General features: G+C 60.5%; 11 protein-coding genes across 21 annotated transcripts; 5 read left to right on the forward strand and 6 right to left on the reverse strand.

The window, feature by feature from the left end:
- Positions 1-1449: 1449 nt before the first annotated feature.
- CAMSAP3 (calmodulin regulated spectrin associated protein family member 3) lies at positions 1450-18976 on the forward strand. Its single transcript, XM_040990260.1, is given in 20 exon segments — positions 1450-1597; positions 9181-9434; positions 10326-10410; positions 10413-10447; positions 10558-10653; positions 10803-10835; positions 11616-11663; positions 11997-12135; positions 12637-12776; positions 12905-12998; positions 13141-13195; positions 13319-13392; positions 13615-13684; positions 13831-15292; positions 16874-17013; positions 17128-17465; positions 17641-17740; positions 18190-18296; positions 18408-18526; positions 18665-18976. Coding segments are annotated over 20 exon segments (3849 nt in total).
- Positions 18977-19972: 996 nt separating this feature from the next.
- Positions 19973-29188, reverse strand: XAB2 (XPA binding protein 2). The gene is made up of 19 exons (XM_040990365.1): positions 29112-29188; positions 28191-28339; positions 27905-28028; positions 26827-27024; positions 26276-26410; positions 25967-26131; positions 24445-24589; positions 24063-24214; positions 23722-23841; positions 23467-23598; positions 22890-23021; positions 22463-22576; positions 21691-21853; positions 21322-21512; positions 21106-21228; positions 20697-20868; positions 20448-20577; positions 20214-20323; positions 19973-20107 (listed from the first exon to the last, which is right to left on the reverse strand). The coding sequence occupies exons 1-19, from the start codon at positions 29151-29153 to the stop codon at positions 20046-20048; spliced, it is 2559 nt and encodes an 852-aa protein (XP_040846299.1). The 5' UTR covers positions 29154-29188; the 3' UTR covers positions 19973-20045.
- Positions 29189-29312: 124 nt separating this feature from the next.
- LOC121163032 (protein PET100 homolog, mitochondrial) lies at positions 29313-30750 on the forward strand. 2 transcript variants are annotated; one of them, XM_040990261.1, is made up of 4 exons: positions 29313-29419; positions 29925-30011; positions 30228-30260; positions 30565-30750. In XM_040990261.1, the coding sequence occupies exons 1-4, from the start codon at positions 29393-29395 to the stop codon at positions 30649-30651; spliced, it is 234 nt and encodes a 77-aa protein (XP_040846195.1). In that variant the 5' UTR covers positions 29313-29392; the 3' UTR covers positions 30652-30750. The 2 variants fall into 2 exon arrangements, with proteins under 2 accessions (XP_040846195.1, XP_040846196.1); XM_040990262.1 differs by having other exon boundaries at positions 29336-29419; positions 30574-30750.
- An 88-nt stretch (positions 30751-30838) lies between these two features.
- Positions 30839-31755, reverse strand: PCP2 (Purkinje cell protein 2). Its single transcript, XM_040990263.1, has 3 exons — positions 31686-31755; positions 31433-31560; positions 30839-30958 (listed from the first exon to the last, which is right to left on the reverse strand). The coding sequence occupies exons 1-3, from the start codon at positions 31738-31740 to the stop codon at positions 30839-30841; spliced, it is 303 nt and encodes a 100-aa protein (XP_040846197.1). The 5' UTR covers positions 31741-31755.
- A 3951-nt stretch (positions 31756-35706) lies between these two features.
- Positions 35707-43528, forward strand: STXBP2 (syntaxin binding protein 2). 6 transcript variants are annotated; one of them, XM_040990366.1, is made up of 19 exons: positions 35707-35780; positions 36900-36949; positions 37105-37186; positions 37524-37600; positions 37736-37856; positions 37948-38051; positions 38453-38601; positions 38782-38866; positions 38973-39103; positions 39208-39315; positions 39467-39524; positions 39626-39691; positions 39813-39893; positions 40491-40629; positions 41417-41526; positions 42255-42350; positions 42862-42947; positions 43084-43241; positions 43368-43528. In XM_040990366.1, the coding sequence occupies exons 1-19, from the start codon at positions 35744-35746 to the stop codon at positions 43451-43453; spliced, it is 1824 nt and encodes a 607-aa protein (XP_040846300.1). In that variant the 5' UTR covers positions 35707-35743; the 3' UTR covers positions 43454-43528. The 6 variants fall into 6 exon arrangements, with proteins under 6 accessions (XP_040846300.1, XP_040846303.1, XP_040846301.1 ...); XM_040990369.1 differs by having other exon boundaries at positions 37778-37856; positions 41417-41530; positions 42262-42350; XM_040990367.1 differs by having other exon boundaries at positions 37778-37856.
- A 6886-nt stretch (positions 43529-50414) lies between these two features.
- Positions 50415-51659, forward strand: RETN (resistin). The gene is made up of 3 exons (XM_040990372.1): positions 50415-50577; positions 51159-51236; positions 51496-51659. The coding sequence occupies exons 1-3, from the start codon at positions 50451-50453 to the stop codon at positions 51642-51644; spliced, it is 354 nt and encodes a 117-aa protein (XP_040846306.1). The 5' UTR covers positions 50415-50450; the 3' UTR covers positions 51645-51659.
- An 11131-nt stretch (positions 51660-62790) lies between these two features.
- TRAPPC5 (trafficking protein particle complex subunit 5) lies at positions 62791-64333 on the forward strand. The gene is made up of 3 exons (XM_040990379.1): positions 62791-62830; positions 63443-63580; positions 63748-64333. Exon 3 carries the CDS (start codon positions 63752-63754, stop codon positions 64316-64318), a length of 567 nt encoding a protein of 188 aa, XP_040846313.1. The 5' UTR covers positions 62791-62830; positions 63443-63580; positions 63748-63751; the 3' UTR covers positions 64319-64333.
- Positions 64334-65678: 1345 nt separating this feature from the next.
- FCER2 (Fc fragment of IgE receptor II) lies at positions 65679-72607 on the reverse strand. Of its 5 annotated transcripts, XM_040990373.1 has the most exons (13): positions 72519-72607; positions 71283-71374; positions 70344-70457; positions 70026-70079; positions 69468-69530; positions 69159-69218; positions 68953-69015; positions 68779-68841; positions 68570-68632; positions 68358-68447; positions 66444-66595; positions 66188-66294; positions 65679-65926 (listed from the first exon to the last, which is right to left on the reverse strand). In XM_040990373.1, exons 2-13 carry the CDS (start codon positions 71302-71304, stop codon positions 65722-65724), a joined length of 1056 nt encoding a protein of 351 aa, XP_040846307.1. In that variant the 5' UTR covers positions 71305-71374; positions 72519-72607; the 3' UTR covers positions 65679-65721. The 5 variants fall into 5 exon arrangements, with proteins under 5 accessions (XP_040846307.1, XP_040846308.1, XP_040846310.1 ...); XM_040990374.1 differs by lacking the exon at positions 68779-68841; XM_040990376.1 differs by lacking the exons at positions 68570-68632; positions 68779-68841.
- An 8777-nt stretch (positions 72608-81384) lies between these two features.
- Positions 81385-84256, reverse strand: CLEC4G (C-type lectin domain family 4 member G). The gene is made up of 9 exons (XM_040990150.1): positions 84196-84256; positions 83966-84058; positions 83644-83697; positions 83443-83505; positions 83149-83253; positions 82460-82549; positions 82197-82345; positions 81905-82023; positions 81385-81621 (listed from the first exon to the last, which is right to left on the reverse strand). The coding sequence occupies exons 1-9, from the start codon at positions 84254-84256 to the stop codon at positions 81483-81485; spliced, it is 873 nt and encodes a 290-aa protein (XP_040846084.1). The 3' UTR covers positions 81385-81482.
- Positions 84257-91551: 7295 nt separating this feature from the next.
- Positions 91552-94683, reverse strand: LOC121163034 (CD209 antigen-like protein E). The gene is made up of 6 exons (XM_040990264.1): positions 94601-94683; positions 93796-93870; positions 93506-93586; positions 93151-93302; positions 92354-92463; positions 91552-91753 (listed from the first exon to the last, which is right to left on the reverse strand). Exons 1-6 carry the CDS (start codon positions 94644-94646, stop codon positions 91603-91605), a joined length of 615 nt encoding a protein of 204 aa, XP_040846198.1. The 5' UTR covers positions 94647-94683; the 3' UTR covers positions 91552-91602.
- A 5189-nt stretch (positions 94684-99872) lies between these two features.
- Positions 99873-103065, reverse strand: LOC121162930 (CD209 antigen-like protein C). The gene is made up of 7 exons (XM_040990151.1): positions 103026-103065; positions 102842-102928; positions 102264-102350; positions 101952-102038; positions 101603-101754; positions 100928-101037; positions 99873-100034 (listed from the first exon to the last, which is right to left on the reverse strand). The coding sequence occupies exons 1-7, from the start codon at positions 103063-103065 to the stop codon at positions 99884-99886; spliced, it is 714 nt and encodes a 237-aa protein (XP_040846085.1). The 3' UTR covers positions 99873-99883.
- Positions 103066-104144: the final 1079 nt, after the last annotated feature.

The raw sequence follows: 104144 nt of genomic DNA on the forward strand, positions 1-104144 counted from the left end.
AAGAAGGCTTCAATCACAGCCTCCTACACCCCAGGGACATGCCCTTGCACACACACCACATGGGCGCTGCTGTCCACCCACACGGTTACAGCACACACAACACACATTGCATGGGCCTGGCACAGTAGCCTAGTGGCTAGAATCCTTGCCTTGCAAGGATCCCATAGGGTCACCGGTTCTAATCCCGGCGGCTCCACTTCCCATCCAGCTCCCTGCCTGTGGCCTGGGAAAGCAGTGGAGGACGGCCCAAAGCCTTGGGACCCTGCACCTGCGTGGGAGACCCGGAAGAGGCTCCTGGCTCCTGGCTTCGGATCAGCTCAGCTCCAGCTCTTGCAGCCATCTGGGGAGTGAACTAGCACATGAAACATTTCTCTCTTTCCTCTCCATAAATCCGTTTTTAATAAAAATGAATAAATAATAAAAAAAAAAGATGCCACTGGCAACGCTTGCTTCCCGTGTCACAGGGCACGGGTTCAAGTCCTGACTCTCGCTACCACTCCAGCCATTCCAGCCTCCCGCTTATGCGCGCCATCGGGGCAGCGTCCAGGGCTCACGGACTGAGGCCCCTGCCCCCCACTTGGCAGAGCTGGAGTTCTGAGCGCCTGATTTTTTGCTTGGTGCAACCCTGAATGTTGGGAGTATCTGGGGCATGGGGCGGTGAGTGACCTGGCACGTGGAGTTCTCTCTGTGTGTTGCTGTGTTTCCACTACAGGAAAATAAATTCATCATCGAAACACCAGAACACACACGCACGCTTTGTCACATTCGAGTCCAGAGGAGACCAAAACTTTGTGGAGCGTGAAATTTCAAAAAAAAAAAAAAAAATCAATGGATACAGAGGTCCCCTTGATGGATGTTGGAATCTGGCGTCCAAAGGGGGGGACACCGCCCGAATCAGGGAGGCAGTCCACAGAGGTGCCAAAGCTGCAGACTCCCTGCGGCCACACCAACAGGTGCATCCACGCGCACATTTCCCCTCCACCTGCAGGTGCAGGGAGAGAGGGGCGCCCCAGGCGCGCACGCACGCACACACCACACACACACACACACATGCACACGCACGCGCGCGCTCCTGCGCATACCCCCACCCACTCGCCAGCCCCGCAAGCCCCTGGCCAGCCCTGTCCAAGGCAGTCCACGCGGTTGTTTTATTTATTTATTTTTTTTTGCACTGAGGTGGCTCGTCAGGCCAGGCCAGGCCAGGCCAAGCCAGGCCAGACCAGGCCAGGCCAGGCCAGGGCATCCAAGCCCCGGGGTCGGCATCCGCGCGCGCAGGAGGCGGGGCGCACCTGGGCTCCGCCTGCCCCAGGGGCGGAACCGACGCAGCGTCGCCCGCGTTAGCCGCACCTGGCTCAGCAACCCCGGCTAGCCAGCTCGGGGGAGCACCGGCTCCAGCCCAGCCCGGGTCACGGGGGAGCACCGGTACCCGCAGCCCCCTCCGGCGCCGCCATGGTGGAGGCTGCGCCCCCCGGGCCCGGGCCGCTCAGAAGGACCTTCCTGGTACCCGAGATCAAGTCGTTGGATCAGTACGATTTCTCGCGAGCCAAGGCGGCGGCGAGCCTGGCGTGGGTGCTGCGGGCCGCGTTCGGGGGTGCAGGTACCGGGGTTGTGTGTGTGTGTGTGTGTGTGTGGAGGGGGTGCCTGGGGTGGGAGGTGGCGCCGGGCGCGGGCGCGGCAGGTGCGGGGTGTGGGGAGGCGGGGCGCGCGGGGCCGTGGGAACAATAGGGCCGGCCTCCGGGGGTCGCCGGGCCTCGGGCCCCGCCGCAGCCGGGCCTCCGGGCTTCCTGCTGGGCCCAGGACGTGGACTTTGGTCGGGAACGGCGCTGGAGGGGGTGGGGCAGGCGGCCCGGCTGGGCCCCGGCAGCTGCGGGAATTGGGGTCTCTAGGTGAGGCGGGGCGGAGTCTACGGCCCGGAGAGGGGGACACCCCGTGCCCCCCGCATCCCCGGAGCTGGGCCTTAGCTCTCAGCTCACCTTCCATCCCCCCCTCCCAATTTTTTTTCTTTCTTTTTTTTTTTTTTTTTGCACACCCTGCGCCCCCCCAGCACCCCAGCCCGGCGCTGCAGCCGGAGGCCCCGACACGCACAGCAGCCCGCGTCGGCCCTGCGGCGCTGCGGGCGGGCGGCGCCCGGCTGCCCGGGAGCCCCCTCATCCTTCCCTCGGCCACCGCCAGTGCGGCCGGCAGCTGGGGTTTGATTACTCCCATCGGCCGAGGAGGAGGAGGCGGCGAGACGAGGCGTGCGCCTGGGCTGGGGGGGCTCCGGGGTGCGCCCCCATCCCCAGGGCTGCCGCGGCGTCGTGGGGTGCTGGGGGGTCCCCAGGATCGGAGGCCACGCGGGTTCTGGCTTCCTGCGCCCCGGAGCCCAGAGTCGGGAAGCTAGGGGTGGGCCTGGTCTTGTGGGGGACAGACAGGTTCATTAAAGTCTGGGCCTTCCGGGGAGCCCCGGGGACGCCCCGCTCTCCGCCTGGCCCTGCCCTCTTGGCACGGGCTGGGCATGGCCCATCCCCCTTCCGGGTGGCCTGCCTGGTCAACCTGTTCCGAACGTCCGGCTGCTGGTTCCGCCCTAGCCTAGCCTGTGCTCTCTCTTATCTCTCTCTCTCTCTCTCTCTCTCTCTCTCTCTCTCTCTCTCTCTCTCTCTCTGGTATGCCCCCCCCCCCCCGAGCCATGCACGCCCTACCGTGTGTGCTGAGGGCAATAGGGGGTGGGCTGGGGGGCCAGGGGCTGCCTCCCCCTGCCCCTCGCCGTTGCAGCTGGTGGTGGAGCGGTTGCGGCCTTGTGTTTGCTGCTCTCATTCTCTGAGCTTCCAGAATTGAGGTGCCAATTGACCAAGTGTCTGGGAGACTTGGTGGGTCACCCCGCTGGGTACCAAGGCCATGCAGCGGCCCTGGACCCCACCTACCCCCTCCGCCGCCAGCGCCGTCTTTTGCAAGGTTGTAAGGGGGGGGTAACAGGAGGCTTCACCGCACAGCTGGCAGGCTCAGGGCACCTGCTGGGTGAACCCTAGGGTGATTGAGATGGGGTGGGCATCCAGTTTCCATCCCATTCTACAGAAAGGAATGTGAAGCCTCCTCCAACGGCTGCTGGTCCCCATGGCCCCCATGGTGCCCATGCCAAGGGTCGAGTTCAGTGTGGTGTGCCTCTTGGTGCCCCCCCACCACCTTCCCTTGCAACCTGCCTGCCTTAAAGCAGGGCTGGGGAGGGACGAGCAGAGCCCCGCCACCCCATCACCACCACAGGTGCCAGGAGAGGGTAGGAGAATTTCCAGTGTGTGCATGTGTGCGCCGGGGGATGGGCACGAAACCGGATCATGCCAGCTTAGAGTGCTGGAGCTGCTGGAGTAGGAGGTGGCAGTCTGGCCTGGGCCAGGAGAGATGCCAGCTGGGTGGCTGGGCTGCGGCCGTGGGAGTGGGCAAGGGGGAAGGAGACCCCGGCGTGTGCAGGTCGGAGGGGTGGAGGGAAGGAGTGGCGTGTGCGTGTGTGCATGCGTGCGTGTGTGTGTGTGCGTGTGTGTCAGGGCTCTTACGAGCCTCCAAAGGGGACAAGATCTGACCTGCCCCCTCTGCCGCCCAGCAGGGGAGGCCCCCCCAGCCGGGCGCACGTGGGAAGGGGCCGTGGGCTCGCTGGGAGATAAGGTGGGGTTATCATCAAAGATAAAGGCTTGTTTGGGGGAAGTTGGACTTCTTGGCATGTGAGAGTTTGCTAGCCACGGGGGGTCTGGGAGTCCTGTTGTCCTGTTTTTATTTTATTTTATTTTTTTCTTCCCTCTGCAATGGGTTCAGGTGATGGCAGGGTGTGGTGAGTAAGCAGATGGTTAAGTGGGTAGGGCTGTGCCGCCTGCCAGAGTAGCCGCTCAGCCACGCACACGTGCCCCCCCGGAGATGTGCCTGGAAAAAAATGTGGCATGAGTAGCTGAGTTTGTTTTGGGGGCAAAGACAATTTGAAACGCATGCAGAGGCTGGATAAAGATGTGCGTGGAAAAAAAAAAAAAAACAGCAGAAATACTGCGGTATACCCCAAGCCAACTTCTCCTTTAAGATGGGCTTAATTGAGGATTCGTTTTATTGTGTTTTTATTGGAAAGTCAGACGTATAGAGAGAAAGGTCTTGCACCCACTGGTTCACTCCCCCAGACGGATGCGATGGCCAGGGACCAGGCTAGGCCAAAAGCCAGGAGCCTGCAGCATCTCCCAGGTCTCCCATCAGTGCAGGCGTCCGGTTGGGCCGTGCTCTGCTGCTTTCCCCCCGATGTGTTTCCCCAGCAAGGAGAGGGTGGAAAGCACGGCAGCTGGGACTTGACACAGGTGCTCTGATGTGGGGTTGCAGGTAGGGGCTTCATCCGCTGTGCCACAACACCAGCCGCTAAAACCTTGTCTCTCCACTCCGTATTTCCCATGACCTTTGGATGTTTCCTTGCTTCGGAAAGCTTGATTCCAAACAGAGTATTTCAAAGATCTTTCATTCGACACACCTTGGAATGATGGCCTGGATGCATATTGGTTTGGATAAGCTGTGTTGCTCAATTCATGTATGCTTGTTACTATCCAAAAAGAGATTTAAAATATATATATATATATATATTTGCTTATTTGACTTGAAAGTCAAAATTTACAGAGAAAAGAGAGAGACGGAGAGAAATGCTTCCATCTGCAGGTTTACTCCTCCAATGGCTGCAATGGCCAGAGTTGGGACAGTCTGAAGCCAGGAGCCAGGAGCCTCTTCCAGGTCTCCCATGCAGGTACAGGGGCCCAATGCTGTGGGTCACCCTCCGCTACTTTCCCAGGCCACAAGGAACTAGATCAGAAGTTTGCTGGTTCTGATCCCGGCAGCCCCGCTTCCCATCCAGCTCCCTTCCTGTTGCCTGGGAAAGCAGTGAAGGACGGCCCAAAGCCTTGGGACCCTGCACCCGTGTGGGAAACCCGGGAGAGGCTCCTGGCTCCTGGCTTCGGATTGGCTCAGTTCCTGCCTTTAAGGCCACGTGGGGAGTGAATTATCAGACGGAAGATCTTCCTCTCTGTCTCTCCTCCTCTCTATATGTCTGATTTTCCAATAAAAATATTTTTAAAATATTTTGGTAGGCAGAGTGATAGCTCTTTTTTTTGTTTTGTTTTTTTTTAAGATGTATTGATTTTAAAAGAGTGGAGTTGAGAAGTCTTCCACCTGCTGTTGGCCACAACAGCCTGGAGCCAGGAGCCAGGAGCTCCATCCGGCTCTCCCGCAGCAGTGGTAGGGCCCTCAGTACTTGGTCCATCCCCCTGCCACCTTCCCAGGTGGTATCAGTAAGGAGCAGACTTGCCGGGATTCGAACTGGCGCCCCGATACGGGTCGCAGCATCCTGGGCCTCCGCCAGTCTCCCTTGCCACATGGAAAATGGTCCCATGTACACCGCGCTGTAGATGCCCCTGGCTCCCCAAGCAACCTCCCAGCCCCCCGGGGCAGCGACAGGACACATTTTGGGCCCTGATTCCCAGGCAGGTTGCTGGCTGCATGACCCACAGCGCCACAGGAAACATCTGGAACGGACTCGTTGGAATTGGCAGATGCGAGCAGGGAGGGAGGACCAGTCGGGGAGCTGGGGCTGGGAAGATGGAGGACAGGTGGAAATAGCCCAGCGCCAGCTGTCGGGGCTTGGGGTGAGGAGGTTCAGGTGCGGTTCAGGGAGTGGGGACAGGTTAACACACAGGTGCCTGGGGGAGTAAGGTTCCGGGCCGGGGAAGGTGCTGGGTGGATGGAGATGGGGCCACCGCCGGGTTCGGGGAGGAGGAGGCTGAGCGAGGGGTGGGAGTGGGGTGCAAAGGGTGGGATAAAAGACGAGCTGCAATCTGCTTTACTTGTTTAAGAAAAAAAGATTTGCGTGCATTCTAAAGGCAAAATTCAGCAGAGAAAGCGAGACAGAGTGAGCATGCGTTGGCTGGTTCGCTTCGCCGATGGACCAGGGCAAGCAGGAGGGCAGGGATTTAACCCCCGGCCCCCTCCCGTGCGCGCCAGGGACCCCAACACTTGGACGGCACCTAAAAAAAAAAATCTCGGGGTTGGAGGGGCAAACACAGGAGCCGGGACAGTGGTATATAGCGGGTGAAGATTCCGCCTGCAGTGCTGCCGTTTCCCTATGGGCACCATTTCAAGTCCACCCCCCCTCTCCGTCCCATTTCTTTTGCGGCCCCCCCGGGGAAGCGGCAGGGGATGGCTCCATTGCTTGGGTCTGTGCCATCCACCTAAGCGACCCCACACGGGGTTCCTGGCTCGCTGTGGGTACTTATGGCGGGAGGGGCTGCAGGCGGCAGCTTACCGTGCTGTGCCACAACCCTCGTCCCCACGGAGGAGGGCTGCCCGCCTGGGCGAGGCACCGAGCAGGATGATCCAGTGTGAGTTTTTAGTGTCTGCTTTGGTAGGTTCCCTTCAGAAAGCTCCTGGGAAACTGGAATTACAAAATGAGTTTTATTTGGGGTACCTCCCCCGAATTTGGAAATGCACATAGCTTTTTTTTTTTTCATAAAATACATTTTTTGTTGTTGTTGTTAAAAAAAATTTTTTTTTTTTAAACCTGGAAGGCAGAGTCAGAGAGAGCTACTACTTTCTGATGGATGCTCTGAGATGGTTGCAGGGGCCAGGAGACTCCCCTGGGTCTCCCATGTAGCTGCTGCTTCTCCCAGGCCACAGGCAGGGAGCTGGGTGGGAAGTGGAGCTGCCGGGACACGAACCGGCGCCCCTAGGGCATGCTGGCATCTCAAGTGCCACAGCATCGGTCCCGGCTTTTGTTTCTTTAAGACTGACTTTTCTTGCAGAGTCAGATTTACAGAGAGAAAAGACCAAAAAAAAAAAAAAATCTTCCATCCCATGGTTCACTCCCCATGTGGTCACAATGGTCGGAGCTGAGCCAATCCGAAGCCAGGAGCCTCTTCCGGGTCTCCCACGCGGGTGCAGGGTCCCCAAGGCTTTGGACCGTCCTCCGCTGCTTTCCCAGGCCCCAAGCAGGGAGCTGGATGGGAAAGTGGAGCCACCGGGATGCAAACCAGTGCCCATATGGGATGCTGGCATGTACAAGGTGAAGATTGTATCCACCAGGCAACCGCACCGGGTCCCCAGATTTTAATTTTAAATCATGATTTATTTGAAGAGGACACACACACACACGTTGGTTCACTCCCCAAGTAGCTGCAATGCTGAGGTGGGTCCAGGTGGAAGCGACAAGCCTGGAACTCCATCCGGGTCTCCCTGCTGCCTGCCGGGGTGCGCACGCACAGGGTGAGACCCCAGTGCTGGTGCCCCCGGATGGGATGCGGGTTAAACCCCAAACGCCTGCAGCTTCTCGTCGTCCCAGGGTTCCCTCGGCCCCTCAGCCCCGGGGCAACCACCCACTGCGGCCCCGGGCTGCCCCATCCCCCCACGTGCACAACCTGGAAGTCTTGCTGCGTGGAGGGTCTGTGTGTGCCCCGGGCGGGTTCCCTGGCTCGTGTGTGTGTCTGTGTGTGTTACCCTGTGTTACCCCATGTGTGTGTCTTTCCCCGTGTGTGTGTGACCCCGTGTGTGTGTCTTTCCCCGTGTATGTGTTACCCTGTGTGTCTTACCCCGTGTGTGACCCCGTGTGTGTGTCTTACCCCGTGTGTGTGTGACCCCGTGTGTGTGTGACCCCGTGTGTGTCTTACCCCGTGTGTATGTGACCGTGTGTGTGTTACCCTGTGTGTCTGTGTGTGTGTTACCCCGTGTGTGTGACCCCGTGTGTCTTACCCTGTGTGTGTGACCGTGTGTGTGTGTTACCCCGTGTGTGTGTTACCCCATGTATGCGTGTCTTACCCCGTGCGTGTGTGTGTTACCCCGTGTGTGTGTTACCCCGTGTGTGTGTGTCTTACCCCGTGCATGTGTGTCTTACCCCGTGTGTGTGTCTTACCCCGTGTGTGTGTTAACCCCGTGTGTGTGTGTCTTACCCCGTGTGTGTGTCTGTGTGTCTTACCCCATGTGTGTGTGACCCCGTGTGTGTTACCCCGTGTGTGTTACCCCGTGTGTGTGTCTTACCCCATGTGTGTGTGTGTCTTACCCCGTGTGTGTGTTACCCCATGTGTGTGTGTGTTACCCCGTGCGTGTGTGTCTTACCCTGTGTGTGTCTTACCCCGTGTGTGTGTGTGTGTGTTACCCCGTGTGTGTGTCTTACCCCGTGTGTGTATTACCCCGTGTGTGTCTTACCGTGTGTGTGTGTCTTACCCCGTGCGTGTCTTACCTCGTGTGTGTCTGTGTGTGTTACCCCGTGTGTGTCTTACCCCGTGTGTTAACCCATGTGTGTGTGTCTTACCCTGTGTGTCTTACCCCGTGTGTGTGTCTTACCCCGTGTGTGTGTGACCCTGTGTGTGTGACCTCGTGTGTGTGTGACCCCGTGTGTGTTACCCTGTGTGTGTGTCTTACCCCGTGTGTCCCACCCCGTGTGTGTCTTACCCCGTGTGTGTCTTACCCTGTGTGTGTCTTACCCCGTGTGTGTGTCTTACCCCGTGTGTGTCTTACCCTGTGTGTGTGACCCCATGTGTGTGTTACCCCGTGTGTGTGTGACCCCGTGTGTGTGTGTGACCCCGTGTGTGTGTCTTACCCCGTGTGTGTGTGTCTTACCCTGTGTGTGTCTTACCCCGTGTGTGTGTTGGGTGCCCCCTGACTGCTGCTTGGAGCAGGTGGCAGCCTGTACAGGGAGAGGGGGCTGTGGCTGCCCCCCCCCAGCGTTCTCATCTCCCCCTTACCTACTCCTGTGTGCTCCCGTGCCCCCACCGTGCCGTGCGCTCCCGCGCCTGCCAGCGGGTGATGGCGCAGCGTGCCCACAGAGGCTCGTCCTGCCAGACCTGACGCCCCTAACCCCCTTCCCGGGGCGGGGGGCAGCGGCTCCGACCCTGTCGCTCGTTCCCCTCACCCCTGTGGGGTGCAGGACGCAGCCCTGACCCTGTCCCCCTTTCCCTCACCCCTGTGGGGTGCACGCGGCAGCCCTGACCCCTGTCCCCCTTTCCCTCACCCCTGTGGGGTGCACGCGGCAGCCCTGACCCTGTCCCCGTTCCCTCACCCCTGCAGAGCACGTGCCAGCCCTGACCCTGTCCCCGTTCCCTCACCCCTGTGGGGTGCACACGGCAGCCCTGACCCTGTCCCCGTTCCCTCACCCCTGTGGGGTGCACGCTGCAGCCCTGACCCTGTCCCCGTTCCCTCACCCTGCAGAGCACGTGCCCCCGGAGCTGTGGGAACCCTTCTACACCGACCAGTACGCACAGGAGCACGTCAAGCCCCCGGTGACGCGGCTGCTGCTCTCGGCCGAGCTCTACTGCCGGGCCTGGCGCCAGGCGCTGCCGCAGCTCGAGACGCCCCCCAGCCCCTCGGCGCTGCTGGCCCTGCTGGCACGGAGGGGCACGGTGCCCGCGCTGCCCGAGCGCCCGGTGCGGGAGGCCGACCTGCGGCACCAGCCCATCCTCATGGTAGCTGCACCTCTGCCCTGGGGTCCCTGCCCCGCCCAGCTCAAGCCCCGCCCAAGCCCCTCCCACCGGGACTGGCCCCGCCCCAAGCCCCTCCCACCAGGCTCAGCCCCGCCCAAACCCCCTCCCACCGGGACTGGCCCCGCCCCAAGCTCCTCCCATCAGGACTGGCCTACCCCAGCCCTCCAGGGACTGCCTCCTCAAACCCCTCCCACCGGGACTGGCCCCACCCCAAGCTCCTCCCACTCGGCTCAGCCCCACCCAAACCCCTCCCACTGAGACTGGCCCTGCCCCAAGCTCCTCCCACCATGCTCTGCCCCGCCCACAGGCCCCTCCCACCAGGCTCAGCCCCGCCCAAAGCCCTCCCACTGGGACTGGCCCCGCCCCGAGCTCCTCCCATTGGGACTGGCCCCCACCCCAAGCTCCTCCCACTCGGCTCAGTCGCACCCAAACCCCTCCCACCAGGCTCAGCCCCACCCCACCCAGATCCTGCCCCCCACAAGCTCCTCCCACCAGCTCAAGCCCTCCCACAAAGTCCCTCCCACCAGGACTGGCCCCTCCCACACAACTGGCTCCTCCCAAGGCTAGGTTCCTCCCTCAAGCTCCTCCCACCATGCCTGGCCCCTCCCCTCCAGCTCCTCCCACCAGCACTGGCTCCTCCCACCAGTCATGGCTCCACCCACCGTGCCTGGCCCCTCCCCTCCAGCTCCACTCATAGGGCAGCCTGTTGCAGATCCCTGGCCTGGTGCTTGCTCTCAGCCTCGTCCCCTGCAGCCCCTGCAGCCCCTGCACTCCCCACTTTGGGGTTGGGGGACCCGGGGGGCCGGGGTCTCAGGCAGTGGGCGTGTCCCTCAGGGAGCCGGGGGTCTCATGCAGTGGGCGTGTCCCCCACAGGGAGCCCACCTGGCTGTCATTGACGCCCTCATGGTGGCCTTCGCCTTTGAGTGGACCAAGCCGCTGCCCGGGCCCTTGGCCATGACCAGCTTGAGCACAAGCTGCTTTTCTGGGTGGACTCGGTAGGTGGGTGCCTGGGACAGGGTGGGGGGGACCGGTATGGACAGTCCAGCTGTCCTGAGCGAGTGCTGACCCCTCCACTCTCCCTGCCCACCACCTCCGCTCCCCCCAGACTGTGCGCCGGCTGCAGGAGAAGACCGAGCAGGAAGCAGCTCAGCGTGCAACCCCAGCGACCCCCACGGACGGGGCAGCCCCGGCGCAACCATCGGTGAGGCCTGGGCAGGGCAGCTGGACGTGGGAGGGCTGGGTGGCCAGGCTGGCTGGACCTCACCTCCATTCCTGACGTGGAGGGGCGGGCTGGTGGTGACTCTGCTCCCCCTCTTTCTCTCTCTCTCTCTCTTTTCTTTCTGGCCTCAGTGCCCCACACGCTGGTATTGGAAGCTGGTTCCTGTAAGTGGGGCTCCCTGTCTGCCCCGCCTGCCTGTCCTACCGTGGCTGACTGCCCTCGCCTGTCTGTGACCCACCTGCCTGTCTGCACCCCCCCTTGCCTGCCTCCCCTTTTCCACCCCCAGGGCTGTGAGCAAAGGAGGTGGGACCCTTCCCCAGACACTGCCCCAATCCTGGAGATCTTCACCCCCCCAACCCAGTGAGTCCCAGAAGGGACAATCCGAGAGGCTGTCCCCTTGAGCCAAAGTCGGGGAGACCTCTGTTGCCCACCCTCAATCCAGGAGACACCAAACTCCTGCCCCAGTAGGATACTTCCTTAAGAAAAAAATTGAGTCTCATCTCACCAGACTGTGGGATTTCCACACGAGTCTAGAAATTTCTGTGTTGGTTTGCAGAGAAACAAAAGTGGGTAGGGTTTAGGGCTGGAAGAGACCCCCACCTTTGCTCACTTCTCCCCCCACCCTGGGGCCTGGCTAGGGGTTGGGGAGGACAACCCCTTCTTGTGCCTACCCACTTCCTGCCATCCAGCTGGGGGCCTGGGTCTTTTGGGGGTGGCGAATGTCTTTTGCATGGGAGGCTGTTTCTGTGGGGCCCCTGTTGGCCAGGAGGAGGAGCTGGGGTTCCCACCCGCCAAGGCTGGCCAGAGCATGATTAAGGAGCTAGCTAGCTACACGGCCAAGGCTCAGGACTCCCCCCACCCCCCACGTCCCCCCGAGCTGGGCATGGGCACCCAGCGGGCCAGCGCTCCTCCTGTCCCGCTGACGGCTGCTCCTCTTCCCCCAGCACGCAATTGCCTTCTGTTTGAAGGAGTCGGGGAACAGACCCCCCATGGTAAAGTACCCCCCCCACGCCCAGCCAGCCCCGGGGGCCCCCAGGAAGCCCCTTGTCCCCCCCACCCCCCAGTCCTCGCTGCTGGCCTGGCTGCTCACAGACACTGCCTCTCGCTGCTGTCCCCTCTCCTGCTCCAGGCTGGCCTCTTCCCCAACTCTGGCTCTGGGATTCCGTCCCATCCCTCCATCTTCGGCTGCCCTGCCTCCTTCTCCTCCTCATGACGGAAACCCCAGGCCTCTCCCCATCCTCCTCCTTGCCCCAGCCTGCACGATATCCGACCTGCTCAGCCCGTCTGACCCGCTTACTAACTGGACCCATCTCCTGCCCCTGCAGATCCGCTACCGCAAGGACCGCGCCATGGCCCGCCGTGCCCCCTGCTTCCCCACCGTCACCAGCCTTCAGGACCTGGCCAGCGGTGCCGCGCTGGCCGCCACCATCCACTGTTACTGTCCCCAGCTGCTGCGGCTTGAGGGTGAGTGACTGAGGGAGAGAACCCTGGAGTGTAGCCTCCGGGTTAGGCACAGTTTCCCGCATGATAAACTTGTGCGTGACCTTGCGTAAGCATCTAACTCCCTGCCCCCACCACGGTCAACCACGTGCTTTCTGGAACTTACTCTCCCAGCGGCTAGAATATCACAGTGTGTCAGATTTATTTCTGCCGGCTCGACATGCTAGCTGGGAGAGAAAAGACCAAGATGGATGAGTTAAGCAAGTTTTTTTGTGTGTGTGTGTTGGGGGGGAGCACTTAAGCATCCCCGAGGGAGATTTGTGTTGTGTGTGTGGGGGGGGGTCAGGACAAGCTTTTGGGGGGCAGGCTGAAGGAGCTATTTTATCACGGGCCATACCGCCTCTCCTGGCCCCGTTAGAGCATGCTCCATAGGTAGCTGCCAGGAGCCAGGAGCCAGGGGTCCCTGTTGTCCCCTGTGCCTAGCGCCAGGGACCCAGGCCTCCTTTGCCCCGCTCCCCCTCCCAGAGGTGTGCCTCAAGGACCCCATGTCAGTGGCCGACAGCCTGTACAACCTACAACTGGTGCAAGATTTCTGTGCCTCCCGCCTCCCTCGCGGCTGCCCTCTGGCCCTGGAGGACTTGCTGTACGTCCCTCCGCCTCTCAAGGTAAAAAAAAAAAAAAAGGCTCATTTGGGGTGTCCCAGGGGGTGAGATGGGTTGGTGGGTTGGTGGGTGAGTGGGGGGCGGGAGGCCGTCCAGCCACCTGACTCCACTCCGCCCTCACCTCCGCCCAGGTCAACCTGGTGGTGCTGTTGGCCGAGATGTTTATGTGTTTTGAGGTGCTCAAGCCTGACTTTGTGCAGGCTAAGGACTTGCCTGATGGCCACGGTGAGCCCCCCCACCTCCCCGAGGAGGGAGGATAGTCGGGGAGGGGAGGGGAGGGGAGGGGAGGGGAGGGGAGGATGGCAGTCCGGGTGGAACTGCCTGACCCCTGAACCTCCCCTCTCCCCCACACCTCTTGGTGCCGTAGCCGCCTCACCCCGGGGTACTGAGGCCTCCCCACCTCAGAACAGCAGCGGTGGCAGGTACGGGTATCCCCTGCAAGGTGGGCGCTTGGGCTGGGAGAGGTGGAGGGGGGAGGGGGTGGTCCCTCTGCCCCCCCCCCCCACACCCTCCCCTGCCAGAGGCTGAAGTAGGTTTCCGGGCAGTTCTCCCGTCTTCAACTTCCGCCACCCGCTCCTGTCGCCTGGAGGTCCCCAGTCTACACTCCGAGGGTCCACAGGTGAGGCTGGGGAGTGGGGGTTGGGAGAGGGGCTGCACCTGTCTGTCCCTCGTGACATCCCCCCCACCCCCTTGGGCATCTGTCTGTCCCTTGGGCAACCCAGCACCAGGGCTAGCTGCACGGGCCACATCATCAAGTGTTAATGACGCAGGGGGTGACCTGGGGGAGGTTACCATTGATCCCAGCAGGTGACCACTCTGGCGCCTTTGCTTGATTCCCCAGGCTCCCTGAAGTCATCCCCATCTATGTCGCACATGGAGGCCCTGGGCAAGGCCTGGAACCGACAGCTCAGGTGAGTACACGCCACCTCCCACCCTCCTCACCTAGGGAAGGGAGGGGTGCCGTGCTGCTGCTGGCTGGGGCTGTTGGTGGTGGTGGTGGTGGTGGGAGGTGGCCAAAGCCATCCCCGGGGGCTGACCTGACCCTCCGGCTGCCCAGCCGTCCCCTCTCCCAGGCCGTGTCATTCAGCACCCCCTTTGGCCTGGACAGCGATGTCGACGTGGTTATGGGAGACCCCGTTCTCCTGCGTTCCGTCAGCTCTGACAGCCTGGGGCCCCCGCGTGCTGTACCGGCCAGGACCCCCGCCCAGTCCAGCACCCCGGAGCCTGGCGACCTGCCCACCATCGAGGAGGCCCTGCAGATCATCCACAGTGCCGAGCCGCGGCTGCTTCCAGATGGGGCCGCCGACGGCAGCTTCTACCTTCACTCCCCGGAGGGGCCCACCAAGGCCCCACTGTCTTCCTCCTACCCGTCCGATGGATTCACCAAGCCCCCCATCTATGTGCCCCACCCCGAGACACCCTCCAAGCCTTCACCCTGCCCGGCTGCTGTGGAGGTGTCCAAACCGTCCGTCCCATCTGAGGGGTCCCCAAAGGCGGCAGCTTCGTCCCCGGCCGCCACCAACTCCGAGGTGAAGATGACCAGCTTCGCGGAACGTAAGAAGCAGCTGGTGAAGGCAGAAACCGAGGCCGGATCGGGGTCCCCTCCGCCCCCTACGGCGGCCCCGGAGACCCTGAGCTCTGAGATGAGCGAGCTGGGAGCCAGGCTCGAGGAGAAGCGGAGAGCCATCGAGGCTCAGAAGCGGCGCATCGAGGCCATCTTTGCCAAGCACCGCCAGCGGCTTGGCAAGAGCGCATTCTTGCAGGTGCAGCCTCGTGAGGCTGCCGGGGAGGCAGAGGCAGAGGCGGAACCAGAGCCGGGCACAGCCCCCGGCGGGGAGCGGCCGGCGGGCGAGGGCCAGGGGGAGCCATCCTCGCGACCCAAATCGGTGACCTTTTCGCCCGAGCTGGGCCCGGTGCCCCCTGAGGGGCTGGGGGACTACAACCGTGCGGTCAGCAAGCTGAGCGCCGCTCTGAGCTCCCTGCAACGGGACATGCAGCGGCTCACGGACCAGCAGCAGCGGCTTCTGGCGCCACCCGAGCCCCCAGGACCTGCCCCACCCCCTGCTGCCTGGGTCATCCCTGGCCCCACCACCGGGCCTAAAGCTGCATCCCCTAGTCCTGCCCGTCGGGCCCCGACCGCTGCCCGGCGCAGCCCTGGCCCCGGCCCCAGCCCAGCACCCCGGAGTCCAAAGCACACACGGCCGGCGGAGCTGCGGCTGACACCCCTGACCAGGGTGCTCACGCCACCCCACGACGTTGACAGCCTGCCCCACCTGCGCAAGTTCTCGCCCAGTCAGGTGCCCGTGCAGACACGCTCCTCCATCCTCCTGGCCGAGGGGTCGCCCCCTGAGGAGCCCGCCACGGTCCGGCCGGGCCTCATTGAAATCCCCCTGGGCAGCCTGGGCGAGCCTGCAGCTGAGGAAGGGGGCGACGGGAGTCCCCCGGACGCGGAAGACTCCTTAGAAGAGGAGGCGTCGTCGGAGGGAGAGCCCCGGGTGGGGCTGGGCTTCTTCTACAAGGTGAGGGGAGAGGACCTCAGGTAAAAGGGGTTGCAGGCATCCGGGGAGCTGGCAAGTCTGGGTGGGTGGCTGGATGCAGGAGGTAGCTAGGTGGGTAGAACAGGGGGGTGAGTGAATAGATGGATGGATGGATGGGTAGATGGATGGATGGATGGATGGGTAGGTGGGTGGGTGGATAGATGGATGGGTAGGTGGGTGGATGGGTGAGGGGGTGGATGGATGGATGGGTGGGTGGATGGATGGGTAGGTGGATGGATGGATGGGTGAGGGGGTGGGTGAATGGGTGGATAGATGGATGGGTGGGTGGATGGATGGAAGGATGGGTGAGGAGGTGGGTGAATGGATGGGTGGGTGGGTGGGTGGATGGATGGATGGGTAGGTGGGTGGATGGGTGAGGGGGTGGATGGGTGAGGGGGTGGATGGATGGTTGGATGGGTGGGTGGATGGATGGGTAGGTGGATGGATGGATGGGTGAGGGGGTGGGTGAATGGGTGGATAGATGGATGGGTGGGTGGATGGATGGAAGGATGGGTGAGGAGGTGGGTGAATGGATGGGTGGGTGGGTGGATGGGTGGATGGGTAGGTGGGTGGGTGGATGGTGGATGGGTGAGGGGGTGGATGGGTGAGGGGGTGGATGGATGGTTGGATGGGTGGGTGGATGGATGGGTAGGTGGATGGATGGATGGGTGAGGGGGTGGGTGAATGGGTGGATAGATGGATGGGTGGGTGGATGGATGGAAGGATGGGTGAGGAGGTGGGTGAATGGATGGGTGGGTGGGTGGATGGATGGATGGGTAGGTGGGTGGGTGGATGGATGGATGGGTAGGTGGGTGGATGGGTGAGGGGGTGGATGGATGGTTGGATGGGTGGGTGGATGGATGGGTAGGTGGATGGAAGGATGGGTGAGGGGGTGGGTGAATGGGTGGATAGATGGATGGGTGGGTGGATGGATGGAAGGATGGGTGAGGAGGTGGGTGAATGGATGGGTGGATGGATGGATGGGTAGGTGGGTGGGTGGATGGATGGATGGGTGAGGAGGTGGGTGGGTGGATGGATGGGTGAGGGGGTGGGTGGGTAAATGGGTGGCTGGATGGATGGGTGGATAGATGGGTGGATGGATGGATGGGTGAGGGGGTGGATGAGTGGATAGGTGGGTGGGTGGGTGAGTGGATGGGTGAGGGGGTGGGTGGGTGGATGGATAGGTGAGGGAGGGGTAGACAGGTGGTCCCATGGACTGGTGGCGGGGCGTGGTACACACGTCATCCTCTCTCTTCACCACCACGCCGCCCCAGCGTGTCCCTCCCAGCTTCCCCTCCTGAGCTGTGTGTGACCCCCCTCTCCCCACCGGGACCCCCTGCAGTCACCTCCTGGCCACTAACCAGCCGTCTGCTCTCTGACCCTCATGCCACACTGCCCTCCCTCCCCAGCCCACTTACAGCCACCCTGCCCGCTCGGGGCTGTGCAGGGAACAGGTGCCTCATGATGACCGGATGGATGGATGGATGGGGCCTGGGGTGGTGGTGGGTGGGGGGACAGGGAGGCCAGCTGGACTCTGGTGTGTGCCCCCCCCCCCCCGACCAGGATGAAGACAAGCCTGAGGATGAGATGGCCCAGAAGCGAGCTAGCCTGCTGGAGCGCCAACAGCGGCGGGCGGAGGAGGCCAAACGGCGCAAACAGTGGCAAGAGGCTGAGAAGGAACAGCGGAGGGAGGAGGCCGCCAGGTGAGTGAGGCTGGAGCAGCCTGTGGCCCTGGGGAGGGGGGGGGTCCCGTGACCCCCGTGACCCCATCACCCCTAGCCTTCCTCTGATCGCTCTCCCCTTCCCTCCCCCTGCAGGCTGGCCCAGGAGGAAGCAGCCAACCCAGCCCCTGCAGCTCCCACAGCTGCTGCTGCTGTTGCTGCTCCTGCAGCGGCCCCGGGCCCCGCAGTGGCTGCTGCAGGGACCCGGGCCCCGGCCGAGGAGGAGGTGGGCCCCCGGCGTGGGGACTTCACGCGTCTCGAGTACGAGCGCCGGGCCCAGCTGAAGCTGATGGATGATCTTGACAAGGTGCTGCGTCCCCGGGCCGCCGCGGGGAGCGGGGGACCAGGCCGGGGAGGGCGCAGGGCGCCCCGGCCACGCTCTGGTTGCTGTGACGACTCGGCTCTGGCCAGAAGCCCAGCCCGCGGCCTGCTGGGTGAGGACTGATGGGGCACAGGGGGAGGGGGGGCCAGAAGGATGTGTGTGTGTGTGTGTGTGTGTGTGTGTCTGTGTGTCTGTGTGTGTACGCGTGTATGCTCTGCTGGGACCCCTCTGGCCACTGGCAGCCACGTGGGGTGTCCAGGGGTGCTGACCTGGTTCTGTGTGAGCAGGCTCGCGGCTCAGCAAGGTCTACTCGCAGTCCACGCTGTCCCTGTCCACCGTGGCCAACGAGGCCTCCAATAACCTTGGTGTGAAGAGGCCCACGTCCCGGTGAGCTGTGCCTGGGCACATGTGGGGGTTGGGGTTAGCCCAGGGGGTGAGGACACGGCTCTCCTTGGGTCACCCCTGCCTGACAGTGTCTCGGCTCGGTGCCCAGCTCCCGCGTGGAAAGGCAGCCCGTGATGGCTCGAGTAGCTGGGAGCCAAGTTGGGCAGAGACCTTGGGTCAATTTCCCAGAGCCCCAGGCTCCGTTACGGGAAAAGAAACAGCAAAAAGGGGGGGTGGGAAAGCCATCCCAAAAAAGTGGCAAAAAAGTGAAATCCACCTGGTGGTTTTAAACCACAGCATCTGTGCATTTCCCAGAAGCATCGCACGGGACCTCAGGGCATTGGCACGCCTGGGGCATTAGGGTTGGGGGGACCTAGGTCCCTCGCCCTGCCGGAAGCTTTCCCAGCCCACCAACCTCTCCCCTCCCCATATTCCCTCACCTCCCCAAGCAGGGCCCCGTCGCCGTCTGGCCTCATGTCCCCCAGCCGTCTGCCGGGCAGCCGGGACTGGGAAAATGGCAGCAACGCATCCTCGCCGGCGTCCGTGCCGGAGTACACAGGTAGGGGGTCTGGCTGGGGGTGCTGCGCCGCCCTCCCCCGGGGTGGGGTCCCCTACCACCAACCACCTGGCATCAACCCCCTCGACCTCACCGACTGCCCTGCCTTGCCAGGTCCCCGGCTTTACAAGGAGCCCAGCGCCAAGTCCAACAAGTTTATCATCCACAACGCCCTGTCGCACTGCTGCCTGGCGGGCAAAGTGAACGAGCCGCAGAAGAACCGCATTTTGGAAGTGAGTGCGCGCATGCGTGGGGCTGCAGGTGGCATGGAGGGGATTGGTGGGCCGCCTCCCCCCGCCGCCACCACCACCACCACCACCACCACCACCGACTGTCCCCCCCCGACCTCCTCTCTGCCTGCTCCTGTCCAGGAAATCGAGAAGAGCAAAGCCAACCACTTCCTCATCCTCTTCCGCGACTCGAGCTGCCAGTTCCGGGCGCTCTACACGCTGTCCGGGGAGACGGAGGAGCTGTCGCGTCTGGCGGGCTACGGCCCGCGTACCGTCACCCCCGCCATGGTGGAGGGCATCTACAAATACAACTCGGATCGCAAACGCTTCACCCAGATCCCCGCCAAGACCATGTCCATGAGCGTGGACGCCTTTACCATCCAGGGACACCTCTGGCAGACCAAGAAGCCCACCACCCCGAAGAAGGGCAGTGGCGGTGGCACGCCCAAGTAATTGCGGCCTCCTGGCACACTGGCACACTCCGGGTCGTGTCTTCTGTCCCCCAACCTTGTCTGACAGGGGCAGGGGGGTGGTGAGGGCTGGAGCCCCACCCCTGCCCCACTTGGAGTCTGGTCCTGCTGTCGGGGCTGAGCTGGGAGTTCAGGGCTCAGCTCGGCCCTTGTGTCTGTCCTTCCTGCAACTGCAGACAAACACACACTCCCCATTTCTTGAATAAAATAATTTAACGAGAAGCTGTGCCTTCCCGTCTCTGCTGCGTGCCCTGCCTGGCCTTTCCGGCCTACCCCACCCCGGCTTAATCTTTCCTCCTGCTGGAAGCCCTGCCTGCCTGCCTGCCTGCCTGCCTTTTGGGCCCAGGGCCAACTTGTAGCCGAGGTCATCTCCCCGACCCATCAGCCCCGCTTCTGAGTTCAGTTACTGCCCTTCCTGGGAATCCAGGAGCCTGCCTGGCAGGGTCAACCAGGCATGTGGGGTGCAGGGTCCACAGAGCAACCAGAGCCAGGTGGGGCCAGACTCCCCCGCCCCCCCTGCAGGCTCACTGCCAGCAGCTCAGCTCGGCTCCCTGGCCAGCAGGCAGGCAGACCTGCTGGAAGCGCAGATCTGATTAAGGGGTTTAAGGCATCAAGGGACTTAATCATCCAGAGCCTACTAATGGCCTCCTGGAGCTTAGGGGACAAGGCCACGCCCTGGCCCCAGCCCGGGGGGAACAGAGCTGAGAGTGGGTCACGGGGCAGTCTGGCCGGGGCCTGCGGGTACAGTGAGGTGGGGGGAGGCTGGCCCTTGGAGCCTGGAGCAGCAGGTCAGCTGGCCTGACCGGAGGCCTCAGGCTGAACTGGCTCTGCAGGGTGCCTGTCAGGGTGTGGCTCCCTGGCCCTGCTGGGTGGCCCCACCTACCGGTGGAGCCAATCCGGGCCTGGGGCCAGGGTGCTCTGAGCTGGCAGACCTTGGGCGGCACCTGCGTGGCAGGAAGGAGGGAGGCGGAGCCAGTGCTGTACAAAAGAAACTGTATTGGGGACACCACGGGGTGGGGTGGGGTGGGGTGGGGTGGGGTGGAGTGGTGGGGTCAGTCCTCCTTCAGGCTCCCAAACACGGCCGCTGGGACGCTTTGCTGTTCCAGCCGCACCTCTGGGGGAGAAGGGGGAGAAGTACAGGGGGGGTGATTCTGTTGCCGGGGGGGGCCCCCCCCCCACATCCAGCCTCGCCTGCCCTGCGGGGCCCACCTGGCCCTCACCATTGGGTTCCAGGTCCATCTCCTCTTCATCTTCATCCTCGCCTAGCTGGATCTCCTCGGGGTTGGCCTGCTGGGCCAGCTCGGCCAGCTCATCACGGGAGGCGTTGCTCCTGTGGGCACGGGTGGTGGTGGTGGTGGTGGTGGTGGTGGTGGTGGTAGGGCCTCAGCGGGGCTCCCTCCCAGCCTGTCTCCGCTCCCCCTTCCAGGCCGTACACGGTACCCACCCCCCCTCACCTCACAAACAGGATTTTGCTCTGGGCTCGCGGGGGCTGGTCCCGCTCGGCCTCGGCCGCCAGCTGCTCGGCCCGCTGTTCCAACAATTTCATGTCATCCATACCGCTCTGCCCCGGGGCCAGGTCGGACACTGCGGGGAGCCGGCAGGGCGGTCAGTGCACCCAGCCCCTGTGCAGGGCCCTCTGCTGGCTGCTCTGGCCCCACCGGCCCGCCCAAGGGCTTCCGCCCGGCGAGGGGCGGGCCGCTCACCGGTGCCTGTGGCGCTGCCCGACACCTTGAGCATCTGCGAGGCCATGAAGTTGACCTGCGTGTTGTACGTGGCCTGCACGCTGCGCCGGATCCGGAGCATTTCCCGGATGGTGTCCTCGTTGCCGTGGCGCACCTCGAACTCCTTCCACGTCTGCCAGAAGGCGCTGGTGGTCTGCAGGGGATAGCAGAGCGAGGCCAGGCTGGGTGTGATGGGGGTGGTGGTGGTCGCTGGCGACTCGGGGACACCCCGGGACCCCATCCCCCTGTCCCTGTCTCCTAACCGTGGGTCACACATCGGTGGCTACAGACGGCCTGGGCATCGGTGGACACCCGGACCTCGCCCCCCTGGCCACCCCTCCTAGGCTCCCCTGCTCCCCTGTCCCCCCCACACCCAGGCCCCGCCCCCTACCCGCGGGTCACAGATCTGGGAGCAGAAGCTGTAGATGGCACGGGCTCGGTCAATCTCCCCAAGCTTGCACTCCATGTCCGCGAACCGCAGGCACATCTCCCGGGCGTGCTCGTCCGACAGCACCTGGGCCGGGCAGGGCGTGTGAGCGTGCGCATGGGAGGAGAGGGGGGGGTGTGCCCCCCGCGCCCCCACGGGGTGGGCCCTGGGCGCGGGCACCTCGATGGCTTTCTGGTAGATGCTACGCGTGTGCGTGACGCCGTAGATCTCGGCCGCCCGCTTGATGTAGATGTTGAACATGTCATACTGCTGTGCGGGCTCCACGGCGCGCGTGGCACGCTCGTACACAGCCATGGCGTGCCGGGCCAGGCCCCACTCCTCCTCCAGCTGCGCATACAGCAGGTACAGGGCTGTGGCAAGGGTGGTGGAGGGGCGGGCGGGTCAGACGCCTGTGCCCCCACCCCAGCCCCAGCCCCATGCCCACCACCCCGCCACCCCAGCCCCACCCACCCCGCCACCCCAGCCCCGTGCCCACCACCCCAGCCCCGTGCCCACCACCCCAGCCCCGTGCCCACCCTCCTTCCTCACTCTTGGCATGTTTGGGCGGGCAGCCGTCCAGCGCCTGTTCGAAGAGGTCCCGGGCCCGCTCCAGCTTGCGGCCCCCGTAGCGGGCGATGAACTTGGTCAGGTAGGTGCTCCAGATGTCGGCCACGTTGGGCCACTTGAAGAGCGAGATGCCGCGTTCATAGGCCTGTCCCGAGGAGAGGGGGGCGGGTGGGTGTGAGTGAGTGTCGGGGGGGGGGGGGAGCGGAAAGCCGCTCAGAAAGTGGGGAGACAGGCCCCATGCCCCCTCCCCCGCAACTTGGCATCCGCAACAAGCCCTGCCTCGCACTGCAAGGACTCGCCGAGCCCAGCGTCCAGCTCCCAGCGGGCAACATTACAGAGACAGGTGGGCGTGGGCAGCCCCAGCCCTCCCGAAGATCCACATGCACCCCAGACATGGGGCAGCAGCTACACGTGGGTGCACAAACGACCACCCCCATGGCCGAGTCCAGACGCCCCCACACATACAACCACTCTGCTCTAGGCGCAGGCCCCCCACAGCACAGCAGGTTAGGGACCCCCTCCTTCTTGCCAGCTGCACACACAGGACGCAGTGTTCACCCAGGGCTGGAGTCTTTGAGGAGGCCGCTTGGGGAAGACAAGGTCCCTGGGACGGGTTTCTACCACCATGACGCACACATGCAAACACACAGCCACGGGAGGATCCCGCTGCTGACACCTTGCGACTTCGTGACCACGGGGTACTGAACGGCTGCTGCCGAGCCCAATGTCGGGATACCCCCCCTCCCGGCCTCACCTTGAAACTCTCCTCAAAGTACTTGTGTTCCTCCAGGAACATGGCGTAGTTGATGACAATCTGGGGCGTGGCGATGCGTAGGTCAAGGATGCGGTCGTACACGGCCTTGGTGGACTAGGCGGCGTGGGGACACAGAGCGACGGGTCAGAGCGTGCCCCGGGCGGCGTGGGGACACAGAGCGACGGGTCAGAGCGTGCCCCGGGCAGCATGGGGGCACAGTGACGGGTCAGAGTGTGCCCCGGGCGGCGTGGGGACACAGAGCGACGGGTCAGAGCGTGCCCCGGGCGGCGTGGGGGCACAGAGCGACGGGTCAGAGCGTGCCCCGGGGGGCGTGGGGACACAGAGCGACGGGTCAGAGCGTGCCCTGGGGGGCGCGGGGGGGCAGGGGGAATCCAGCCCCCATCCCCGGCCACCCCTGAGGGCTCACCTGGAAAGTGCCAAGGCTCTCCTCCAGGTCGGCGAGCATCGACCACACCTTCAGGGACTTGTACACGCGGTTCTGCACGGGCTCCGAGCCGTCGAAGTACTCGGCCCGGCGGGCTGGCAGCGCCGTCGCCTTCTGCGTGTGGTAGGGACAGCGCTCAGCAGACCCGGCTGGGCCGTGGGGACAGAGGCTGCACGGGGGGACAGCGCTCAGCAGACCCGGCTGGGCCGTGGGGACAGAGGAGGCAGCACGGGGGGACAGTGCTCAGCAGACCTGGCTGGGCCGTGGGGACAGAGGAGGCAGCACAGGGGGACAGCGCTCAGCAGACCCGGCTGGGCCGTGGGGACAGAGTCTGCACGGGGGTACAGCGTTTAGCAGACCTGATGGGCCGTGGGGACAGAGTCTGCACGGGGGGACAGAGTCTGCACGGGGACACAGCGCTCAGCAGACCCGACGGGCCATGGGGACAGAGTCTGCACGGGGGGACAGCGCTCAGCAGACCCGGCTGGGCCGTGGGGACAGAGGAGGCAGATTCGGCCGGGCCGTGCACCTGCAGCCCCCTCCAACCCCGCACCCTCACCCGCAGCAGCCGTAGTGCCTCGTCGTAGTTTTCGTGCCGCAGCTCCAGCTCCCCACACTGGCACCACACGCTCGCCAGGTCGTCCACCTGCTTGAAGTTCACCTTGGTGGCCTTCTCCAGGATGACACGGGCCTGGGCATCGGGGTGGCGGGAGGAGACCAAGCTCAGACACTGCCTGCCCGGCTGCCCGCCCCAGGAAAAGTGTATGCACCAGTCTGACCCATTTCTCTCTCTCTCTCACAGCATGTCACTTACATCGTCCAGCTGCCCGTTGTCCTCATAGAACTTGGCAAATGCAACCCACAGCGTGTGGGGCTTGCCCGTGGCCTTGAAGGGGTCCACTGTCTGCACGGCCTCCGTGTACGTGTTGATGATCTGCAAGCAGCAGGGGTTCCAGGTCAGGTGCAGGGGTTCAAGGTCAGGTGCAGGGGTTCCAGGTCAGGTGCAGGGGTTCAAGGTCAGGTGGAGGGGTTCAAGGTCAGGCGGGGAGTTCAAAGCAGGTGGTGGGGGGGGGGGAGATTCAAGGTGGGGGGGTTTAGGGTCAAGGTTCTATGGGTGCTGCCCAGAGGGCGGCAGTCTCACGGTAAGCCACGCACCTCCCGGGGCCGGCCCTCGTGCAGAGCCACTCGCTTGTGCCACTCGTGCACGTGGTGCGGGTTTTGCCGGAGCAGGACGCTGTTGAGCAGCAGAGGCCGCCGGCTGATGAGCTGCTCGAAGCGGGCCAGGCGCAGCTCCAGGTCCACGTCGTCTGGGGGTTGGGGGGGGCCGCAGGCGGGTTGGCGAGGGTCGGAGAGGGTCGGAGAGTTTGCCGGTGAGGGCCGGGGGACCTCCCCCTCGGGGCGTACCTGCCTCCCCCGCACCCCCCACCCCCGGGCCCTTCTGGAAACCACTCCCACCCAGCCTTGCCAGGCCCGGACTCAACGCCACTCCATCCCCCCCGCCCCCCCAGCCAGGGTGACCCCTCTCCCCGAGGCGCACCCTCCTCCTCGCGCCCCAGCTCCGAGGCCGTCTCCATCTTGGCTGCGATCATACTCTCCTCGAACTGGGCGTAACTGTCAAACACCTGCGTGAAGTCACGCACGGTCATCACGGTCCGGATGGCTTCCTCGTACACGTCCCGAGCCTGCGGGGGGACACGGATGGGAGAGGGGTGTGGCGTGCGGGGGGGGGGGGGGTGAGCGGCCAAGCGCCGGCAGGCGAGAGGTGCGGTGTAGGATTGGATTAGGACTCGCTCCCCAGCACCCCCCATCCCCGCTGCTGGTCCAGCTGCGGGAGCCCTGACCTTGGCCAGCCCTCAGAGGCCTCCAGCCATGCTCACGGGCCCCGACCCCCAACCCTCCCGGGGGCACCCCTCCCCCTCCGCCAACAGTACTCAGCCCCCCCTCCTCTCCCTACTGGCACTGGCAGTGTCCCCAGTCGAGCTGGTAAGACACCTACCTGCTCAGGCCCCAGGCCGGGGCCACCTCCCAGAACCCCTGTCCACTCCTCTCTCTCTCTCTCTCTCTCTCTCTCTCTCTCTGCTCCAGCCCCATCCCCAGAGGGCTGCTTTCACAGCCCCACCTGCTTCCCCCTCCACTGACAGTGAAAGAAAGATAATAGGGACTGGTGCTGTAGCACAGACAGAGACGCTGCCACCTGCAGTGCTGGCAGCCCGTAGGGACACCAGTTCGTATCCCGGCTGCTCCGATTCCAGCTCCCTGCTAATGCACCTGGGAAAAGCAGTGGAAGATGACCCAGGCGCTTGGGACCCTGCCCCTCATGTGGGAAACCCCGCATGGAGACTCCTGGCTTCAGCACCGCCCAGCTCTGGCCATTGTGGTCATCTGGGAGAGTGAATCCATAGATGGAGCAGCCCCCCTACTCACTCAGTAACTCCGACTTTCAAAACAAATTAGTCTTGAAAAATAAAACAATAAGAAAGCAGTGGCAAGGACCGTCACAGGAGGGGTCCCTGCGTGGGGCGCCTGCTCCGGGCTCCCCCAGTGGTAAGGACCATCACAGGAGGGGTCCCTGCGTGGGGCGCCTGCTCCGGGCTCCCCCAGTGGTAAGGACCATCACAGGAGGGGTCCCTGCGTGGGGTCCCTACTCTGGGCTCCCCCAGTGGTAAGGACCATCACAGGAGGGGTCCCTGCGTGGGGTCCCTACTCTGGGCTCCCCCAGTGGTAAGGACCGTCACAGGAGGGGTCCCTGCGTGGGGCGCCTGCTCCGGGCTCCCCCAGTGGTAAGGACCGTCACAGGAGGGGTCCCTGCGTGGGGCGCCTGCTCCGGGCTCCCCCAGTGGTAAGGACCGTCACAGGAGGGGTCCCTGGTGGGGTCTCTACTCTGGACTCCCCCAGTGCTATGGACACACAACCTGGCAGAAGCCACAGCGCCCCCTAGTGGCGGCTGCCCCCCTCGGCCACTGCGCAGCTGGGGTTTCTTGCCTTCAGGATGGCCATGCGGGTGGCCTGCGTTTCCTGCTAACCATCCCCTTACCAGAGGCCCGCCTGCCTGCACCCACCTTCTCAAAGTGGCCGCTGCGGATGTAGTAGTCGGCCAGCGAGCACCAGAGCTTGCCCAGCTGATCGGTGAAGCGGGTGAGGCCCCCGCGGATGATGGCATCCACGTTGAGCGATTGTACCTTGTCTGGGTTTTGAGAGATGAGGTCGCAAAGCTCGTGCCACAGCTGCGGGAGGGAAGGTGGGGTCAGTCTCCATTCAGGATCCTGGCAGCTCCAGCAGCAGCAGCAGCAGCAGCAGCAGCAGCAGCAGCAGCAGCAGCAGCCCCCGGGTTCCCGGGGTTCCCCGGGTTCCCCAGGGCCGGCTCTCACCTGGTAGTTGGATTTGCCGGCCTTGGACACAAACCGCTCATCATTGACCACGGTGGCCAGGCGCTGCGCAGCCTCGTCCAGCCGGTCGCTCGACTTCAGATACTCGATGTATTCCTCGGCGCTCTCAGGGCTCAGCTGGGGGGACCGCCGAGTCCACACACAGTTGGTGGGCCCGCACCACCACCACTCCCCCTTCTCGCCCCACCCAAGGCAGTGAGTCACTGTTCAGGACAGCAGCCAGCCCTGGGCCAGCCTTAGCACCACTGTGGTCTAGCCTGGCCCCCATCTCGAGCCACCCTGGCTGCACCTACACTCTCAGCCCTGGCCCTGGCCAGGGTTGGGGGTCTAAGCAGTGGGTTCAAGTACTCCTGTCTCCTGCAGTAGCTCCTGGGCAGGCGGGGGCTGTTTTAGTCATTTGTCCCTAAGACGAGGCAGAGCAGGTGCCAGCCAACTCCTTAGGAAAGAAAAGACTCGAGTCCCCAGCAAGACCCACGTGTCCCTCCCCCGTCCTGCCTGACATCCAGGGAGGTGGGCTCGCCCACGGGGCTCACCTTGAGGAAGCGCCGGTAGCCTCGCACGGCCGTCTCGGGCAGGGGGTGTGAGCGCAGGAAGCGCAGGTACAGGGGCCAGATGCGGGAGTGCTGGGTGATGGGCAGGGCCCGCAGGGCGCGGTCGAAGGTACGGCGGGTGTGCGTGACGCGGCCCTGGTCCATGAGGAACTGGCAATAATCCAGCCACAGCCGGGGCATCTGTGAACCCACGAGTGGGGAGTTGGCGGGGAGGACAGGGGCAAGGAGACCTGAGCCAGGAGTGGGTTCACCAGCCATCCTGCGGCCATCCTAGCAGCCATCCCCATACCACGCCCCCAGCCCCACCACCACCCCTCCTTGTCCCCACCATGCCCCCAGCCCCACTACCACCCCTCCTTGTCCCCACCACGGCCCCAGTCCCATCACCGCCATCCTGCCCCCACCACGGCCCCAGTCCCATCACCGCCATCCTGCCCCCACCACAACCCCAACCCCATCACTACCCCCTGCCCCCACCACGACCCCAACCCCATCACCACCATCCCGCCCCCCCCACATCCAACCCCTCTGCCCCCCCAGACCCTCCTTGCCCCCACCACTGTCTTTCCTTGTCCCCTCACACCCCCAGCCCCATCACAGCCCCTCCCTGCCCCCCACTCACCCAACCCCTCTGCCCCACCATACCCTCCTTGCCCCTACCACGCCCCCAGCCCCACCACACTCCTAGCCCCCACCACGTCCCCAGCCCCATCATTGCCCCCTGCCCCACCACACCCACAGCTCCATCACAGCCCTTCCCTGCCCCCCCACGCACCCAACCCCCACTGCCCCACCAGACCCTCCTTGCCCTCACCACGGACTCTCCTTGTCCCCTCACACCCCCAGCCCCATCACAGCCCCTCCCTGGCTCCCAAACATCCAGCCCCATCATTGCCCCCTGGCTCCATCACATCCCCAACCCCATCACCACCCTCCTGCCCCACCACACCCCCAGCCGTCACAGCCCCTCCCTGCCCCCCCCCGACGCACCCAGCCCCCTCTGCCCCCCCAAGATCCCCCTTGCCCCCACCACTCCCCCCAGCCCCACCACATTCCACACCTTGTGCATGAACACAAAAGCCCTCTCATGGCAGTTGTTCACATCTTCATAGGCGGGGTCTGTCACACAGCGGTGTTTCACCTGGGCCCGCCGGGCCTTCAGGTAGCGGTACCAGAGCTTGTAGCTAGGAGACGGTGGGACAGACACAGATGGGTTGGCATCAGAACTAACCCCCCCAGCTCGCCCGCCCGCACCCAGGCCAGACCCTTGGCCCTGCCCCCCAGCGTGGGGACAGGTGGCAGTCATACTGGGCAGGGCAGGGCGGAGGCAGCCACGGGGTGCCCACCTGCAGGGCAGCAGCTTGAGCGCCCGTTCATACAGTTGGTTGAGCCTGGGCTTCGGGGCCCCCTGTTTGAATTCGATATAGCGGAGCCAGCATTTGACCGAGAACTGGTTTCGCATGATTTCCTCTTCATAGGGGAGATCCTCTTCGTCCTGCCACGCGGAGGGGTCAGGAGGATGGTTGGGGGAGGGAGGGAGATGAGGAGACCCTCCCTGCTCTGCCCTCGCACAGGTCACCCCCCCCTCCGACACCAGCATGTCACTCCAGCCCGTTCCTCCTCAGCAGGCTGCTGCCCACACAGGCCTTCCATCAACCCAGCCCTGCAGGACTTCGGACACCCCGCAGAATATCCACGGAATACCTCTGAGCTGGAACAGCTCACGGCAAACCTCTTCCCCAATGACAGGTGTTACCGCTTTAGGAGCGCGCGCGCTTGCGCTTGCAGGCACCTGACCAACCTCCACCCGCCTCCTCCATCCCCTGCAAGGCCCACACATAAAACCAGCTCGCAGCAGGACTGCTCAGGTGCACTAAACCATGGGTGTCGGCCAGGCTAGCTGAATTCGGGTGTGTGTATGTGTGTGTGTGCCATACGTTTTCAAGCCCGTGGGTGCTAACCCTAAACCCGCCTCGCCCCATTTTCCATGCAAACCCACTTCCGCCTCCAACCCAGGCCCTTAAGCTCCACAGCGACTCTGTTTCTTGAGACAGGCCACCCGGGCTCCGCTTCCGACCCCGGAGCTGCATTCCCCCGCCAGCCCAAGCCTGGCCCGTTTAGGGTCCCCCGTTTTTTTGGCCGAAGCCCCCTGAACACGACACGCTCCGACGATACCCCGCCCCTCAAGGCATTTTTCAAATGCAGAAATCCGGCCCCGGCCCCACTACCGCGAAGACCACCCCCCTTTGCCTCCATCGCAGACTCACAAAGACAAGATCCGGCCGCTCGGGCCGCGAATTGCGCGCCATCTTCCTAGCTCTTCTGCTACAGCCGGGAGTCGCGCGCTTATGACGTCGCCCGCCGGAAGCATCCGCCCCCTCGGGTCAAGCCCGTTTGCCCATTGGCTAAATCCTTCCGTCCCTCACGGCCCGCGATGTTGACTTCCGTTGTAGGCCACGCCGGCGACCGGAGGCGGAGTCGAGGCGCCTGATGATTACGCCAGCTTAGGGGCGGAAGTGGTTCTTAAGAGACCTGGCGCGCCGCAGATATGGGCGTTAAACTGGAGGTGTTTCGGGTCCGTGAGCCCAAGGTTGTGGGATTGGGGAGTCGAGCCGGGAGCGCGAGGCTGCGATGAAAAAGGGAGAGCTTTCCTGGAAGCCCAGAGGAAGGGAGGGGAGGGCGCTGGCTTGAGGCGCTCGAGGGGGGCGTCCGGATTTGGGGGGGCCCTTTGCGAGCCTTGATGTGAATGAGGCGGAGGGGTGCGTCCTGGGGTGTCCTTGGATCGTGGTGGTAGAAGCTGGACCTAGTGGGTGCAGGAATGGGGTGCATGGGCATTGCGCGTGCGCCCCCGTTGACTTCCCAGCCTGGAGGGGCGCAGGGCGGGGTTGGGGGCTTTGAGGGCATATATGTATATATATATATATATATATTTTAAGCTCACTGGGTCTTTTGTTCTCAATCGGGTTGCATACGCTGTTCCTGGCCAAGGCGGCCATCCCATCCCAGCTTGAGTTCCTGCACCCCCCCCCATCCCACCCCACACACACACACACACACCTCGCACCCCCTTGTTTCTGCAGATGACTCTGTACCTCACGTTCCCCGTGGCCATGTTCTGGATTTCCAATCAGGCTAATTGGTTTGAGGATTCTGTCATACAGCGCAAGGTGCACTCGCCGGAGCAGAAGGGAGGGCGGGGAGCGATTGTGGGTTCAGCCCAAGGGGGTGGGAGCGGGCGCCAGTGCTGCAGTGTGTGTGTGTGTGTGTTGGGGAGGGGGCGTCCCATAGCTGCCTTCGCCAGCTCAGCACTGCCCTGAGATGTGTGTGGGTGCACCAGTGGCTCCTGGCTCACGTTCCCCCCTGTCTGTGATTGTCTTCCACAGAGGGAGTTGTTCCCACCAGAAAAGGAAAGTCAGGTAGGCGAGCCCACATCGCACACGCTCAGAGGGAGCGGGGAGGCCGGGTTCCCCTTGGCCATGCCTGCCAGAGAATGGAAATTCTACTGTCCACGCCTGTGGCCGGGGGACCTGACAACCGAGGGGCAGTGCGGCTGGCTCACCGCCCCTGGACTGACTCATGGGCCTTGCGGTTCCTAATGCAGACGGTGAACCTGGAAGCCGTGGCCTACGGGAGTTAGGGGAGAGCAGGGGTGGTGGTGATGGGAGGAGAGGGGTCCAAGGTCCTGAAGGGGTGCCGCTCTCCTGCTTTTCCCACCCTCAGCGCCAAGAGTTCGAAGCCTTCAAAGACAGGATCCGGAAGCAACGGGAGGAGAAGCTGCTTGGCCGGGCTGCCCAGCACGGCTCATGAATGCCTGGGTCCCGGCACCCCCTTTCCCTTGCCCCCTGCCCTCTCCCCGCTATACTGGTGACAAAAATCACACCAAAAAAACTCTGTTGATGGTTGCTTTATTGTCTTTTCTGGGTGGTGGTGGTGGTGGTGGTGGTGGTGGTGGTGGTGGTGGTGGGAGGGCCCACAGGGGAGCGAGGGGCTTGCTTCAAGGGGCTTGTGTCTGGGGCTGTGGGCTGCTGTTCCTACGGAAACCCAGAGCGCTCGGATCTTGGGGGACGAGCAGGGGTTGGGGACTCAGGGTCCCGGCTCGTTTCTGCGTACTGTCCTGTGGAACGAGAAGGGTCAGCCAGAGGCGGCAGGTGGGGAGGCTGGGAGGTGGGTAGCATTTAGAGCCAAGGACAGGTGGAGCTAGAGACTGGCTCCGGCGGTGGAGGTGACGCAGACTCAGAGGGAGAAGGTGCCGGTGGAAACCCCAGGTATAGGACCACTCTGGTACTTTTCCTGTGTCCCCCACATTGCATACTGCCAAGGGTGATGTTTGGGTGTCTTGAGGGCCCTCACCAGGGTCTTGGACCAGACTCTCATGCAACACACCAGCGCATGCGTGAATGTGGTACCTGCGTCCCCACCCCGGGCCTCCCCCGACACTCTCCAGCTCCGGCATGCCTTTGTACCCCCCTACATCTCCCTTGTCTGAGCCTCCTTGGCCCTCCCACCTGAAGTCCCGGCAGGGGATGGGACAGAGGGCCAGGGCGGGACAGGGCAGCAAGGAGGGAGACAGCCGGAGAACGTCACCCACCTTGGGGCCCACGGGCTGGAAGCCTGGAAGGGCGCTGATGGTCACACGCTGGTCATCCATGCGACGACCCTGGGTGCTGGCCAACATGTCCATGAAACTGTCCATCTCAGGTGCCTGGCTGCCGCCCTCTGCAAAGAGAAGCAGGGAGGCATGTGGGGCGATGGGTACAATGCCCCCTCACCCCCGTGCCTCTGCATTCCTGCCCTGTTCACACACACACACACTGACAGCTCGGCAGCCCAGCCCTGCTCACCTCCCTCAGGGGCCCGGCCAGACGTGGTCTGCAAAGAACAGCGCTGTTCCTCCATACGGTCGCCCTGCACGTGGCTCAGCAGGTTGAAAAAGCCCTCCTGGTCTGGGGAGCCCGCCTGGGAACACAAGCACACACCAGGTCCAGCAAGCGCCCCCTCAACCAACGGGGAGCTCTCTCCTTCCCCAGCCGGCTCTGGAGCCCGCGTCCCTCGCCTCTCGCCCCTCGCCCCTCAGTTCTCACCATGGTCCCTGCTTGCTGGTCGGCTGCTCTGGGCTGCTCCAAATGAGACTTTAAGTTTCCTTCCCACTCTCGGGGCCCCGCCCCAGGCCCCCCACCCCCTTCCTATCACTTCACGTGGTGCCCCCTCCACCCTGCCCCAAGAGAGAGGCAGCCAGGGCTGGTGGCCCGCTGTCCTAGATTGGGACCTGGTTGGACAACACGGCCTGGAGGCTGGGAAACTCGTACCCAGAGGCCATCCTGAAGGCCCAGCACCACTCCCTTCCCCCTCTCTTCCAGGGGTCAGTGCCAGGAAACCTGCCCTCTGGCATGGTCGGGTCCTCACACCCAGCAGACCACCAACACCTTCTTGGGTCGGTTAATTGGGTCGGGGTGTGGGGGAGGGGTTCCCCAAGAGGACCCATCTCTCAAATTAGATGCCCTACAAATGAATTAGTCCTGCCAGTCATGGGCTCTGGGACCTCGAGGGGCTGGGGGAGGGGACCCTCTTACCTTCTCCAGGGGAGTTGACCCTTCCTCCTGCTCCATCCCCGCCCGCTGGACCCTGTGTCCAACCCTTTCAGCTGTCCTCTGTCTGCACCCCCGGCAGGTGCCAAGAGAAGGCCTTTTAAATGACCGTGATATTGCGGGGGAGGGGGGCACCCCCTGCAGCTTCAAATCCCCAGCTCATTCCTCCATCTGCTCCCACCCAAGCTTAAGCCTCATCAAGATGATCAGATAATTGTGTTTCCCCCCCTCCCCCGGAACAATGCCCGGGTTGGGGGGGGGGGGCAGCAGTGGGAGGAAGGGAGGAGTCAGGACTCCCAGGCCAGGTGCTGCCAAAGGCCAGGGCTTATACCTCCACAATGGAAACCCCGAGACAGGATGTCCCTACCCCAGCCAGACCAGTCAGCTCCGTCACCTGCACCTGCATGTGTGGGAAGGGACCACAGCTGCCACCTGCCAGGAGCCACGGAGCAGCCTGGCGCCAGCCATGCCATCTCCCAGGCGGGGTGGCCTTCCCTGCCCCCCTCCCCTCTCTGCACTGCCCTCGGTGGGGGGTGGGTCTTGGTGACTGTGACAGCTTCCAGAACATTTGGATTCGCTGTCACGCAGCCATCTCCTGTGATTCATCACCATCAGCTTGTCGTGGGCACAGGGAGCAAGGCTTGTGCACCTCAGCTGTGCTTCCCCCAGGAGGCTGTGTCCCTACCTCCGACACACACACACACACACACACACACACACACACCCCTGCCAGGTGCCTTTCTGTATTACAAATAGGCTGAATGGGCCAAGTGCAACAGCCTAATGGTTAAATCCTCACTTTGCACGTCCAGAATCTTATATACATGCCGGTTTGTGTCCCAGCTGCTCCACTTCCCATCCAGCTCCCTGCCCATGGCCTGGGAAAGCAGTCGAGATGGCTCAAAGCCTTGGGACCCTGCACCCCCATGGGAGACCCAGAAGAAGCTCTGGGCTCCTAGCTTCAGGTTGGCTCAGCACCAGCCGTTGTGGCCACTTGGGACCAAGACACTCCCATTTGGAACAGGCGCATTGTAAGCAGGGTCCTAGTGGTTGCACTCCAGGCCACACCGGGATCTTTTAAAAATAGGTCCACTTATTTAAAAGTCAGAAATCTTAAACAAATCTGTCCACTTAACTCCTTCTGTGATGCCTGTAACAGCTAGGGCGTGACCAGGCTAAATCCAGGAGCCCAGAGCGCCACCCAGGTCACCCACACACGTGGCAAGGGACCACTCCAGGACTGGATACCGTACTGCTGTGTCCCGGCAGAATGCCGGGTTGGAAGCAGGAAGAGCCAGGTCTCCACTAGGCATTCTGGATGGAGCGCGCGTGTGTTCCAAGTGGTGGCTTAACCCTTTGCACACAGGTCCTAAATTGCAGCCTGCGAGGGGGCGGGCCTCAGTGGATGGCCCCTTTGGGGGGGAACTGCCAGCGGGGCGCGCTCCCCAAGGAAACCCTATAAACGTCATAAGGGGCCCCTAGGCCTGTCTCCTGCCACTCCCATGGGAGCCGGCGGTCCTCATCTTTCCCCTGGCGACTAACCGAGGCGGTCACTTGGACCACCCCAGCCTCATTGCCACACTGAAGGCAGTGGATTAAGGGCCCGCCCTTCTCCCTCTCAAATGACCTCATATTCAATAATTGCACCTGCGGCAGCCCTGCTTCCAAAAACGGCCACATTCTGAGCTACTGGGGATTAGGGTTTAGAGCTTGTAATTTCATTTTTTCCCTCCTGTAACTTTGGGAGACCCTGGGCATCCCTGTGTAGTCCAGAGAGGCTGAGGGAGTGATGCTGGCAGCTCTTGGGGGACCCGGGGGGGGGGGCAGGCTGAAAAAAACCTGCAGTGATGTCACCTCCACGGTCTGGCTCTGCGATTTAAAAAAAAAAAAAAAAAAGATTTAGGCCCCGGCGCGGTGGCGCAAGTGGTTAAGGTCCTCGCCTTGCACGCCCCGGGATCCCATATGGCCGCCGGTTCTAATCCCGGCAGCCCCGCTTCCCTTCCAGCTCCCTGCCTGTGGCCCGGGAAAGCAGTCAAGGACAGCCCAAAGCCTTGAGACTCTGCACCCGCGTGGGAGACCCGGAAGAGGCTCCTGGCTCCTGGCTTCGGATCGGCATAGCATCGGCCGTTGCGCTCACTTGGGGAGTGAATCATCGGACGGAAGATCTTCCTCTCTGTCTCTCCTCTCTGTATATCCGCCTTTTCAATGAAACAATAATAAAAATAAATCTTTAAAAAAAAGATACTCAGCGGGGTTGTCTGGTATCCATGCAAAGGGAGGCAGAGCTGCATTCAGGTGCTGTAGAGACACAGCGGGAAGTTCCTTACGACCTTGCCTGCAATAGAACGATACTCTTCACACCTTCCTGTCTTCCACACCCATCACACGGACCCCAGCACCACCCCAGGATCAGGAGGGGGTCTCTCAGCTTCTAGCATTGCTCTAAAGTCTCCCTTAGTTCCGCTTTGGTCCTCAAGCTGTGTTAACAGCCGGTGGTGACAGGTGTAGGGCAGTCAGCAAACGGTACATGCAAAGCCTTGGCATTGGCCATACTGTTGGGAGAATTAGGTCTGAATGTTAAAGGAAGGAAGGAAGGAAGGAAGGAGGGAGGCAGGAAAAACCCACACTGCCCCCTGGCACGGCCAACCATCCTCATTTTCCCGAGAGTGGCACAGTTTTAGAGCCGGGGAAGCCCTGGGCCCTGAGGCATGCCTCCTTTCTAGCCAAACTAGGACGGGTAACAAAAGCGTGGTGTTTGGGCGAAGCGGGAAAGATGGAAGTAGGTGGCATTGTGGCACCTGCCACTTAGGGGTCACGTCCCCGCTGTTCCACTTCCCATCCTACTCTGCCGCTCACGAGCTGAAGATGGCTTAGGTGCTCGGATCCCTGTCCCCCTCCACGTGGGCGACCCTGTCACTCGCGCTCCTGTGGCTGGGGTGAGGCCCAAGTCAGCAGCCTGGAATTGCATCTCAAATTTCAGCATCTCCAGGAACCTAATCCTGGGCTCCAGGGAAAGGACGACTCGGGAGTTACTACTGTCCGGGGACTGTTGTCACTGGGGGGGGTGCGCTCCCCTGGCTGTGTGGACGCACCTTATCCCCGCCCGGGGCCACCCCACCCCGGGCCACCCCTGCATCCAGGCTCCCAAGCTGCTGGCTGGCCTGCAACAACACGGCCTGGCAGGACATGACTGACGGCTGGGCGGGGCGGGGCCAGGTGCTCGAGGGGGCGGGGCCCACGTGGGTGACGCACAAGGGGCCACGCCCCCACCTTGGGACAGACCCGGAAGCGGCCGCCGAGCTCCTGGGGGGAAGATGGCGCCCTCAGGGCTGAAGGCGGTGGTGGGGGACAGTGAGTGCCAGGCGTGGGCGCGGGCGGGATTGGGGTCGGGGAGAGGCCTGGTGTGGGACCCCGGGCCCGCAGCACCCACCGCGGCGGGGACTTGGGGGGTGCCGGACAGGGGATGTGGTTGATATTCGAGGTTTGGAGGGGTGGGGTGGGGGGGATGGCTGCTGGCAGCCGGGGGCTCTCCTCCCTTCAGCTCCCGGGGCACTTGGATGCCATGGCGTCCTGCTCTGACACTCTGTGCGCCCGAGCGGATCAAAGTTGGCAAGGGGCAAAAAGTTAGGCCCGGTGGACGGTCTCTCTGGGGCGCCCTGTGCGTGTGGAGGGACCCACCCCCGTTTTGCACCCAGATCGCCCCCCACACCCACACCCACACACACACACACACACACACACGCACACACGCACACACACGCACACACACACCCGGTTCTGAGCTGATGCTGGACTCTGTGAGCGCTTGCTGGGCCGGGTGTGTCCAGGAGCACGGGGCTGGTGTGGGGTGTGTGTGGGCGGGGGGCTTCTTCCCTCCAGAGGATCCTTGCAGCATGGGACCCAGGCCTGGCAGCCTCACGGGGTGTCCCCCTGCCAGGGTTCTTGGGGGAAAGGGTGGAGCCGAGTAGTTCCGGCCTCCGCTGTTCCTTCCTTCCAGGGCGGCCTGATAACAGTGGACAAGGCCTCTCTGACTGGGTGGGGCCGCCCTTGTCCCTTCTCCCCACTCTGGGTAGGGCAGCTGTGGCGCAAAACCCCCTGTCCCTTTGCCGCCATCGCTCACTCCAGCTCCGAGAAACTCCGAGGGGGGCGGGGGGAAAGCCAGGAATTCCATCTCACAGATCAGAAAACTGAGGCAGCAGACTGAAGGGAGGGGCGGGGTCCAGCACAGACAGATGGCTACCAGTGGATACTTCCGCCGCACCAGATCTCTTGGGTGCTGAGGGTGCTTGGCTAAGTCCTCATAGTACCTCGGGTTGCTTAGTAACTCAGGGGTGGTGGTGCCACGGACCACCACTAGACCGGGCCTCAGTTGGAGCGGTGAATGGCAGATGTGAAATCAAATTCGAGGCCAAGGGTCAAGTGACACCAATGGCTTGCAGCCGAAGCTCTCCCCCCTCCTCTTCCCTGCAGAAATTCTGAACGGAGTTATTCGGAGCGTGAAGAAGGATGGGGAATGGAAGGTAGGGGGGGTCCCCCCCGCATACCCCGACCCCCATACTCATAGGCAGACAACGCCCCTCCCCAGGCTGCAGGGGATGCTGGTGGGTGGGCCCTGCCACCGCCCACCCAGCCGCCCGTCCATCTCGCCATCTCTGGTCTCCCCCCACCCCTGCAGGTGCTCATCATGGACTACCCAAGCATGCGTATCTTATCGTCCTGTTGCAAAATGTCAGACATCCTGGCCGAGGGCATTACCAGTGAGTGGACCCTGAATGTGGAGTGCCAGGTGGGGGGAAGGGGCCGAGCCCTAGAAGGAACCCAGGACTCCCCACGTTCTTGCTGCTCCGTCCACTGGTCCAGATGCCCGCCCCCTGCACAGACAGCCCGCGGGAGCTTGTGACTGATGTGTGTGTGTGTGTGTGTGTCGGGGGAGCTCCTGGGGTACCCCTTTGGCTAGGTGACCCCCTAGTTACGCCTGCTGTCTGGGGACCCCAAGGGAGCACAGCCTCCCCTCCCTTCAAGCTTCGGGACTCCTCAAACTTCTGAACCGTTGCCCCGGGGTCACCCCTGTATGTCCCTTTCTGTCTCTGTTAGTTGTTGAGGACATCAACAAACGGCGGGAACCCATCCCCAGCCTGGAGGCCATTTATTTGCTGAGCCCCACGGAGAAGGTGCCCGCCCCGAGGGAGCAGCGGCGGTGGGCCTGGAGGCGTGCGTGCATGTGTGCGTGAGGGAGGGGCAGCTGTCTGGACGGCCCTCGGCTAAGGATGTGTGTGTGTGTGGGTGTGTGGGTGTGGGTGTGCAAGGCCAGGCCTGGTGAAGCATGCACGCCCCCTACCTCCTTGCAGTCAGTCCAGGCCCTGATCGCGGATTTTCGGGGTACCCCCACTTTCACCTACAAAGCGGCACACGTCTTCTTCACCGACAGTGAGGAGAAGATGGGGGGCAGGGGGCGGGGGGTGGGTGGGAAGGGCAGGGAGAAGCTGCTTTGTGATCCTATGTCCCTCCTCCCACCCAGCGTGCCCCGAACCCCTATTCAGCGAACTGGGGCGCTCCCGTCTGGCCAAAGTGGTGAAGACGCTGAAGGAGATCCACTTGGCTTTCCTCCCCTACGAGGCCCAGGTAAAGGCCAGGCCCGAGCGGACGGGAGCTCTCCTCCCCCCAGCCCCCCAGCTCTCAGCAGGAGTGGGGGTTCGGGGGTACAGCATCCTGACTCCCCGGGGTCAGACGCAGAGTCAGACAGACTCAAGTGGAAGAGCACTCGGCACGAGGCAGGAAGGGAAGGAGCCGACACCGAGGTCCTAGCAGGGCCCCCCCGAACTACTGTCCCCTTTTAGGGAGCTCAGCGGGGAGGGGCCATCAGGGAAGAATGGGGTTAATGATGGGGGGAGCAGACTGAGGGTTCCTCCTCTCACAGCCCTTTCCAGGGGTTGGCTGGGGGCTGGCAGGGCAGATGGCACACAAGTGGCCGTAGCTGGGAGTTGGACAGCCATGCACTTTTAATTCCCCACCTGCACCCCCAGGTATACTCCCTGGATGCCCCCCACAGCACCTACAACCTCTACTGCCCCTTCCGGGCCGGAGAGCGGACGCGACAGCTGGAAGCACTGGCCCAGCAAATCGCCACCCTGTGCGCCACACTGCAGGAGTACCCCGCCATACGCTACCGCAAGTGGGGACCCAGCCCTTACCCCCTCCTCATCTCAGGCTGCCCGCCTTCCCGGGGACCCTGATCCCCAAGCTTGAAGCCCCCTGCGGTGTCCCCCTCATCCCCCGTGACCTCTGCTCTGACCCTCTGTCAAGGTTAGGCCCAGATAACCCTCCCCCTGTCTGACCACTCCCCTCCCCCCAGGGGCCCAGAGGACACAGCCCAGCTGGCCCACGCTGTCCTGGCCAAGCTCAACGCCTTCAAGGCTGACACTCCCAGTTTGGGCGAGGTGAGCAGAGAGAGAGAGAGAGAGAGAGCGCGCGGTGTGAGGGCCAGCCTGGGGAGGCAGAGGCTGGGGGGCGGAGTGTGAGTCTTCAAACCCCGGCTACCCCCAGGGCCCAGAGAAAACCCGCTCCCAGCTGCTGATCATGGACCGGGCTGCCGACCCGGTGTCGCCACTGCTGCACGAACTCACCTTCCAGGCCATGGCCTACGACTTACTGGACATAGAGCAGGACACATACAGGTGTGTGTGTGTGTGTGTGCGTGCACCCGGAGCCCTGCCCCTCCTGGGCGGCGCACGCACACACACCGAGGCAGGGCCTGGACCTTCTCCGTCCCCTTGGCTAGATACGAGACCACTGGACTAAGTGAGGCCAGGGAGAAGGCTGTATTGCTGGACGAAGATGACGACCTGTGGGTGGAGCTGCGCCACATGCATATTGCTGACGTGTCCAAGTGCGTGCCTGTGCTGCCGTGGCCCCCGGGGGGAGGGTCCCGCGTGAGCGACACCCCACAGCCCAGGGCCCGTGGCTCACCTCCATAGCCCAGGGGGTGCAGAGGTAACAGCCCCCAGCCTCACCCCCTGTGCATCCCTCCCCTGGACCAGGAAGGTTACGGAACTCCTGAAGACGTTCTGTGAGAGCAAGAGGATGACCACCGACAAGGTAGGGGTAACCTGGGCCCCCCCGAGAGGTGGTCGGGGAGGACAACCCGCTCTCCCCACACCAGGGCTTTTAGGCCTCACGCCCTCCCCATGCCACCCCAGGCCAACATTAAGGACCTGTCCCACATCCTGAAAAAGATGCCACAGTACCAGAAGGAGCTCAACAAGGTGGGCCGAAGCGCAGGGGAAGGAGAGGGTGGCGGTGGCTCTGCCCCCCCTGCGCTGTGTGTCGGGACTCGGTCCCCCTTCCCCTCTTCGACGCCGTCACCTGCCCCCGCACACCCCGCAGTATGCCACGCACCTCCACTTAGCCGACGACTGCATGAAGCGCTTCAAGGGCTCCGTGGAGAAGCTGTGCAGCGTGGAGCAGGTGCAGGAGGGGCGTGGCCTCGGGGAGGGGCGGGGTCTGCGGGTGAGATGGGCGGGACCTCAGGGAGGGGCGGGGCCTGCGGGTGAGATGGGCGTGGCTCCGTGGAGAAGCTGTGCAGCGTGGAGCAGGTGCAGGAGGGGCGGGGCCTGCGGGTGAGATGGGCGGGACCTCAGGGAGGGGCGGGGTCTGCGGGTGAGATGGGCGGGACCTCGGGGAGGGGTGGGGTCTGCGGGCAAGATGGGCGTGGCGGCGGGCATCAATCAGGATGGGTGTGGCCTTGGGGTGGTCTGTGGGCGAGTGGGCGTGGCCTTGGCCGTGGTCTGTGGGCGAGTGGGCGTGGCTTCGGAACAGCGATCAGGATGGAGGTGAGGCCTTGGAAAGGGGCGTGGCCTTGGGGACTTCGAAAGGTGTGGCCTTTTGGAGGGGCAGGGTCTGTGGTGAGGTGGGCGTGGCACCAGAGCAGGGCTGGCCGGGGGCGGGGCCTCGGAGGGGCGGGGCTTGGCGAGAAGGCCCAGGCGCAGGTGGCACCTCCGGGGGTCCTTGCTGCTGGGCTGGGGCGCCTGCCCCTTCCGCTGACCCCCTGCCTGGGTCCGGCAGGACCTGGCCATGGGCTCGGACGCGGAGGGCGAGAAGATCAAGGACAGCATGAAGCTGATCGTGCCGGTGCTGCTGGACGCAGCGGTGCCCGCCTATGACAAGATCCGGGTGCTGCTGCTCTACATCCTGCTGCGGAACGGTGCGGGCGGGCGTGGGGGACCCGGAGCGCCCCTCCTCCCGGCTCCCCTGTCTGCTCCCCCTGAACCCCCTCTCCCCCAGCTCCCCTGTCTGCCCCCAGCTCCCCTGTCTGCTCCCCCTGAACCCCCTCTCCCCCAGCTCCCCTGTCTGCCCCCAGCTCCCCTGTCTGCTCCCCTGTCTGCCCCCAGCTCCCCTGTCTGCTCCCAGCTCCCCTGTCTGCTCCCCTGCCCCCTCTCCCCGCTCCCTGTCTGCCCCAGCTCCTCTGTCTGCTCCCCTGAACCCCCTCTCCCCCAGCTCCCCTGTCTGCCCCCAGTCCCCTGTCTGCTCCCCTGTCTGCCCCCAGCTCCCCTGTCTGCTCCCCTGTCCCCTGTCTGCTCCCCTGTCTGCCCCCAGCTCCCCGTCTGCCCCCAGCTCCCCTGTCTGCTCCCCTGTCTGCCCCCAGCTCCCCTGTCTGCTCCCAGCTCCCCTGTCTGCTCCCGGCTCCCCTGTCTGCTCCCGGCTCCCCTGTCTGCTCCCCCTGAACCCCCTCTCCCCCAGCTCCCCTGTCTGCTCCCCTGTCTGCCCCCAGCTCCCCTGTCTGCTCCCAGCTCCCCTGTCTGCTCCCCTGTCTGCTCCAGGCTCCCCTGTCTGCTCCCAGCTCCCCTGTCTGCTCCCCTGTCTGCTCCCAGCTCCCCTGTCTGCCCCCAGCTCCCCTGTCTGCTCCCAGCTCCCCTCTCTCCTCCCCCTGGACCCCCTCCCCACCACATCCCTGTCGTCCTGCACCTGACCGCATCCCTGCTGTCCCGCAGGCGTGAGCGAGGAGAACCTGGCCAAGCTGATCCAGCACGCCAACGTGCAGGCGCACAGCAGCCTCATCCGTAACCTGGAGCAGCTGGGCGGCACCATCACCCACGCCGGGGTGCGTGGGGGACCGGGTGGGGGTCGGGTCCACGACACAGCCCCTCAGCACGCCTCAGCACACCTCTCCTGCCTGTGCGCGTCCCCCTCTGGCCCTGCACACTCCACCTCCCTAACCCTGCCCTCCCTCCTGGGGTCCCTGACATCTGCACCCCGCCAGGTCCTCCCAGGGTCCCCCACAGTCCCCCTACCCTTGTGTCTGGCTGTGCTGCGTCCCATGTCTGTCGCCTTCTTTCTCTCTGCCCTCCCAAGTCCTGCCCCGCTCTTGCTCCCCCTCATCTCCCTCGCCCCTTCCCGCACGCCAGCCTGCTGCTGACTGGGGTCCCCTGCACCCCATGGGACCTGCCTCCTTCTCTCTCCTGCGCTGCTCACCCTACTGGTCCCACCCACCTCTCCTGGTTCCTTCTGCCCCTCCATCCCCCTTCACCTTCTGGTCCCTCCCACCTACCTACCTGGTCCTGCCCATTCTCCTGGTTCCGTCCACCCCGTGACCCCACCCACCCAGTGCTGCCCACCTCGGGTCCCTCCCACCGTCTTGACCTCGCCCACCTCCTGGCACTGTCTACCCCTTGACCCCACCCATCTTTTGATCCCACCCACCCAGTGCCACCCACCCTCTTGACCTCGCCCATCCCTCCTGGCCCCTGTGGCCCTACCTCCTGGTGTGCCCACCATCCTGACCTTGCCCACCTCCTGGCCCCACCCACCTCTCCTGGCTCTGGCTTGCAGGGCTCAGGAACCTCCGGCCGGCTGGAGCGCAGGGAGCGCACAGAGCCCACCTACCAGCTGTCCCGCTGGACCCCGGTCATCAAGGACGTGATGGAGGTACGGGGGAGGAGGGGGCCAGCCCACCCTGATCCCTCCACGGCTCAGCCGCCCCAGCTGCTCCCGTCGCCGCTAAGCCCCGGGGCTTAACCGAAAATCCCTCGTTACTAAGGGTATTCCCCTGGCATCGATCTGCCCTGCTGATTTGGGGTGGGGGTGGAGGGAGGCACCAAGTCCCTACGCGAAGAATGCCGTGGCACAGGGGTTGGGGAGGGTTGGCCATGGCTGGAGACCCTCGCTTCCTCTCTGCCGTCCACCCTCACCACCTCCACCCATCTCCCCTTCCAAGTCCCTGGGGAGCCCTCCCTACCCCACCAGCTCCTCCCTCCTGGGACTCAGCGACCTTGTAACCTCCTTCCCGGGGGCTGAGGACCCCAGAATTTGAGGGCTTCACTATGGGGATTCCCAGGGGTCGGGAGGGGCCAAGGGCAGAACGCTGAGGGTACTGGGGACTCTGGCTTTGCCCCCCTGTTCTCTAAGCACCCCCCCTTCCTCTGCCCTGGCCGCTCAGGATGCTGTGGAAGACCGGCTAGACCGTAAGCTGTGGCCCTTCGTGTCTGACCCCGCCCCGATGCCCAGCTCCCAGGCTGCTGTGAGGTGGGTGGCTGAGGGATGGCCGTGTCAGCTGGTGTGTGTGTGTGTGTGTGTGTGTGTGTGTGTGTGTGTGTGTGTGGAGGGGTGATCTCCCGCCCGGCCTGACACCCCGTCCCACCTTCCCCCCTTCCCCGCACAGCGCCCGCTTTGGTCACTGGCACAAGAACAAGACTGGCGTGGAGACCCGGACCGGGCCCAGGCTCATCGTGTACGTGGTGGGCGGTGTGGCCATGTCGGAGATGAGGGCCGCCTACGAGGTGACCAGAGCGACCGAGGGCAAGTGGGAGGTGATCATAGGTGAGTGGCTGGACGCCTGGGGACCTGGGGGGGGGGGGCGGCTCCCACACCTGTCCCCCTTGCCACATGCCTGAAGCGGAGCGGAAGCAACGTACCCACCTCTCCCTGCACCCCCACCTCGGCCAGGCTCCTCCCACATCCTCACCCCCACCCGCTTCCTGGATGACCTCAAGATGCTGGACCAGAAACTGGAGGACGTGGCCCTGCCGTGACCTCGGCCGTCACTTTGTCTCTTCCCCCACACCCCCTCTTTCCAGAGGAATAAAATTATCCCCTGCTGTCTGCCAGCTGGTGCCCACCTCATTTTCTTCCCAGGGTGTCCCCCCACCCGGCAGTGGTGCTGGGTACCAGTCCCATACCTGCCCCCTGCCCCACAGACCCCTGTTGCCCTACTGGCCAGCTGATGGGGTCCCTCACCCTCCTCTGGGGACCAGTGGCAGCAACCGAGATCGCACGGGAAAGCCGACGGCGTGGATGTTCCTGTGTCCACGCAGGGTGAGCGGTCGGCTCGGCAGTTAGCCGCTGCACACATCCCGGCTCGGCTCCCAGGGCCTGGGTTCGAGTCCCGCCTCTGCTTCCTGCTGACACAAGCCTGCGGAGGCAGCTCACATGCCCGGGTGGGTCCCTGCCAATCCCACGGGAGACCCAGAGGGCACGTCCGCTTTCCAGCTTTGACCTGGAGCGACCGGGGAGTGAGCCAGTGGGTGGGAGGTCCCTGTCTCCCTACCTTTCAAATCATAAATAGATAAAGAAAGGAAGGAAGTAGCTATGTGCTGAGTGCTTTATCCTGTTCCCCCCTGCCCCCAGGATCAGCAGCCATAGGGAGCGGGGGGCTGTCTCTAGCTCCTGGAGTCAGAATCGGCCTCCGTGTGAGGGTTGGGTACACGCAGCAAACTTTCCCGGGCCCAGAGTGCTCCCAGCTACAGTGCCTTTATTTATTTATTTTTTTTTGGATATTATTGAGACTCACTCACCTGTTTGATACAGAGAGAAAGAGATCTTCCAACTGTTGCTTCACTCCCTGCCCCCCCCCCCAAAAACGGCTGCACTGGCCAGTGGATGGGCCAGGAGCTGCATCTGGGTCTCCCACTTGGGCACAAGGGTCCGAGCATTCTGATCCTTCCTCCGCTGCCTTCCCGGGGTACATTAACAGGGAGCCGGACTAGAAGTGGAGCAGCCGGGGGGGGGGCACCAAGTGGCCATCTCAGGGCATGCGAGCATTGCCAAGTGACGCTCGCCGCCTGCCAGGGGCCGGGGTGACCAATTAGCTCAAGTCGGGTGACTTGGCAGTGTCGCGTCCAGCCCGCACCTCAAAAGTGCAGCTTGGATAACTATACGAAACAGCAAAGCTTACTGGGGGGGGACAGGTAAACAGGCCAGCCGGCTGGGGTCGGCTCTCCCTTTCCTGCAGAGAGCGACCCCCGACTCCCCGGGTGAGAGTTAGAGTCAGGTGAATCGGGCAGGGGGGGTGCCATGGGGACAGTGGGTGGGCCCCAGCAGCCACAGGAGTCCTGGAACCGAGTGGCGGCTAGCAGGGCTTGTCTTTCCTAGTGACCTGGCCCCCAAAGCCGGAAAAACTGGCATTTTGTACAGAATCAAGATAGCAGACTTTTAACGCAGGCCTGAACCAAAGTGACTCCATCTTGTGACCATATTTTACAGGCGAAGATTGGTGATCGGTCTCTTGTTTCTGATGGCCAGAGCCCAAGGTCAAGGTGTTGGGAGGGCTGGCTGCTTCTGAGCTCGCCTCCTCTCGGTTTGGGGTACAGACTTCCCGAGCTCTGGGTGTGTCCGCCTCTGAGAGACAGGCAGGCAGGGGGAGCTCCCTGGGTCACTCGGAGAAGCCCACAGCAGCCAGCCCGTGTGGCGACAGGGACCCCACCCAGTATGCCTGACCCCTTACCACTGCCTCCCGTGTGGGAGCTGGGCTGGAAGAGGAGAAGGCGGGACTCGAACTCGGGGCTCCCGGTGTGGGTTGTCTAGTTGGGGATTCCATTGAAGTTGGACAGCGGGCAGAAGGAACTGGAGAGAGAGGGGGTGTGTGTGGCTAATAAATCCAGTTTGTGGCCTCTCCCGCTGGGGGGCGCCAGGGAGCCTGGAGCTGCTGCTGGCCACCGCTGCTGTCTGTCCCTCACCCCCACCCGTGTCCGGTCCTTGCGTGACTCCCCACGTGGGTGATGGTGGCACAGTGGCAGCGCCTGAGCCTCTCAGAACCTGGCTGCCCTCCTCCCTTCCAGAATAAGACCCCCATCCACCAGTCCCTTCTCGCCACGCCTGCTGGGCACCGACTGGGGTGAACTGTTTACTTCCCCATGGTACCCCAGGTGCACCCCCTCCTAGAGACCCCAGCCTGCTTTGCTTTTGTCTTTTTTTCCCCCCGTCCCACCCCCAACTTGTCTCTAACATTCACCTCCTGACTGTAACAACCTCATCAGCAGGGGTTACAGTGGCAGCATCCCCAGATGCAAAAAAGGAATGATTTATGGTTATCATTTTCATTGGAAAAGCAGATATACAGAGAGGAGGAGAGACAAAGATCTTCCATCTGCTGATTCACTCCCCAAGTGGCCGCAACCACCCAAGCTGAGCCCATCTGAAGCCAGGAGCCGGGAGCTTCTTCCGGGTCTCCCACACGCGGGTGCAGGGTCCCAAGGCTTTGGGCCGTCCTCCTCTGCTGTTTTCCCAGACCACAAGCAGGGAGCCGGATGGGAAGTGGAGCAACCGGGATTAGAACCGGCGCCCATATGGGATCCTGGCACTTAGAGGTAGAGGATTAGCCAGTTGAGCCAAGCACTGGACACCCTCCCCCCCAACCACCAAAACAAACAAACCAAAAACAAAAAGCAAGGTCCAGGTGGACTTGGAGGAGCTGGTTGGTCCAGGAGGCATGGTGATGTGATGCGAGGGGAAACCCTGGAACCGGCAGCCACAGGAAACCATGGTTACCAAGGAAGGGATGCAGAGGCCTTGGAGGTCCAGGAATGGGCACCCCCAAGCAGGAGGAGGAAGTGGGTGACCCAGACGGCCAAGGTCGGGAGGCCAAGGTCGAGAGACCAGGGATGGGAGCAAGTGCTCCCCGCCCCGTCTGCCCAATTGCTCAAAAACCTCAAGTTAGTCAACAGAACCGTCAGAAACCTTGTGAAAAAAAAGTGAGGCAAGGGCCCTGGGAGGGCGAAGAGCTCGGTAGACGGGGAGGGGTTGAAGGGGGGTCATCTCCAGGGCTGAGGGACGGCTCCGTTCTCAGACGGCCTTGCATTTGGTGGCTCGGAAAGTTCTAGAAGGATAATGGTGGCAGGGGGATGTTGATGAAGCCGTCGGACCGTGTCCTCTGAGTCCAAAGCTGAGTCACACGAAGCATTCACTTGAGCTCACCACGGCCCTGCATGGGGTGGTCACTGACAACACTCCCATTGCACAGATGCCAACGCCGAGGCCCTTTTCTCCTTCCTTATGCATTGTTTTTAGATTTATTTTGTTTTTTAAAGATTATTTTATTGGAAAGTCAGATATACAGAGAGGAGGAGAGACAGAGAGGAAGATCTTCCATTTAATGATTCACTCCCCAAGTGAGCGCAACAGCTGATGCTATGCCGATCTGAAGCCAGGAGCTTCTTCCGGGTCTCCCACGCGGGTGCAGGGTCCCAAGGCTTTGGGCCGTCCTCCACTGCTTTCCCAGGCCACAAGCAGGGAGCTGGAAGGGAAGCGGGGCTGCCGGGATTAGAACCGGTGCCCCTATGAGATCCCGGGTGTGCAAAGCAAGGACCTTAACCACTACGCTATCGTGCCAGGCCCGATGAAATCTCTTCTGAATCCACTGGCTGACATAGTCTCTGCATGGTTGGGGTTCTGAGATCAGCAGTTCAGTTGGAGGGATCCCCAAAGAAACTTCGTCTGAGGAGATCCCAGACCTGATTCTTGAGTGTGCTTGCCAGTACAGGGTCTGGCACAGTCCCTCGCCCTGATCAACTGGTGGTTGCAATTGCTGGGTCAGTTCTGTTTGCAGCCCTGTCTTCCACACGAACCCATGGGTGTGTTGCAGTCCAGCCTGATTCTGCCCAGCACACACTCAGCCCTCACGCAAACCAGTGGGAGCTGCAGCCTGGTTGGGGCGACTCCCCATAAGCCCCACCATGCCCGCCCCCTGCCCTGGTTCCCGTGCTTGCCAGTGTGTGCAGCAGTCTAGTCCAGTCTGTCCCACATCCCATTGAGCTCTCATACGTGTCAATGGGCATTGAAGCCTAGTTCAACCCAACCAGACCCACTATCCAGCCCACGCACATGCTGGCGGGTGCCGTTCTGTCCAGCCACCCTGCCCCAGTCCTGGTCACGCAGCTGTCTCCCTGGGCTGGGACTGATGGGAAACTTAAGTCAGCTACCAAAGCTGGAATCACACCCAGGGGCTCTAACATGGAACGGCCTGCAGGCTCTGAACACTCGCTCCTGTCACTAAATAATAATAATAATAATAATAATAATAAACGTAGGGCCAACACCATGGCTCAAAAGGCTAATCCAACACCTTCAAGCATCAGAATCCCATATGGGCACTGGTTCTAATCCCGGCAGCTCCACTTCCCACCCAGCTCTCTGCCTGTGGCCTGGGAAAGCAGTGGAGGACGGCCCAAAGCTTTGGGAACCTGCACCTGCGTGGGGAGACCCGGAAGGGACTCCTGGCTCCTGGCTTCAGATTGGCTCAGCTCTGGCTGTTGCGCTCACTTGGGGAGTGAATCATTAAATGGAAGATCTTCCTCTCTGTCTCTCCTCCTCTCTGTGTATCTGCCTTTGCAATAAAAATAAAATAAATCTTAAAAAAAAAATTGGTCCTGGCTTAATTATTAAAAAATCAATGAATGGAGGCTCTCTCTCTTTCTCGCTCTCACGCTAGCTTTCTAGTATTTTCTAAGAGGGAACTCTGGGCAGTAGAGCCCTTTCCTTTATTGCAGGAAAGGTTTGCAAAACCCCAGGAGTTGCACACACACTGTGTTGTCTCCCCCATAGTCAGAGCCGCCCACTTCGGTGTCTCCCCAAAGTTCTTACCCAAGCGCCTCCCGAGCTAAGGTTCTCACAGCAGAACTGTTGGGGCTCTGTCACACCCAGCCCGTGTCGGGGAGGTACGACCCCTTCCCCGCACCCCACGACTTCCTCCTCTCACGCACGTCGAGTTCCTCTAACTTGACCCACTCGGCCCCGTTGCCGAGACCTGAGGACACGCAACTCCAGCCCCGTTCCCGCCCCCTCCGCCCCCCGCCACCCAGGCCACCACGCCTGCTTGGCCAGCCCTTCCTCCTCACACACTGATCGTCCTGGGGGTCTCCATACAACCAAGTCAGAAAGTTGGCACGGAATCAGGATAGCCCAAACCACACGGTGGGATAGTATTAAGCCTTTAAAAAGGAATGGCAGGGCCCAGCGCAATAGCCTAGTAGTTAAAGTTCTTGTCTTGAATGCACTGGCTCTAATCCCGGCAGCCCTGCTTCCCATCCAGCTCCCTGCTTGTGGCCTGGGAAAGCAGTGGAGGATGGCCCGAAGCCTTGGGACCCTGCACCCGCATGGGGAGACCCGGAAGAAGCTCCTGGCTCCTGGCTTCAGATTGGCTCAGCTCTGGCCGTTGCGCTCACTTGGGGAGTGAATCATCGGACGGAAGATCTTCCTCTCTGTCTCTCCTCCTCTCTGTAGATCTGCCTTTCCAATAAATAAATAAATCTTAAAAAAAAAAAAAAACAAAGCTTGATTAAACAGGAGTCAAGCTCGATTTTTCCATGGCACGTGGGCACACGGGCGGCATGCGAGCCTCTCCCAAGGGGGCACCTTCGCAGTGCCCTCTGCTTCCTGCGTGGGAACGCCCTTTCCTGCACCTGCCCTGGCACTTGCGGTGCCGGAGTCGGGTTCCGGACGAGTTCGGAACTCGAGAAGGGTGCATGGAGTAGGTGTGGAGAGAAAAGAGATGGACCACATCGATTTGAGGATCATAATGGACCATGCAAGAAAGATGTCCACTTTGTTTATACAGGAGCAGCCACAAGCCCTGGCACAGACTTTGAACATCATGGTCCAGTGGGTTTTGCCAAGGATAATTCTGCCCAAAGCAGGATGTTCTCCACCCTGCGGTCCCCAAGTTCTCAATAGATGGCGCATATCAATCAGGTCCACATTCCTGCTACAATCCTCATGCTACGACTTAGTCTTTGGTGTTTTTGAAAGATTGATTTTGTTTTATTTCATCTTATTGGAAAGGCGGATATATAGAGAGGAGGAGAGACAGAGAGGAAGATCTTCCGTCCGATGATTCACTCCCCAGGCGGCCACAACGGCTGGAGCTGAGTCAATCCGAAGCCAGGAGCCTCTTCCGGGACTCCCACGCGGGTGCAGGGTCCCAAGGCTTTGGGCCATCCTCCACTGCTTTCCCAGGCCACAAGTAGGGAGCTACACCCATGGACTAAATACCCTACGTTAGCAAGTTTTACAATGTTAGTACAAATATTCGTAGCTCTCCCAGCCGTAGGGTCTACAGGGGCCAGCAGAGACAGCATGAATTGTAAAATGCCCTTTTGCCACGAGTCATCCTCCGTTGCCTTTTAGCGATATCCACTTCCAGACTCACGTTGATAGTAAAAGTCAAGTCCGCAGTGGCAAACAGTGCCTCAATAAGATTACAGAAATTCCAGCGGGGTGGTCGGGGGTGGTGGGAGTGGTCGGGGGGGTCCATGCCAAAGGAGGTGGAACCGCCTTGCTTTGCCTTGCAGTTGGCGGGGGGGCTGGGAGGGTGCCTCCTCGCGGCTTTGCCAGCAAGGGAACAGTTCTCCACACACCTTCACGCCCTCCACACCCGCTGCACGGACCCCCGGCCCTGTGGTGGTGGTCTTGGTACTCTCTGAGGGCACTTGCAGGGAGGGGATTGTGGTGGTGGGGTTGGGGAGATAAGAGAAGCCAGGAGGGCACCCCCCTCCTATAGGGGCTTCCTCTTGGCTCCGGATGTGGGGAAGGAGTGCCAGGGGCCAAGGAAACCATTGGTCAAGACAGGAAACCCCACACCCTTAGACTTCAAAGTTAAATAGGGGCCAACGGCAACCTGAGGCCCCTATTGGACCATCAGGTACAAGGGCAAGGTAAGCCCTTATCTCCCTTACCCATTGCTGCAGCCCCTGCACCCCCAGATGGATAAGGGGCTCACTCCGATGGGGCTGTGTGTTCTGAATTCTCTCTTGCAGGATGAAGGTTCTCAACTTCCTCCTCCTCCTCTTCCTCCCGGTCCTGGCAAAGCTGGCGTGTGGCAACACCCTGTGTCCTGTGGATGAAGCCATCAATGAGAAACTCCTGAGCATCAGCAGCTCCTTGCGTGAGCACCCCCACATTCCGCCTTCTTCTTCTGACCCCTGGCCCCTCCCAGGCCCCAGCACAGCCCAAATTTAACTTCCCAGCCACTCTCTTTAAAATATATATATATTTATTTGCATGGCAGAGTTAGAGAGAGAGAGAACGCGAGAAAGAATCTTCCATCAGATGGTTCGCTCTCTGACTGCAGAAGCCAGGGCTGAGCCCAAGTCTCTCATGTATTTGGCACTTGAGCCGTCCTCCACTGCTTTCCCAAGGTGCCAGGGCAGGGAGCTGGATGGGAAGCAGAGCCAGAGCAGCCAGGGCTCGACTCAGTGCCCATGTGGCTTGTTGGCTCCGCAGGCTGTATTTTGATCTGGTTATGTCACAGCACCTGCCCTTCCATCCTACCTTCAGCCCGCAGTTCCCAACGCAAGCCCGGTGGTCACGCCCCAAACCTTGCTTAGTCCTAAGTATTCAAGTCAAGGCAGGGGATACCTGGGTCAGGATGGCTTGGCTCCTCAGTCCCTGTCCCCCGATTTCCCCCAGGGGATGCGTACCGGGAGAGTGGGGGAGGTAGACCTTGGTCTCCAACTCTTCCTTCAGTTACTGGCAGTTGCCTGCGCCTGGAGCTGGACTGTCGCACCGTCAAGGCCGGCGGCAGCCTGGCCAACTGCCCCCCAGGTGAGTGCACCTGTCCTCTGTCCCCTGGGAATGCCACCTCTCACATCTCATTTTTGGTGACGTCCCAGCCTCGGGGGGGGGGGGTCCCTAAGGATCCAGCCCTGAGCCCCAGCTTGTGCCCCGCCTCCCTCGCTCAGGGACTCCACTTCCTCCAGCGTCTGCCAACTCCCCCTCTTCATCCCTACTCCCCTCCTCTCCGCTCTCTGCCCCTGGAGCTGGGGAGGCTCCTCCCTCGCATCCCTGCTTCCCTCTGCCACAGGCTTTGCCGTCACCGGCTGCGCCTGTGGCTTCGGCTGCGGGTCATGGGATGTGCGTTCCGAGAAGACGTGCCACTGCCAGTGCAAGGGCATGGACTGGACCGCTTCGCGCTGCTGCCGCCTCAAGTGCACCATGAAGACCAACGCCTGAGCTAGCACATGCACCCACCATGCTGGGGGTGGGGTGGGGTGGGGTGAGGGGCTGGGAATAAACCAGGAAGAATGATGGCATTGGTGCTGGTGGTGGTGATGTGAGTCCTGGGCGGTTACTTGGGGTGGGTGTGGGGTCCGCGTGCTCTCTGCCAGGCTAGCAGGTGCAATGATGAGGGGCTCTTGTGTCTTCTGAGACGCCTCCTCTCCCTCCCTCCCTTCCAGGACAAGCCCCCTTCCTTGCATCTATCCCAAGCATCTAGGTGGTGACATGAGTGTCCCCACCAGGCCACCTTGAGTCACCCTCAGGTGTCAGGGCTTCCCGTAAAGTATCTCTCTCTCTGTTGGTTCCCTCCACGTCAGGCTGGGTCCTGGGTCCCCCTGGGTAGTGGGCAGGGCACTCCTGGGAGGGTCCCAAGCTCCCAGCAGCTCCCGGGGTGGGAGTCAAGGTGGGCTTCTGAGTTCCCTAATCCCTTGCTCATCACCTGCAAGGAGGGTCCCCCTGACCCTTTTCAAGGCACAGGTCCACGCTTCGGAGGAGACACGTGTCAGGTTTATGTCCTGGCACCTGCAGGTGAAGTTTTGCATTGTTCCCATCCCACAGTGCCCAGGGCACATCCACAGACAGACCTGCTGGTTTCTCATCGCCCCAGGGTTTCCAGAACAGCATACAGCAGGCATTCAGGTGCACACAGACAGGGCACAGCTGGATACCACGGTCACACAGATGCCCTCCAGATGCACACACACACAGGGCGCAGCTGGATACCACGGTCACACAGAATCCCTCCAGGTGCACACACGGCAGGGGCACGCACACAGGGCACAGCTGGATACCACGGTCACACGGATGTCTCCCAGGTACACCCGTGGCGGGGGCACCCACACAGGGCACACTACCTTTGATACTAAACCAGAGGCTCAGAACCACACAGGGTCACAGAAAAGCATTGCCAAATCAAGGAATAACAAACCCGAGGCCATAGGCATGACTACAGGCCCTGGACAGACCCCTTGTGCTTCCAGCATCAGGACCCTGCCCTCCTCCTCCATTCCAGCTTGGACCACCCACCCGATTTCTTGGGAGAGTTTGTGTTCCCTGCTCCAGTCCTCCATGTAGGGGGTCAGAGCTCCGCCGTGTTCCATGAGCATCCTAAGCATGGAATCAGACATGCAGCCTGCAGAGGCACAGCCCACCCGGGGAGGGGGTCCGACCCACATGTCACCCAGGGACTGAGTCGGAACCCAGATCTAGGAGCTCACTGGGACTTCCACCTAGGAATCCCCCTCCGTTCTGATGCCACCACGGTCACTCAGGGTGGGTATGTGCGGGGCAGGGCACTGAGTCAGAAGCGAAGCCAGGGCACGGGCCAACCAGCCGCTGGCAATGCCCACATCGCCATACCTGAGTGCCGCTTGCAGTCCTGGCTGGTTGGCTGGCTGTTCTGCTTCCTGTTAATGTGCCTGGGAAAGCTAGCAAAGCAGAAGCCAAGTGCTTGGGACCTGAACCTGTAAGGGAGAACCAGCTGGAGCTCCTGGCTCCTGGCTCCTGGCTCCTGGCTCCTGGCGTGGGCCTGTGACACCTACACCCCCCTACACACACCCCATGTGAGGTTTAGGTCCTAGATCCAGAGCCTGGTGCGATGGCACAATGGCTAAATCCTCATCTTGCACGCGCTGGGATCTCATATGGACACCGGTTCTAATCCCGGCAGCTCCGCTTCCCATCCAGCTCCCTGCCTGTGGCCTGGGAAAGCAGTGGAGGATGGCCCAAAGCCTTGGGACCCTGCACCTGTGTGGGAGACCCTGAAGATGCTCCTGGCTACGGATCGGCTTAGCTGCAGGCATTGCATTCCTTGGGGAGTGAATCAACGGATGGAAGATCTCTCTCTCTCTCTGTCAATTGGCCTTTCCAATAAAAATTAATCTTAAAAAAAGAGAAGAAGAAGAAAGGGAAGGAAGCTCCAGTCTGTGTAACTGAGAGGCGTGGGACCAGAGCAGCAGCTACAGACATGGGTTCAGGTGTGGCTGTATCCAGGTGTCTCCAGGCCCCAGACTTGTCCCTCAGCTCCGCTTTCCTCAGCGCTTGGCTTCGCTCTCGGTAAGAAGTCCTTCCCTGTGGCAGCTCCAGGCTTGCATCTTTCAATTCTGGAAGCCCCATCACGGAAAGAGAAAATTCCCTTTTTTCCCTCTTGCTTACCCAAAGTCCCAGAACAGTCACGTTGGCTGAGGCCGGTTCATAAGCTTGCCACTGTGCCAAATCTTTTTTTTTTTTTTAAGATTAATTTTTGTTTTTATCGCAAAGTCAGATATACAGAGAAGAGGAGGGACCGAGAGGAAGAGCTTCCGTCCGATGATTCACTCCCCAAGTGAGCGCAACGGCTGATGCTATGCCAATCCAAAGCCAGGAGCCAGGAGCTTCTTCTGGGTCTCCCACATCGGGTGCAAGGTCCCAAGGCTTTGGGCCGTCCTCCACTGCTTTCCCAGGCCACAAGCAGGGAGCTGGATGGGAAGTGGAGCCACCTGGATTAGAACCAGTGTCCATATGGGATTCCCAGGGGTGCCAAGCAAGGACCTTAGCCACCAGGCCATCACGCCAGACCCCCTGTGCCAAGTCTTAATACTCTGATTGGCCGGGCTTGGATCACACGCTCACCCCCTAGCCAATCGCTGATTTGTGGGGGGGTGTGGGGGGCATGTAGGATACCTGTCCGGACTGTGACGTCACGACAGGTGGGTGCTGGGCAGGTGGCCCCGCTCTCTCTACCTGTGCATCAAAGTGGAGCTGGCCCCGTTGGTCCAATCCTTCATCTGTTACCTGAGCAATCGACGCTCTAATTCAACGGCTGGCAGCTTTTGTAAGGGCTGATACACGATTTGGCCCCGAATCCTTGTTCAATTGATCTTTCTTGGGGAGACGGGATTTGGCCATCCCCGAGGGATCCCAAAATAATCCTTTCCAGGCCTCGGGGACGTCCCTAAAATTGTCTTGAAGTCATTAGCCACGTATCTGAAACCCAAATCAAAGTCACTTTGTGCACGCGCTCAGAAAGTCTGAGATTTCTCATTTCAATCTAGTTATTCCTTGGCTTACCACGGGTGAGTGTGGGGCAGCCGTGGCCGGCCTGTTGCCTCACTTCCTCCCCTTTCCTTTCTGGGCAGCTGGGGAGGCAGAACCCTTCAGTGGGGAGGTAGGGAGGGGGTGTGTTGGGCCTGGAAGAGTTGGGGCGAGCACAAACTGGGTCCTGCTCCATCTGCCTCCCCACCCGCCCAACCTCCGCCCCCAGACACCTGCGGGATGCTGCCTGGAGTTTGGTCCACACAGCCTCTTCTGCCACAGGATCCCACGCAGGAGCCAAGGACCCCCTATGAGAACTCCACCTTGACCTCTAGAAGCACGGACACCAAGGACTTGCTGGAGCGCCATCGGGAGCCCTCAGCCATCAGCCAAGGTGAGGTGGCACTGCCCACCAGCCTTCCCTGCTCCCCTGGCTGTCACGCCACCTCCGGTAGAAGCCTGCGTGAGAAATCGCCGGGCCGAGGCGTAAGCTTCAAGGAAGGATGCCTCCTGGACTCGGCTGCATCTCTAGTGGTCTTGGCGTTCCTAGCTTGCTCTTATCTTTATGGCTGGAATAATACTATTTATGTGTGGCAAACGCTCAATGTTCCTTTATAGTTCTATGAAGCCTTCTGACAGGAGATTGGACAAGGATAGCAAGCAGTCTGAGATAAAAACTATCAAGTCGGTGGGTCTCAGGACGGGGCGTCTCATGCCTGGATCCCGGACGGCCGCCATGGGCACATGGTGAGCCGTCCTCCCCGGGCCTGCTGGGTTTCGGGGGCCGCTTCCTTCGGGGTGAGTAGACCGAGGGGGGGAGGCCTCCGGGACTGGGCAGGTCCGGGGCCCACCCGCCACCTTCATGGGGCGGTGAATGGGATTTGGGAGGGGCGCGACCTTGGGCCTGGGTTATTTAAACCTCCAGCTGCCTCCTGGCAGCTGGTGGGTCTCAGGACGGGGCGTCTCATGCCTGGATCCCGGACGGCCGCCATGGGCACATGGTGAGCCGTCCTCCCCGGGCCTGCTGGGTTTCGGGGGCCGCTTCCTTCGGGGTGAGTAGACCGAGGGGGGGAGGCCTCCGGGACTGGGCAGGTCCGGGGCCCACCCGCCACCTTCATGGGGCGGTGAATGGGATTTGGGAGGGGCGCGACCTTGGGCCTGGGTTATTTAAACCTCCAGCTGCCTCCTGGCAGCTGGTGGGTCTCAGGACGGGGCGTCTCATGCCTGGATCCCGGACGGCCGCCATGGGCACATGGTGAGCCGTCCTCCCCGGGCCTGCTGGGTTTCGGGGGCCGCTTCCTTCGGGGTGAGTAGACCGAGGGGGGGAGGCCTCCGGGACTGGGCAGGTCCGGGGCCCACCCGCCACCTTCATGGGGCGGTGAATGGGATTTGGGAGGGGCGCGACCTTGGGCCTGGGTTATTTAAACCTCCAGCTGCCTCCTGGCAGCTGGTGGGTCTCAGGACGGGGCGTCTCATGCCTGGATCCCGGACGGCCGCCATGGGCACATGGTGAGCCGTCCTCCCCGGGCCTGCTGGGTTTCGGGGGCCGCTTCCTTCGGGGTGAGTAGACCGAGGGGGGGAGGCCTCCGGGACTGGGCAGGTCCGGGGCCCACCCGCCACCTTCATGGGGCGGTGAATGGGATTTGGGAGGGGCGCGACCTTGGGCCTGGGTTATTTAAACCTCCAGCTGCCTCCTGGCAGCTGGTGGGTCTCAGGACGGGGCGTCTCATGCCTGGATCCCGGACGGCCGCCATGGGCACATGGTGAGCCGTCCTCCCCGGGCCTGCTGGGTTTCGGGGGCCGCTTCCTTCGGGGTGAGTAGACCGAGGGGGGAGGCCTCCGGGACTGGGCAGGTCCGGGGCCCACCCGCCACCTTCATGGGGCGGTGAATGGGATTTGGGAGGGGCGCGACCTTGGGCCTGGGTTATTTAAACCTCCAGCTGCCTCCTGGCAGCTGGTGGGTCTCAGGACGGGGCGTCTCATGCCTGGATCCCGGACGGCCGCCATGGGCACATGGTGAGCCGTCCTCCCCGGGCCTGCTGGGTTTCGGGGGCCGCTTCCTTCGGGGTGAGTAGACCGAGGGGGGGAGGCCTCCGGGACTGGGCAGGTCCGGGGCCCACCCGCCACCTTCATGGGGCGGTGAATGGGATTTGGGAGGGGCGCGACCTTGGGCCTGGGTTATTTAAACCTCCAGCTGCCTCCTGGCAGCTGGTGGGTCTCAGGACGGGGCGTCTCATGCCTGGATCCCGGACGGCCGCCATGGGCACATGGTGAGCCGTCCTCCCCGGGCCTGCTGGGTTTCGGGGGCCGCTTCCTTCGGGGTGAGTAGACCGAGGGGGGGAGGCCTCCGGGACTGGGCAGGTCCGGGGCCCACCCGCCACCTTCATGGGGCGGTGAATGGGATTTGGGAGGGGCGCGACCTTGGGCCTGGGTTATTTAAACCTCCAGCTGCCTCCTGGCAGCTGGTGGGTCTCAGGACGGGGCGTCTCATGCCTGGATCCCGGACGGCCGCCATGGGCACATGGTGAGCCGTCCTCCCCGGGCCTGCTGGGTTTCGGGGGCCGCTTCCTTCGGGGTGAGTAGACCGAGGGGGGGAGGCCTCCGGGACTGGGCAGGTCCGGGGCCCACCCGCCGCCTTCATGGGGCGGTGAATGGGATTTGGGAGGGGCGCGACCTTGGGCCTGGGTTATTTAAACCTCCAGCTGCCTCCTGGCAGCTGGTGGGTCTCAGGACGGGGCGTCTCATGCCTGGATCCCGGACGGCCGCCATGGGCACATGGTGAGCCGTCCTCCCCGGGCGGCCAGTGCGCCATTGGTGCCAGGCTCCGCCTGCTGGCCGCCCGGCTGGGGAGCTCTGGGGATTTGGTTCTTTGAGTTGCTGCTTAATTAGCTCCAGGTTGAACCCATTGTGCTTCTTGGACCTGAAAGAGGCAGTAACTCTTCCTTAGCAAAACTTGTAATCACTAATAATTCTGAGCACCAAATACCAGTCATGCAGAAGCTATGGCTTGGGGCTTGCCCTGCACAAGTAGCTCCAACAGTTGGCCAATGTGTCAACTGGTAATGGAACAGAGTAGATTAGGCACGACTGAGCAAACCTTAGCCCACAAGTAAAACTAGAAACCAGGAGGGAGCAGAGGTCATGCCGAGCTAGGCTCTTGTACCTGCTGGTCTGTGGGAGCCTGGGACGCTAAGCCACAGTGTCTAAGGCAGAGTTCGGGACAGGGGAGGGGTTGTGCCAAGCTGAGTCAGAGCATCCATTGGCAGGCATGTGATCTATGCCTGGGAACGGACCCGGTTGGGGAGCAAAGGGGACAACCCTAGCTGGGCTGAGGTTCCCACCAAGAGGCGCGTGGCCTGGAAGGGGGCTGCGTTCTGATCTGGAAACAGTTGTAGTCTCCCTTGGCACAAGTGTGGACTGGGATTGGATGCACCGAACTGGGCCGGACCCCGACTCCCCCTGGTGTTCTGGAGGACCAGGGCAGATGTGGGATGGACTAGGCAGGGTCTCAAACCCCTACTGAGCCATGTGTGAGCCATACGTGGGTATGGACAAACCATGGCTGGGCTGGAACATCCAACAGCAAGAACCAGATTGGGTTGAAGGCCAGTCAGGAAAAGCCACAGTTCCTGCTATGACAGGAGGTGGACTGAGTAGGGTTGGCTCATGGACCCACTGGTAAGCGTGAAACCTGGCATTGGGAGAGGTTCTGATGGAGGAGCCTGGGCAACTCCTCTGGCAGGACACAGACCCAGCAGGTAAACGCAAGAAACATGATAGGAAACAGCCCAGAAAAGGCCATGGAAACCTACCCACTGGCATACAGTTGGCAGACGTGGGGGCAAGACCAGGCTGAATCTGTCCACATCATCCACTGGCAAATCCAGGCACCAGTGTGGGTCGACCCAGGGTCGGTCGCAACAAAGACTAGTGCACATTATGGAATGCCGAGGTGAGGTTGCCTGTACCAGAAGGGACCGCAGCGCCCAACCAGCCTGAGAACAAGCAAGGAAGTGGGCAGAGCTGGCAGGGGAATAAGGGAGGGTTCCTTTGCTGGACAGCTACTTCCGCAGGAGAGCATGGGCTGGGATGGGGGCAGACCAGACTAGGCAGAGCTACCACACCTGTGCGCCTCATGTGGACTAGATCAGGGAAAAGCCAGGCTGGGCGGATTATTCCTACTGGTGCAAACAAAATTAAAGTGGGCGAGGTTTGTTTGGGCAGCATCAACTGGAATCTGGGAGTGGGAGAGGCCTGGGAGGGAAATAGTGGGCTCATCCCTCTTGGGTTACCACTTCCACGGGAGGACATAAAACTAAGACAGCGGCTGGGGTGGAATGGGATGTGGGACAGACTGGATTACTGCTACACTTACTGGCAAACCAGGGTAGGGGGTGGGCCTGGTTGGGGTTATTGTGGGTCGCTCCAACCTAGGCTACAGCTCCCGCTGGTTTATGTGAGGGCCAAGTATGTGCTGGGCAGAACCAGACTGGACTGCAACACCCATTGGCTCCAGTGGAAGACGGGAGTGAAAACAGAACCAACCCAGGAATTGCAACCACCAGCTGATTGGAGCGATGGACGGTGCCAGGCCCTGTACTTGTTAGCACATACAAGAAGTTTCTTTGGAGATCTTCCTAATCTAAATGCTGGACTCAGAACCATAACAAAGAAAAGAGAGAAGACAGAACGGGTCAACCAACCATCTAAGCTATGATGGACTATGTCAATCAGTGGATTTTTCAAAGACCTCATAGTGCTTGGAGCGGCAAGATTGACAGCGATTCATAACTGTTGCAATATCAAAACCACTTGAGCAAGAACCTCAGAGCATGCCCTACACCCGGGACTTGGGGAGGGTGGGAAATTGGGTGGGCCTTCTCCCTTAATACCCCCCTTTTAAACATGAAGGTAACAATATGGAAAACATATTAGTATTATCCACTTTCCTGTAGCCCTTGAACCTTCTTACCCTAATTAACTATGTAAAGAATGTCAAAATAAAATTTATTAATAAAAAAAAAAAAACTATCAAGTTGCTAGTTTTAGTGAATCTATTTAGGATTATTTTTGAGAATTTCTAGGAAGAAGATTATAGTAGAAATCTATAGCTTAAACAGCCATACAGGAAGAAAAACTAGAAATATAGGCAAGTTAATATTAAAACCAGTGTAAGACACAAAACACAAGGAGGGCTAACTACTTAACGGTTAAAACTGCAACTGGTGCCAAACTGCGTCCACAAGAAATAGCAACTACAGGCTGTCACCAGGCTGTTCGAGAACAATCTTTACTCAACACACCTGCTTACCTTCCTGGAAATGTAACCACATGTATAAACAAAGAAAAATGTTCTTTTGCAATAATCTATTGTATAGAAGCTGATGCCTTGCTTTTGCAAAATGCACTCAGATACAACTGCCTTGAGTTGTCATGTCTGTTTGTCACTCGCCGAAACCCGTCGGACTGATTGCTCCCGGCCGAGCCCGTCCGTCGCACCTGGCCGCACACAAGCACGCGGGGAGACTGGGACTGCACGGTGTGGGCAGCGCCTGCGTCATGGATGCAGGTTAGCGAGGATGACGGCGATGGAAGAAGAGACGGTGGAGCTGATGGCCACCCCACAACCTTTGCCCTCTGCCCTCCTCGCTGATTGGGAAGAGGGAGCTGTGGGGTGACGCGACAGCCCCAGACGGACGCTGCCTCGGTGCCCTAGTGGCTGTATAAGACCATCATGAGGGCCCAGCGCGATGGCGCAGTGGTTAAGGTCCTCGCCTTGCACGCTCTGGGATCCCATATGGGCGCTGGTTCTAATCCCGGCAGCTCCACTTCCCTTCCAGCTCCCTGCCTGTGGCCTGGGAAAGCAGTGGAGGACGGCCCAAAGCCTTGGGACCCTGTGCACCCTCATGGGGAGACCAGGAAGAGGCTCCTGGCTTCGGATCGGCATAGCATCGGCTGTTGCGCTCACTTGGGGAGTGACTCATCGGACGGAGGATCTTCTCCTCTGTATATCCGCCTTTCCAATAAAAATAAAATCAATCTTAAAAAAAAAAAAGACCATCATGAGCCTTTTGCTCTGTGTCGCCCTGTCCACTTGGTCCTGCTGAAACATGAGTGTGAGGAAGGGGGTACCCGGGGTTGGGGTGGGAAGAAGCAGGCTCCCCCCCCCGCCCAGTACGCACACCAAGCCTGCTCCCCGAAGGGGGCATCCACTGGGGCCCTGCTAAGGCCTCCCTGCCCCTTCCTGAGCAGATTCCCAGATGTCCAAGCACCTGCTGGACCTGCGGATGTATGTTTGGAATGGTGAGCAGAGGAGGGTGAGGGAGAGAGGGGCAGGTAGGCAGGGAGGGCCGGAGGCTGCAGGGCAGGTGAGTGGCTGCCACGCCCCCACGCTGGCCACGCCTCCACACCAGCCACATCTCATGAGGATCACGACCCCACGCCGGCCATGCCTCCACACCAGCCACATCATCCCATGACCATCACAACCCCACGTCGGCCATGCCTCCACACCAGCCACATCCCATGACCATCACGACCCCACGCCGGCCACGCCTCCACACCAGCCACATCCCATGACCATCACGACCCCACGCCGGCCACGCCTCCACACCAGCCACATCATCCCATGACCATCACAACCCCACGTCGGCCATGCCCATACCCATCAGCCACATCCCATGACCATCACGACCCCACGCCGGCCATGCCCATACCCATCAGCCACATCCCATGACCATCACGACCCCACGTCGGCCATGCCTCCACACCAGCCACATCCCATGACCATCACGACCCCACGCCGGCCACGCCTCCACACCAGCCACATCCCATGACGATCACGACCCCACGCTGGCCACGCCTCCACACCAGCCACATCCCATGAGGATCACGACCCCACGCCGGCCACGCCTCCACACCAGCCACATCCCATGACCATCACGACCCCACGTCGGCCACGCCTCCACACCAGCCACATCCCATGAGGATCACGACCCCACGCCGGCCATGCCCATACCGATCAGCCACATCCCATGACCATCACGACCCCACGTCGGCCATGCCCATACCGATCAGCCACATTCAAAGGTGACCGCACCCCTGACTCAGCCACACCCAATACTGACCACGTCCTCACGGACCAGGCGCTCAGCACCAACCTCGCCTCCATGCTGACCACAGCCCACTTTCCCTCCCGGGTCCCCCCACTTTCCCTCAGGGGTCCCCCACTTTCCCTCGGGGTCCCTCCACTTTCCCTCGGGGTCCCCCCACTTTCCCTCGGGGTCCCCTCACTTTCCCTCCGGGGTCCCTCCACTTTCCCTCAGGGGTCCCCTCAATTTCCCTCAGGGGTCCCCCACTTTCCCTCCGGAGTCCCCCCACTTTCCCTCGGGGTCCCCTCAATTTCCCTCAGGGGTCCCCTCAATTTCCCTCAGGGGTCCCCCACTTTCCCTCCGGAGTCCCCCACTTTCCCTCGGGGTCCCCTCACTTTATCTCGGGGTCCCCTCACTTTCCCTCAGGGGTCCCCCACTTTCCCTCAGGGGTCCCCCTCGAGCCAGCAGGGTCCCTCCACTTTCCCTCAGGGGTCCCCTCAATTTCCCTCAGGGGTCCCCTCACTTTCCCTCCGGGGTCCCTCCACTTTCCCTCCGGGGTCCCCCTCGAGCCAGCAGGGTCCCTCCACTTTCCCTCAGGGGTCCCCTCAATTTCCCTCAGGGGTCCCCTCAATTTCCCTCAGGGGTCCCCCACTTTCCCTCAGGGGTCCCACTCGAGCCAGCAGGGTCCCCCCACTTTCCCTCAGGGGTCCCCTCACTTTCCCTCGGGGTCCCCTCACTTTATCTCGGGGTCCCCTCAATTTCCCTCCGGGGTCCCCCTCGAGCCAGCAGGGTCCCCCCAGGAGCCAGCGGGTCCCCCCACTTACCCTCGGGGTCCCCCCACTTACCCTCGGCGTCCCCCACTTACCCTCGGCGTCCCCCACTTTCCCTCCCGGTCAGGACGCTCCCTGAGCCGGCGCAGCGCGCGCGCGCCCCCTCGCGTTCGCTTCCCGTCATCCCCTCCCGCCGCGCGCCTGCGCACTTCCGCGCCGGGCACGACGCCGTAAAGCACCTCGGCGGAACCGCCGGCCGCGGTTGCAGGTAAGAGCTGACCTCCCACCCGGGACCTTACGGGGGGCTCCCGTACCCGAACCCCGGAAAACCTGGTGCTTGAGCGCCTTGGCCTCGGTGGCCACGACCCCCGGTTCCATGCACGGCTGGGAATCGCTGGGGAGAGCGAGCCCCTCCGCCGGCCCCGGCCCGCTCCCCTCGGGGCGCTGCGTGTATGTTGGGGGGACTCGGGTCACCCCCATTTACCTGCAGCCCGGCAGAGCCTGCGTCTCCACTCCTTCCACTTGCACCTGGCCTGTTCTGGGCCTTGTCTGCGGTGGGGCTGAACCCCAGGGGTCCCCCCCACCGACCCTCCACCCTGGACGCCCACCTGGCTGGAGCCTGCGTGATCCAGCTGGGTCCTCCTCGCGCAGTGGACACACCTGTCCACCAAGCCCCCTTCCCGCTCCCCATCACCTCCGCGTCTCCCCACCCCCCGTCTAGGCCTTTAATCTTCGTTAAGCTCCTATCCCACCTCTGTCCTCTTGTCCCCGGCTGCCCTGATGGGCACTGCAGGCGCCCCTGGTGCCACCCTGGTGCCCGTCGCCCCTGGTGCCACCCCCGTCGCCCCTCGTCGCCTCAAGCGTTCTCTGACTCCCGCAGGTGACAGGCAAGGGCGCAATGAGTCTGCTTTGCTGACCTACGGTGACCTGGAACGCCGGGGTTGGGGTGCTTAGCTGGTGTGGTTAACCCCACTTTCCGGTCCCCTCTGGTCCCTCCCCACGCTGCCCGCCCAAAGTGGTGAGTCTGGCCTTCCCGCATGCAGGTTAAGGAAGAGGGGTGGGTGGCAAGGCCTTTTTCCCCTCCTCCCCGGGGACACCCTCACTGCCCGGGTTCCCCTGCTGCGTACCCCCGGGGATGGGGTGGAGGGGTGGACACCCACGCGCGCGCGCGCCTCTCCTGCGCAGGGCGATGGAGGCGCGCTTCACGCGCGGGAAGTCGGCGCTGCTGGAACGCGCCCTGACGCGGCCACGCACCGAGGTCAGCCTGAGCGCCTTCGCGCTGCTCTTCTCTGAGCTGGTACAGCATTGCCAGAGCCGCGTGTTCTCCGTGGCCGAGCTGCAGGCGCGTCTGGCCGCCCTGGGTCGCCACGTGGGCGCGCGCGTGCTGGACGCGCTGGTGGCGCGCGAGAAGGGCGCGCGGCGCGAGACCAAGGTGCTGGGCGCCCTGCTGTTCGTCAAGGGCGCCGTGTGGAAGGCGCTCTTCGGCAAGGAGGCCGACAAGCTGGAGCAGGCCAACGACGACGCACGTACCTTCTACATCATCGAACGCGAGCCCCTGATCAACACTTACATCTCCGTGCCCAAGGAGAACAGCACGCTCAACTGTGCCAGCTTCACGGCGGGCATCGTGGAGGCCGTGCTCACCCATAGCGGCTTCCCCGCCAAGGTCACGGCGCACTGGCACAAGGGCACCACACTCATGATCAAATTCGAGGAGGCCGTGATCGCCCGGGACCGGGCCCTGGAAGGCCGTTGATAAAGGATCGTACTTTACCCTCAGCTATCCCGATATGGGCAGGCGTGTCCGTGTCTTGTGTGCGTTGGGGGGAGCGTGGCCGGGATCATGGCACAGCACCCATGCGTACTTGGGAAGGAGGGGGAGGGGAGAGGGCAGCACTGGCGGGTCGGAGAGGCTGTGTGCGGGCAGGTGGGAGGACCCTGCTGAAGACAGACTTCCTCGGGGTGAGGGGACCCCACCACCTGACAGGCGCGGGGCGGGGGTGCGTAGCCGGGAGGCTGTGGCCCCCGCTTGGCTTGGGAACTGCTGTCTAATGCAGCCAGCAGGGGAGCCCTAGACCAAGACCACCCCGGAGCACCTCCTGTTCTGCAGAATCGCCTGGAGAAGTTCCCCCAGCCCCATAGCTGTGCTTGTGCCGGAGTTAGGGGTTTGCGGATAAGCTCTCCCCCACCCCACCCCACCCCCGCACAGACCAGAGATGGCTTCTTAAAGGGAACGCACTGGAGGGACCCAGGGACCCAGTTCTATGAGACAGCTGCCACCTGCCCGGCTCACTGCCCCAGATACTCAGGCTGGGAACCTGGTAGCAATTCCAGGCAGATCTTGGAGCAGGGACACTGCCCCCCCCCCAGACGGGATGTCCTCGTGCGGGCTGCAGGTGTCTCGAATGCTTGGCAAAGATACGGAAACGTGCTTTCACGCATCAGGCTGCTTGCCCACGTCTGTGCCCGCAGCCCAGTCTCTACAGGCGAGACCACGGGAGGGCCCTCCCCACAGACGGGGGCAGGGGGAACGGGAGGCGTCGCACCCGCTGTTTGGGACGTCTCTCCATCCCTCCTTTCCAGCCACTTCTAGAATTGTTGGAGCTGGTTGAGGGGCTTTCCGGGGAAACTTCTGGAAGGTTGGAGGGAAGCTGGGACTCGAAGAACTGTAGCAGCATCCCCATACCCCGCCCAAGCAGGTTGAAGTGGGTGGGGGGGGAGACTAAGTGAGACAGGCGAGCCGGGCCTCTCCCAAGGAAACAGGCAAAAGGCCACTTTAAGTTCATTTATTGAAAAGGTGCTGACATCTTCCACCTGCTGATTTGCTTCCTAAAAGCCTACAGCAGGCAGGGGTGGGACCGGGCTAGAGTCAGGATCTCATCCGGGTCTCCCACATGGGTGGGTGGGTGGGTGGGTGGGATGCAACTTCCTGCCTTTCTTCCCCCCCACCCCGGGGTGTGCACAAGAAGGGAGCTGGAGTGAGGTGTGGAGTGGGGAAGGCCTCAAAAACATTGGAGGTGGAGGGAGGGGGTGTCGTCCCTTGCAGGGCTGGGTTGTTGGGGTGGGGTTGGGTCAATCAGCTGGGACGTTGGGCTGGGCTGGGCTGGGCTGGGCTGGGCTGGGTGGAGGAGCGGGGCAGCCCTCAGAATGCCACTGTTTTTAGCGGGGCTCTGTGGCCTGGAGTGGCTGAGAGGTGGCCACGGTAGCAACGGCAGCGGTGGGCGGCCCACAGGTGGCCAGGCGCTCACACACCCAGGCGTCCAGGCGGCTGCGGCAAAAGGCGTCGTTCCAGTGCCCGGATCCCAGCATCATCACGCAGTCCTCACCCTGGCCTCCGTTATTGGGCTCCCCGGGGGACCAGTTGCTGCAAGAGCCAAGCGCATGGCAAGGGGTGGGGATGAGGGCCAGGACCAGGGGCCCCCTTCCCCCAAAGCGTAGGCACATCCTTGTGTGTGTTGGGGGCCACCCCCAGGACCCTCACGCTACAGAGAGCTCCTGAACCCCAACCAAGGTCTCCTACATCCCAGGGTACCTACCCTCCTTCCCTCCACCGGGAGCCCTGAGCGCTTCCGCCATGGGACTCGTGCAGGGAACACCTGGTACCCCGGTCTCCACGCCCCCTCACCTATAATCCAGTGGTCTCCCATCCATCCAAATGAACTCCCCCTCCCTGTCGAGATCGCGTAAGCCAATCCAGGAACCCCTCATGCTGACGCGTTGGGTCAGGAAGTCCTGGGGGGCGCGGGGGAGAGGCAGGACAGGGTGGGGCTGAAGGACCTGGGGACCCCTGTGCCCAGGCCTGCCACCCCACCCCACCCCACCCCGCCACCGGGGAGGTTTCCCAGGAGCTGGTGCGCCTGCTCCAGCCTGAGGCCACATACCTGCTCCTCCTGGCTATGGATGCTGACCAGCCGTCCCTGCAGGTGGTCGCAGGCGAACCGGGCTTGGACCCACTGCTTGGATTCCTCTCCGAAGTAATAGCACTTGTGTTGGAAGGAGATCCAGTTCTCCGGGCACGTGTTGCACGAGGAACCTGCGGAGGCACGTGGAGGGGGGCGGTGTGGGCAAGGGTGGGACGGAGTGTCCCTTCTGGGGTTCACCTCCTGAGCCCCAGCTGGCCACACACCCTGAGCCCGGAAAATGAACTCACTGCTGACGCACCCTCGCCACCACCCCACCAATCCCCTTGGTCGTCATCCCTGTCAGCGGATCCACAGTCACTGTCCCTGCCAGGAGACTTCAAAAAACTTGTGTACAGAAGCTTTTTTTAATTTATAGTTTTTCCATAATGCACCTTGTCCATGAAATTTTGGAAGTCTCCACGTGAAGTCATGGTTGGGCAACGCTTTGGTCACCAGTAACCCACGGTGTCACCAACACCCTCACCAGATTAGCACCAGGAACTCTGGCATGTTCAGGTTCAAGAACACGTCAGCCACATGTGGCCACGATCCCTCATGGGCAGGAGTGGCCGTGTGGCTGTCACCTTCACCATGGGCGCCCTGAAGTGAGCAGGACCTCGCCTGCCACGTGGTCACACAGGCGCCACACCAGCATAGCCTTTCTCACCAACACCTTCACCCCAAGGCCTTGGGTCAACCTCATGTCAACCATCATAAAACCTACACCACTGGGGATACCTCCACAGTCATCACCACAGACACCTCAGTGACAGGAAGTCACCAACACCTCCACACAGGAAGTACCTCCACCATCACCACACACCTCCATGACAGGAAGTCACCATCACCACACGCCTCCATGACAGGAAGTCACCATCACCACACGCCTCCATGACAGGAAGTCACCATCACCACACACCTCCATGACAGGAAGTCACCATCACCACACACCTCCACATCACCACACGCCTCCATGACAGGAAGTCACCATCACCACACGCCTCCATGACAGGAAGTCACCATCACCACACACCTCCATGACAGGAAGTCACCATCACCACACACCTCCATGACAGGAAGTCACCACCACCACACAACTCTATGACAAGCAGTCACCATAACCGCCACCAACATCAATACCACCATGGCAGGAAATACCTCCACCACCGCCATCAGCTTCCTGGCCAGGAAAGCATAGCCAGTACTCAGTCCTCTCTGAGCCCTTAAGGAAACTTCTGGAATGTTCTGTGACTGTCAAAAATCCATGGGGCTGGATTTTGGAGGAGGACCCGAGAAAGGGTCGAGATGACCCAGAGCCCTCTCTACCCCTCAGGGGCTGCTGTTGGGTTTCCTGTCGGGGTCCCCAGAGCCAAAGCACCTCCCAGGGGATGGGGACTCCACGTCTCTCACGTGGTGGTGACTGCTAGGGCTCCCGCATGCTGCAAGACCCAAAGTCAAGGACAAAGACCAAGCTGGAAAACCCCTGGTTACAGCGACCCGTCTCTGCATCCCATCCCAGGACAGAGATGCTACCGTCCCGTTTCCTATAAACACAACCCTCCTGCTGTCCCCTGCACGGTCTCCCATGGGGCCCGTTGGCTCAGGCAGGAGCCTGCTGAGGACCCTTCCTCGGCTGCCTGGGTTGGAGAAAGTTGAACGACAGTCAGCATCGGAAACCGTGAGAGCTCTGCTGGAACGCACAGTGCCGTGTGCCCATCATCCAGGCCGCTGTCTTGCCCTGCCATGACCTTCCACACACGTGCATGGATGCACCATGGCCTCAAGTCACCCACACACACATGGGCCCACACACCCAGGACCTGGGTGCAGTCCTGCACCATTGTCTGCCTGGTACACACACACACACACACACACACAGGTGCACCTGCTCACCGTCTGCCACGTGCATCTTCATCCAGAGCTTCGCCACTTCCTCCTGCAGTTGCTTCAGCAAATCCGAGGCTGTGCGCTTCTCATTCAAGCCTGGGGTGGAAGTAGGGGTGGGGAGATAGAAGGCTTAGAGCTCAGATTCCACCCTGCAGTCCCACCCCACCACCACCACCCTCAAATCTGGCCCTTCCCCCCCAGCACCTTCCCAGCCTCACTCTGTGACTTGAAGTTGCTCAGATCCTCTTGAAGTCGGTCCAGGTTGTGGGAGAGCCTGGAGTCTGAGCGGACACAAGAGGATGAGGCTGGACTCTCGGGTGTGGGGGCTCCTCGGCGCACACCCCCCCTCCCACGGCTGGGGGACACCCCTTGCCCCTCCTTGCCCGGGGCGACCACCCCCTCACTCCCTTCTCCCATCTCTTCTCACTCTGAGGTGTTATATTCTTTTGCTCAGCTCGGAGCTCCTGCACCACTCGCAGCACGTCGGAGGCTGTTGATGGTGGGAGCAGGGGATGGGGTGGGGTCAGCGAGGAACAAGTCTTGGGGTCTTCAACCCCGTGTCCCACCTACCCTCCTCCCCCTAGGACCTTCCCAGCCTCACTCTGTGACTTGAAGTTGCTCAGATCCTCTTGAAGTCGGTCCAGGTTGTGGGAGAGCTTGGAGTCTGAGGGGACACAAGAGGATGAGGCTGGACTCTTGGGTGTGGGGGCTCCTCGGCGCACCCCCCCTCCCGTGGCTGGGGGACACTCCTGCCTCTCCTTGCCCACGGCGACCACCCCTTCACCCCTTTCTCTCATCTCTTCTCACCCTGAGGCGTTATATTCTGCTCAGCTCGGAGCCTCTGCATCACTCGCAGCACCTCGGAGGCTGTTGATGGAAGCAGGGGACGGGGTGGGGTCAGCGGTGAACAAGTCCTGGGGGCCCTCAACCCCGTGTCCCCCTCATCCACCCTTGGTCACTCGGGCTGGTTTCTCCAGGGCCACCCGCTCAGGTTCCAGTTCACGGAGTAACAGCAGGATGGGCAGGTGATTGGCTGATCTTAACTTTGGGTGCCCAGCCCCTCGCGCCCCATTCCCTGAGACTGTGATGGGGCGAGGAGAGGGGAAGGGGCCTCACCATCAGATCTCTGGGCCGCCCGTTCGCCCTGGTACCTTTGCAGATCCTTGGAAACCTGGGAGACTGAGATAGCAAGGCAGGGATAGCTTCTTGAGCATGCTTCCGGGCAGGTCCTTGAATCTGGCCTGGCCACAAACACAAGAGGACCACCCCCATCCCCCCCCCATCATCTAGCCTCAACAGCTGCAGCTCTCTGTATTTTTTGGGGGGGGCATGGGGAACCAGAAATACAGGGAGAGACAGGCCCAGAGGGTGTCTGGGGTGAATATACGGACCGCCCCCCATCCCCTTGCATCCAGAAGTGAACAGAAGTGCAACCCGCTGGTGGCTAAATTCATGCCCATGTCACAGTCGGGCACGTCATCCAATCAGAAGCCACTTCTCCAGGCCTGGGGAGGGGCAGTAACGCAGGACGATGCTCAGCTCCTTGGGGCTGGGTTGGGGGGCGGTGCACCAAGACATAGCAGGGGGCGGGGGCGTGTGGTCTTCTGACAGCGGGCAGAAGCTAAACAAGAACCAGGTACCTGAACTCTGCCTGCACCCCCAGCCCCCACATACCATTGCGGGTCACAGATTCTTCCAGCTGTTTTATACTCCTTAGAGTATCCCAGTCTAGGATGGAGGGGCAAGAAAAGGCATGGGGAATTTGTTGAGGGCCCCCACCCCGGCTGCCCCTCACCCCACCCTATCTTGTACCCAGGGCAAGGAAGAGGTGGAGGCTTTGGCTGGGGGAAGGGGAGGAGGCAGGGATGTTAGGCAGGGTGGTATGGGGTGGGGCTGGCATGGCTGCACTGACCAGGCGGGGACAGAGGGGACAGGAGGTGTTGCAGGAGGGACCCAGAGGGATTCGTGGGCTGGGCAGGGGGTTGTCCTCACGCCATAGAAGCAGCAGCGCCAGCAGCCCAGCCCACAGGGCGGTGGTGAGCAGGCCCACGAGCGCCAGCCGTGTGTCCCGGTTGCAGCATCGCTTTCTGGTATAGTCGGAGAATCCTGCAGGTGCTGGGTGGGGAGAGGACCACAGGAGAGTGAGGCAGTAAGACCACCTTGCCTCTCACTCGGCACCCACCTTGGCCCGCTCTGCCTCTCTCACCTTCATCCAGACAGCTCCATCTGTCACAGTCCATCCCCCCAACCTCGGCCCACTGTCTGTCCCTTTTTGAACTTCTACCACAGGCACGTTGCCATCCTGAAGACCAGAACCTGGGGCCCGGGGTTGTGGGCAGGGGGGTGCCGAGACCTGCTCTCCCCCACTGGTGCTGGGCCCCCAACCTGGATTAACCACTCCATGATGCCTACCTCCAGCCCCCGCGTTCCCTCCAGACCCCCCACCCCAGCCCCTGGAGTCCTGGTCTTTCCCTTTTACTTGAGCCATTGCCCTAATGGTCAGCATTGTCCCCGAGTCCCAGGCCTCACCACCCTACGGCAGTTAGGACCCGCAGAACTGTGCTGGGCCCCCTGCCCTCACCCTGACTTTGAGCATCCATCAGCCTCAATTGCACCAGCTGTGCGTCCCACTCCGCTGGGCCTTGGAATCCGGGGCTCCCAGTGCGCCAGCCAGCCAGAGCCCCTTTCTCGGTTTGGGCAGTGGTGAGTCAGAGGAAGGAGGGGCCCCTGGTTCCTCCTCCCACCTGGTGCTGGGCCAGGAAGACTGATAATTGGGGTGCCCCTCCCTAGCCCACACCCCCTGACCTTTCTCAAAAATTCACCCAACTTTCCATGGAAGGACTTGGGGAAACCCCCTCCAGTCCTAGGAGGAGAGCCTAGAGGTCAGGGACCTGGTCGGGGTCCAGGGGGCGCACCAGCGGGTCCACCTACCTGAGTATTGATGCTCCTCCATGGTTGTCCTATTTGGTTGCTCTTGAAAACAGAGAGCTCACTTCCTACCACGTCACGGCTCTGGTTGAGATCTGGGTTTTTAACAAGGTTGGTTAGGGTTACAAACGGGAGGGCTCAGGACGGCATCCGGGACCTATAAGGAGGGGACCTCGGAAAGCTGGCGGGCTGCTCGGAATTGCACAAGTGTTGGTCTGTATCCTCTATCGGAAGTCCTGGGTTCGAGTCTCAGCTCTGTCCGTTTCCTGTTGTATGGACGCCGCCCCCCCCCCCCCGGGAGGGCTCAGGTGGTTCAGTCCTTGCCACCCACACAAAGGACCTAATTGGAGTTCTGGGTGCATCGCTTGGGTCTGATCCAGCTTCAACTGGAGGTATGAGCTAACACATTGGGGAGTTCTCTTTCTCGCCCCCTTCCCTCCCCACCCCATTTTCTATGCGACTAGGGCTCTCGGCCTCAAATGAAAAAGTGGAGCTCAGGGTTGGCGTGATGGCTCAACAGGCTAACCCTTCAGCTGACAGCACTGGCATCTTACACGGGCACCTGCTTATGTCCCGGCTGCTCCGCTTCCCATCCAGCTCCCTGCTCGTGGCCTGGGAAAGCAGTCGAGGACGGCCCAAAGCCTTGGGGACCCTGCACCCGCGTGGGAGACCTGGAAGAGGCTCCTGGCTTCAGATCAGCTCAGCTCCGGCTGTTGTGGCAACCAGCTAGAGCTAGGTTCTTCCGGGTCTCGCATGCAGGTGCAGGGTCCCAAGGCTTTGGTCCGTCCTCCACTGCTTTCCCAGGCCACAGGCAGGGAGCTGAGTGGGAAGTGGGGCTGCCGGGTTTACAACCAGTGCCCATATAGGATCCTGGCGCATTCAAGGAGAGGACTTTAGCCGCTAAGCCACCATGCCAGGCCCAATCTTTTTGTTTGTTTGTTTAATTGAGCTTATTTTGGTGGGAAAAAAAAAAAAAACCCTTTGAGATCCATAGTCGTCTGTGTCACTTATAACAAGCATTTTCCGTCATCTTTCTGAAGATTCCTACCAGCCGTGGGCTTCTCCAGCCTTTGGCAGCAGGATGGCTTTAGCTCAGTGACAGTGGGTGACTGAACTAGCCATCCCTGAATGGGCAGACACCTGCCCGCTTTCCCCACGCTGCTCACTCCCCTGCCTGTGCAGCCCCCCAACACACACACACACACACCCCAAGGACACTGTCCACACGCATGCACTCACTTGGCTGTGCAGGTTGTCCGTGACTCCTGGGCCAGCTGGGGGAGGATCCTGAGTGGCTGTGGAGGCGTTGCAGGGCGACTGGAGCCGCTTCTGTCTGCACCCACTTATTTCTGGGTCACAGCACCACGCACGTCCGCTGGGGGAAATCCCCATTATAATTATCCACGGGTCTTGTGTGGGCAAACCCGGGAGGCCGCAGGTCCCCCGGGGGTGGTGAGCCATAGCCACCGCTGGCTTCAACCTGACCCGGGAGGCTAGGGAGGGCAAGAAGAGGTGAGAAAGAGAAGGAAGGCCACGGGAGCATATAGTCCAGTCCCGCCTTGCTGGCTTTATCCAGAAGCGCCATGCTTGGCTGGCACCTTCAGGACATCCTCCTATGAGACTTGGCACCTGCACCCTTGGAATACCCTAGTGCCACCCTAGGGGTGACAGCTCTGAGAGCCCACAGAGAGGGTCATCCGTTCACCTGAAGTCACACAGCTGCCCAGTGATGGAGCCGGGCCAGTGCAGGCCAACCCTAAAGCGTGTCTCCGAACGCCTCTGCATCCTTGGCTGGGGTAACATTCTCCTCTCAGGGTCATGACCCTGGAGGGACTGTCCGCTTGCACTGGAAGACATGGCCTGGGTCGTCCCCATGCAGGACCAAGTTCTTTTGATTTATTTATTTATTGGAAAGGCAGATCTACAGAGAGGAGGAGAGACAGAGAGGAAGATCTTCCATCCGATGATTCACTCCCCAAGTGAGTGCAACGGCCGATGCTATGCCAATCCGAAGCCAGGAGCCAGGAACCTCTTCCGGGTCTCCCACACACGGGTGCAGGGTCCCAAAGCTTTGGGCCGTCCTCCACTGCTTTCCCAGGCCACAGGCAGGGAGCTGGATGGGAAGTGGAGCAGCCGGGATTAGAACCAGCACCCATATGGGATCCTGGTGCGTTCAAGGCGAGGACTTTAGCTGCTAGGCCACGGCGCCAGGCCTAGGACCAAGTTCAAGGCTACAGCTGAACAGCTGTCCCCCCACCATGACAATGGAGCACTTTGGCGGTGCCACTGCACCATGGTAATCACCACACTGCACCATCCGCCGCTCTGGATCCACGGGACCCTGCGACGTGTCCGCTGGCTGAGTGATGCTTGCTCACCCTGATTCTCCCAGCGTCCCCCTCAAGTCTCGTTCCGGGCCAGTGAGGGTCCCCAGGCGTGCCTGGCAAAATGGCCAAGGTTGGAAGACGGGGTGGTCAGGTGAGTATTGGGAGAGGCCCCTAGGGGCCTGCTGAGGGGGATCAGCGGACAGAGGGAGGCCTCGTAGGGGTGGGACTGAGCGATGACGCTGCTCTGAGGACCAGAAGGAAAACCCTGGAAGGCAACAGGTAGGGCTTGGAGGGGAGGTGTCAACAGGGACCAAGCAGGTGCAGCCAGGGGCGTCCTGGCAGAGGGGAGCTGTCACCTGGCCGGGGTGGGAGGCTGGCCTGGGGACTGGTGAGAAGCAGGCTGGTGATGGAAGGACCCCCAACTCCTGAATACATCTCCCCAATACCCCATGGTCTCTCCAGAGCTGGGTCCCTGCTGAGACAAGACCATGTTCTGGGGGACCCCCGCCCCCACTGCTTTCTCCTCTGCCCACCACATCTCTAGTACATTTTTGGGGAAAAAAAAAAAAAACAGGAAACGGTGCGGATGTGGGCTTAGATCGGAAGGTGCCAGTTCTGCTTTTAGGAGGTCCCTAGGGCCGGGCTTCATTTGCCACCCATCCTGTGTCCTGAATTCATAAGAACAAGGTGGTGGTGGCCCCGTAAGATCCCCAGCTTCACCCCAGGCCCCCCGCCCCGTGAGGCTCCAGGCCTCAGCCACCCCAGGGTCCCACACTAAGCACAGCACCTCAACACCCAGGGCAGTGTCGCGACCTCCCTTCTCTCTCTCCCTCCGCACCCCAGAGCCCACCCCCAACCACCTCCCCGCCCAGGGCTGGGGGCTTACCCTGCGTCTGTGACTTCCTGGGTTCTGCTTATATGGAGAGGGGTGGGGGAAGGAGTAGCTGGCTTGTCAAACCCAGGAGGGCTTCCAGGAAGAGGAGGCCGATTTATGTATTCAGTTTTGAACAGGTCTACAGGTATCTTTTTTTAAAAAAATTATTTCATTTGACAATCTTTACATAGTTGATTAGGGCACAGCGGGTCAGGGGCTACAGGAAAGTGAGTAAGACCATTGTTTCCACATTATTGGGTTTTTCTTCCCCCCTGTATCTGGGGTAAAGAGGGAAATAAAGGAAGAAGCTCCCCCACCCAGCCTCCCACCCATCCCAGGTCCTCGACGTGGGGCACGCTCCGAGGGTCCTGCTCGAGTGGTTTTGATAGTTCAACAGTTCTGAATTGCTGCCAGCCTCGCCATTCCAAGCACTGGTTGACATAGTCCACCTTAGAGTCCCTGTTCGCCCAGATTTTCACTGCCAACACATGGCTGGGTAGTTGATTGATTTGTTCTGTCCTCTGTCGTGGTGCCAGGTGCCCTCTGCAGGTTCCGATGGGCTGCCCTATCCTCCATGAGCACCTGGGTGTTCTGTCCACTGCTCCGTCTGAGCCTCTGAGGAGGCTCGGCTCTGGTACTTGCACTCCGTGGTCAGACCATGGAACCTGCACTTCTCTGCATGGTTGGGGTTCTGAGTCTGGCAGTTCAGTTGGAGGGATCCCCAAAGAAACTTCATCTGAGGTGATCCCAGACCAGATTCTTGTGTGTGCATGCCAGCACAGGGTCTGGCACAGTCCCTCGCCCCGATCAGCTGGTGGTTGCAAGTGCTGGGTCAGTTCTGTTTGCAGCCCTGTCTTACACATGAACCCAATGGGTGGGGCCCGGCGGCGTGGCCTAAGGCTAAAGTCCTCACCATTGAACACTCCGGGATCCCATGTGGGCGCCGGTTCGAATCCCGGCAGCTCCGCTTCCCATCCAGCTCCCTGCCTGTGGCCTGGGAAAGCAGTGGAGGACGGCCCAAAGCCTTGGGACCTGCACCCGCGTGGGAGACCCAGAAAGAAGCTCCTGGCTCCTGGCTTTGGATCGGTATAGCATCGGCCGTTGCAGTCACTTGGGGAGTGAATCATCGGATGGAAGATCTTCCTCTCTGTCTCTCCTCCTCTCTGTATATCTGGCTTTGTAATAAAAATAAATCTTAAAAAAAAAAAAAGAACCAATAGGTATTGCAGTCCAGCCTGATTCTGCTCAGCATACACTCGAGGCCTGCCTATTTATTTATTTATTTATTTATTTATGTTCCTTCAATGGATACATGGTAGTTGCGTGTGCCAGGTTCAGTGGGCAACTTTAAGTATATGGGGCCAGTGCGATAGTTCGACTGGCTAATACACCACCTTGCACCACTGGCATCCCATAGGGGCATGGCATCGTGTCCCTGGCTGCTCTGCTTCCCATCCAGCTCCCTGCCTGTGGCCTGGGAAAGCAGTCGAAGACAGTACAAAACCGTGGGATCCTGCACCCGCGTGGGAGACCCAGAAGAAGCTCCTGGCTCCTGGCTTTGGATGGGCGCAGCTCCAGCTCTTTGTGGCCACTTGGGGAGTGAAGCAGCAGATGGAAGATCTTTCTCTCTGGAAATCTCTATTCCAAATAGAAATAACTAGAAGAAGAAGCAGCTGAAATCTATCACTGGGCTTCTCCACGCACATGGCATGCCCACACTGCGCGCTAGAGGGCATGGCGTCCGAAGCCCTGGGAGCCAGCAGGTGGTGGGCCAAACGCTTGTGTCCCTATCACCTATAAGGGAGACCCAGATGGAGCTCCTGGCTCCTGGCTGTGCCTGGCCCAGCCCTGCCTGTTGTGGACATTTTGGGGAATGAACCAGTGAATGGAAGATCTCTCGCTTGCTGGCTCTGCTTTTCGAAGAAAATCAAAATTGAAAAGGCATGGTACAGCTGCAGAGAGGGAAGGAGCCCATCCGGTTGGCTGGGGTTACAAAGACACGCAAGGAGGAAGGCATTACGGCCACCGTGTGCACGGAGCATGCCCAGGCCTGTGCCACCCTCAGCATCCCCCATCCATTGGCATCCTGGTACCCCCCCCCACTCCGACTCCACTTCCCATCTGCCCAGGTCGGTGGGGAGGCGGGCTCCTGGGGGCTCCAGAGGGCCCTTCTAAGCTGTGTCCCACTGTGTGTGTGTGTGTGCGTGTGTGTCCATTGCCCAGCTCCCGGCTCTGCGTGTGAAGACACACGTAGAAGCACGGGATGGCAGGAGAAGATGGCAGGGCATATTGAGTTCAAATCAAGGGGTCCCCACCCCACCCTGCACGGACAAATCCATGCATCTCCCCTCTGCAGACTTGAGCCTGCTGGCTCAGCCAGCCCCGTCCCCTTGGGCACCCCCCGCTGTCCCCACCGAGCCAGGCCCGGGCCGCTGCCTCTGCAGCTCAGTGTCCAGGAGGGCTCCTTGGTCTCCATCCCTCATGGGACCTCCACGCTGGCGGAAGTGGAAATTCTACAGAAGCAGGTGGGGCCCAGTGATCCAGTGAGGTGAGCAAGTGGGGTGACACGCACCATCACCCATGATGGGGCTACACACACACACACACACACACGACAGGCACCCAGCCATGCCAACACTACCTGGGGCAATACAGGTAGTGACACGGCACAGGCCACACACAGACACACAACCACAGCTGGAAGAAGTTCCTGGCTTTGGATCGGCATAGCATCTGCCGTTGCGCTCACTTGGGGAGTGAATCATCGGACGGAAGATCTTCCTCTCTGTCTCTCCTCCTCTCTGTATATCTGGCTTTGTAATAAAAATAAACAAATCTTTTTTTGCTATGCCAGTCTGAAGCCAGGATCTAGGAGCTTCTTCCAGGTCTCCCACACAGGTGCAGGGTCCCAAGGCTTTGGGCCGTCCTCCACTGCTTTCCCAGGCCACAGGCAGGGAGCTGGATGGGAAGTGGGGCTGCCGGGATTAGAACCGGCGCCCATATGGGATCCCAGTGTGTTCAAGGCGAGGACTTTAGCTGCTAAGCCACGCCATTGGGCCCAAATACATCTTTTATTTTTTATATATTTTTTTAAGCTGTAGAAAGGCCCTTAACTAATACCCGTTGCGAAGTCCCTTTGGTGCAGGGCAAGGTCACAGAAGTCATGGATTAAGCTGTCAGCTGTTTCAGGGGGGCAGCGATTTGGCTGGCCCCAGTACCCTAGGAGACAAAGCAGACACACACACAGACACACAGCCAGGAAGCCGGAAGCACAGGTTTCGAACTCTGAGCTCAGCATCTCCCCCCTCCTGTGCCCACTTGAGCAGTCAAGCAGTCATATCTGCCTCCCCCTCAGACCTCCAGCTTAGGACAAGGAGGAAGGAGTCTGAGTCTTTCTAGAAAGGGCTTGCCAAGGGCAGGGGCACCATGCGGCTCACCCCAGCTTCGGGGAGCCCCTGGGAGCTTCCCCCAACTCCTCAGCGTTCCTGGGAAGGAGGCGCTGGGCGGGGGTGGGGGTAGGGGGGATCGGGGATCCGAGGGGGTTTCCTGGAATGGGGGGGTGGGGTGGGAGGGACGGGAGGGTCAGGCTCCTATATCTTAAGGTTGTTTCCTTGGATAGCAGGGTGACCGTGGGGACAGTACAGTCAGGAAGTCCTGATGGGGCTGGGGGAAGGATGCTAAGGTCACCAGGCTGATATTTGCTGACTTGGCTCTGGAACAGGTGGTCACGTGGTGGGATGCGGAGGTGGAAGCAGGGTAAGACACGCTGCTGTAGGTACCTCTCCCACACCCCCATCCCACCCCCGACTGCCAAGGCGTGGAACTTGGCTGGGGAACTGGGGGGGGGGGGGCGTGGACGTGGGAGGGGGCGGTTCCTAAAACAGTTTGTGAATGGGATAAAGAGAACGGAAACTTGGACAGTGGGGTCTCCTGGAGGAGAGGAGCTGAGGGCAGGGCGCCCTGGGGGTGGGCAATGGTGGAAGCTTGAGAAGAACCCCTCCACTGCCTGGTGGTCTTTCACTAAGTAGCCGCTGTGCAGGTCGTCAGCTGCAACACCCCCCACCCCCCGTCCCCACCCACCCAGCCATCCATGACCCCGACCCAGCTCCCTGCTTCCCAAGGAACTGTTCCCATGTGTTTTCATGGTTGTGGCATAAACTCGGCCATCCACAGCTCTGGATCAGACACCCAAGGGAAGATGGTTTGCTTTTCCAGAAGTTTCCATGGCTGACCTCACCCCCGCTCCCCCCACACTCTCTCCTGTCCCTGTCTGCCCTCATCACTTCCTCCTCTGGCGGCAAGGTGGCAGCAAAGCACAGCGTGGGTCCTGGGGACCCTGGGAATTCACCGGGACAATGTGAACAAGTCACCCTTCGTTCTAGAATGTTCTAGAATCTTAGTTCTAGAATCTCCTAAGCTTGCTTTATCATGGCGCGTTCCCTGCGCATTCTTCTGTCCAATCCCTCAATCCATCTCTGTCTCTCTCTCTCTCTCTCTCTCTGAAGCTTATTTAATTGCTTATTTAAGAGGCAGGGAGAAAAAGAATCTTCCATCCGTTGGTTCATCCCCCCCCCCCATTGGTCACAACAGCTACAGCTGGGCCAGGCTGAAGCCAGGAGCCAGGAGCTCTCCCTGGGTCTCCCACACGGTTGGCAGAGACCTACCCACCCCTGGATACCGAGGAATACTCATATATAATTATATGTTAATGAAAAATTAAATATACCTGTCTGTAGTCACAGCTGCTCTACTTCCCATCCAGCTCCCCATTAATGGCCTGGGAAAGCAGCAGAGGACAGACCAAGCGCTTGGGTCCCTGTCACCCCTGTGGGAGACCCGGATGGAGCTCCTGGCTCCTGGCTTCAGCCTGGCCCAGTTCCGGTTGTTACAGCCACTTGGGTAGTGAGTCAGAAGAGGGAAGATCTCTCTCTCTCTCTCTCTCTCTCTCTCTCTGGAACTCTGCCTTTCAAATAAATAAAGCAAATAAAACTAAGATTTAAAAAATATATATATATCAAAGCACCCAGCCCTCCACTACCCACCTACCTTTGCGTCTGAAGTCCCATCTTCTTTTTAGATTTTTAATTTTTATTTTATAAAAAGATTTATTTTTATTGCAAAGTCAGATATACAGAGAGGAGGAGAGACAGAGAGGAAGATCTTCTGCCCGATGATTCACTCCCCAAGTGACCACAACAGCCAGTGCTATGCCAATCCGAAGCCAGGAGCCAGGAACCTCCTTCAGGTCTCCCACGCAGGTGCAGGGTCCCAAGGCTTTGCGCCGTCCTCCACTGCTTTCCCAGGCCACAGGCAGGGAGCTGGATGGGAAGCAGGGCTGCCGGGATTAGAACCGGCGCCCATATGGGATCCTGGTGCATTCAAGGCATCTTGTGCCACGGTCACCAACTCCTCTCCTTGTCTCTGTTCCACTGAAATGGGGAATGGGGTCCCACGCACCCCTCCTCGGGCTGTCATTGCAACATCAGAGTTCTCTGAACCCCAGTCTTTCCCACCCCCATCCCCTCCCCACATGTGCTGCTCCATAAAAACTCGCCTTATCAACCACGCGAGGCTGTGACCATGACTTCCTGTCCTCCTGGGTTATCTGACTCAACTCCCGGCTTCCTGTCCGCCTGCTCCTGAAAATCAGCCTTCCTTGAGCAAGAAGACATCCTTACCCCTCACCCCTCACCCCCTCACCCCCTCACCCCCTCACCCCCTCACCTCCTCACCCCCTCACCTCCTCACCCCTCACCCCAGGTTATCTTGCTGGGGGATGGAGAGGGGAAGAGGAATTCTCCCTAAAGCTTCCAGCGGGAGCCTGGCCGTGGTCACAGCCCGATTTCACCCTGGATGGAAGACCCTGGGAAAAACTCACTCAGGCTCCCAGCCAGTTCCACTGTCAGGAAGCCTGCCAGGGGAGGGGCTCCGGCCACTGCCCGGAGTCCTCAAGCCCTAGAAAAGGGGGTGGTGTGGCTGGCGCCTTGCTCTGCGCTGTGGTGCGGTAGGCTCAGATCCGACTGGGCACCATGCCCTGGGCGCTGGGCTGCCCTGCTCCACCTGCTGCTGACCGCCCGTCCTTCTGCAGAAGCCTGCTCTGTCCAGGGCGAAACCCCGTGACCACAAGGGACTGCACGGAGTGGGATCCTGCAGAGGTCGCCTGCAAGACTCCCTGGCTCAGAGCAGGCTCCACCTCCCATCCCAGCAGGTGTCAGGGGCAGAGCCGGCTCGGAGCAGGCTACACCTCCCATCCCAGCAGGTGTCAGGGGCAGAGCCGGCTCGGAGCAGGCTACACCTCCCATCCCAGCAGGTGAAAGGGGCAGAACCGGCTCGGAGCAGGCTACACCTCCCATCCCAGCAGGTGTCCGGGACACCGGAGGGCCAGGGGGTCCCTGGAGTAGTCAGAAGCCGCTCCCGGGTCGCTAACCAGCAGCATCTCGCGGGGCAGCTAACCAGAGTCAGGAGTCTGGTTGATGTTCTCAAATGTTTAATGCTGTTTCCTCAAACTGCGACACTTGGTCCCCACGAGGGGTGGAGGGTGGGGGAAGGAAGGCCAGAAGGCCGAACAGCTCCACCTGATACGGTGGGCTGGGAGAGAGGAAGGGGCAGCCCCCAGGAGCCAGGGAGTGAGGAGATTTCAGGGGGGGGGGTAGGGGAAGATGGAGATCGGGCGAGGTCTTATGCTGCAGATCCAATCGCAGGGTACAAGCATTGGACTGGGCTGGACAGGGCTGGACTGGGCTAGATTGGGCTGGACTGGGCTGGACAGGGCTGGACAGGGCTGGACTGGGCTGGACTGGGCTGGACAGGGCTGGACAGGGCTGGACTGGGCTGGACTGGGCTAGATTGGGCTGGACTGGGCTGGACAGGGCTGGACTGGGCTGGGCCGGATTGGACTGGACTGGGTTTGGCTGGACAAGGCGGTTTAGAAAAAAGAATCTTGGGCAGCGGGTGCTTGCAGCCGGGCTGGTGACGCAACACCTGGCACCCCACGGGGCAGGGTCAGCAGCTGCGTCTCTTTTCACAAATCCAGTGATCTCTCTCGTTCCTGCAGGGGGCGTCATTCCACATCCCCGAGTCCAGCATCATGACGCAGTCTTCCGCCCTCCTGGAGTCGTTGGGCTCCCCAAAGTTCCAGTAGCTGCAAGGGTGGGGGGGGGCGGTGAACCGAGGTTGGGGGTGGGCGGTGAGGGTGGGAGGGAGGCTCCCGGTGATGGTGGCGATGGCAGGTGCCTCTGGGCTCCAGCTTAGGCTCCCAGAACGCATCTGGACACACCCCACCCCTCCAACAACCTGCTCCCTTCCAGGAACCCACCTGCCCACACCTTGGAACCCAGCCTCAAGTTGAGAAGTCCCCGAAACCGGTACTCCTGGAAGCGAACCCGCCCCCCTCCACAAATCTCGCCAAGATAATCTGTCCTTACCTGAAACCCAAGATGGCCCCATCCACCCACTGGTAGTGTACAACCCTGCCCAGCAGGCGCACGGCCCGCAGGCCCAGCCAGTAGCCATGATCGCGTTGTATATTGCGATTTAGAAAGCTCTAGAAGGAAACGGGGAGGTGAGGCTGGAAACCCCGCCTTTCCCCCACCTCCCCGCCCACTCACGTGCCTGTCCCTCCCACCCTTGTGTCCATATGGGCCACGCTCGTCAAGTGACAGCCCCCCCACACACCCATGCTTGGCCCCCCATACAGGTCCCGGGTCTCCCCCGCACCTGTTCCTCCATGCCTCCAATCACCACCAGGTGCGCACTGGCCTGCGCGCATTGCTGCTGCGCCTCCTGCCACGAAGCCCTCTTCTCTGAGAAAAAGTAGCAAGAACCCTCGAAGACGCGCCACGATTCCGGACACGGCTCGCAGGAACCTGTGGGGAGGAAGGTTGGCGAGGGTCGCTAGTTGCTCCAGGCTGGGGCTGTCGGATGTGGGGATCCCGGTGGGGTCCCCTTGGCCTGCCCCACCTCCCCTGCCTCGGGCACACCGTTCTGCAACTGGACATTCTGCAGCGCGCGGTACAGCTCATTGCGGATGTTCTCACGGTCCCGGTTTGCTTTAGCCGCGTCCTGGGTCACTGCGGAATCAGGCGGGTGGCATTGAACCGTGCGGGCAGGGTCTTGGCCAGGTAAAGGTCACGGTGCCAGGATCCGGGAGGTGGGTGCCTGGCATCCCCTTGGGAGAGCTGGATGGTTTTCCTGGGTGCTGATTGCTGCCCATGCCCAACCCTGGCTTTTGTGGGCACCTCGGGCATAAGCCAGCAGGTGGGACACCTCTGCCTCCACAACAAACACATAGAGAGTTTGATCTGGTACTTGGGCTGGAACATCCCGCAGTAGAATCTGGATTTGAATCCTAGCTCAGGTGATAACAAGTCCTTGGGTCCCCGCCACCTGTGTGGCGCAGGAGATGAACTGAGTCGCCCCGTGTCCCATCCCCTCCTCTCCCAGGTCTCATCCCAACCCAGTTCCATCTCTGTAGTATTTGGGGCATTAAATCAGCAGGTGGCTCTTTCTGTCTCCAAATACAAACTGGCATTTCGAAGCCCCAGATTGCCATAAGCAGCTAAGTAAGGGCCAGATGTGGCCAGAGGGAATGGTCCAGGACAGAATCCACCAGCTGGACCGGTCAGGGCTAGGGGCTTGACCAGGTCTCAGAGGACAGGGAGACCCTCACCGCTGGTGGTCAGTTCCTTCAAGGCGCTCTCTTGTTGCAACAACTTGGTCTGCGTGGCCGCCAGCTCCCTGAGTGCGCTCTGCAGCTGTCCCTGGACTGTCTGGCCTAGAAAGCACCAGGAATGGCGAGGAGTAGCAGGCGGAAGAGGAGGGCCAAAGCAAGGAACCGGACTTCTGAGACCAGCGTGCCCCCCGCGGGGTCCCACCTGCCTGCCAGCAAGCCCCGCCCCACAAACTTCACCCCTCCTCCAAGCCCCAGCAGCGCGCCCTGCTTCCCTCCCACCTACTCACTCACAGCAGCTCTGACAGGTTCCGACATCCTTCTTCAAGGTGCCCAGTGCCACCCCGTGCTTGGAAGCTGCAACGACCCACCCCGCGCCCCACGAGCATACTGGGTCAGCTGCTCCAGGGACACCCCCTCCCCGCCCTGCGGACCGTGGGGTCCCCACGCATTCATCATCCTCTCCCCGCAAGGCACTGGCCTCTTAGCACGCACCGTTTGCGCTCAGTTCTTCCAGGTGGCGGAACAGCTCCTCCCGCTCGGTGGAAGCTGCGGGGAGGGGGAAAGGCTTCTGTAGGGGCGTCCGGGAAGTGCGGACCCCAGAACCGCATTCCGACACAGCGCGTCGTGGAGTGAGGGCACGCTCCTTCCCCGCCCATCACTGCCCTGACTCGGAACCCGCCGACAGATGCACGAGCTGGGGGCCGCGCACACAGGCGCGCGAGGTCCCCCACAGGCGCGCATACGCTCAGGTGCACCCCGAGCATGGAAGGGGGACCAGTAACACCCCCTTTTCTCTCTAAAGGGGCTCACTCACCATGCGACAGGAAGACACTCAGAATGAGCGCCCATAGGACTGTGCCCGCCAGGACAGCCAAAGCCAAGAAAAAAACTCGGGACTTCCAGTGTCCTGGAAGAATACAGATGGATTCCTAGGTCTCTCGTCCAATACCATTCCCCACCCCCCCGCGTCCCCATCCCCTCCACCCCAGGACCGAACCCTGGGCACCGGGATTCCAGGGAGGTAAAGACACCCGCCTGGGGTACCACAGCCACTGCGGGAGGCAGGTGTAGCGCCTCGCCCCTTTCCACCATCGGACCCGGGCATGGTGGTAGTGGGGGTCACCCAAGGTGAAGATTTTTTTACCTCCAGGGCCATCACCCCATTTCATGTACCCGAAGGACTCCATGGCAGAGCAAGGACCCAGCGCGGAGCCCAGATCTTAATTTAGCCCCTACTCTGCCTTGCCCCACCCATTCTCCCTTCCTTCCTATTTCCTTAGCCTAATTCTCGGTAATGGGAGCTGACCAACCACAACACGGGGGGTGGGTGGGAAGCGGGGGGAGGCCCCTGCTGGGCTAGGAGAGAGTCAGGTGGCAGGCTTAGCCACCCTGTCCTCGGAGACACAGCTCCCCGCCCCCCCACCCCACACCCACCCACCCACCCACCCACCCATCCAACCCAACCCAACTGGACCCCAAGGCTGGTACTGGACCCTGCTTTTGGGGGGGGGCGTGGTCCTAGGGCTGACTTCTGACACCTGCTGTCCCTTTGGGCATGGTTTCCCTTCTTAAACGTTCCAGGAGCTGCCTGGCATGGATTGGACCGGAGGTGACCTCGAACTTTGTGACGGATTGAGGAGTGACGGCAGGTGCCATGGGCTGCGTGAATGTGTGTGTGTGTGGGCAGGGGGGATATAGGAATCTTGGCAAAGCCTCAGTCTTCTCTGATGTGGAATGGGGGACAAAGGCACGCTGTCGTGTTCCCGCACTGCTCAGGGGAGCAACATATACATATGTTGGCGGGGGCAAATGCAATGGAAAGAGTCGACGGAAGGAGGTGGGGGAAGATGCTGACACCCTTGGAGAGTTTGTGTATCGTGCCTCTTCGCCGTGGATGACTCTCCAAAGGCCCGGGTAGGGCGTGCTGGGCTGTGTTCTGCTTCCATCGGGAAGCCCACGCTACGTGAGCAAGCCATTTTATTGCCACTGGGCGCGAATGAATCAAACACTAATGATGGTTGCCTGCATCCTAGGTGAGCGCCGGTTCGAATCCCAGCTGCTCCGCTTCCTATCTAACTCCCAAAATGCAGCTGGGAACGCTGGGAGGGACAGCCCGAGGCCTTGGGATCCTGCACTCATGTGGGAGACTCGGAGGAAGTTCCTGGCTCCTGGCTTCGGATTGGCGCAGCACTGGCCGTTGCAGTCACTTGGGGGGTGAATCATTGGGCGGAAGACCTTCCTCTCTGTCTCTCCTCTCTGTATATCCGCCTTTCCAATAAAAATAAAAAAATAAATCTTTAAAAAAATAAATAAATCTTTTTAAAAAAATAAATAAAATTTTTTAAAAAAAATCAGATATACTGAGAGAAGGAGAGACAGAGAGGAAAGATCCTCTATCTGCTGATTCACTCCCCAAGCGGCTGCAAAGACCGGAGCTGAGCCAATCCAAAGCCAGGAACCAGGAGCCTCTTCGTGTTTCCCACACAGGTGCAGGGTCCCAAGGCTTTGGACCATCCCCTACTGCTTTCCCAGGCCACAAGCAGGGAGCTCGATGGGAAGTGGAGCAGCCGGGATTAGAACCGGCGTCCATATGGGATGTGGGTGGCTTACAAGGGAAGGATTTAGTCACTGAGCCATTGCGCCAGGCTCTGTAGAAAAACTTCTAGAGATTGAAGCCAACAGAAAGGAAAAGAAAAAAAAAAAAAAAAACCACATTTGCCCTGAGATGCAGGTGACACGCAAGCCAAGGATGGAACACCATCCCGCAGGGGCACCAGTCTGAGTCCTGGTGGCTCCCGTTTCCCATCCAGCTCCCTGCTCATGTGCCTGGGAAAACAGAGGAGCGTGGTTCAAGTACTTGGGTTCCTGCACCCATGTGGGAGACCCAGATGGAGCTCCTGGCTCCTGGTTTCAGACTGACCAGCCTCGGGCTGTTGTGGCTCCGTGGGGGAAGAGTACCAGCCTGTGGAAGCTCTCCCAATCTCTCCCTCTCTCTCTCTCCTCTCTCTCTCCTCTCTCTCTCCTCTCTCTCCTCTCTTTCCTTTCTCTCTCTCTCTTCTCTCTTTCCTCTTTCTCTCTCTTCTTGCTCTCCCTTTCTCTCTCTCTCCACTCTCTCTCCTCTCTCTCCTCTCTTTCCTTTCTCTCTCTCTCTTCTCTCTCTCTCTTCTCCTCTCTCTCTTCTCTCTCTCTTCTCTCCTTTCTCTTCCCTCTTTCCTCTTTCTCTCTCTCTCTTCTCTCTCTCTCTCTCTCTCTGTCTCCTCTCTCTCTCTCTCTCTCCCCTCTCACAGCAGGTGCCAGCAGCTGACCGAGCAGAAGAGCTTGACGTTGGCCCACAACGTTCTGGCAGGCCACACCCTGAGAAGCACTTACTAAGAATTGAGAAAGTGAAAACTGTGTCATTTTTGCAGTCACAGGAAAGGAGCTGGGTAGAAGGAATGCATCAGCCCTTGTCGGGAAGGAAGGGAGGGAGCCATGTAGGAGACCACAGCTTGTAGGGAGGGGTATTCCTGCAAGAGAAAACCTGGAGGGCACAGACGCGGTTGGCTAGAGAAAGCACCCAGGCCCCGTGCCCCGACCCTGGCGAAAGATAAGGCAGGGACTGGCGCTGTGGCATAGCAAGGTAATCCTCTACCTGCTGTGCTCACATCCCATGTGGGGCCTGGTTGCATCCCAGCAGCAGCCCCACTTCCCATCTAGCTCCTCCCGCATGGGAGACCCGGAAGAAGCTCCTGGTGTCAAAAGACCTCAGCTCCCGCCGTTCAAAAAATACATCTTTTAAAATAAAAAAATATAATTTTTTTTGAAAGGCAAGGCAGATAGGAAGGGGGTTGCTATGATGTAATCCTGTATGTGGTACCACCTTGAACTTGCCAGGGAAAGTGAAATCCCAGCTATTGGGGCATACCGCAGTCCACCTCTAGCTTTTTCAGTGAAGGGATATGGGGTCCCCCCCACCCCATGGAGAGGTGAGAGGGAGTGGGGAGACTGTGATGGGTCAGACTGAACCGGGAGGCTTCCCGGAGGAGGTGGCAAGCTGGGTGGGTGAGAGAAGGGTCCACACCGTGTGGCATCAGGACACACAGGGCTTGGGCAGCTTTGGAGAAGCTGGGAATGGTTTTGACAGGTGAGGTCTGGGGAGCCCCCTAGGGTTAGATCACCCCAAGGATGTGGTGGAGCACTGCAGGAGTGCTCCCACCAAGACTCAACTTGGAATTCGTTTCCCAGGGCCGTGCATCTGGCCAAGTGGTTGAGATGTCCAGGTTCCCAAAGTTCCATTTTTGTTTAAAGATCTATTTATTTTTAAGTCAGATACACAGAGAGGAGGAGAGATAGAGAGGAAGATCTTCCATCCGATGATTCACTCCCCAAGTGCCTGCGATAGCCAATGCTGTGCCGAACTGGAGCCGGGAGCCAGGAACTTCTTCCAGGTCTCCCACACACAGGTGCAGGGTCCCAAGGCTCAGGGCTGTCCTCCACTGCTTTCCCGGGCCACAAGCAGGGAGCGGGATGGGAAGTGGAGCTGCCAGGATTAGAACCGACGCCCCTATGGGATCCCAGCGCATTCAAGGCGAGGACTTTAGCTGCTAGGCCACACCACCAGGCCCTCAAGTTCCATTTTTGCACCTCAATTGCAGCTCAGACGCTGGGAGGCTCATGTGTCTAGGCTCCTCCCTACTCGTGTTGGAGACCCGGATGGAGTTCCAGGCTCCTGGCATTGGCTTCAGCCCAGCAGCAACTGCCGGGAGCATTGGACTATTCAATCAGTGGATGGGAGCTCTGTGTGTGTGCGTGTATTCTTCTCAACTAAATAATAAAAATCAATCTACGTGAGAGAAGGTGTTTGCTATCCCAAGGGATGCTGTGGTCAGATGGCCAAGCTTTTGCAAAGTCACTGGGCCTCGAGGGCTCCGCACGGACGCATGGACCGAGGAGCCTGGCTGACTGCATTTGGGTCTCCCAGGAGACAGCAGGGTCCCCAGCCGCTCACTGGCTGCGTAACCCCAAAAATGCATCGTTTACTTCTGCTGTTTTTAGAATAGCTTCTTCCTTTGGCAAATTCGGATGATGCTTTCCTTGTTTGTTTGTTTACAATTTTTTAAAGATTTATTTATTTGTAATGCCAAGGCAGAGATACAGAGAGGAGGAGAGACAGAGAGGAAGATCTTCTGTCTGATGATTCACTCCCCAAGTGACCTGGAGGAAGCTCCTGGTTGATAGCTCCACAGAAAAGGGTGACGTGGGCTCCTTCCGCCCCGCTTTGTCAAGCGTGGGCTCCTGAATCCCTTTCAGATCCTCTTTCAGGTCCCGTAAAGCAACCACCACCAGACAGCAGGCATTCTGGGTATTCTCGTACGCTCTCTCTTTCATCTTTTCTTCTCCTTAGATTTGCTGGGTGCCACATCGTCCCCACTGGCGACTGGTGGGCTGTTTGCACCTCCGAGAGCTTTACAAGAACGTGGTCACTGGCCTGAAGCGGTAGCATAGCACACTGCCATGCTGCTTTTTGTGCCGACATACCATGCGAGGACCGGTTCGTTTCATGGCTGCTGCACTTCCCCTCCAGCTCCCTGCCTGTGGCCTGGGAAAGCAGTGGAGGACGGCCCAAAGCTTTGGGACCCTGCACCCACACGTGGAGGACCCAGAAGAGGCTCCTGGCTCCTGGCTTCAAATTGGCTCAGCTCCGGCCGTTGCAGCCGCTTGGGGAGTGAACCAGCAGACAGAAGATCTTCCTCTCTGTCTCTCCTCCTCTCTCTATATCCACCTTTCCACTAAAAATAAATAAATCTTAAAAAACAAACAAAAAAAATCAGCTAAACACACACCTCCCAAATGCATGCCTGCTAACAGAAACAGGATCCAACGTTCTCAGGTTGCTAAAGGGCAACTTTCAGGAACTTTGAGAAATATTCTCCCTGCATGAGACATGAGCAATATTTTCGAACAAATCCATTGGTGGACGTAATAGATGGGACTGGAGACAGAACTGACGCAACACCTACAACCACCAGCGTGTCTGTAGGCTAAGGTGGGTAACAGACTGAGCCGGACCCTGTACGGGATCGCAGACACAGGACTCAGGTCTGGGATCACCCAACCACGAGGAGAATTCTAGAACAACCTGAGGTCCGAGCTTGGAGGGCATGAGCCAGACAGGGCCTCCTCGTCTTCTGAAGATGGTGCAGCGGCCAGCATACCCCCGATGCACATGGAGGACATGACAAGCCGTTCATTGGAGGCCTTAAGATGACACCTAGTACCATGGACACCTGGACAAACTGGACACCTCTCCCAGCCAAGCGTTGACAGCAAGTGTCTGGGTGAATGGAGACTCTAAGGTGGACTATGTCAGCCAACGGACCGTGGAAGGATTTCCCTCATCCTTGCAGCAACCAACTCAATAGCATTCCAGAACTGTCGAAACCACATGAGTAGAACCGTTGGAGCATGCTGCAATCGGGGACCCTGTGATGACATTGGGTGGCCGTCCCCCATGCCCGATGCACTTGGGCTGTGGGTGCGGCTTCTCACCCTTTTGTCCCCCTTTCCCACAAATACGGGACGAAGGGGGAAAAAGTTGGAAACGAAAATCTCCTCCAGTTCTCCTGTTCTTCAGCCCTTCTCAACTATGTAAGCATCACCTAAACAATTTCAAAAGTAGTGTAAACATTTTTGCTTTGCTGAGCCCGGCCCAATGACGCAATTGGCTAATCCTTCCCTTTCATGTACCTGATCCCATATAGATACCAGTTCTAATCCCGGCAGCCCCACTTCCCATCCAGCTCCCTGCCTGTGGCCTGGGAGAGCAGTAGAGGACGGCCCAGAGCCTTGGGACCCTGCACCTGCGTGTGGGAGACCCGGAAGAGGCTCTTGGGCTTCGGGTCAACTCAGTTCCAGCCGTTGCAGCCATTTGGGGAGTGAATCATAAGACGTAAGATTTTTCTGTCTCTCCTTCTCTCTTAATAAATCTGAATTTCCAATAAAAATAAATAAGTATTTAAAAAAAAAAAACCAAGCTACCAGGATGCTTTAAGAACAGATCGGAAGCTGCCACGCTTAAATGGGATCTAACACACACTCAAAATGAATTCTCAGCAAGAACGGTCAAAGGACTTGAGTGCCTTCCTTATAAACGCACTGATCTCCCAACGAAAACTCCAAGGAGATTTTTGTTTTTAAACTGCGGCATGTGTGGCCCAGAACTAGCCACTAAAAACACCTTGGGTGTGCAATTCAATGATGTTAAATGCATTCAGATTTGGGTGAGAGAGGCATTTGGTTTAACCCCGCTGCATGGGATGCCCTCCCGAGGGCAGGGGTTCGACTCCTGGCTTTGCTCCCTGCTGGGGCAGACCCTGGTAGACACCAAGTCCTTGGGTCTCCATCACCTACATGGGCGACCCAGATGGAGCTTCAAGCTCCTGGCTTCAGCCCCGGCCCAGCCCTGGTTGCTGTGGCCACTACAGGGAATGACCCAGTAGCGGGAAGATCTCTGTCTTTCAAAGAAATAACGCCTTCGTTCCATTTGAAGCATGGCTATCTGAAAATTAGCTAAAGATAATTCAGTATCTGAAGGGTCAACAACAATTGCAGGCCTGGCAGATGTCAGAACACTTAACAGGTTGGCCTGGAGCCACGCCCCCCAGACCAGCCTGGGCTGCAGGTGCACCTGCGTGCAGATTCCAGATTCCCGATGCACCCCGTAAGGGGATGGGCACGGAGAGGCAGCACCTGCTGGGAGCTGCTGAGGAACTAGCCAGGGTTTTCCAGCACAATGAGCTGCGGGGCTGTGGGCAGAGGGATTCAGGATTTGTTCACCGGATGGGCCGCAGCTGTGGCGCAGTGTGTTAAGCAGCTGCCTGTGGCATCAGTCCCATATGGGATGCCAGCTGGAGTCCCAGCAGTTCCACTCGCTCCCTGCTTGCTCCCTGGGAAAGCAGTCAAAGACGACCCAAGTCCTGGGGACCCTGCACCTGCGCGGGAGACCTAGAAGAAGCTCCTGGCTCCTGGCTTCAGCCCGGCCCAGCTCCTGCTGTTTGTGGTCATTTTGGGTAGTGAAGCAATGAATAGAAGATTCTCTCTCTCTCTCTCTCTGGCTCTGCCTTTCAAATGAATAAATCTTTTTTAAAAAAGAAAAAGAATAAATAAGATACGAGCACCCATCTTAGGGCCCCAAGGTTCAAAGGAGCTGCGTGCTTACACACTGAGTGGGGGAATGCACGGAGCTCCAGCAACCGGGGGAGAGCCCCAAGTCCGCAGCAGGTGCACGGGGCAGTCCCACTTTCCCACCTCACACAAAGCCGGAGCAGGCCTCACAGCAACTCACTTTATTCAGCTCCAAGGGGATGCCAAGAAGCAGCTCAGACCCTGGGTGCGGTCCAGCCAGACGACCGGGGTGGGTGGGTGAGGCTGCAGGGTGCGCAAGCATGTTGGGGAGAGGGATGCCCACGTTCTTTACTCCCGGGTGCAGGAGCCTGCCGCCTGCTTGCAGACCCAGAACCGGAGGCCGTTGCAGAGTGAGTCGTTCCAGCCGTCATCCCTGAACTCGGCGCAGTCTTCCCCTCCGATGTTGTTAGGCTCCCCACGGTTCCAGAACTTGGTGAAGCTGCGAAGGTCCCCGGACTCAGCAAGCAAGCACGTGAGCAGCAGCCAGGCTTTCCTCCCGCACCGGAGATCCTCCCACCCGGACCAACCCCGCACCGGAGCCTCGCGCGGGTGGGAGCTTAGCCTGTTCAGGGGTGGAACCCGCCCAAAGGAGAGAGCGTGGCCATTCACCCTGGAGGCCATGCCTCAGTCCACGTACCCGGGTCAGGAGCCACACAAGGCCCGGTGGACCAAAGGCAGGATGCAGGGTCGCCGGTTCTAACCCTGCCGACTCAACCTCGCCCCTTTCTTTCCCACAGACCAGGATACCACTGTCTCCCCAACCACAGCCTAAAATGCACCTGCAATAATTCTCGTGTTCCCTGGGGCTTCTGTATTCAATTTCCATGATGTGAACTACCCACCCAGGCTGGAAGATCCACCTGCTGCTGTGGCCGGCCGTGCAAGATGTAATTAGTGGCATCTGGCACCCCGTTGGCGCCTGGATGGGGCCATCACGACCCAGCCTTTCCTGCCCAGAGGTTCTGCAGAGTCCCCGGGTGGGGTGAGGAGGAGGGCAGCTGAGGTCACACCTGTGTCCCTTGCCCTGTCTGGCACCTACTTGAGCTCGAGCGGCGAGCCGTCCACCCAGTGCCACACGCCCTCCATGTTGAGGTCCGAGAGCCCCATCCAAGTGGGGCCTAGGGACTTGGAAGTCTGTTGCAGGAAGGACTGGAGAAAAGAGAGAGAGAGAAGGTAGGAGGCAAGGACTCAGGAGGGGATGCCTCCACACACGGTACCCTGTGGCCGGCACACGATGACCCTAAACTTCAGGCAGGAGGTCGTGTTTGCAGTGTAACCCTCCAATGTCTGGCGGAGCGGAGTCCTAATCCTCACGGAAGTGGCGGGCCCTGAATGCACTTGCATCGCATCCCTGCTACCCGCATCTCCAGCAGGTGCATTCTGAGCAACTCCAAGGCCTCCCCCTCCCTGTGATGGGCTGACAGCCAGAACGCTTGGGCTCCAGACCAGAACATGCCCCTTCTCCCGAGGGACGCCCCCCAGCCCTGTCGCATAGTGGAAGCAGCCCCCCGCCCCGCCCCCCGAGAGTGCATACATCAGGGAGATAGGCAAACGCCACATCCCTCCATGTACTAACCAGCCAAGGCAGCAACGCTGGCCAGCACACTTACCCACACCCCAAGCTTATGGGTGTTCCCCTGGGGTCCCTTGTAAGGTGCCCAGGACCTCCTCAGGGCTGTCCTGTCCTCATCCATGCCTCCCCCAAGTGCTGCAGAAAACCCCCCTGCAATATTTGTCTCTTCTGTCATCTTATTCCACCCCGAAAACCCATGGCCTGATGCAACTACCACCACCACACACGCTCACCTTCCCCCCCGCTAACCCCGCCCAACGCACCTGCTCCTCATCGCTTCTGACGATGACCAGCTGGGCCCCCACGTCCTGGCAGGCCGACATGGAGTCGTGCCAGTTCCTCTGGGACTTGGAGAAGAAATAGCAGTGTCCCTGGAAGAAAGTCCAGTCCCAGGGACAGGGCCGGCACAGGTTGGCTGTGGAGGGAGGGCAGCGACAGGTAGATGAGGCTGGGACCCTCCAACGTCCACCGCTCCTTCCACACCCGTCTCCAGGCCAGCAGAACCCATCAGTCCTGAGAGTGTACTGTATCCACGGCCTCCTGCGGACACCGAGTGTTCTATGCTGCCATCTCACAGAGCCCCACAGCCCCGTCGACTCTGTCAGGTGCTGAACTCACCCAGTCCCGCCTTGAGCTGCATCAGATCCTGATACAGCTCCTCGTTGGACTCCTGCTCTGGGCAGCTGGGGACTTTGGACACTACACCAAGACAAGCAGAACAGCACTGATTAGATGCCTACGTTGTGCCCTGTCCTGGGGACACAGCGTTTGAGGGTCCTGTCTCTTGTAAATCCGAAGGAAGGAGAGGGGAGCTGACTTGTAGAGAGAGAGAGAGAGGGCTCCAGCGCCTGGATTCTCCACCCACCCGCCCCACCGCCTCTTCCTTCCCTGCCTGACCTGCCCCTGACCTTGAGCCAGGATGGCTACCAGCAGCACAGCGCACAGCAGCTGCAGCACCAGGGACAGGTGACTCCTGAGATGGCCTGCAGGGGAGGGGAGAGGCGCTCCATGCCACTGAGTCCCTGCCTGCAGCTGGCCTGGGGACAGGCAGCCCAGCACCCAGGGGTCAAGGGACCCCAGCACCCAGGGGTCCAGGTCCCCAGCCCCACCCACCTCCCAGCACCCAGGGGTCCAGGTCCCCAGCCCCCACCTCCCAGCACCCAGGGGTCCAGGTCCCCAGCCCCCACCTCCCAGCACCCAGGGATCCAGGACCCCAGCCCCAACTCCCAGCACCCAGGGATCCAGCACCCAGGGGTCCAGGTCCCCAGCCCCACCTCCCAGCACCCAAGGGTCCACATTCCCCAGCCCCTACCTCCACCTCCCTTCACTGAGGGATCCAGGCTTCCAGCCCCTAACCACTCCTCTTAGCACCCAGGGATCCGGACTACCAGCTCTCAGCACCCAATCCCCTCCTCCCAGCACCCAGGGGTCAAGGGACCCCAGCACCCAGGGATCCAGGACCCCAGCCTCAACCTCCCAGCACCCCAGAAGTCCAAGCCCATTACCCGTAACCTTGCCCCACCTGGCCCACCTTGAGACCACGAGTAGTTTGCGACCCCACGTCTGTTCTAGAAGGTCCGGGGCACTGCCTCCCCTCTGGAGGGCCAGCGCCAGGGCCTGGGCTGTGTGACATCCTCTGCCCATGACCTATACCCACAGTCCCCACAGCTCCCACCACCACCACCACCACCACCACCACCACCACAGCCTCACCCAGGGGGCCCTGCGGCTGCTCCCTCGTGGCCATGAAGTCGCTCATGTCCCTCGCCTGCAGCCCTGTCCTCGGCCGGACCTCACTGCTGGGGGCTGAGCTTGCATTCCCAACGGCCTGATTCTCTCTCGTGAATTTATCGTCACTCAGGAAGAGAAACAGGGAACTGGGCAGGGGCTCCGGAAAGCAGGGAGGGGAGAAGGGCACTCATTCAACCTCATCCCAGCGTGTGTGCGTGTGTGTGTGTGTGTGTGTGTGTGTGTGTGTGTGTGTGTGTGTGTGTTGCAGGAATTCAGGGGAGGGATGTCTAGATAGGGGTGGAGGGGGGCAGTCTTAGGGCCCTCCCGGCACGGCAGACCTGGGGGGCGGGGACAGCTGTGGGATCCTCTGATTGGTCCCTTACTGTACCCCCTCCTTTTCCACCTCTGCACCCCGATCTCAGGCTGGGGCTGGGTTGGGCAGAAAGCAGCCCCATCTTCCCTTCTGACTTCCAGGCCTGGCTGGCTGGCTTTATTGATGTTCCTGGTTGCTTGGTTACCGTCAGCCCTGCCAACCTTCCTTGGCAATCAGGGCGTTCTGGGGTTCCTGGAATGTCTGTCAGTACCACCACGAGGTGCTCTGTAATAGCTCCATACAAGCATCCATTCCAGGGTCCCCGCCTGTGACCCACGGCTTCATAGTCGAAGCCGATGGGGGGATACAAGGAATTCTGGGAAACCAGTCCCCCATGTTTTGTGCCTTGTGACTGGGGAGCTAGAAGCTTGTTCCTTGGCCATCTGCTTCCACGCTGCTGACCAAACAGTCTGACAGTACCAACAAAACAAGAGAAAGATGACTGGGGCCCGGTGCCATGGCTTCGCCTTGCAAGGGCTGGGATCCCAGATGGGCACTGGTTCTAATCCCGGCTGCTCCACTTCCCATCCAGATCCCTGCTTGTGGCCTGGAAACGCAGTAGAGGACGAACCAAAGCCTTGGGACCCTGCACCTGCATGGGAGACCCAGAAGAAGCTCCTGGCTCCTGGCTTTCGGATCAGCTCAGCTCTGGCTGTTGCGGCCACTTAGGGAGTGAACCAGCAGGTGGAAGATCTTTTTCATTGTCTCTCATTCTCTTTGTAAATCTGATACATCTTTCCAATCATAAATTAAAAATATATATTTTTAAAAATAATAGAGACCTGATTGGAGCTTTACTGACAACCAAATGATGACTGGCCCGAGGTTGGAGTTCTGTATAGCCCGCAAAAAGGAAATTGCCCATGTTTCATGCACATGTTGACTCTCACACAAGCACCCAAGAACCTGGAGCTGAGTTGAGGTGGACTTTAAAGTTCAGAAGGGCACCCCCAAGACTGGGGTTAGCTAGAGAGACAAAGGGAGGGCGATCAGGAATTCTTCTGTGCGCTGGAACATTCTGGAACCTTCTGGAACATTCTCGATGTGTATCTTAGAGGTCACTGTGTGTTTATCTTAGAGGTTATCTGTTCTTCTAGAAAAGTGCGTTCAGAGTGTGGCTGTTGACCGCAGCAGTCAAGTTACTGCTTCAGACACCTGCTTGCTCTCCATTCTGCACGTGCACCCTGGGAAGGCAACAGAGCCCAAGTCCTTGGGTTCCCAGATGAAGTTCCGGGAGCCCATATAGGATCCCAGACCAAGTACTGCAAAGATTTAGTCACTGGACCACCGTGCTGGGATTAGAACCAGCGCCCGTGCAGGACGAGGGCTTTAGCCACCAGACTACTGCATTTAGCCCAATAAAATAATTATTAACTTTGAGAAGAACCAAAGATCTGACCAGTGTCTTCCTCAAAAAAAAAAAAAAAAAAAAAACACCCAGAACGCACTTGAAACTCACAGAGGAAGAGATAACCCCCACTGGTGTTTGCACCAAAAGCCCCTGCCCTCCACCCTCACCCCCTTCCGCTCCCTACTGTGGCCAGGTGCAGGGCACAGCTCCAAAAACACTGAGTCTGCAATTGGCACTCCAGTGAAGTGTGTGTTGTAACTGGCAGCTTGACCACGCGACAATGAAATTGCTTTAAGTTAAAAAAAAAAAAAAAACAAAGTTGACTCCAGGGCTACCACATTTAACCCAAGTTAGCTGCTCAGGACAAAGGGGAAACCAGTGGATTTCCCCCCCCCCCCCCCCCCCGCTAAGATTTATTTATTTATTGGAAAGGCAGATTTACAGAGAAGGAGAAACAGAAAGATCTTTCCATCTGCTGCTTCACTCCCCAAGTGGCCACAATGGCCGGAGCTGAGCCGATCCGGAGCCAGGAGCCAGGAGTTGCTTCTGGGTCTCCCACGCGGGTGCAGGGTCTCAAGGCTTTGGGCCGTCCTCCACTGCTTTCCCAGGGGACAAGTAGGGAGCTGGATGGGAAGTGGGTCCTCCGAGACACAAATCAGTGCCTGTATGGGATCCTGGAGCAGACAAGGCATGGACTGTAGCCACTAGTTTATCACACCAATCCCACCACTGAGTTTTTGGGGTTTTTTTGGTTTTTTGATTTTGTTTTTGTTTTTTTCCACAACCACCACTTCCCCAATTCTAGGGACCCTATGCCCTGGCTCGGATGCCAGCTGCAAAGTCAGTGCCCAAGACTGCCTCCAAGGTAAGTTACAAATCAGGGGCTTCCATCCCGCTGACTTGCAGGTGTGGGAATCAGCCAGTTGGCGCGGGGCAATCAGGAAACCCTTTATGTTTTATTTACTACTTGAGCCGAATGCTTGGAACCGAGTCAGCCGCATGAACAGGGCGAGGGGAACGCGGGAAGGGGTCCCACATTATTGGGGTTACGGACTCTGTGCGCCTCACAAACATCAGGGTGTCGGGGGCTGGGGTTGTCGTATGGTGGGTGAATCCACTACAGGCAACCCTGGCATCTCCTAGAGGGGCGCTGGTTTGAGACCAGGCTCCTCTCCTTCCGACCCAGGTCCCTATGAATGGGCCTGGAAAGGCAGCTGAGGATGGCTTCTCATTGCAACTTTCAAATAAACAAATACTTTTTTGTTGCTTAGTCTATATTTTCATTTTTAAAATTACATTTAAATAAACAAATATATTTTTAGAAGTACACAGGAGGTCCCAATGCAATGGCTCAATCATTAAACCCTCCCCCTTGCAGCACTGGGACCCCATAAGGACGACGGTTCTAATCCCCGCTGTTCCACTTCCCATCCAGCTCCCTGCTTGTGGCCTGGGAAAGCAGTGGAGGACGGTCCAAAGCCTTGGGACCCTGCACCCGCGTGGGAGACCCACAGGACGCTCCTAGCTCCTGGCTTCAATTTGGGCTAAACCTGACTGTTGTGGCTGGGGAGTGAACCAGTAAGTGGATGAAAGATCTTTCTCTAACTCTTGCAATAAATAAATCTGTTTAAAGAGAAACAAACAAACAACAACAAAAAAAAAGCTTTTCAGAGTTCAGTCCCCACAGAGCTTGCTGGGTGAAACTGAAACCCCCAAACTCCTAATCCCACACAGGCCTTCCTGGTGACAACCATCCCCTGCTCCAGGCTCCTCTGGGGGGACCCTGCCCTGGGTCACGTGTCGCCACACTCACCTGTAACAATAGAGGATATTACTGCCATCCAGGAATCAGGGACAAGGTGTAAATACAGATTTATTTATTCTTATGACCCGAGAGAGAGAGAGAGAGAGAGAGAGAGAGAGAGAGAGAGAGAATAAAATCTCCCACCTGCTGGCTTACTCCCCACACACCTGCAACCCTGGGACTGTGGTCTAGCTGGGCAGCGCCAGGAGCTCACCCCCCCCCAGAGATGCAAGGACTTAAGCTGTCACCTGCTGCCTTTCAGGGTGTGCATGAAACGGGAGCTAGAGCCAGGGGCTGGAGCTGGGATTCGAACCCCGTTAGTGAGAGAATCATCTTCGGGTGTCAGGATTCATCGGCCAGACGAGCGAGAAGCAGCAGCTTAAGGGAGAAAACGATTTTATTCATCTACGCTGCGGCCATCAGCCACGCCTTCAGGATGACGCACTTTGATTTGTGAATACACAGACTTTCATGCCCCAACAAGAACACAGATGTCACAGGAAGGCTTTCCTTAATTCTTTTTTTTTTTTATAAAGATTTATTTTTATTATTTTCTTATTGGAAAGGCGGATATACAGAGAGGAGAGACAGAGAGGAAGATCTTCCGTCCGATGATTCACTCCCCAAGTGAGCGCAACGGCCGATACTATGCCGATCCGAAGCCAGGAGCCAGGAGCCTCTTCCGGGTCTCCCACGCGGGTGCAGGGGGCCGTCCTCGACTGCTTTCCCAGGCCACAGGCAGGGAGCTGGAAGGGAAGTAGGGCCGCCGGGATAGAACCGGCGCCCATATGGGATCCCGGACATGCAAGGCGAGGAGGACCTTTAACCACTTGCGCCACCGCGCTGGGCCCTTTCCTTAATTCTTATGCGAAGCTAGCAATTCTTAGAACAATGATTCTTATGTTAGTAAAACTAAAAAAAAGTAAGAGAGAAGACATTAACACAGCGTCTTGGTATGCTTTGGTCTGTTATTTACAACTCAAAGAAAGCGTAAGAAACGATAGTATTAAGGCCAGGGACGCTCTTTTCTGTTATTTTTTTTTTTTTAAGATTTATTTTATTTTTATTACAAAGTCAGATATACAGAGACGAGGAGAGACAGAGAGGAAGTGGAGCTGCTGGGATTAGAACCAGCGACCATATGGGATGCCGGCTCATTCAAGGCGAGGACCTTAGGCACTAGGCCACGCTGCCAGGCCCTCTTCTGTTCTTTTTAAGCAGAGGGAGGCAGAAGGGAGAGAAAGTGCCGTGGGTTTTGGTCTGCCCCTTGGTGCTCCAAGGTTAGGCACTAGCTCGGGTGTTTCTGGCTCTTGGATCGCCCCCCCCCCCCCTTGCCCACCGATGCACTCAGCTCCTTCATTCGGGCGCCCCCAGTCTGCAGGATGAGGTCCCCCCCGCGTGGAGGGGGCGGGGAGCGGGAAATACAGCAGGTGCACGTGGCAATCTCAGCGAGATCGAGCCAGAAAGAGCCAGAACAGAACACACACCCCTCGCCCCGGGGCCTGGAGTCTTCCCCACAGTGGCTCACTTTATTGAGCTCCAAGGGGGTGCCACAACCTGGAAACCCAAGGCAGGACGGAAGCCGCCACCACCACCACCACCACCACCACCACCGATGGTGCGATCCCAGCAGATGCGGCTAGGGGTGGGGTGGTGGCAGGCAGGGCCTGGGTAAGCGGCCCAGCCGGGCGGAGTGGGGGATGGAGTGAGGAGGAAGAGGAGGAGGAGGGTCCAGCTTCAGGCAGCTTCGCAGGGGGCCGTGGGCCGCTTGCACACCCAGAACTTGTCCTTGGAGCACTGGTCGTCATTCCAACCGTTGTTCTTGAATTCACCACAGTCTTCCTCCTGATGGTTGTTGGGTTCCCCGGGGTTCCAGTATTGCATGAAGCTACAAGGTCCATCCATGGCAGGACATGAGCTTCCAGCCCAGCCCGGCCCAACTGCCGAACCCCAGGTCAGAGTGTCTGCCTTGGTGGTCCTGTTAGGCAGGCACGCACACACATGCCTCACACTCCCCCTGACCGCGCCTCCTCATGCTCCCTGAGGAAACAACCCTCCCCTCCCGCCTCCATCCTCACCCTCTTCCTCTGACCTGGTCCAGGGGCCTTCCTGTGTGCTGGCATATGTACTCACTCTACTGCCATTGATGCCAACTATATCCTTGAGTGCTTGGCCTCCCTGTACCCCAGATTTTCCATCAATAAACTGTGTTGGGGGTGCAGGGCAGCCATTTGGTGTAGCAGGTAAAGCCGCCATCTGCAGCGTCGGCATCCCATCTGAGGGCACCGGTTCAAGTCCCGGCTGCTGCACTTCCCATCCAGCTCCCCCTGCTAATGCGACTAGAAGATCTTCCCCTGCACCCATCTGGGTGCTGCTTCCGGGTCTCCCACGTGGGTGCAGAGTCTCAAGGCTTTGGGCCGTCCTCCGCTGCTCTCCCAGGCTACAAGCAGGGAGCTGCATGGGAAGTGGAGCAGCTGGGACATGAACCAGCACCCACATGGGATGCTTGCGCTGCAAATAGAGGCTTAGGCAGCTCCACTACGATGCTGCTCTACTTTTCAAAGAAATCTTACACTCCTTGCAAACACTGCCAAGAGCGCCCCCTGCAGCTTTCGGGGTGCAAGGAGACACACCTTACTTCTGCTTTGGACGGCACGTTCTGAACTCAGCAAAATAAAAATCCGTAGTGAGGACCCAGGCACCCAGGCAGAGTTTGCAGAAATAGCTCAGGGTGATCCCCAAGTCCCCTTCCTAGGAAGGAGCCCTCTCAGCCAAGCCCACCTGAGCATGAGCGGCGAACCATCTACCCAGTGCCACGTGCCCTCCTTTTTCAGGTCTGAAAGTCCCATCCAGGTGGGGCCTCTCGACTTGGCGTTCAGCTGCAGGAAGAACTGGGGCAACAGGGCAAAAGCGAGACTTTGGCTGGGGAACCCCAAAACTCGACGCTCATGTCACCGCCTTAAAGGTCCTGCACCTCCCCAGACCCTCAGCAGAAAGTTCTGCCCATCTGTCCAGACGGGGGGCTCAGGGTGTTTGACAGATGCGCATGTGCGGATGTATCTGTCTCCTGATTTGCATACAAAGCGTGCACAGCTAGCCTCCTGACCAAATCACAACCGAGGGAACACCTCGTGGGCAGCGTGGAAGCAGCCCCCCCATCCCAAATGTTTACATCAGGGAAATAGGCAAAAGATACGTGCGTTCCATGCACCTGCCAAACAGGTGGGCAGCGCTGGGCCAGCACATCCACGCCCGATCCTGAGCTAATGGGCAGTTCTCCTGGGGCCCCTGGTGAGGTGCCCGGGACCTCCTCAGGCCTGTCCCACCCCCACTATCCCTCCCCCAACCAAGCACCCCCACCCAAAAACTCCACTCTGTCACTCCCCCCTCCGACCCTGCAAACCCACGGCCACCACACACACGCTCACCTTCTCCCGCTACCCCCGCCCAGCGCACCTGCTCCTCATCGCTTCTGACGATGACCAGCTGGGCCCCCACGTCCTGGCAGGCCGACACGGAGTCGTGCCAGTTCCTCTGGGACTTGGAGAAGAAGTAGCAGTGTCCCTGGAAGAAAGTCCAGTCCCAGGGACAGGGCCGGCACAGGTTGGCTGTGGAGGGAGGGAGGGCAGCGACAGGTAGATGAGGCTGGGACCCTCCAACGTCCACCGCTCCTTCCACACCCGTCTCCAGGCCAGCAGAACCCATCAGTCCTGAGCGTGTACTGTATCCACGGCCTCCTGCGGACACCGAGTGTCCTATGCTGCCATCTCACAGAGGGAAGTTCACTGCCAGGTACTGAACTCACCCAGTCCCGCCTTGAGCTGCATCACATCCCGACGTATCTCTTGCGTCTTGGACGGCACCTGTTGATGACAGCTGGGAACCTTGGAGACTACTCCAGGAAAAGAAGAAATGGTCCTTATATGCGCTTCGGGTGGGTCAGGACCTGAAGGTCAAGGTCCTGAAGAGGACTGTGTGACTCACACATCCTTCTCACCCCTGCACCAGACCCTGCGAGGGCCGCCTAGGAGCCTCCCGTCCCATGGCCGCATTTCTCTCCCAGCCTCAGCCCAAGGCAAGACCACGGAGTCCCAGATCAGCAGGGTCTGTCCCTGACCTTGAGCCAGGATGGCTACCAGCAGCACAGCGCACAGCAAGAGGCACAGCAGCTGCAGCACCAGGGACAGGTGACTCCTGAGATGGCCTGCAGGGGAGGGGAGAGGCGCTGCATGCCACTGAGTCCCTGCCTGCAGCTGGCCTGCGGACAGGCAGCCCAGCACCCAGGGGTCAAGGGACCCCAGCACCCAGGGGTCCAGGTCCCCAGCCCCACCCACCTCCCAGCACCCAGGGGTCCAGGTCCCCAGCCCCCACCTCCCAGCACCCAGGGATCAGGTCCCCAGCCCCACCTCCCAGCACCCAGGGATCAGGTCCCCAGCCCCACCTCCCCCCAGGATCCAGCACCAGGGTCCAGCCCAGCCCCACCTCCCAGCACCCAGGGGTCCAGGTCCCCAACCCCCACCTCCCAGCACCCCTGGATCTAGCACCCAGGAGTCCACGCCTTAGCCCCACTTCCTAGGACCCAGGGTTTAGACCCTCAGCACCCAGAGGTCCTGCTCCTGGCCCCAACCTCCCAGGACTCCCAAGTTCCTCTCTCCTGGCCTGTCGTGTCTCTGCCCATTGCCCTGCCTACTGTACCTGCAAATGTCATGACACCTTGCACCCTTCCCGGCTCCAAGTCCCTCGGGGCGTCTGAGTGCTCCCCGGAGATCAGGTCATCCTCCTCTGGATAGACAGAGCCCCAGGTTGGCTGCCACCCCAGCTAGTCATGCCCAGGACTTCCCGGGGGAGCCCCCCCCCCGAGCTGCACCCCCAGCCTCACCCACGGGGCCCAGCGACTGCTCCCTCGTGGCCTGGAACATGTCCGCCAGCAGACCTCACTGCCCCGTAAGGAGTGTCTGGCCCTGCTGCTGGCTCTTGAATTTATTGTTACTCAGGAAGAGGAACAGGCAGCTGCGAGAAAGACCCAAGGGTGGGAGGAGGCTGCGGGAATGGGTGGGGGAGAGGGAGGGGGAGAGGGTGGGGGGAGGAGGGAGAGGCTGGGGAGAGGCTGGGGGAGAGGGAGGAGGAGGGGGAGAGGCTGGGGAGAGGGTGGGGGAGAGGGAGGGGAAGAGACTGGGGGGGAGGAGGGAGAGGTGGGGAAGAGGGAGGGGGAGAGACTGGGGGAGGGGGGAGAGGCTGGGGCAGAGGGAGGAGGAGAGGAGAGACTGGGGGGAGGAGGGAGAGGTGGGGAGAGGCTGGGGGGAGGAGGGAGAGGCTGGGGGGAGGGAGAGGTGAGGAGAGGCTGGGGGAGAGATTTGGGGGGAGGAGGGAGAGGTGGGGAGAGGCTGAGGGAGGTGGAGATGGGGAGGGAGAGAAGCTGAGGAGAGGCCTGGGGGATAGGTTGAAAGGGGGAGGGGCTGGGGGATAGGCTGGGGGGAGGGGAGAGGGGGAAGAGGCTGGAAGGGGGAGAGGCAGGGGAGTGGGAGAGGCTGGGCAGGGGCAGATGCTCAGCTACAGGGCCCTGTGCATGTTGCAGGACTAGAGGCAGGGCAAGCAGACGCCTCCCCCAAGGTGCAATCAGGCCAGAGAGGCTCTGTGGGATCCACTGATGGCCAAGCCAGCACCGTGCCTCCCTGCACCTCCTCACTGCGTCCCCGTCCAGACCAGACCAGTGGAAAGGGCTGGTGGAAGAAGGCATCCCCATCTTCCCGGCAATGCCAGCCTTCCCGACCTCCAGGTCTGGCTACCTGGGACTGTTGATGCCCTCGGTTATGGTGAGAGCGGCATTCAGGTCCGAGCTGCTAGAACTCCTGGGAGTGCCACAGCCGGGCACTTTGCTAACAGCTTGTAAACTGACTTTCATTCGCTCTGTCACCTGAGCTTTCTGCTCACTGGCCAAAGGTTACACAATTTGAAAGTTGGGAAGAGTCGAAGAGACACATGGAGAGATTCTTCAAAA

This window comes from Ochotona curzoniae, unplaced genomic scaffold (genome assembly GCF_017591425.1).
Source record: "Ochotona curzoniae isolate NIBS_2020 unplaced genomic scaffold, NIBS_Ocur_1.0 contig_605, whole genome shotgun sequence".
NCBI lineage: Eukaryota > Metazoa > Chordata > Mammalia > Lagomorpha > Ochotonidae > Ochotona > Ochotona curzoniae.

Excerpts from the sequence above, each read along its gene's own strand:
- XAB2 (XM_040990365.1), bottom strand. The coding sequence starts at position 29,153 with ATGGCGCGCAATTCGCGGCCCGAGCGGCCGGATCTTGTCTTT. Across the intron at positions 28,340-29,111 it reads AGCGGCCGGATCTTGTCTTT|GACGAAGAGGATCTCCCCTA; the intron begins GTGAGTCTGCGA and ends TCCGCGTGGCAG. Across the intron at positions 26,132-26,275 it reads CCGGCAAATCCAACTACCAG|CTGTGGCACGAGCTTTGCGA; the intron begins GTGAGAGCCGGC and ends TCCCTCCCGCAG.
- LOC121163032 (XM_040990261.1), top strand. The coding sequence starts at position 29,393 with ATGGGCGTTAAACTGGAGGTGTTTCGG. Across the intron at positions 30,012-30,227 it reads ATTCTGTCATACAGCGCAAG|AGGGAGTTGTTCCCACCAGA; the intron begins GTGCACTCGCCG and ends TGTCTTCCACAG. Across the intron at positions 30,261-30,564 it reads CACCAGAAAAGGAAAGTCAG|CGCCAAGAGTTCGAAGCCTT; the intron begins GTAGGCGAGCCC and ends TCCCACCCTCAG.
- PCP2 (XM_040990263.1), bottom strand. The coding sequence starts at position 31,740 with ATGGAGGAACAGCGCTGTTCTTTGCAGACCACGTCTGGCCGGGCCCCT. Across the intron at positions 31,561-31,685 it reads TGGCCGGGCCCCTGAGGGAG|AGGGCGGCAGCCAGGCACCT; the intron begins GTGAGCAGGGCT and ends TTCTCTTTGCAG. Across the intron at positions 30,959-31,432 it reads TCCAGCCCGTGGGCCCCAAG|GACAGTACGCAGAAACGAGC; the intron begins GTGGGTGACGTT and ends CTCGTTCCACAG.
- STXBP2 (XM_040990366.1), top strand. The coding sequence starts at position 35,744 with ATGGCGCCCTCAGGGCTGAAGGCGGTGGTGGGGGACA. Across the intron at positions 39,316-39,466 it reads CATATTGCTGACGTGTCCAA|GAAGGTTACGGAACTCCTGA; the intron begins GTGCGTGCCTGT and ends CCCCTGGACCAG. Across the intron at positions 39,894-40,490 it reads AGCTGTGCAGCGTGGAGCAG|GACCTGGCCATGGGCTCGGA; the intron begins GTGCAGGAGGGG and ends TGGGTCCGGCAG.
- RETN (XM_040990372.1), top strand. The coding sequence starts at position 50,451 with ATGAAGGTTCTCAACTTCCTCCTCCTCCTCTTCCTCCCGGTCCTGGCA. Across the intron at positions 50,578-51,158 it reads GAGCATCAGCAGCTCCTTGC|TTACTGGCAGTTGCCTGCGC; the intron begins GTGAGCACCCCC and ends CTCTTCCTTCAG. Across the intron at positions 51,237-51,495 it reads CCTGGCCAACTGCCCCCCAG|GCTTTGCCGTCACCGGCTGC; the intron begins GTGAGTGCACCT and ends CCTCTGCCACAG.
- TRAPPC5 (XM_040990379.1), top strand. The coding sequence starts at position 63,752 with ATGGAGGCGCGCTTCACGCGCGGGAAGTCGGCGCTGCTGGAACGCGCC.
- FCER2 (XM_040990373.1), bottom strand. The coding sequence starts at position 71,304 with ATGGAGGAGCATCAATACTCAG. Across the intron at positions 68,448-68,569 it reads GAGCAACTTCAAGTCACAGA|GCTTGAATGAGAAGCGCACA; the intron begins GTGAGGCTGGGA and ends CTTCCACCCCAG. Across the intron at positions 66,295-66,443 it reads TCCATAGCCAGGAGGAGCAG|GACTTCCTGACCCAACGCGT; the intron begins GTATGTGGCCTC and ends CGCGCCCCCCAG.
- CLEC4G (XM_040990150.1), bottom strand. The coding sequence starts at position 84,256 with ATGCCCGGGTCCGATGGTGGAAAGGGGCGAGGCGCTACACCTGCCTCC. Across the intron at positions 82,550-83,148 it reads GAAGGAACTGACCACCAGCG|TGACCCAGGACGCGGCTAAA; the intron begins GTGAGGGTCTCC and ends CTGATTCCGCAG. Across the intron at positions 82,024-82,196 it reads TTGGAGGCATGGAGGAACAG|AGCTTTCTAAATCGCAATAT; the intron begins GTGCGGGGGAGA and ends GTTTCCTTCTAG.
- LOC121163034 (XM_040990264.1), bottom strand. The coding sequence starts at position 94,646 with ATGAGCGACTTCATGGCCACGAGGGAGCAGCCGCAGGGCCCCCTGG. Across the intron at positions 93,587-93,795 it reads GGTAGCCATCCTGGCTCAAG|TGTCCAAAGTCCCCAGCTGC; the intron begins GTCAGGGGCAGG and ends GTCTTGGTGTAG. Across the intron at positions 93,303-93,505 it reads GCAGCTCAAGGCGGGACTGG|CCAACCTGTGCCGGCCCTGT; the intron begins GTGAGTTCAGCA and ends CTCCCTCCACAG.
- LOC121162930 (XM_040990151.1), bottom strand. The coding sequence starts at position 103,065 with ATGTTCCAGGCCACGAGGGAGCAGTCGCTGGGCCCCGTGG. Across the intron at positions 102,351-102,841 it reads AGGTGTCATGACATTTGCAG|GCCATCTCAGGAGTCACCTG; the intron begins GTACAGTAGGCA and ends CCTCCCCTGCAG. Across the intron at positions 101,038-101,602 it reads TCAGAAGCGATGAGGAGCAG|TTCTTCCTGCAGCTGAACGC; the intron begins GTGCGCTGGGCG and ends CTGTTGCCCCAG.